Raw genomic sequence first — 121,905 nt, forward strand, 5'->3', positions numbered from 1 at the left:
GCAAGAGACAGAAAGAGAGAGAGAGCGAATGCAAGAGAGAGAGAGAGAGAGAGAGAGAGAGAGGGAGAGAGAGAGACAGAGGGAGAGAGAGATAAAGAGAGGGGGGATAAAGCATAAATCCCAAGGGTAACAATAGTTGACCTTACTTTTCCTCTCTGGGACAGTTTAAGAGTGTGTGATGAGAGCCAGAGGGGCCATCACTGATCTGCGTCCCGGGGGGGGACGCCCATTAAGACTAATCCAACTGCCTTGACTCACTTCCTGCCATAATTACATCAACCTGGAATAATATCAATTTCTGTTCTTTGATAGACTGCTGTCATCATGATTACTCAGCGTGCAGGTGCTTGTAATTTCAACAGCCAATCACATGGTCTTCTGCGCTAGGGGAAACTGAGGGAGGGTTCAGAGGAAAGAAGATTTATTTCAACAAGGACTTGTTGATCAAAAAACGAGATCGATGTGTTTTGACATCGTGTGAAGTGAAGACTGCTGTCCATAAGTCATTAGGAAAAGTCGTTTTAACGTGTTTTATCATAGGAAAAATCGGATAATAACACTTAGAATCTAAATAAAAGTCTTTCCGTTTTGGCTGGTCGCTCCGGGCCTTGTTGTTAATATGCGGTTAGCCAATCACAGGTCCCTTTCATTACTGGCTCCATTCACAATGAGCTCATTCCTTGCAATGGGACTGCCATTGGGGGCTAGACTGATTTACCGCGACAAGAGTTTCCACATTTGCTCGGAATCATCATCTTCCTCTGCCGTCATGTTATTTTGTCCCCCGCTGTCCTGTGTTCCCTGCGCAGGCCATCCCATCACATGTCATCCCTCTTTAAACTCTGCTCTTCCTCTGACAAGTGGAGAAAGGGAAGCATTCAGGCCAAACTGCTTCTCCAGTTTATAGCGAATAAAATACATTTGATTTACCGCATTCTTTTCAATACATGCTTTTGTGTTCACATACAGTGAAAGTCCAGTAGGTTGCATGTTACGATCCTGCTGTAAAAATAATTTTCTCATACAATGCCAAAACAATAAACTATTGGTTCAACTACATCCCCTTCCATTACTGCAGTTGTATTATATTCCGCAGAATGTTTCATCCTTCTTATTAGAAATTGAATGAAAGAATTCCATTTCATTTAATCACATTGAATCCCTGTGGCCAAGTAATGTATCATCAAAGTGGGTAACGTAAGTATGTATTAATAAAATAGATACACAAACACAATAAATCACAAAAGAATCCTCTTCGCTCCCTACCCAAACCCCCGCACACACACACATATTTCCTCAGCGCCGTCTGATGACAAATTAAAAGTAGCTTTTAATTAAAGTTGCTTCAGTCCCTTTTTGTTCCAGGGTTGATTCATCATTCGGCTGACAGCGGATCACCAGTAGGAAGCCGCCGTGGTGGGCCTGTAATTATGCACTTTATATTACTCATATTGGCTCTCCGTTGTCTCCTCTCCTCGATTTTAATTAATTTGGCCGCGGCACACAAAAGAATCTGCCGCCATCTCTTCATGAAACCACCTGAGTGTCGATCGAGTGGAACATGAGACTTACGACAAAGAGACTTCAGCAGGGCCAAATTGTCTGTGTGTGTTTGCATGCGGGTGTGTTCAATAAAATACCTGTCATACACACATCTGACAGACAAATGGCTGCATGACAGGTGTTTGTAGTGTGTGTGTGTGTGTGTGTGTGCGAATGTGTGTAAATGTGTCTGCATGTAAATTGTTGTGCGTGTGTATGTGTGTGTGTGTGTGTGTGTGTGTGTGTGTGTGTGTGTGGGGGGGGGGGGTTGTGTGTGTGTGTGTTAGAGAGTTAAATGGCAATAGACCAATTTGTTTTGATTTACAGTAACCCGAGACACCGAGACGGATATAACAGATTTCCAACGCGACTTGCATAGGGTGATGGAGTTTAACTCATAGCCATGGAATCACGCCTTAAAAATCACGCATAAAAATACTTACGAAAATGGGTTCTCGAGTTCCCAGTTTCACAGAGAACTGGATCCCACGCGGGGATGTTTTTTGATGGCCCTTATTAAGTATGACACATTATTCATGGGTTTTTTAAGTGTGTGTTGTTAAGGGCCCTGTTCCGTTGACATGTTCCGTTGACATGTTCCAGTCACATGTTCCGTTCCGGAGTGCGGCCGTCTGACTGCGAAGGAGACACCGCTCCCGGGAGGAGAAGACGATCACGACTCACTTTCCCTCCCAAAGTAATCAGGGTTGAGACCGGCCCCGTCGCCCCCGATTACATCAGACGGTGCGACGGACTGCATCCCCAATGAGCTCACGTCCTTCAAACATCGACCCTCGCCAGAGCCACACTGGGCTGAACCGTGGCTGTTGGTTGGGGAGATCGTGAAATGTATTGAAGGGGACACACCAAAGGAAAACGCAAAAATTAAAAATCAAATCTTAATGACTTTGTGAACGTCCCCTGCCTTCGTTTAAGGGCGTGGGTTGGGTGGGTTGGGTGGGTGGGGTGGGGGGTGAGGGTAGTGTTTTCTTTCTTCTCTGTGGGCGGAGCAGCTCTTGTGTGCGTACGGGGCTGGGGAGGCTGGCAGTCATCTGGCCCTGCTGCGGCGGCAGCCCGGCGTTAGCCTTCCAGGACGAGATGGTAAATATGGCAACGGTTCTGCAGCCACCGGAGCAGCAGAGGGGGGGGGGGGGGGCTGAGGTGAGGTTTGAGTGTGTGGAGGGAGGGGGAGGGGGGTCGGCGAGAGAGCGATGTGGTGGGCGGGTTGATGTGGTTCCAGGGCACCGTTGGGGAAAAGGGGAAGTAGCGGAACCGCACGGCGCTCGGAGATAAGTGAGGAGGACATCGTAAAAAAAAAGGAGAAATGAAATAAATAAATGGAAAAAAGACGACTGGATGGAGTTGGAGGAAAGGACGCTGCGGTCGGGGCCCACAACCTCCGTCAAGCGGCGCGGATAAAGAGCACCACGTGCACGCCCGTAATGAGCCAGGCGCATCTGTGCACACTCACATCCACACACACACACACACACACACACACACACACACACACACACAGACAGACAAAAAATAACACATACACACACACACAGACACACACAGACACACATACAAACTCACACACAGAGACACACACACACCAGAAGCTGTTGTGGTTTGTGGGGTGCCCCCCCCCCCCCCTCATGGTCACTGGGAGACGGTCGCACCCTGGTCACGTGGTGGGGGGGTGCTGCCGGGGCTTTCTTGTGGTCTCATCGCAGGCGCTGATGGGAACCAGAGCCGCGGTATTAAAGACTGCCAGCAGAAGTAGAAGGGGGAAAACACACAGTCCTTCCCTTATAAAGCAGACGCAGACCCACAAATAGAAAGAGTCCGGGAAAAAGAGGAGGAGGAGGAGGAGGAGGAGGAGGAGGAGGAGGAGGAGGGATAGGATTGGAGTGGCGAGGGGGGGAGGGAGGTGACTTGCCCTGGACTGCTGCCACAAAAAGCTGCACCACCCCTGCAACCCTAAAGAGGGAACCATACATACCCATAGCCCCTCCCCCCCCTTACACACACACACACACACACATATGTACATGCACATGCAAACACACACCCACACAAAACACACCCACACACACATGCACGCATTCACACATGCATGCTAGGACACGCCTGCACTCAGCCCCTCACACAGACGTGCACTGACGCTATAAACACACAATATGGGCACAAACTCGGCCCTGTCATTATATTTGCAGGGGTCTCTGCCTAATGATTTGTGAATGAAGTGGGCAGGCCTGAACTACAAACAGCGGTGGTGGTGAGGGTATAGGGTTGATGAGGAGGCAGACCGGGTCAGTAGGTGGGTGGGGAAGTGGGGGGAGTCAATACTAAAAGTTAGTTCAACTGCAACATATGGATGCCGACAGACTGTGCTGCACCGCCCGCTCAGAGTGTTCCTCTGCGTTGTCACGCCAGACGCATGCGTAAACTGCGTATGTGTTGTGTCGGCTGCGCCAGGGTTGAAAAGCGATGCTAATTACAGACGGCTGCTTCCTCGTCGAGGGCTGACATAAAGAGCTTCCTTCCATCTTTATTATACGCTTGGCGCTCATGGGACGGCCTCGCGGGCTTGCCGCATGAGTAATAATATAATGGCATTACACAGAAGGAGGCCATTGTAGGAGGGAAGTGCTGGTGTAATCTACATGACTACGCTCACACTCGTACTGTTGGCTCACTTCAGCGTGCCCACGGACTGGCCTTTAATGTGTTACAAACCAAGAACTTGGAAAGTTAATAATTAAGTATTGCAGGGAAGTTCGGATATGATGACTGTATGACTTATTGCTAAATGAAAACAAATGGGGCCATATTGGATTTCAGTTCCTGGAAAAGAACGATATCCCAAAAGCCATAGTGGTAATTGTGTCAATGCCAGAGTGGGAACAAGGGGACAGCCTGGCAATAATGTGGCCAAATCGACAGTACCAGACCACACCAGAGGGGGCACTGCTTCCCCACATGCCCACCATAATCCAAACCCACATAAAAAGAGCTGTCGGTCTATGAGTGGGAGGGACGGGGGCTACGGGGGGAGCAGTATAGTTGGATCGGTTCGGGTGGGGGGGGGTGAAGGGCGGATGAGTGGTTCAAAAGGCTGTCAGTCATGATTTCATTATCACCAATCACTCTCAAGAAAGGAACGGTTTGAATCACATCCCTCGGACGAATATGATGACATTATGTCATCATATTCTGGCATCTCCTCTCTCTCTACTTCGTCGCCGAGTAGCTCTCCTCTCATTCTGTAAGCAAAAGACATTTGTTGCTCTTAAGCCTCCGTACTCCAGGGAGAGTCAATGAAAGGGCACACCCCGAAGGAAAAGAAGAAACATGTGATTCTCCATGAGTAGTAGAGAGGGAAACCTCCCTAAGAATGACATCAACGGCGGTTAGCATTTAACCAGCACTGCTTTCCAATTACTCCAGCCGTTTGATGCTTTTGTCATCGCTCGTGGCCCCAGATAACTGGAGCCATAAACTTGGGTCCCATTCATTCCCTAAAATAGCTTAAACAAAAACCACCACTACTATGGCTTCTCGGGGGCACAACCGTGCCAACCTCCAAAGTAAAAGCCCCCTCCTGTCCAGCACCGCGGTAGCCACAGACCTACCAGGTTCCTTGCCAAAGTGACTGGCTTATAGACCCCATAAAACAGAGCTGCATCTAATTCCCATGCAGCCCCTATTATCTTGGCCTGTAATGGAAATAGCCTAATGTAGGTCCAGAACCTCAAGCCAAATATGGGATCAACGCCGCCACCAAAAAAATAAAGAAATACTCCTGTCACTCTCCTGTGCTTGACGTTTTATTTCTCCCAGCAGGAAAGGGTTTGCCTCCAGTCACTCCACTGCCCCCCCCCTTTAAAGCGTCTTGTCCTGATAGTTGACGATCGTCCGACGGACTATCTGTCAGCTGGCAGATCCAACATCCACCTTGTCCGTGTTTCCCAAGAGGAGGGGAAGGAACCCCCTGATAGGATTTGACAGCCAGAGGACACTTATGTTTGGGGCGGGTGGGGTTTAGGGAGGAGAGAGGCGATTCTGAGCCCTAAATAGCAGTTCAGCAGGTGAATAACTGAAAGACACCCAGGGGATTGAGAGCGGCGGCCAGGCTGACAGCGCATGGGCCCCGGGTTGTGTCACAATCTGTTACGACTCAGACGGACCGTTCTGAGGCACGGCGGCCATCTTGGCTGGTGGAGCAGGGCCAACCGCTCTGCACATGATTAAGAGCTGCTTCACCTCCAACGCCGTCCTTGTCTCCTCTGCTTATCCACACACACACACACACACACACACACACACACACACAAGCTTATGCATGTGTTCACACACAAATTGGCGCACACAAGACCACATTTGCACACACACATCCTCATTCAAACACGTGTGTCACACACATTCAAACACACGCACACACACACACACAGACGCAGACATACAGACACACAGACACACACATACGGACACATAGACACACAGTCCCACCACTCCATAAAGACTCAGACAGGGTTATAGGGTTAAACAAATAGAGAGGGAAATCTCACGCACATTCAGCACACGCCACTGAGCTCACGCTAAACCAACTCTGACACCGAGGTAAACAGGACTAACCGCGCAGGGCAGGGGGAGGCGGGAAGGGTGTGTGGGAGGGGGGGGGAGTTAGAATCAGTCTCCCCCCAGGAAAACATACAGGAGAAGAAGACAAAGTGAGGACAAATGGAGGGGTATTTTGTCGGAGAGAAAACGGGCGTGTTTTACTTTGTTATTTTATCAAAAGTGCAACAAAAGACCCAAAATAAGAAGAATACAAAGACATCCGTTGGGGTTGCCTCACACTACTGTTAAGGCACAGGGGCCGACACACCCACCCAGAGCAACAGCAAACACAAAAAACTCCAACCACACCAGTGGCAATGGGGACACCAGCACTGGGGGGACGATTCCATCACAGAGGCTCCCTGGTGCAGCTGCGTGACAGGCCTCCACGCAATCACACAAACAACCGGCGTGGGATTAAAGGAGAGCTGGTGGTGGTGGTGGTGGTGGTGGTGGAGGGAGGTGGGGGGATGGTGCACCAATGTGCAACAGACATCCCAGTTGGTGCCAGACCTGACAGCATGGGGCCTTTTGGGCCACAGTTTTCTATTTATTTGTTCCTCCAGTGTCTGAACAGGGTAAAACGATACCCCTGTTAACCACGGTGCACTCTGATGCTCCCTGACGCGGCGGCAAACCATGCATCACGTCTAGTTATGGCTCCTTTTCTCCCCTCTCCCTGCCTCTTCACCCCCCCTCCCCCCCCCCCTCCCCCCCTCCCCATTTGTTCTTCCTCATAGCTACACAGCCCACCCGCCCGCACACACACACACACACACACACACACACGGACAGACAAACAAGGCAAACAGTGATATGCACGAATATCTAGCGGCATACACGCAACCACTGCACAGCCCCCATTCCCCCTGAACTTACAGTATGAAAGAAAAGGAGCAATCTGCATCCGTCGAGAAGTCCCGGTGTTTTAAAATAGATCCAATGAGGGTGCAAGAACAGAGGCAACCCCACTGACTAACCCCGTAAATGCGCACGTGCACACGCACGCACAAGCATGCACGCGCGCACGTACAGAAGGCCCTTTGTACCACCGGTCATTCTCACCCACGACTCACTTTACTGTAATTAGTGTGTGGATGTGTGCCCAGTATGCACTAACCGTGCGCGCGCGCGCACGCGTGTGTGTGTGTGCGTTTGTGTGTGCATATGTGTGCGCACCCTTCTGTGTTTTATAGCAGTAGCCCACATTCTATTGCGTGTGACAATCGACCTCTAATCTGTGGCCCTAAGAATAGCGTGGTCTCTGAAGGAGGAAGTCCCGTTTTCAGACAGAACCGACACAACACATCCAGTATGCAGGCTCCCACCGAGGGTACAAACAACTCGGCGATGTTTATCGCTCACAGACGCGATTCATGGGAACGCTACTTATGTGTAAATTATTCTGTCTCCATTTCACGCCTCCATTGTATATCTCCGAACGTTCAGTTCAATGTGTTTCCCCCCCCCAAGGGAACACTAGGTTGAACAGACCATTTGAACGCCTCTTTAATTTCAGACCGTACACAAAAGGTGGACCAAAGAAACGCTCCCCGAGAGGGACTGGCCGTTCAGTTCTTTGTGAGCCGGTCCTTTGCCCTTGTTTTCCGTTTGGCTCAATGCCAAAAGGTTGTCATTGTCTCAACTGAAACACAGCAAACATAACTGCCATCGGTGATGGCTGCAGATAAGAGTTATTCAAACCTACAGACATGTTAATGGCGATATGATTGCCGCTAGCAAACCGCAAAAATAATTGGAAGTCAGACTCAGAACTGCCATTACGCAATAATAATAATTGATCATTCTATGACAGGCAATAAGATAACCCCCAGCACCCATACCAGCATGTGTGTGTGGATGCTTTTTTTTTTCCTTCCTTGAGTCTCCAGTGACAACCATCGAGTGTGGTGACACAGCTCAGACACGGCCCCCCTGGCATTCCTGTCCAACCGCGTTAAGCGAACATCAAAGCATAGACGTCGGAGCCAACACACCTCAGAAAGATCTGAACCATGCAAAATTATCAGAGAGACACAGAGAGAGAGAGGGAGGAGGATGGGGACGAGGGTCATTATGACCCACCTGTTTTCTATCTTCCTGTTTGTGTTCAGGTTAGCTGGCATGTGAGGAATGTTAATTATATGGGATTTTGGTTCCAGCTAAAAGGACTGTCCGTCCGTCCGTCCGCGGTGTTCAGTGGACATGTGTGCGGAGACCAGGTCATCCACAGCCAGCGACACCAACACCATCCTCCCAACATAAATGATTCCGTCTCTCTCTCCCTCTCTCTCTCCCTCTCTCTCTCCCTCTCCCTCTCCCCTCCCTCTCTCTCTTCCTCTTCCTCTCTCTCTCTCCCTCTCTCTCTCCCTCTCCCTCTCCCTCTCCCCTCCCTCTCTCTCTTCCTCTTCCGTCTCTCTCTCCCTCTCTCTCTTCCTCTTCCTCTCTCTCTCTCTCTCTCTCTCTTCCTGGGGTCTTTCCTGATTATAGGGTCTGCAGAAGAAGAGTAGTGACGAAGGTAAGTAAAGGTTTGGGATGAGCGGTGGTCACGGATTGATATCTGTGTCATTGTCTTTAGCTCTTTTTTCTTAAAGTTCCGACTTGAATGATTAATCATAGGTAAATGTATTCAATAAATGGTTGGCAGGTTAATAGTTTCTAGATAATTTAATTTCTTCTTCAGAATGTTATTAGATGGGCGTGTAGCCCTATTATCTGAGCCTTATGATGAGTTAATTAAGTCAATTTCAGTTCAGTCATTACATAATCACCCTTCATGTCTTCACGTCGGTTGACTGCTATGAGGCATGTTTGTTATATTGATGGCCTATATATCTGCTTGTCCCCTAGAGCACACCAATCGTTTACTCTTGTGGTTCAAATTATTTGCAGAAAGATTTAGAAATATATGTACAAGACTCTGCCTGTTTACAGTGGGGGGCGGGGGGTTGTCCTCAGTGTTAAATAAATGGTGAGGTTAATGGATATATGTTTTGTTGCATAAACAATTATCATATTTTTCTGTTTTAGTATACAAATGCAGTTCTTTAAACAGTTTTCCTTAATCATGCTTTTCGGGTGTGCAGTTTAGCTGTTGTAGTTATTATCAGCCTCTGAAATCAGCAAATTATCAGTTCCAGATTTGATTGATCATAACAAAACTTATTTGTAAACATCCAAAGGAACCTATGAAACTCTAATCCGAACCCCAGGGAATGAGTTGAACTGTTATCCAAGACATCTCTATGTTTTGTTTCCCTGTAGAATTCTAAATCGTTGTAATGAGATACAAAACTTGCTAGTATTTTCTGGCTTCATGATGAGAGGATGTGTATCATAATTGACTTTGGTCCAGGCCATACCCTTAAAGGTAAAATAAAAACGAAATAATATGTAGAGTCACGGCGTTGCAGTACCCCAATCGGTAATAGCTTTTTTGATGAGATATATAATGGCTCAAAGTGCTTGCTGCCAACTTGCGGCTTAATTTCTTGAAAGGTCTAGCTAATGTTAGGAGCCACATGTGCCCAGGAGTAAAGTCACTGAAATGGACCGCCAATGCACTTTCCCTCCGCCTCTGGTCCAGGGTGGACTAGACCACGACGAAGGGAATCAGACGTGGGGGATCTGGGGTGATCACAGGGAGCCGTAATGACTTCTTTTAACAGCAAAGCTGAACCAACGGTTTCTCCAGCAGTGCTTCAACAGGCCCCATGTGCGGATCACAAAAATGCCTCCATCTGCATCCAATGAACGTGTAGTGTGCTTTGGTGAGAGGCAGGCATCGTAAGAGAGGTTCCACGGATGGATTTGTTTGGTTCTCAAACTACAGATGGGAGGTACCTGCCCTGGTCCTTCGGCATTCCTATGTGCGTTTAGGTTTCTTAAACTTTTAATCCAATTTCATGGCAGAGAAAAGACCTGTTTCTGTGGTTCCACCGCAATTAGGACATTTGACCTCCAACTCCTTCCACAGTAGATCCTCTTAATTCTATGCCTGGTTTTGCCGCGGTTTGGATATCTGTCACAAAGTTGCACGTTCATCCTGATGTCTAGATTGCGTTCATTGTGTTTTCTTGAGGAGGCGGGGGACTCTAACATGCTGAAAACTCCTTTTTATTGTTTCCCCTGATTGACCGGGTCAGTGAGGGAGCAGGGAACACATTACCACTGTATCAAATAACTAATTGTCGGGGGGATACACTGCATCAGAACTTAGTCCCCAGGACAAAATAACAATATCACAAAGGGCTGATAAAGAGAGGGGACCAAAGTGTTCCCTATTCAGACCCCTTTTAAAACCCCTCCTAGTCTCCAGTTCCTCATCTTGTCTGTGAAAGCGATCCTTTTACACTGTGGTCCTGGGAAGAGCTGGGAAGAGCTCAGTGGTCCTGGGAACCAGATGGCTCTGGTAAAAGACAGGGAGGCATCCCACTGCCCTGCCTGGGACAAGGGATCCATTACTGGGAGTCCATTGACGGCCAGCAGATAGTGTTTCATGGCACCGGCCGAGTGTGACTGCTCCCCCTAACCCTTCATCACCATTCTATCACGGAGCCCGCATGGATGTCTTGTTGCTGTAGGGGCCGGTGCCACGTAGGCTGCTGCGGGACCAGCAAGTTTGATTTGGCCTCAGGGATTCTGCATTCACCTAGGGCACATGAGAGGCAACCAATTCAGGGCCTCCCTGCGACTTGAGTTTCATACCTTTTGAGTTCCAGGCCTCTTTCAAAGAGCATCGTGTTGCAGTGGGCCATCACTGGCTCCAGCGCTTCTCGGGACAATTGCTTGTTTGTGAGTATAGTTGTGCGGCCGAGGTGTTTCCCTGCAGTACCTCATGAGTAGGATTTGTCTGAGCCACTGAGGAGAATCTGTCCCGTACAGTCGGTCCACTACATATTAATTTGAGCTACTTATTTAAGATTTGTGTGTGTCCCCTCGCAACCTGCTTTAATAAAACATTTTCCATTGTTATGGCTTACGAACGCATAGCCCAAAGTCTCTCCATGCTGACTTGTACTCTGGGGCAGGTCCACTTAGTGGTCCTCTTTCTTGGTCTCGGCAGATTGGTCAGTGCATGCAAACATATCTTGTAGTGTACGCAGTCAAAGGGGGCAATTTCCCTGCCCAGCCACAAACAGTTTATAGCAAAACACAAAAGCCCTTCGACACAGCATTTTGAGTCAAAAACAAGGAGAGTCATTTTGACTCTCCTTGTTTTTATTTTTATTATTTTAGGGGAGTTTGCCTTCCCTCTCTTCAGCATGAGAGCACTGACCTCAATGGCCAAAGACCAATCATAACTGGGATTATAAAAAGAAGCAGAGCATGCCGGACAGGTCACAGTGGCTCTTCACTATCCCACCGTTGGGTTGCTGGTTATGCTTCTCGCAAACTCAAAACAGCCCGCCACAAAAATATATGGTTGCTTTGAATCTCAGCCACAGGATGTTTCCGGAAAACAACTCACTAGTCAATGTTTCCAACATTTACCATTCAAATACAGGAGACCCACTTAAATGAAGTTAATGATATGTTAGGTTTTAATTAATACATTTGTTCAGAAGACATTGGTTTCAGGCTAGCCATCGAAATGCATTTCCCATTTTAGAAGAGCCAGTGAAATGCATTTCGATGGGTAGTGGGAGGTCAGCATGGCTGTTGTTGTTATAATAAATACGCCTGAGGCCTAAAACATTTTGTTCCAACTCATTACAGTAACAATGCAAAACACAGATAGCAGGCTCTGTCCCCCTCGGGTTCGTTGCGGTGATTATAGAATTCAATTTTCTATGAATTAAATTGGGTTAAGATAATGACGGCAATTGTTTGTGAGAGTTAATAGAATTCGGAAATGAAAACAAGGGCCCTAAAGTCTGTTCCAGTTGATGGCGCCCAATTGCTGCAGAACATACTGCCAAGGCAGAGATTGTGTCGTTGGGCTAAAACTAGAGTGGGTATCCTAAAGCATAAGTTTAGGATGAAGGTGCAGGAAATAAATGTCAAGCATAATCATATCATGCTTGACATTTATTGGACCCCAGATTGTACAAGTCAACGACAGAAAGATGATGGACTCACATTGCCCTTTTGAAAAGCAAAACTGTCTCAGCTCATTCGGAAAACACACAAGACCCAAAAACCACAGTTTTGGCTAACCTATGGTCCAAGAACTGTGTCAGTTCTCCTCGACCCTAAGTGTTGTTTATCCTCTTCATGCTTTGCGGATGGCCTTCTTGACATCCGTTGTGCGGCCTTTTGAAAAACAAGAGGGAGGCATTCATTTGACAGTGTAATTCCATGTAGTTTAACTGGGGTTGCCTTCAACATTCAGGCACAAACTGACAAACCTAACCAGACAGCACAATGTTTAGGGACGTTGTCACATTATCTCACAAGAATTCCGGTGATGTTTGACATAACCACCCCATATGCCGTGTCGGCTGCGGGCCGCCGGCACCCTACAATGCCACCACATGCCACATGCCACTCGTTTATCTGGCAGGGGCTGCTTTGCATTCTGGGATGACCAACTGCCAGGGCAGGTGCCTGATTAGCAAGATGTAATGTAAACAAAACCAGTGAGAAAGAGAGGAAATGAGATGGATGTGAAAAGGAGGCAGAAAGAGATGGATGAAGAGAGAGAGACTGAGAGAGAGCGCAAGAACGAGAGGGGGAGAGAAAGGGCTTAAAGGTTCAACCCTTAACAAAGGGATGACCTAGTAGCATCCTTGACAAACCCTCAACACTGTGCCCCTTAACATGCAGTACAGTACTCATGAAAAGAGCGCGACACAGGGAGCTAAAGAGAGGAGGCGGAAAGAGAGAGACACACAAAGAGACAGATAGAGACAGGTGCCTTGATCAAACACATTTAAGCCTCTGAAATCCTTTGAGGAACATGACAGGATGAAAATCAGAGTGGCACAGTAATAACCACTATTGTATTCATAATAAGCGGGTCTGTTTCTCCATCCCACTGGCTGGCGGTTTTCTGGGCGGTCCAAGAGCCTGGTGGGCATGGAGTGACTAGGGCGTCTCCCACAACATGACCTTCCTTCCTGGGGCGCCTCCCTGAGGTCAAATGATGACGCAGAACCCCTGGACGCAGACTAAATGGACCTCTTCTCCTGTTACTGAGGGCCAGCCAAATACAACATTTTCTGTCGAGCGAACAAGAGTATTCCTGAAAAGTTTGGCCCGCCTTCGCAAGTCAGAACATGCACAGCGTGGGGAGCGCAGGAAGATGTTGAGGAGCGCATGAGTGTAATTTTGAGATTCTCCTGTATTTGGGTTCATAACCATAGCTGTATGACTAGCTGTATAAAGTGTATACAAGGTTGTCACGCTTACTTGAACAGTGCGGTTCACCGACATTCATGTTGAAAAGGTGCAGAAAGAGGTGTTTGGCTTTAGGCCCATGTTTTTGTCATTGCATTGGCCAAAACATATCTGGATGTGCTTGATTGCATAATGTAGGAAAGAATAGCCAATCAGATATAGTCTAAGACTCCTCTTTTTTATCATTGGAATTTTGAGAATCCCTCTTACATGACTGCTTTGAATTTGTTGTTGTGATGGTCACATGATGAGCAAGTTTCCATGAGGATGACTTTTCGCACGTCTTTAACGACTTACAAAGAACAAAGCTGAATGCCGACTGGTGACTGCTTACAGCACATCCACAAGAACATTGTGCAATCTTCAATAATGGCAAGACACTGTACTTCTTCTGTACTTTTGGCTTGTTTGCCAAGTTTCACTATTCAAATTTAAATTAAAGTTGTTTCTCTTCCTGTTTGTGTATATGTGGCTGTCTGTGTGCCTCTCTCTCACTCACACACTCACAGACTCTCTCTCACACACACACATACACACACATACACACACACACACACACACACACACACACACTCATTAGCCTCAATCGAAAACTGGCGGAAAGTTTCTGTAGCAGACATTAGAAAACAGTATAGTGTGGCTGCTGCCGGTCTATCAATTCAAAGACACACACGCTGTTAGTTGTTTTTTTATTTGCGGGTCGGCGGCCATATGGCAGTAAACTTTTGTTGGTGTGTGTTTTCGTTGTCATGCTGAAGTGAACCTTCTCTGGCATTCCATTATAGATTTATGAGCGCTCCATATGGGCCGGGCGCGGGGGTAATTATACATGGGCACAGCACACAAGGGAGCCAGAAGGATGTGGCTCACTTTGTCTAGGAGGACGGTCTGAAAGAGGTAAGCTGGGCCCACACTGTTATGTTATGTTATTATAACCTTCGATTTATTACACACTTCTCACTTAGTTGAACATATAAAAGTGCAAATAAATTGTGCGACACAACACTTAAGAGTCTGGGTTGTGTTCAAATGTCAGGCGTGGGGGAGCTACTCCAATAGGGGGGGGAGGCTTAGCAAAATGATGGATCCTTCGGAGGTGGAGCTTGTGTGATGGGTGTTGAGGAGAATGTTTAAGGTAGGTAGGAACCTGGGGGTGTATAGATGTGTATATAAATGTGCAGATGTGTATGTGCACACACACAAACACACACTGAGAAATAAGCTCATCAGTGGAGGAAGGTCTCTCAGATCCAGTCGGAAAAACAGGAGTAGCGCATGCCATGGCCCACATCTGACAGCCTGTCCCTCCCCAGCGCTCTCCCATAGGACCCCCCACCCTCCTCCCCGTCTCTAACCCCTGCTACAGGGAAGGGGGGTGATCCTTAGGGTTTAAACTCTTGAACCTCTCTGCTCTGCTGACCAAGCTTCCACCACTGCCACCATCCCACCATCCCTCCTGCACACACATGCTTACATCTCAGCCACCACCACCACCACAGGACGGTCTGTCATTATCTTCCAAAGGCAGAAGAGCATCTCTCTCTCTCTCTCTCTCTCTCTCTCTCTCTGTCTGTCTGTCTGTCTGTCTGTCTCTCTGCCTGCCTGTCTGTCTGTCTGTCTGTCTGTCTGTCTGTCTGTCTGTCTGTCTGTCTGTCTGTCTGTCTGTCTGTCTGTCTGTCTGTCTGTCTCTCTCTCTCTCTCTCTCTCCCTCTCCCTCTCCCTCTCCCTCTCCCTCTCCCTCTCCCTCTCTCTCTCTCTCTCTCTCTCTCTGTCTGTCTGTCTGTCTGTCTGTCTGTCTGTCTGTCTGTCTGTCTGTCTGTCTCTCTCTCTCTCTCTCTCTCTCTCCCTCTCCCTCTCCCTCTCCCTCTCCCTCTCTCTCTAACCCCCCCCCAGAGGGCGATGGAGACCATTCTTAAACGGCCCAAGCCTCAGTAGCTACTGTTGGAGGGGTCGGGGGGTCGGGGAGAGCTACAGATGTGAGAAGGTGTGGGAGAGTGAGAGGGCGACAGAAGCCCCCGGTAACACAGGTCCTGGGCCATTGGCATGGCATGGATGGCGATAAAGGGGACACACACACACACACATACACACATATACAAGCATGCAGGCACAACCACGCACATACATCGCACGTCATCTACTGAGTAGTCTGCAAAAGTCATAGGAGAAGTCAATACAGGGTCATAGGAAATGCTGTTCAAGTCACCCTCTCTCACACACACTACACTACAACAGTATAAGATAGGATATTCTGTGTATATCAACTAAACATAAACACAATAGCCATTGTACACAGGATACACTGCTCATTGTGTACACACGGGACAACAGAAAGAGTGTTTTATTATTGTGCTATCATTCAAAGATGTGAGGGATAATACAGAACATGTTAACGGTTGATCCCCATCCATACCATCCACACAGTCAGCAGGGCAGCCACACAACCCCGACCAACAACACTACACAAGTACCATCATTCTCCCCGCTCTGTCCCAACTTCTGTTCTCTGTTCTTGCTCCAGGGAAACACTTCAGCCCAAGCTTGTTTGGGCTGAAGGTTGCGTGTGTGCTTGTGTGTGTGTATATTTGTATGAGTGTGTGACAGTGTTTGTGTTAGCATGTCTGGGCATGTGTGTGTATTAGAGTTTGTTGATATAGTTTTGTGTTAGCATGTACGCATGTATGTGTGTGCCTAATAGTATGGTGTTGTTTGTATGTGTGTGTGTGTGTGTGTGTCTAAGCATGTGTGGTCGTGTATCTGTGTGTTAGCATTTGTGTGTGTTATGTGTGTGCCTGTGTTTGTGTGTGCGTTTGTGAAAGCATGTGTGTGTGTGTGTGTGCGCACGCACGCACGCGTCTGTGTGTATACCTAGGGTATATTTATATTATCCTGTAGGTAATTAACCAAAAGCAATAAGCAGGTAATGCTGCCTTCGCTGACCAGAAGGACACCATTTGAATGCTGTGATCAAATACAATAGTTGATCATATAAGTGTTTCAACCCAATAATGAGCACCCCTCTGTCCAGCTCTCTTCATAAGGTCAGCTTGATGTCAACTACCTGACCCCAAACTTCAGGTATGTTGAACCATGAGGGGGTCTCATGGTTAAACAAACCTCTCCCTGAGGTACAAGTCATTTCATGCACGTCTTCTGAGCAGACCAAGGGAAAGCGGCACACGCTGCCAATCATACGATACCTTGAACCGGTATACAACGGTTAAGGACCCGATCAACTGGATATTGCCCTCGTTTGGAAGGAATTCTGGAGACTTGCTCAATGGTTGTTTCAGTCAAATACCCAGAGTGCATTACATACGCTCCCCGGGGCTACTGTGTGACTTATCAGCATCAGTGACTCACAAACTGCTGTCCAGCTTGACGCGACGGACAGCCCATGAATGGGCTTGTTCTCAAGACTCGTTTTTCAGAGAAGCAAAAGGCGGGATGTATCAGATAAGGAGTGCCCCTGCGTAGGAATACAGAAAGGACAAGGGGCCGCACACACTACAACGCCTCTCTTCAGCTTGGTGGAGTGATTCTAATGAAGCCCACTTGTCCAAAGCAGCAGCAGAGACACATTCAAAAAACGTCTCCGATAAGAAGGACAAACGCTTGTTGCTTAGTCTGACTGTTGGCGTGGACTGTGGCGTGTGTTCTATAGGGAAGAGAGGCGGCCTATACTATTATTACCCAGAGGCTACTCGTCTCAAAACACCTACCTGCCACAGCTATTTCCGCCGTCATGCTATCGGGTCAAAGATGTTTAAGTACATAGGTGCTCCTATGGTATGGGAGAGAAGCGGCCTTTGGTGCATGCTGAAGTGTGCAGCTGTTAGACTATGAGCCGACGGGCCCTTATAGACCCGGAGAGCCGAGGAAGATAATTTAAGTGAAAACACTCGAACATAACTGAGTTAGACACTTGATTACGGCAGCGCTGACAGCATTAGGCAGAGGCGGTATCAGAGCATCTTTAGGGAAGCAGGGTTCTAAAAGTAACTATCAGCTCCTCTCTGCGTCTCAAACCCTCGTCTGGTCTTGTCTGTGACAGAGCGGGATAGGGCCAGAGGTGGATTCACATCACATACATTACTAACAGTTCATGCAATGTCCTCCAGAAGCCTGAATTAAACCCTGAATTGCAATACATTTTAAATGAGTTTACCAGAGGAGAAAATCAAAGCTATTAATTGCTTCTATTTAAATAGTTTACCAACCGAAACCCTTGTTTCAGTTTGTCTTGTTGTTGTTAGTATCCTCATGAAGAGATGTTGGTCTTTTTGATTTGGATTAAATTATTATTTTTATTTTATGACACTGTTGACTTAAAAGTCTGATCTAGAGCTTTGCCTTTCATTGCCCGCCAGCGAGCGGGGGAATGCCATAGCTTTAAATACTTTGTTAATACATAGGTACACATGGGAGTAGTTACACACTCGCCCAGATGGCCGACCCTCTCATTTGTAATCCAAGGCTATAATTAAGAGATAGAAAAAAATTAAAAAGGAAGCAAGAGGATTTGCCGTTTATATATGAAACACAGCAGGAGAAGTGTGGTTTGTGTGGTGGTCATCATTATTAAAGATTTAAACTCAAAAAGTTTTGAGGGTTTTTTTTTTTGGGGGGGGGGGCGCTGGAAAATATTGGGTACATGATTTAACGTTAAAGTTCTGGAGGCCATTCAGATAATCTTCGTGTTATTGTGGATCAATTTCTACTCCAGTTTTTAGATCGACTTCATGGGCAAAATCATTGGTATAGACAAGATACAGAGGATGATGGTGTAAACAAATGGGAGATATCCTGGCAGTGTTGCCCCGTGTCACTCATAATTCCCCGAATCGACCGTTTGGCAGCTGAGTTGGAACTAGATTACAAAACAAATGTCCGCAAGGATTAAGAGCCCATGTAATGTATTAATCCTAAATAATGCCTTGTAAATGTGTTATTGTAGGTAACATTACAATCACATAGATGCAACGAGCATGACAGTTCTTACACATCTGTTTAAGTGCATAAGGAATCCCTGAAGAACATTCATGCAACAGCCTACTTTAAATCAGATATCATAATAGGTATAAGGATGTGGATGTCGCTCCGTCAGTGTTAAATGCTGTAATTTGAATAGTAATAATAACAGCACACATTGAATGTCTCATTGAAGTTGCGAACAGAGTAAACCTGTCCCTGTTGGTTTCGCAGACGCTCAACTGGAAAAGACAAGAGAGCGCAGCTGGGAACGACAGAGCGATGCAATCTGCACAAAGTAGGAAAAATAAGAAGTAAGAAAAGTTCAGCAACACTCACCGGTTTCGAAGTGTCTCAAAGCCGCCGAGGAAATAAACCCAGCGAGGAGAATGGCTGCAGTAATTGTGAAAGAATCCATCGCAAAACACTTAATAAAGACGAGATGAGAGCTAGATTTATGGGACGACTTGTTGTTCGATCGCTGTTGGATTTGGTCTCAGGTGAGCGGAGTCTCACGCACTGATGCGCTGTCTCGGTTTGTGGAGGTGCAACTCATTGGCCACTGGTTAAAAGTCCCCAAAGTTCAAAGCAGGTCCCTCTCCACTACACAACCACTACCCACTGACATTAGGGAGAGATAGTATAGAGGAGGGATCCTATTTCCAACCATGTGACAGGAAATCGGGGCAATGGATTCAACCTGCAGCAGCTCAGCAACAAGAGAGAGGAGGGGTGGAGACGCGAGTGAAACGTAGGAGCCCGCCTTATAAAAAGATTAGTAAAAAATAGAAAAGTTTTGAGTTCGATAGGCTATATGAACACCTCTAAAAACTTCAATTAAGAAGTACATTTTCCCGGAAGAGAAAAATAAAGATAAAGGCTATAGGGTTAACGTACAAAAAATACAGAACTCGTTGTGGATTTGACGGGTGTCACGTTAATGTTTCAAATACATGTTAATAGAGTGAGCCTACATATTACTGCATCCCCGCACGAAGACAATTACTTTCTACGTAAAAATAAGTAGGAATCCAATTCCCATACATCACCCCTTCATAACATGTATGTCTACTTATTTAGCTGAAATGCCTAATCATCATCAAACAGGTGTTATTAATATTTCAGCGCATCCCAACGGCAACTACGATAGGACTTTAAGCGCAAAACAGCGCCCTCGTGTGTTGTTATTGCGACTTCATAAATCACTTCACCGTACTAACCAAAGTCATTATGATCTCACCGGTCCAAACGACTTGTGTTTTGCAGAAAACTCATGGGTTTCTTTTAGAAGGGAAACCCTGGAAAAGTTATCTGGCGTGTGTGTGCCCTTTTCAGAAATGTAACAGTGTGACTTCGTGGACACCCCTGCTATAACGACATGCACTCCTCGGGAAAAATGGGTAATGTCTGCAGCATAATAGATTGATTCCATTTTTAAACGGATGGTTTAAAATAACACATCAGCCTAGTTGATAGGCTTTGTGTGTGCGTGCGTGGGTGCGTGCGTGTGTGCGTGCGTGTGTCTTTGTGTGTGTGTGTGTGTGCGTGTGTGTGTGTGTGTGCGTGTGTGTATGTGCGTGTTCATTAATGCTGCCTGACTACATTCCTTGTGGTCTACTGGGATTACTTTTATAGTTGTTGTCTTTGACATTTACCCCTTTTCACTTACAAATTTGGCTTCAAGGCTGGTAAGCAAGGTTGGCTTGCATATTAGATTACAGAAAACATTGTGGAACAAACTCTTTTCCTTTTTTGTTTTAGAAGTGACTGTGCACAGTTAACCTTGAAAGGGCGACTAGGTGGAGACATTGAAGATTGAACCAGAACCTTTTGTTTGGCAGCCCTAGATTGCCCCTAATGGGCCTTATTTACCTCTATAGCCCCTACTCAGCTAGCCTTTAAAACCAAGATGGAGCCAACATGGCCGCTAGGCGAATATGGCTCATGAATCCCCTAGCCCCCTAGATGTTTCAGTTGTTTTTTGCCCCTATTGAGGGAGGTCTGGTGCCTGGAACACACCAACGAGTTGTAACTGATCTAATTTAAGACATGCCTCTACATCGCTGAGCTGCCTTCCCAATCAGCAGGCATGCATATTGTAATGACAATGAGTTCAGAATGGCAGCGAAATCTGTGATTTGCTCCCACAAACTGTGACAAAAGGCAAAACACTTCGTATTTTTCCCGAATTTGTTGGATGAGATTAGGAAAAGTCAAAGTTTCCACTTGTTACAAGTTACCGTGCACTTTTTATGTTGTGCGTCAATGAATAAACATCTGAAGATTGATAAATGAATGGCCGTTTGGTGTTGCGTATCTCTTGTACCGACAGCAAAGGAAATCATTTTCTAACGTTTTCTATGATAGGAACATCTTATTTTACATTTAGATTTGAGGTGAATTCAGGGAAGCGTTTCTAAATACGCTTTCTATGAATAAAAGGCCCTTAGGTATTGGCAGTATGCTAGAGTCAGTATGGTTAATCTCTGTTTCATCTGCTAAGTGATTAAATACAGCATGCGTTGTGTGTCCACATGACTTCAGTGAGCCGCCAGTGGGACTGTGTTTCTGTTGGGATTATGCTATTCACAGGCAAAATAAATCTCTGTCACCACAAAGCTTATGACATTGGTTAACATGCTCACTCGTCTCAAGGACGTACGTTCATGGGTAGACATGCACCGGACGACACACAACGACACCCAAAAAACAAACACACGCAACCATGCACACACGCAAAGCCACACGCACACTAAAACACACACATAATCGCACACACATACAAACAGAAACAGACACACACACAGCCATGTAAACACACACAAAGCCACACACACACAAACACAAAACATACCACCAGACATTACACACACACACACACACACACACACACATACAAACACAAAACAGAAACACATACAGCAATGCACATACAGCCATGCAAACATGCATACACTCATACCCACAAAAAATGCAAACCCTCCACTTTGCTGTGTCTTATAAAGGTGAGTGAAGTTAAGTACTCATCCAACAGCCTCTGATTGTTGTCTGTAGTTTGAATCATTACTCACATACACACGCACACACACTACACACACACAGTGCCACCACTAGCGTCTGTATGATCCTCGTCATTAGTGGTTGAAGGCTCATTATCGTGTCACTCTGTACCCTGGTAGATATCTATTGCGATCTGCTTTCAGCCCGACTCGTAATGTTTGCCAACAGTTACACAAGGTGCATTCACATCGACAACCACACACTCACAGACACAGACACACGCATTCTCACACACACATACACACACAGACACACACAAACACACACACACATACACACACACACAAACACACACACACACACACACTCACACACTCTTTACACCTATCACTCTCATCCTCTTCTTAATAGCACCTGGGCAGGCCCCATAGCCTGCCCCTGTTTCAAAGTGAAGATAAAAGCAGAAGTTTACATCTAGCCACCTGCACATAACCAGGGGACATTACACCCCCCACCCCTTTTCCTTCCCCCCCCACACACACACACACCCACACACACACAGCTGACCTCTTCTAACGCAGGGAACAGTCATCTAACTTACTCTGCGTCCCGGGTCTTTAATTAGAGCTAGTGAGGGTTACACCCTCTGAAGCATAGGCTTGTTAAAACATTGCACTGCTGCCTGTTAGAGCACACACACACACACACACACACACACACACAACCACACACACACACACACACAACCACACACACACACACACACACACAACCACACACACACACACACACACACACACATGCACGCGTACACAACAACAAAGTGGGGAGAAGAAGGAGTATCCAAAGAAGAGGGGGAAAAAAAGGGCAGGAGATGAAGGAAGAGAAGGGAATGGGGGAATAGATTAGAAGACCCATACGGGGGCATCGTTTCTGAATCATCTTTATCGATTTAGATCTGAGGAGCACGCATATTTTCACTGGCTGCTGGTCTCAACTTGGAGGAGATTAAGTTTTCATTTCAAAGTAAACAATCAGTCTGGAGAAGAAATAAAGGAAAGCAAGCATCAGCCTGGAGTTCGCCCTGCGGAGTGGGAGGACAGTGGGGGGGGGGGGACATGACATCATCAAGGGGACCAGCCCATTACCCCGGCCTGATGGATAGCAGCCATCAATCATTTTGCACCTGGTCTGAGTGTAGCGTAATAGGCAGTAGTAACCAGACTCTCTTCTCTCTGCGCATACTTCAAAAACATTCCTACGTTTATAAGTCGCGTAGTTTCCAAAACAAATCTGAAACCAAAACATGGATGTTCTTGTAAACCGAAGCATCTGTATCCTCTTAAATCATAGCATCGGGGTCCTTATAAACTTAAGTTTGTTTTGTGTTGTTGTGAGTGACCGTGTATATTTGGCAGCTGCTCGTGAAGTGTCTGAGTGTTTTTTGCGTCGGATTCAACAAATGATGCAATGCTAATAGAAGTGGATAGGACAGTTATAAGACCCCTTGATGAACACGCTATAAGATCAATATCATTACCAAATACAAACAAATACATTGCTATATTAACTCAACAAAGGCTAACAGCAAAACATTGCCAGAGAGAGCAATGTCAAATTTCCTACAAATACGTGATTTTGAAAAATTCCTGCTTTGAACCAACCATCCTTTGTTTTTCATTTATCTCTTAGAAATATGTACTTTGAAGTCCTGGAATGAGCACGGAGCTGAATGACAACGGTATGAATATGGTTGGGTAGGCACACTTCACCTTTGACCCCGCATCCCTAGAATGGAATGCCTTTTTGTTCAACACTTTGAGATACACATGCACACAAAAAATATAGTTTGTTATGATACAAGTGGTTTTATACTTTCTACACTGAGAATTGTGCAATCGGGTTCCTCAAAGCAATGTGGAAAAAGTTGACTTCATCAAATCCAGTTAATTCAAACGGTCCTTTTGGGCATAACCAACCCGGGGGGGGGGGGGGGGGGGTCTCTGTGGGGTTTGTTGAGGACAGATCTCCATTTACAGTTTACCTCCCTGTTTCCATCAAATTTCACATCACCACAAACAGCCTCTGATCAATGCCCTTTGATTTTGTCGTTGTGGTGGAATGCAGTGTCTTCTCGGTGCAGAACCGCAATCCGCCATGTGAAAAGCCTAAAGATTTGACGAGAAACACACTGGGGATATGTACCATGGTCAGGCTACGATGTTTACATGAGCCCGAGCAACGGGGAAGATGAAACGTGTCTTGACATGACATGTCATCTCTGCAGCTAAACAGCTCTGCGGCCCAAAACTAAAATACATGCCGGGATTTCCGCAGTTCCACAGATTTCCCGTATCTTGCGCGACCAACAGAACGCATTACCATCATCTCTGGCAGTTGGGCTCTGAAACAAGGCGGCTGATCACAAGGTCTATGGTTCTGGTTAATACACAATGTTTATGTTGCATTGAAGGTTGGCTGAGCCTCCCAACCGCAACTCTCTCTCTCGCAATTATGGAGCACAGCTAGTGAGGGCAAACTGCGTCAGCTGTCTTATCTTAGCAACATCTAGTCGATGCAGCCTTTCCCATCAACCTCTCCGGACCGTTTGGGTTTAGACAGACACACAGGAATGATTTTGGAAAAGAAAATGCAACTACTACTGTGTCGCTTTCCCATTTATGGAACAAATATCCCTGTCTGTGATGGCTATGAGACTAGTATGGTGGGGAGAGATTAGAGAACAAGAAGGGCACAAAGGAACAGATTCTGAGGAGGACAATATGGAAGGCTGTAGCTGCATGCTGCCCTCATTGTGTTACGTCATCCCTGGTCATGGACATAGCACACCACAGCATAATAAGGGTGTAAGGGAGACGGTTTGAACAATTCAAGTGAAGGTCACCCTCTCAAAAAATCCACACCTATTGGGATTAAGCAGCTGTACAATGAAAACATGGCTGGGGCCACGGACGGGGTTGTGAACCGGGGTCCCGAGTGGCACTGAGCTGCCCTAACGTCACCCCAGTTCCATAATAACCAGTATCACTTATCAGTATGACACTCAGTCAACCTTTATTCTGACATCAAAAGTATTCAGTTTGAACAGTAAGGATTTCATATAAATAATTATCCCAGTCCAGTTATCAGTGCCCTAGTTATGAACAGACGAATACCAATATCAGCAAATGCATGCAATGACATGCAATGGTGAGAGTGTGGGCGGTGGGGGTGGTGTGTGGGGTTGGGGTAGCGTCTGTAGCGGTGCCAGTTTCGGGCCCCGGCCCCCATCAGACTGTAGCTGAGCAGGCGAAGAGGACATGCATACTTATGAGCTTTATGATCTTCTGGGACCGGTCGGGCTGGGTAGCAAGCTGTGATCTGTGGTGGTGATAATCTTCAACAGGAAGAGGGACAAAACTGATAGAAGCTCAACTGCATGATCGTGTAACAAAGTTTCTTATGGACTAAACAAACTCAACTAAATCAAATATCATTGTATAGAGAGGGAGAGAGAGAGAGAGAGAGGGAGAGAGAGAGAGGGAGAGAGAGGGAGAGAGAAAGAGAGAGAGAGAGACAGAGAGAGAGAGAGAGTGTGAGTGCGTACGTGCACAGTACACCGTTTTTCCATATACATACAGTAAACACAGATTGTGCCACTGTATCTCTACTGTGGATCACTGCAGTTTGAAGTGGGCCGATAAGAGAAAGAGGGGGAAACACAATCCAAGCATGTTGGAATACGTACCCTTTAGAAATCCTGCCTTTCTTCTAGGAACAGAATGGAGCGTAGCGTGGCCAGCTAAAGCAAGCCATTAAGGTTAAATGTTGGTGGGGGAGGATTCCAACGTTTATCTCTGATGGCGAAGAACAAAGTTCCCGTTGATTCAGGGGATTCTGCGATCGGATTTGAAGGGACTTCCCGGGAGCTTTGGGAGCTTTTTTGGTCCTTTGCCTCGTAGTAGTTTGATGTGCAGCAACAGACAGGTGCTAGCATAAACCTGGAGTCAGGATGACTGTCTCATCTTTAGACCGTGACTGATACATGAGGATTTAGATATATCGAGAGATTACACTTAATGAATCCCCACAAAGCTGAAGGGATTGGGTCTAGATAGGTAGAGGATCTACGATGGGTAAATTTGTAAATATAATTTAGCCAAGATGCTTTGGTCTTACTTCAATGCACTATATATGTAATTATTCAGTGTTTAATATGGCTGGACAAGGCTCCACTTCAGTGCTCATAATGCATGTGTTATGTATGTGAAATGGATTATACAAAATATTTCTCTCTATCAAACTAATGTAATCCAACTTTAGAGTGGTGCGGTTACTTGCACAGTCTATTCAAAACATTTTACACAGTGTGAAAAGAAACCCATGGCTCCTGTTATATGCTGTTTTCTGACTGTACAACCTGCCCGCCACACACTACTAAACTACACTAGATCTCCACTATATCCAAAGGCTTATTTGCCTTGGCCTGATTTTTTCGCTTTGGCCCGGACATCGCCTGGAAGGAAGTCCAGGACCACACGGCGGTAAACGAAAGCACATGGCAGCACTGGAGATCTGATGGGGTCTAATGGATGGATATCATATCCAGGGCTGCAGGTGGACCTCACCCCGGGCAGGCACAGACAGAGCAGACAGCAACCAAAAGAAGCATGTAGTGCCGTAGGCAGAATAATGTGCCCCCAAAGAGTTCATACTTCTTACATACATAAACATACTAAGAACTGCATGCGGTTAGGGCATGGAAAGACTGGCTTTAAACATCTACGGTTCATTTGTGTCCCATGTGCATGTGGGCTGCTTATAAATGTTTACCCTTTCTGTCACTGGGAGAAGGAGAGAAATGTAGCTGGAGGATTATTTCCTTTAAAATGCTTACTCCCAGATGAGATTGCCTTTGAAATTAATACCCTTCAAGCTACAAAGGAAAGGCGAGCGCTATCATTTCATTATTTATTTCTTAGTGCCGCTTCGCCTGTCCTCTGTCAATGCCCTGCGCCGCTTTGCATTTGAATCGCTCCAAGTCGGGGGAAATTGCTTCCACCCAGGTCTGTTTATGAAAACACAAGTTTCCAAGCGGCTGCAGTGAATTTATATTTGGGTGCAGGCGTACACACACAGCGCCTCACTCCCATGGTAATGTGCCCTTCCGCGGGCTTCTCATGGTGGTTTGTCCCCTCTGGTTTCCATAGCGCCCACTGATTGATTTGCTTTAATGGCTTCCTGTGTTGGGCAGGGTTTTTAGGACCAACATCTGTAAGGGCAGATCTGGGCAGGACGGCTCTGTTTTGCTCTGCTACACTCATCTGCGGTGGAGTAAAGTGAAGTATCTGCCTTATTCTGTGGCCTGGGAGAATGACGTGCACCATTATAAAAAGAACTGACTCCATGAAAAACGAGTCCTGGGTCTCTGCACGGCCGCAGGTCGCTGAGTGGATTAGGCTGCCCTCGAGGGGATGAAAGTTCAGCCTGTGATGTTGACGGGTGGGGTAAGAGGAACACTAGTAGCAGTGCCCTGAGCGATAAAGTTAAACTGAGTGTTAATGCCAAGAGCGCTTCGACTTAAAAGGGGGCTGCCCGCTACTATGAATCCTCAGAGAGTCTGAAGGGTTCAAGCACGGGTCAGGAGTGGACTTAACCACACACAGTCTGGCTGCTTTGCACCGCAGCGGGCACAGCGATGAGATCATTCCGTTAAGTACCATAGGAACAAATTCAACAAGGGCCAATCAGTGAGAAATGTGCCCTTTGGTTATGAATCTGCCATAGGTTGAACCTACTTTATGGAAACCGCCCTCCCAACATATCATTCCCTTGTCCTAACGTTGTCCCAACCTGGGCTGCTGAGGCAAGGAAGAGCAGAGATCCAAGCCAAAGTATTGAAGATCAAGACGGACCATTGAAGATCAAGACTAATGCTACTGGGTGCACCTGCAAAGCTAGAGCTGGCTCCGAACAACAAACAGCACACCCACCTAAAACCAAAAGCCTCATCCCTGGCTTCGCCTCTTTCTGGTTGTAATCCAGGGATACAGGGGAGATCTGAGGGACAGGGAAACTACCTTCTGTATATGCGACGCAACAGGCACCCGGAGAGAGCTCCTGCACTTAGTAGCGTTTGAGGTCGTTGGTGCTAATTGCGACTGGGCGGTGGTGGGGCGATGATGAGCGAGCCTGCACATGGTAGGCTTACAGCGTACGGGGGAACGGGAGGGCGTTAGGAACCAGCGACTTTCATCCACGTGTGAGTCATCAGCATCTGACTGCGCAAACACAGCTCAGCGCCTCGCTCCGCTGGCTCTCCCGTAAGCAGCGACTGACACATGAAAGACATGTGTTCAGGCAGTCGGGAGATTAGCAGACAGTCAGTCAGGCTGAGGCGGTACTGCTGCTGTGACGAACTCCTGTGATGCAGATTCCCTCAGTCTGGGGTTGAAGAACCTCTCGCAGTGTGGACAGGAAGGCATGCTGGTCACGGTGTTGAGACTCCCAGCCTAAAGGTTCTCGGTTCCCAAATAATCGCAGTGCATCTTTATCCCTCGCGGTAGAGTTGCATAACCCCCTGCCCGCTTCTTAAAGGATACGTACCTGGAATTCACTGTGCGCTTTAGGGATAACGTAACATAAGCATCAATGGGGGCACAGAGCCGCCGCCGTCTGAGTGTCTCTTCTTTGTTCATGCCTGCTTGTTGGGGAGGTTGTTGATGGACGAACAGGAAGATGGGACCTCCAAGACTTAGTCATGGATTCTCAAGAACTACCCTGCTGGTAGCCCCCCCGACCCCATCCCTCGCCCCCTCCATGTCAACCACAGACCTTTACCTATTCCTCTGAAGGATCAGTCACATGGGACAACCTCCCTTCTGTTTTCTTGGCAGAAAACAGAAGGGCCGCAGCAACCGCTAGCGACTCCCACCGCCACCTGCCTCCTCTGCCCCACCGAGTGCCACGCCCTACAGGCAGCGGGAAGAAGACAGTCAGGCAGGTTCAAAGGGACAGCGACAGGACCACAGGGCAACATGTCTGACCACTGGAGCATGAGGCCATGCATACTTGCTGGGCTCAGAGCTTTTTTTTGTTCTTTGTGTGGTTATGTGTCCAACATACACATACACACACACACAAACACACAAACCACTGTGTCTGGCATGACCTCCTACACACACACACACACACACACACACACACACACACACACACACACACACACACACACACACACACACACACACAACCACACACTCATTAAAACACAGCCAGCCGTTTGATAAATAAAGTTTGCATATGAAAATGTAATATTTAAACCTGAACTATGTAACTTTTCTACTGCTGCTATTTACTCAATTAAAAAGATAGCCGTAGAGGAAGGTTTCTCAAGAGTAAAACATTCCCATCCGCGAGGCAATCCATGCAGGGAATTTTTTAATCCTCAAGGCACCGGAAGTTTTTCGTTCATGTGCGTCTTCAATGCAATTTAACTTTTATTAATATTACAGAAAATGCATTTATATTGAAACAAAATAACTCACTACAAAGGACTACACAGTTCACAGCCTGTCAACCTCAATACGATCAGGGTGACTTCTCTTCAAACTACAGAACGTCAACATATGGTGCAGCTCAAACATACCGAGTGTTGATTATACCGTTGCAATCTCGTGTGTCGTTTTTTTGAACAACGCCCTTCGTAGCGAGGACAGCACACAGTCATGCGAAACGTGTTGAGAAAATAAAACTAAACAATCCTAGCATTTTTCCCTTTCGCCCCATGCCCAAGAAGGCTCAGTGTGGATCATTAGCCAGAGCTGGCCTCCGTCCAACCTAAACAAAACAGGGCAACGAGAGAAGCAGAGCCTAACTACATTGCCTGCGGTTTTCCTGTGCAGGTCACGAGGTCAACACAAAACTACCGGTTTCAATGAAGTCCTTACTTACACAGTGCCGCAAGAAAATATGAATTCCAAATGTTCCGAATGGGCTCTTTTTTCCATTTCAAATTGTTAGTGAAATGCTGGAAACTTCTATCTAATCCGTAAAGGAGCTTTGAAGGCAGAGGATAGAGGGTTTGTGGGTTTGGAGGCCTGGTCTTTGTCATCATTTGGATGGTTTATGTTAGATCATGAATGGCTATCTGTTCACATTTCATTTGTCTCTCTGAGAAAAATAAAGAGATGATGTAGGCGTTATGTGTTTTCAATTGTGATGTAACAGGTAGACCTCTAAAAGCACCATGTTTTCTGACTGAAAAATCCTGTTGATTGGGAGCTGTAGAACAGATTATTTTAATTTAAAAAAAATGATTTTTCAACTTGCAAGCTCACAAAACTTCTGAGAAGTGATTGCTTAATCGTAAACAGACCACCATCTTTAACCAATAACATATTGCTTGGTAGGAGAACAAAGTGTGGAGTTGTGTGTCTGGTAGCAGGTGTGAAGTTGAACTCTGCGCTAATCGAATAGCTGAGTCAGGTTTGAAAATCTCGTTAACTGAAAAATTGCTGGTGATTTTCTCCAGAGCTTTCGCAAGCTAGCAACGAGGAGGTCTAGTCAGCAAAAACTAAATCCGACTGAAAGTGGGTATTCTGAATGTACATTCAGTTTTACAAAAACGTAACATTGGCTAAGATGTTTGTCTGTGTTTCTTTTATGAAACACTGACACTCACACACATTGAAGGAATTAATGCGTGCTTCAATTAAACGACATGCATGTGTATTGAGACAATTTTCCAGTGGGCTGGAGACGACACCTAGACAATTTTCCCTCATAACATGATATTGAATATTTTTGTCTGATGCCTCTTATTAATACAAAAACAATGGGAGTGACAACCATCTAAACAGTGGAAACTAGGAGGAAGTCACATTCTACTATGATGGCCTTTTAAAAAGTTGGTCTGTGTGTGTGTATGTTTGTGTGGTGTGCGTTCTTGTGGGTGCACATGGAAAACTTTATTTGCGCTAGCCTTGTGTGATGAAGCCAGATTCTCAAAAGGCATTCCACATTTCAAATGATAAACAGTTCAGAATGTGTTTGTATATATTTGGCACTTTTCAGTTCTGCATAGAAATTAGAAGCAGCATGCGGGAAGCAGTAATTCCCAAAGTGTGTCTGTATAAAGACGGTTTACCTCAGCCAGAAGCTCTTTACCAGCCTTCCTCTCATCCTTCCTGAGCTACCACCCCCTCTCACACACACACACACACACACACACACACACACACACACACACAAGCATACACATGCACACACACTTCCACCGTGTTGATGTGTCATAAAGCAGAGCTGCAGAAGATATTGAAACCCATACACACAGGTGTGCTGGTACACACACACACACACACACACAGATGAATACACACACACAAACACAAGCACCCACACACAAACCCATATATACCGGCATGGTGTAATGACTTTCTGACTCCTGTGGTGAACTGGCGATGGACCTGTTGAAACGTGCAGAGTAACTCAAGTGGTGGAAAGTACCCCAATGTGTCTGGTCTGAAACACACATTAACACACATTAACACACACACACACACAATCATGCGCGCACACACACACTCACCCACACACACATACACACACACACACACACACACATTCAAACACACTTAAACACACACAATGGTACATGCATTCGCCAACCTACATATACACAAAGACGGATCCAAGAACACAATTACACACACACGCGCACACACACACACACACACACACACACAAACACACACAGAACAGAAGGAAATACTGTGTCACAGGTTCACCTGCCCCAGACAGGCAGACGAGACACGGCGTGAAATACTGTACGGCTCTGCTACTTCCTCTCAGATCTGCTTCTGATGCTGGCAGGAAATCCATGTGACAGTGCATGTTTGCTAGGTGGCTGTGTGTGTGCGTGAGTGTGTATGTGTGTGTGTGTGTGTGTGTGTGTATGTGTTGAACAATGTTTTCCTCAGCATCTTAGCTGATGTACTTTGTGTTTCCGACTGCTTCAAATGTACGCATTGGGTATTGGCTTTGGATATTCTCTTCATTGGGAGGGAGGGGGGGGGGCACGATCCTGGGGCCTTGTGTGTGTGTGTGTGAGTGTGTGTGTGTGTGTGTGTGTGTGAGATCATCCCACTCACACATCTTCTGACTGTTGACACCCCTCTTCTCCTCTCACCACGGCAGGACCCCCATGATCAGAGGGCCCAGCCCTCTGATCATCAAAGACACACACACACACACAGACACACACACACACACACACACACACACACACACACACACACACAAGCAAACACACACACACACACACACACACACACAAACAACCAAACACACACACACACAGACACACACACACACACACACACACACACACACACACACACACAAGCAAACACACACACACACACACACACACACACACACACAAACGCAAACCTCAGCAAAGGGACACACAGGGAAAAGCCCATCCAGGCTGTATGAGCTCATAAAGCAGACCTGTAAACTGTCTGATGGAAGTCCGGGAAGCCAGGGCCTCTCAGTGACTCTCCACCCCGCCCCTCCCTCCCTCCCCCCCTCCCTCCTCCACCCCCCCGCCCTCCTTTAGGAGTCTGGTCCTCCAGAGGGGGATATGGTTTTATTTGATCAGATCAGATGGGGAGGGGGGTTGTTGGGACATGTTGGATATCAAACACCCAGGTGGGATCCATACTGGGCGCTTGTCTATATAGTGGTCGTTGATGAAGCTAAGAGACCATAGTCAGGAAGAGGCGGGGGAGAACCGCTAGCGAGATGAGTTTTTTTCTGTTTCTCCTCTTTTAAGGGGAACAGGAACCTTCTGCAGAGAACATAGGCTTGAAAGGTTTTGATCAAAGGCTAGGGAATTCCTTCTATTTGTCTTAATGCCATCTTCTGCGGTGGATCTTAGGTATGCAAGGGAAATAAAAATGCCAGTGAGGCCTTGGAACAGGTATGAATTAATTCAAATGATAATATTCTAAACGACTTATTACTTTACTCAACTGATAACCAATTACTTATTATGACAAAAATAATGATCAAAAGATTCCGATTTTAGAGAATAATATATAAAGTCTCAAGGCAAACAAGCGCAATTCTGGGTGAACCCGATTTCACTTGACAGTTTCACTTGATTTTGCATCATATTTGTTTCAACCAACCATGTTGCTGGAGGCAGGGATCTGTATGTTTCTCATTGCGTTTTGTTGACCACAATTTTAAAAAAGCTGCTAAACGCTAAACGCGAATCACAGCATGAGACAAAGGTTTGGTCACGGATTTGGGTGTTTTTTAAATAGCTCATAATTCAGACGGCAAAATATATTCAGCATAAGAGGAACTCAGAGGCACGGGTCTGTCACGTTGTGAGACACGCCTCTTTGATGTTTTGGTTTGACTACATTTCCCATGCAAATCATGGTAACCACTTCAGCATGTGTCGCTATCTATAACAATTGCAGCACGGATAGCTATCTGTGCTTTTCAGAGCCGCTTGCCTAGATCTCTTTGAACTTTATCCTCCATCAGACCTTTTAATTCTTTCCGTATTAGTTGTAGCAGCAGGTCACGGAGTGTGTGTGTGTGTGTGTTGCTATCTGAAAGATAGCAATTCTTTGTTTAAATGTATGACGCTAATTGAAGTCGGCCTAATCCATGAAAAAACATCACATTGAATTGGAAATTGAATGAGGACTCTATGATGAAACTTAAGGAAATTTGTATTAATGCTAATATATTAATATGCATTGCGTTCATTGGTCCAAACATGTTTGACTCTATTAAAATGTGTGCTTGTCTGCGTTTGAGCCAATGTGTGCGTGTGATAGCCTGCATGTGCGCAGGGGTTTGACTGTGAGTATGAGTGTGTGTGTGTGTGTTTGCGTGTCTGTACGTCTTTTTGTGTGTGTGTGTGTGTGTGTGTGTGTGTGTGTGTGTGCGTGTGCGTGTGTGTGTGTCTGTACCTTGCTTGTTGCCTGCTGTGTAATGTGATCCTTGAGGCCCAAGACATCATCTGTTAAAATCACAGCAAATATATCCCAGCTCATTTAGATGCTGGCCTTAACCTGTATGTCAAGCAAACACACACACACACACACACACACACACACACACACACACACACACAAAAAGACGCACAGACACGCAAACACACACACCCACACACATAAACACACACACACAGTCACACAAACAGACGTGCAGACACACAAACAGACAAACAGACGCACACACACACACACACACACACACACACACACAGAGGTCCGCTCCACTAACTCAAAATTGCCCTGAAGGTTGTTATTCCAATCAGTCTCGGTACACAAGAGGAGCTCCAGAGACCCATGTGGGGGGGGGGGGGGGGCCCTGCTCTCAGCTGCTGTGTCCCCTCTCTCTGCTGGGCCTCTAAGCCCCGCCAGAAGCCCTCCGACTATCTGGCAAGCCAGCCACTAGGAGATAGTGACGACGGCGAAACCATTCACTCGCCACCATTTATTTTTCATTATGGAAGGGCCATTTCTAGTTTGGTTAAAAGTATAGATCGTTTTCGTCGTATATATTCACATTAATTTAAATGATGATATGTGGATGCTGTGAGTTATTTGCATCTAGTTAAGGAAGACTTTTATTTGAAATGGTGGGCACCTGCAGGTATGAAGAGGAGTCAGTTTAGGGGTGAGGATGCACCGGTCAGAACACACACCACCATATCGATATAGACCCAAATAGATCACAATTGCATTCGGCCAGAAAACTATCAATTTCATTGACCTTGATTTTTGGATGATTTATCCTTTGTTGGATGATTTTTTCGTTTGTTTAAAGGTACAATATTTAACAAATGTACTGTAAAAAATCGTACATTGGTATGTCACCAGAGATAAATGAAACATGCTTGGTGGAAAAACTTAATACGACAAAATACAGCTACTATTTTCTCCATGGAAATTTCCACTCCGGGTCAGAATGTTTGTATTTGTTTTGTCCTGTGTATCATGAAAGAGAAAGATTTGACACAAATTGGCACACCAACAAAGCCTGCTGCAGCCATGGTAACAAGCAAACAATCCTCACCCTTTTTCAATTATCTTTTTAAATTGAAAACGTATACATTATCCCTCAACCTGGCAACTCGCTTGAGCTTGGGGGGGGGGGGGGGGGTAAAGACAACTCTCTCCAACATTGTGAAATTGGACTGCAGTACTCATTTTAAACAGTTGCGTCAAAGTTGCATATCGTCAACAACTCTGCTCTATAATCTGTTGGAACGGTTTAAAATGTGGAATACATGTCAGGAATATCTAAGCCCTTGCCCTGAAGTGGCTCATAATCTAGGAATAACATTTGGTCCTTAACGAACCTCCACCACCTCCACATACAAGGAAGCGGACAGGTAAGACTGCCAGCGGTCAGCGATGGCGACAGGGAGCTCAGAGAGAGGATGTTGATCAAGAATAATGAGGAAAGCTACGTTTTTTCTTTTTCTTCTTGTTTCAGTTTATTCAGGAGACATCAGGTTTTTCTACCTGCCGATTTTGTTTACCTGCCCTAAGAGGTGGCAAACACAAGATATCCATCAGCACCCGTGCTTGGTTTCCCATCACACACACATACACATGTGTGCGCGCGCGCGCACACACACACACACACACACACACAAACACACACACACACACACACACACAGAGGTCCCTGAAGCCACAGACAGAGTTTGACGAAAGTCTCAAAGTCATCTTGAATGTAACAGTGCAGGTTTGACCTTGGATGTTGACTTTTACCAGGCCGCTGTCGTTGTTTCAGATGTATTATTTCTAACCAGGTGCACCTCAAGTGTCCTTGGAATTCAGTCCGCATACGCCTGTCGGATTTCACTGGCGGCATACTTTGTGGGTTTTCCACAAGAGCCTATTGTCACACACACTCCTTCACTGGCGTGCCACACATGTAACATGCGTACACACACACACAAACACACACACACACACAAAGAAAATGCACATACAAGCACATATGCAAATATTCTACACACACACACACATACATGCTTACAGTATAAACAGAAACACACACAATACGATACACACAAACACATGCGTTTACAGGATAGAAATATGCCACTCAGGCACTAGAATAAACATCTGTTGCTCTCCTCCGTCTAGTCTACCATCAACATTGTTCAATAACAACAGGGAATAACATTGAGATGCTGGCAGAGACCAGTCATAAAAATAAGAGTAAGTAAGAGCTCTAAAGCTCTGTAGCCCAGGGACATAAAGGTGTCTGAAGCAATCAGACTTGCTTCAGCAGTTAACCGTGTGTGTGTGTGTGTGTGTGTGTGTGTGTTTATGTGTGTGTGTGTGTGTGTGTGTGTGTGTGTGTGTGTGTGTGTGTGTGTGTGTGTGTGTGTGTGTGTGTGTGTGTGTGTGTGTTTGTGCCTGCTTAAGTCCATGTGTGCGTGTACGTGTGTAGGTGTCTGTGTGGGTGTGTGCCTGTGAACCCATTCAACGACAGCTTGGCAATCTAGACCCCGACTCAAGAACGAGTGTTATGTGAAAATCCTTCAGAATTCCAACAGCATACGGCTCACCCTGTCTGCACACGTGAATGTTCCTGCACAGGCAGAGACATGCAACAACATCAAAACACAAAAGAATGGGAAAAACACCACTGTGCTATTAAGACTAATGCAGAAGGCTTCTGTTACAAGTACAGCCCAGGTTGCTAAACTTTGATGTCTACAGCTCCTTTCCAAGCTACAAATGCAAGCCAGATCAAGAGGGGGGCACGGCCCAGGTATCAAACATCCAGTCTGGTATCTAATGACCAAGAGGCTTCCCCAATAAGCTGCTTAGCAGGCCAGAGATCCCCAGAGTCTTGTTTTAAGGCCCCGGCCTTCTCTGTTACTTATCTGTTGTGTCTTGCCCTTCAATAACACAACTCCATAACACAATATCTCTGAATAACTAACCTGAAGTATGGCTGCAAGATTGCTCATTATTTGTCTGATTGGATCAGTTGTTTCGTCAGAAAGAGATAGTGAGGAGATAGTTGGAAGGAAGGAAAGACAGTAGTCGACACCAGGTAGCAGCCTATGTTTATTTCATCACATCTTACATCGATCCAGCGAACTCAAACCAGTACAGCTTTAGAGGGACAGTAATGCACGCTTCCCTGAAGAGTAACACTGGTGGGTTTGAACTTACAGTTTACACAGTGGGTTGCTTTGTACCGGAGATACTGTAGGTGTGTCGGATGTCAATTTGGAGAGAGAGAGATTGGCGACAGAGATTGTACGCACCTGCGAGTAAGGGTGGAGAAAGACTGAAAGAGGGTAAAAGTACTGAAGAGGTGAATCTACTGACCGAGCATGGACCGAGAGACCATTCAAACCGACCGACTCAGACGGTGCAGGGGAGTGCGTGCGAGTTGGGGGGGGACGTGACTAATTGAAATGTCTCCTAGCGCTTAGGGCGGACTTTTCAACAGCTCCTTCTCTAAACGCCACCTGCATCCGGCACCTTCCGTCTCATCTCCAGGGCGTCTCCAAAGAGGCCTGGAGGAGAATACATCAGAATTAACTCTTGTCTTTCAACCGTGTGTTGCTTCCTTTCCAGCTGGGGAAGGAAACTCTCCCTCTCTCCTAAACCTCTCCCTCTCCCCCCCCTTTCACTTCCCTCGCTCCATTATCCACAGTCATCACCTTGACTCCTTCTTCTCCTCCCTGTGCAGGAGGCCTATTCATATTGGAGCATCACTGGGAGGAGCGTGCTGTTATGCAGCATGCCTGTATGGACTGCAGCCAGGGGGGGTTGTTCTCACAGCCATAACGTGCAGAAAGTGGTTACCAGCAGGGCTACTCCATTATGGAAGGCCTCCCTCCTCTGGTCCCCGCGTATCTGTCTATTGTCACCGCGATCAAACAACCTCCCAAGGTCTTTGCATCACGCACACACACACACACACACACACACACACACACACCGTTCTCTTCACACAAACATAGATCATTACACACACACACACACACCCACCGCCCTCTACGCACACAGAGACACACGCGCACACACACGCACACGCACACAACTTTCTCTTCACACAAACATAGATCATCAGACACACACCCACCGCCCCCGACACACACAAACAGACACAGACGCACACGCACTGCCCTCCACACACACACACACACACCCACACTGCCCTCCCTCCACACACACACACACACACGCACACACACACACGCACACACACACACACACACACACACACAGACACACACACCCTCCTACACCTGCTGCTCAACAAGAGATATTAAAATTGATGGTGGGAACGTGGCGGAGCCTCCTAAATCAGTCGATGCGCTCCAGGAGCAGCAGCTTCCCAGTCCCATCAGTCTCACAGGGGTGTCATCGTAACTCTTCCAGGATTTGCATTTTTCTGCTGTTTGTTTGCTGCAACCGCCGTTTCCCACACAACTTTGTGTCACCTGTGGCTCCGCCCCCTAATCAATACGGTGTCTCACTAGACAGAAGACAAACTGGACGGCCCTTTGTTGATATTATACATCAATATTTCCCTTCTAACAACTGCCGCGCAGCGACACACTGTGACATGGTGACTCATGCAGGGGTGAGGGTGAGGGAGTGTGCGTGTGTGATTATATGTGTGTGTATGACAGGGGGTGTGTGTTCACCTTCAAGTGTGTGTATGTGTGTGTGACTGTTTACATGTGCATACATATGCTTGCGAATGCATGCCTGCATATACACACACACACACACTGTATGTCCATGTGTATACCTGTGTGTGAGCGGGACTCCCCCGCTCCATGTTGTGTTTACACGGCCAGAGGTGCTGTAACGTGAAGGTGACCATGCACCACCTGCCACTAAACGCTTAGGAGCTGCCTCTGGTTCGTTTAATGACAGTAGCAGGCGGGCGTGACACCGGTGTGTGTGTGTGTGTGTTTGTGTGTGTGTGTGTGTGTGTGTGTGTGTCTGTGTGTGTCTGTGTGAGTGAGTGTAAGGATACTTTGCATCGCATAAAATGCGGTGACTTTATCATCCTGAAGCACAACCACCGGCAACTTCTCTCACACTCACTTTGCCTGGCTATCGGAAGAGAATGTGCAATTTTCTTTAACGCAAATGTGACTACATTTCACTAGTTCCAGGGGCACAGACCTTGCAAACCATGTGGTCTAAAACAGGCCGGGGCTCTGCTCCAGGTGAGCTGGATCGTGGCTTCTGAAGCGATCTCAGAAACAATGATAAGATATTTAATGCTCTACCGCGCTTTCCTCCCATACAGGGGAAGGACAAGTAGCGCCTCAAGGCCATTACAGGAATGCCTTTGAAAAGTTTAACATTTCAACTGCTTGTTGGATCTCTCCAGAGAAGTATGGCCCTCATCAGTATCTACCATGGATCTCAAATAGTTATTATATTTGCATAATGGAGGAGATGGAAACCTAATCTAATTGAGTTCAGCTGTGAACCAGCATGGAATATGGTCCAAATCTGATCAATACGGGGGATTGCATTCGTCCAAGATATCAATCCAAGAGAAAGTCTGTATAGTGTTAACAAAACCAGCATTCACGGTTCACCAAGCCCGGAGGTAGAGCAAAGAGGTAGAGCAACCCAGCTGCAGAGGTCCTGAACCCACTGCAGGCGGATTGGAGAAGTGAAAAGCCTACTCCTTAGAAGTTGCCAGTTAGGGTTAGCTGGAGGTGAGTGAATGGTGTGTTTGTGACTCTGTGATCGACTCTGGTTTCTCCCTGCTATATGCCCATTGCCTGGGCTCAGCCATGGCAACACTGACCGTGACCATCAGGTTATGAAAATGAAATGGGAAGAGTTTTTTGGCCACTTTTAAAAGTATTTTGATAATAGCGGGTTCTTCTTTTAATTTGACTCCTGCTGATGAAACGTAACTCGGAGAAAGTCCCCGTCTTGAAATGAATAATCAACCTGTTAAAAATATCCAAGATTTATCTACCGTAAACATCTCCTCTCGGGTGCTTTCTCTGCCTTAAGACCGTAATGCATTGGGAAACATTGCCATCTGGTGGTTGCAACGGGAAACTTGAAACATGAGAAGAAACGCAGAAGGTTTCCATTTACAAAACACAAAGCCGTGCCAATCCCCATTGATGCATTAGGATCTTTGTGGCTCAGGGCCTGTCTGGGCAACCCAGCTGGAATCTGTTCCTTCAAAGTGTCGATAAAATGAAATAATCCTATATGCCTTTCACAAATCCTATAGGCTATCGGCATTTCATTCGTAAACATACCAAACGGTATTATTTACTGATCATTACATTCTAAGCATGTTTGTGGAAGACCTCCAGAATACAACCTAGGGATACATTTATTAATTATCCACTGCTCAATATGAAGGATATTATTTAACTTTTCAATGCAACCACTACTTTTGTTAGGGCATGTATTTGAAGTTATGAATAAAACACATTTCATAAATTTACAGGATTAAAGAAGTACCCAAGTGAATGTCTAATCATTCACAAAACAGGACCCATGTGTACCCTATCGGATCTAAACAGCGACACTAAAAAGAGGTAAAAGCCAAATACGTGTTGGTTTCAAGTCAGGAGTCCTTTAATATTAAATGGACACAATGCTTTGCAGTATGGACATGACAGAAAAGGGTCCGCCTATGAATCACAGCTTTACCTGCGTCCTCACTCAAATAATCTCAGGAGTCAGAAGGCCGACTTCATGTGCAATACGCCTGCTCTCCGGACCACGAGCCGTCGTGGAGACAGGAGCGCTGGGGGGAACCCGTCAACGTGTAGCCATCGTCACAGGAGAAACTCAGGTTTCCCCCCTGGATGTAGAGTTTCCCATGCTTGGTGCCGTTCTTCGGTGATGGCAGCCACCCACAAGCCACCACTGAGGGGGGTAAGGGAAGACCCGAATCATAATGAGCACTTGAGAACTCATCTATAAATGTGTTATTCAATAAGTATGTCAGAACATTTTTATTTGTCCAAAATATTTTTTACGTGGATCATCAATATAACATGCTCATAGCAACGTCCCAGAATGTCAACCACAGTGTTTCCACGGTGATCAACCCATGGCCGGTGTACCTGGCTGCAGGGCTTGTCGGAGGGCCTGGTGGATCTTAAAGACCCTGAGCGTGTCTTCCGCCAGGGGCCCGCCCGCACCCTCAGGAACATAGAGGGATGGGGTGAGGCCGGAGCCGCTGTCTGGCGTGCGGGTGTAAGTGTCCAGCAGATACTTTGAGTCGTATGTGAAAAGGGAGGTCTCGTTTAAAATGTCCCCTGTGAATACATACATGGATATCAGTTGTTTTTTAAGAGACGAAAGAACTTCCCCGGAATCTTACGTTTTCTGAAATCATGTTCTGATTGGACTCAAGGTTTAGTCTTCCGCGCTTGCGAGAAACTGTGTTTTTGCTTTGTTTCAACCGATTAAACAGGCAACTCTTTAAACCGACACTTTTATCCGGAGTTCACAATATAGGATGATTGGAAGAGCTACAAGAAAGGAGTTATAGTGCTGCACAACCAAGGTTAGAAATAGGAATCAGAAATGAAAGGTAAACACACACACATTATGAGACCAGAAATGCCGGCTAAACAAAGTCATTCTCCATTCACTTACAGCTAGCTCCAAAGCTAAAGATGCTTTCAGGTGTAGCATTGGCTGAGGGGAGAACCTGCCCCAGACGGGTTTGCAGGTCATCTGAGAGGTCAGAGTTCATCTGGCCCAGCAGTCCATGGGTGTGGTTGGTGTAAGCGGTGGGTAGTAACACCGTCACAGTCATTAAACCCTGGTAGCCACGAACCTCCAGCCCCACTCCAGAGGCGAACATCACTGTCACATTCTCAGGACAGGGTGAGAACACGAACACCCCTAGATATGAGATGAGGAAAACAAAGGGACTCATACTTACGTTGACAATTATTTGAATACTTTTAAAAATACCTTCTTAATACTGGCCCCTGTGGCCGCTAAGTGAACTGCAGCATGCTCAAGCTTGCGCAGTCAGAGTACTGGAGTGGGAGCAGTGATCATAAAAAAAAACAAATAGAAAGATATTCAAGAGCAGACATTTTTGCCATTATTCACGCGTGGACGTCACTGCCTTCGTTTCCGCTGGCAAAATGGCCTGGTTAAAACTGGTTAAAGCTGGTCTACGCAATGGACATAGTCAGGGAAGGGGTACCGGTAACGCAGGCACGCAGTCCTGTACATAGTTCCTTTAACACTTAAATTGTACCAATGGAAGAGGCCATAAAGAAAGCCATGCAGCTACATCGTCTCATGGCCAATTATTTGGTCTCTGCCTAGTTTATGAAGTTTGGCATGATGAAAACATCCTCACTATACATTCAATCTTTCACTCAAACAATGCAAGCTTTAGGTTTGATGGCAAAACCGAATATATAGATAAGGAGAATAATTCAACCCTATTCCTATTTGCACTACAGCCGCCGAGAATATCGAGGTCGTCATGGCAACTCACCGTGAAGGTCCATCCAGTCCTGCTCGGTGAATGACATGGCCCTCTGGTTCCGTAGCACCTGCAAGTTGCCCATCTGGCCCCCGGCTAGACGCACCTCCACCACGTCTGAGGAGCCCTCTCTCATGGCCACAGCGCTGAGCCGTGTGCCCTCCCCCAAGGCCCCTGGAGGACCGTTGAGGAGATCACAGAGGAATTGACGATCACAAGCATTCTCACCCCCTTCTTTTGGCAAAAACGATTTTTTTCATATTCATGTTAACTTGAAATTTTCCTTTTTTTTTACATAAAAGAAACATGTCCATTTTTTATGAAAGTGAAAGTGGCAATCGCGTATTTTTAGAAATCGGGAGGCAACGTAAAAAGAGGAGTAAGAGAGACGTCTGCTGAGCTGTCATTCACAATGCAAGTATTCTTACACCTGAAGTATACAGTGATATATGCAGGGTGCGATTTGTGAAAAAACCAGAGGGGGGGATAATTTTGAGAAACATTTTAAAATGTTTCAAAATGAAGACGGACCCTGCGTATTTTGATTGTTAATTATTACGATGTAATGGTGAAAATACTTTGGGTGGGGGGGATAATTTTTATCCCCACCGAGGATAAAAAATAATTCAGCAGAGGGTAGGACGTGTAAACCAGAGGGGGGGATAATCCCCACCATCCCCACCGGCAAATCGCACCCTGGATATATGTTATATGTTGTGAAAGACTATAAAAATCTAAAAACATGTGAAAACGATGGAAAGACACCGCGTTGAATCTGTATAGTAACGTACCGCTCTTGAGTTTCACCTGCTCTGTTCTGACCTGAACAGTGAGCTCTTTGTCTGGGGAGGTCACCAGGTCATACTCTCCCCTCCCGGTAAAGGTGTACTCCAGGTTGTCAAATGTCACAAAATAGCCGTCCCCAATAACCACACCTGTTGAACAACAAAACCAAAGCGACATTCAGTTCTAGCGAATCTCGTTACCTATTCAGCAAAGACCACATATAAATAGCGATATATCTGAAACTTGTGGTGTTTTACTCTAGTTTACGGGCAAAGCACAGCCAGGTTGTTGTGGCTTGACTGACAACTTATTTCTCAATCATTAAATGATAAGCAAGATCTATCCCATGTTTAGACGATTAAAAAAACAACATTGAGAGGCTTCAACACAATTACAGTCAAACAAGTGAACAAGTGGAGAACTGATCCTGTACTTCGATACTCATGTATTAATTAATTAATGTAATGAATGAAACAATCCTTTGTCCAGATTACAACAAGGATTAACGTCGTACGGCTCTCCATTTGCATGTAGGCTAACAAAGAATACCGCTAACATCTTTCAAACTAACTCTTTAACAATGTGTTTCAGTGTAAAGAATTCTCAGAAAGTATAAGCAGGTGTATAGTGTTTTCTACAGGCTTCAACGATTTACTAAAGTATCCAACCATCTTCTAGCTCCGATCACTCGGCCAAGCAGCGACTTCTAACCTGATCTCGGTGGTTCATATCTCCGGCAATCCATGGAGGACCGGCGTGCAAAGTATATGTCACAGTGATCAGACCAGAGACAGCAGTAGAAGAAGCTCTGAACATCTGCGACCCAGTGAGAGAACCCGGGGATACGTGTAGCAACTCTGTAGGGAGGGGAGCCCGTTTCTTGCACTCGATCTGGGCTGCTGCCGCTAGTCGAGTCCCCGGTCAGGATCTGGGCCCCTGTCTTGTCGTAGCAACACTGCTGCCCTGATCCATATGTTGGACTGAGGAAAAAAAAAAAAGGAACAAGAATGAAACGTCAGAAACACACTGTATGCCATATTAGTCAAAATATATTATCTTGAATAATAAATTGAATGTTATAACCTGGCTTGAATGGATCTCACACAGTGAAAGCTTCCAGGATGATAGGTGCACACACTGCCCTTATCCATGTCACAACTATAATCGGCCTGAGACAACCAGGTGGATGACATTTTTATCACAAGAAGGGCAAATATTTTATACTTCTACATGTCTAATATTTGTTATTTATGCTCAATGTTACCCTAAACTGTTATGACATCATTTATTAATACAAAACATAAATGATAAATGTGACCGCTAAATTAATGAATAATGCATTTGACAGACTTAAATGTCACGCTAATGGATTCATATTCCTCTAACCCTAACCCTAACCCTTTCCCCACAGAAATAGTATTATTACTTATTTAGTTGTTAAGGGTTTACTTGCTTCAAACCTCCCCGTGTCTGCACGGGCCTGAGCCAGAGTACAGGGACAGTCCTTGAGCTCTTCCAGGAAGTTGGGCAGGCTGTTCTCATAGGTGTCCCACTGCAAACACTTGGCTAGGGCCCAGCCAGCGGAGTTGTCTCTGAAGGCCTGTTCCAGATGCCAGGCCAAAGTGTGGCCGTTACTCCACAGCCCCTGTACGTTCCTGGAAGAGCAGGTTTAGTTCACGTCCAAAAAAGTATTTCAGTAAATTGAGCTAAGCGTCTTGCTCAAGATTAGGTTGTTTACATCGGTGTTCAAATTAAGGATCTTTCAACCCAGTAACGTTAGCGTTGATAAAAAACGCCAAAGAGTAAACTAAGCAGACTATGGAATGTCTATGTCTGAAGGGATTGGTTTCATGTCACGTCATCATCAGAATTGCATTGTTGTCAGATTGGAGGGTGAGGGCAGGGTTAGCCTTCTGACCCCTGGGTTAGGAGTTTGGTTATACCTTGCTCCATCCGCGTGGGCGGCTGACCGTACGTGAATACTGCCCAGCTCCCAGTCGGAGAGCGGCTTCTGCGTGGGCTTGGGGAGGAAGCTGAAGACCCCGGAGTTGGACAGGTTCTTGCCAAGTGAGTAGAGGTAAGTCCATTCAGCCTTTAAGGGGTTTGTGTTCCCCGTTCCTGTCCCAGGTGTGCTGCTCACCTCCCTGTAACCCCATAGCTCAATGTTGACCCTCTCTGCTGAGATGATCAGCGAGCTATTCCATGTCATCTGCAATGCTCCGAGTACTGTGTTTGGCGTGCCGTAATACTGCCACCGTGTGACGTTTGCCAGAATGGCCGTCAGAGCTGGATCCAGTACACCAGGGTGGACTAAAGTCCAGACAAAAAACAGGTTGAAATGAAAGTGCATTTGGCTTCCAAAATATTATGTATTTATTTCCATTTACAACTGGTAATGATTGGGTGAATAATAGGGTTTTTATTATGTGAAAAGATAGTAGATCACAAATGAAGTACAAATAACAATTATGACTCGCTTACCCGAAAGATACTCGCCGGATCGGTCAAAATTGACTCCATCGGTTGATACGTCAAAAGGCACCCAGCCCGTCTCAAACAGCAAAGGTGTGATACAATGGGCGTGTCCCTCTGCATTAACAAACCCCTCGATGACAATCCCACCCTTATACCTGAAACAAAACAGGTTCAAGAGTTGTAAAGAGAGTGAGCAGAAGAGAGCAAGATTTTGAAACTAAACCACCAAAAAACCTTGATGGAAGAGGCAACTTCCTTAAATCGAAATTGCCTCCTCCAGCGGCCTTCGTATCAAACCGATTTTCTCACAGCACATCTCACTCACTAATAGCTGAGTGGTGGCTATGGCACTTACAAATAACACTCTAATGATGCTCTTAAATCTTACCTACAACACCTTTAATACCTACTCTTAAACCCCACCCACCCTGATAGGTCTATATGTATGTGTGTAGCACATTCAGTACATACATTGGGCCAAAGGTGCTTTACAAATTTCAACATTATCTTGACAGCATGGGTCGGGTTACAACAAGTCTGCAACACCCACCTGCAGAGGATGCGCTCAGTGGGTGGGAAGGTGATATTGGATAATGTGAAAACACTTCCACCCAACATGGAGGCCGAATATGGAAACGGCTGCAGACAGAATTGGCCGTAGTCTGCACAGCAGTTCTGCAACGACACGCACGTTGTGCGGCAAGAGCATTCCTCCCAAGTGTGCCCACACTTGCTTCTGCATGTCTGGCCTGTTCATTTCAGTAAAATTCACTTGAATGTGTAACGTGGTTTCACTCGCATGCATTCAACACATTAACGTTCCTCACGACCTAACGCAAAGGTGAAGGCCTTGCTATTTTATTTTAAGCTAATTATCTTGTCAGGTCACCAGCCTACTGCCTAATCTTGGCACCAGTGGAGAATTATTATTATTATTAAATTATTTTTCGAAAATAAAAATAAAGATGACTATAAAAGGTCTTAGAAACATAAAACCTGTTTACCAACATAGGAAAATAGCTTAGTCTACAGTGTACATTTAATGTTCTAAGCCTAGTAGTCGTTTGAAAAGCTTACTTACCAACGGCATTGGATAGGCAAGTAAGAAATAACCCAAAGAGAAGGAAAGTTTCTTTAGACTTGAATGTCATCATCCCCATGTCGAGGTCTCCTTGGAATTTTTTATTTTTTACAGCTACTTTACAGCTACTTTGCTGACAAGCTTACTTGTCAGCAAAATGATTTAAGGCTACTTGTCTGCTATAAAACGATTTTCTAAGTTATGAGAGGGAATCTATTAAATGTTACATATTAACAGCAGTTTATACACAGGCCTATGATGAAAGGTCAACATTGACTTAGAAATACACACTATTCAGCGAAACCCCAGTCAAGGGAACGCAGAAACTGGGGGCAAGAGGACTGTTGAGTTTGACCTATATCGCAAACTGTCTGGCCAGCCATACAAGAGACAAAACTAGTTATGTTATATTGAAATATTGATTTAGTTTCTTTCTTGCCATAGCATATATTTGCATGTGGGTTCTTTTCATGCTGTCCTTCTTTGTAAGTACCGGTGACTCTTTCAAAATATTTTTTTAATATCAGTGAGATGAGGTCACCCATGGATGCAGATTAACCTGCTAGTCCCTTAAATAACATTAAATACAACTAAAAAGAGTATGATTTAAGAAGAAATTGTGGTGTGCAGTTTGCTGACAAAGTTATCATGGGTAAAACCAACCACACCATTACAAAATGAACATGAGCAATCACAGTGAGGAGCTTAACCTTTTGATGCCTTAAATGTATATATAGATAATATGGTGTATTACAATTGTGGGAGCACTAACAGTTTATAGATTTATTTTGATAGCTAATATTTTGAATACACTAGAAGGGAAAATACAAATCCCATGTTTTAAAAAGTTACGTAAACCACGTTTTGCTTAATTGAACAGAGGCTTAGATAATAAGGTGATATTTCAAGTTTTAATTATTGTTCTTATTTAAAGTATGAATGAGTTGAGAAGGGAACGAGTTTTGCAGCCTATTTACCAGCAGAGGGCGATGTCGGCCTAACAACATGTAACCACAACAACGCGAAGAAGAAGAAGAACAGCAGTTTATACACAGGCCTATGATGAAAGGTCAACATTGACTTAGAAATACACACTATTCAGCGAAACCCCAGTCAAGGGAACGCAGAAACTGGGGGCAAGAGGACTGTTGAGTTTGACCTATATCGCAAACTGTCTGGCCAGCCATACAAGAGACAAAACTAGTTATGTTATATTGAAATATTGATTTAGTTTCTTTCTTGCCATAGCATATATTTGCATGTGGGTTCTTTTCATGCTGTCCTTCTTTGTAAGTACCGGTGACTCTTTCAAAATATTTTTTTAATATCAGTGAGATGAGGTCACCCATGGATGCAGATTAACCTGCTAGTCCCTTAAATAACATTAAATACAACTAAAAAGAGTATGATTTAAGAAGAAATTGTGGTGTGCAGTTTGCTGACAAAGTTATCATGGGTAAAACCAACCACACCATTACAAAATGAACATGAGCAATCACAGTGAGGAGCTTAACCTTTTGATGCCTTAAATGTATATATAGATAATATGGTGTATTACAATTGTGGGAGCACTAACAGTTTATAGATTTATTTTGATAGCTAATATTTTGAATACACTAGAAGGGAAAATACAAATCCCATGTTTTAAAAAGTTACGTAAACCACGTTTTGCTTAATTGAACAGAGGCTTAGATAATAAGGTGATATTTCAAGTTTTAATTATTGTTCTTATTTAAAGTATGAATGAGTTGAGAAGGGAACGAGTTTTGCAGCCTATTTACCAGCAGAGGGCGATGTCGGCCTAACAACATGTAACCACAACAACGCGAAGAAGAAGAAGAAGAAGAAGAAGAAGGAGATGGGGAAGAAGGCAATTTCAATTCCAGCTGTCATCTCATTCAAGCCAAGCATAATAACTGTCTCCTTCTACAGTCTGTGTTATACTAGATATATAAACGCAATTGATTTTACATTCGCTGCACCGAGAGAAAGTGCTCTCAAACAGACCTAATCGTCGAGATCAATTGTAAAAGAGGTGCCACCAGGATAGCCCTCAGCCTCTCACTGTGCAACATCTCCAGGTTGAAGCGCTTCTGATAGTGCAGCTAACCCCACAGGCAGGAGGATGTATCTTCTTTACACGATACTCGCCTCCTTGGTTTCTTTTTTTATTCTAAAATGGTTAAAAAAGAGAAGATACTGCACGGAGCTGAAGAGACTTGATGGAAAAACCGTCATCATCACAGGTAATGTTCACAACACAAACGGTTTATTAACAGCTATTAACAGAGAACATGTTGTTAACGGTATATAGCACTCTTATCATTGGTATTATCATTCATTAGCTGTCACCTCAACGGTTCCATGCCTCAATACTGTGTAAATGCATGCCACTTACTGCCCACCTGTCTTCTTTTAAGGTGGAAGTTCTGGCATAGGCAAAGAAACCGCGATCGCCTTGGCAATGCGAGGCGCCCGTGTCATCATTGCATGTCGAGATACAGACAAGTCTGAAAAAGCGGTGAGAGAGATCAAGTTCAAGAGCCACAGTCTGAATGTCTCCCACATGGAGCTGGATTTGGCCAACCTACGCTCAGTGAGAGAGTTCTGCAAGAGTTTTCTTCAGAGGGAGAAGAGACTGGACATTCTGGTCAACAATGCAGGTGAGGCGAATTTCGTCCACAAACATTTATGAAGGACAACATATAGGTAGGTACAACACATACCAAGTGATTACCAACCAAGCAAGCTGATGTCCATCCATCCAAATGCATCCAATTAGGATAGTCTTCGGTGGTCAGGCCGAAAGGTTCTAGGTTTGAACCACAATTTCTACCTGTTGGGATCCCTAAGCAAGAAGCCTAAGCCCAAACTCTACCTGCTCATTAATGACGGGTATTGTTAGTGTTAATTCTGGATAAAAGCATCCGCTAAATGACAAACAAGTAGGATGCATTCATTTCATGCATTCATAGTGGGAGAAGCGAATGTGCTGCTGTAGTCAAATTTCACTAAGGAAGTTCCGAGAGGCCTTGACCTCTCTGATTGTGCTGATGTGATACAATAACGATATATTATATGACACTCATCACTTATATTACACTCATCATCTCTTTGCTCTACTCGTAATCCCTTCCTCAGCCATGCCCAGCGTGCTGGACTGGACGGACGACGGCTTCAGCATGTGTTTCGGGGTCAACCACCTGGGTCACTTCCTCCTCACCAACACGCTGTTGCCGCGGCTGAAGGAGTGCGCACCCAGCCGCGTGATCACCCTCACCTGCTCGAACTACAAGTACCAAAAGCTGGACTTCCAGGACCTCAACTACAACCTGCTGCCCTTCTTCACCTACTGCCGCAGCAAGCTGGCCAACATCTACTTCACCCAGGAGCTGGCGCGCATGGGCGAGGCCAAAGGGGTGACCGCCTATGCCGTGCACCCAGGTGAGATGGCGTTGGAGCGGGGGCCCTAGATGTTCAGGGAATGGTGGTTATTGTTCATATGGCCTGCATGGGGTTGTGTGGCCACACAGGATGCATGCAGTGTAAAGGCTTAGTTAGGGTTGGACGTTGACACAACGCAATGACCACGCAGACGCTTCGACGGAGTCGTGAACCTGTTATGGTTCTGTGTCAGGTTTACATCGGGTTTACGTTAGCGGACCAATCACTGCCCTTGCTGCTGCGTCACCTCAATGCAAGGTTAACATCTTTGGGAGGCGCACTTCAGGCCCTTGCGGTGGACGCAAGGAGGCTCCGCATGAAAGTTATGGATCCGTAAACACCCTTGCGTTCGTACAACCATAACTAAGCCTTAATCTGTTGGGTTGGTTCCATAACTAAGGTCCTGTTTGATTGAATGTTATTCATATTTTCAGAGTGGCTCTTTATGCATAAGATCAGGCACTAGGTGATGTTGACCATATGCTGCAGAGATAGAGATGGAGAAACACTGGATATTGTTGTCTGAATTCTCACTCAGACATAAATAGGTCAGACATAAATTAATACAAACACAGATAAATGATGTTATGGTCTTCCATAAAAAACAAGTGTTTCGATCTCTTGACGTATAACTAAAATGACAACCAGCGTAAGACTGGGGTGTGCATGTGCTTTCTGTGAGAGCACCTTACGCATAGCAAACGGTCCCTCCGGTTCCCATCCTCCTCACACGTTGGTCTCTGTCCCCCCCCCCCGCCAGGGTTCGTCCAGAGCGGCTGGACGTGCCACTACTCCTTCCTGTTCCGGATGCTGATGCAGGTGGTCATGTGGATGTTCTTTGTGCCGTGCGAGATGGGCGCCCAGACGGTGGTGCACTGCGCCGTGTCGGACGCCGCCGCCAAACACAGCGGGGGCTACTTTGTGGACTGCCGGCCGGCCGGCCTGCGGCCCTTCGCTAAGGACTCGGGCGTGGCGAGGAAACTGTGGGAGGCCAGCGAGAGACTGGTGAAGCTGGTTTGACGTTGGATAGATCGGGAGGATTCTAGAAGGCGGACCCTCGGATAAAACGTGTTGTTTACAGGGCTGAGACTATGATGAAGGGGACATTTTTGTTGACCCGAGGTGTCGATTCAATACATTTTCCAGTTTGTTTTTTGTCTTTGTTATTTATTGATTTTTTTTTTTGATTGATGCAATGGTTACTGATTTACAAATGTTTAAGACTACTATTTTAATGGTATTATTTGATCCTTCTTTGAATCTACTTTTTCGCTCCAGGGTTAGTCAAACATATGCAAGTTACTAAATGTCTGTGGAATAAAAGCAATCCATCCATTTGATATATAATGACACACTGTCGTGCCAAGAAGCCAACGCTTTTTGGAGATTATTCTGGCCATGAGAGGTCGCTAGTGTGCTTAGCTATAAAGTATCTCATTAAATATGTATACCAATATCAACCAAAGTTGATTGAGGGCAAAATCCCTGGGTTCATCGGGCCTGATTAGCTTTATCATGTAGACTCATGTCACAACATTTAAAACAAAAATTATAGCCGCAGTGAAAGTTTAATAGTGCAGACTTACGTGTATCTGTTCCATGTAAATGTGTTGCTGTCAAAATAAATTTAGCAACAGTTCTTTTTGGGTTGCTGTGGACATTTGGAAACATTTTAACTTGTGTCCCATAAGGCCTTGGTGGCCAGCAATCAGCAGGCCCTGACATGAAATGACAAGAACCAGCCAAAAACTAGTCTGAAAAGTTATGTTTGAAATAAAACCTCTGGATAATCCACATTAAAAATGCATTAACTGACTGTCGACCAACGTAAAGAGATAAACTTTCTCAAAAATAAATCATATCCTTACCAGTAGACCTCATCACTTTATAAATTGAGGTGTCTGTGTGTAAACCAAAGGCGGCTAGCATAATTTATATTTAAATCTTCAGTTTATTGATAACACTTTTAACACATTGTCTTGAAGTAAGAGAAATACGTGAAGCACGTTAAGAGAACAGAGCAATAATCCAGAGAATCTGAGACCTAGAGGACCACTAGTAGATTTAACACTGAAGAAGAAAATCAAACCGACATGGAAAAAGAAAGAAAAGACAATGGAGGAACTATAGGAGCCGTGATCTGCGGATCGATGGCCGACTATGGATTGGAACGGAAAAAAACACCGGGAGAGATCTGGGGAAACCCTATACGAGGAAACTAGCCTCTGTATTGTCAGTGCAACTGGCATAGGTCGCTGGGGAGAGAGAGAGAGAGAGAGAGAGCAGGAGGGAGGGCGATGACCATGGTCTTGGAGCGATAGCACTTTCCCTCACTTTGTAGAAAGACCTTCTGCCTTTACTGTATCATCATACTCTGGGTACATCTAGTGCAAAGGGGGAAACAGCTTAATGTATTCCCTACATCTTTAACTGCAAAATATACAACAAAATAGATAAAATGTTTTTTTTAATCTTTCCTGATTTCTCCTTTCTGCCTTATTGAGTTATATACTGGAAGTAAGTAAAGGGATGCTGAATGGAAAAATACATGATTTTTTTAAAATTATTTTGATGAATGTTATCCTTGGTAATTTGACATATGAATAGCGTCTTGCACATTGTAAGCAGTGGATTCGATGTAAGTGCCATGAATCAGGGATAGTTAAAAGTGACCCTCTGATCCTTTTAAGAAAAGACAGACCGTTTGCACCGACAACACAGGGCCCTAATAGAAAAGCATGCTAAATGATCATCTGTTACATCACAGTCATCCTCAAAGTCATCCTTAGTGCCTATGTCATTAATATAATCCTCCATAACATCAATATCATCTTCATTATATCATCTTGAGACAAAAATAGCTATATGCACTTAAAAAGCTCAGAAAATATATAGAGAAAGGTTAAGTATAACAGCATTCAGTAGAAAATAGACCAAATGAAAAAGGGAAAAGCCAAAAAACATGTGTTCCATTGACGGTCATGCCATGTCAACAAAATACCAGCTACAGTGCTGTTATATTCAGTGTGCAGTTGTGTATACTGTGTACTGCCTCGTTTTAAACATGGATATCCTATTATACTGATCACCAAGGCTTGTTATCACACTAAGAAAAGAAAAGAACAACACCTTTATAATGTACATGCTGCTTGTTCTACATTTTTGGAGGGGGTCGGTTAGGAGTCGAGGCCTGTTCACACGCTAACATGGACACAAGAACGCCTTTCAAACACACAACCATTGACCATGGAATCAGGAACCAGGCTCCACCCAAAAAGCTCCACGGCGTGTGACGTCACACAACTATTTGCACAGCACAATAGATTGTTACCCAGCATCCACAACAGGTCAAACCTCATTGGGGCTTGAAAATTGTGCATTATGTTAAGATTGTGAAACAAGTCATTTAGAAATCAACGACAGAAGAAGGGAAAAAAAAAGTGCCCATGGTGGTCAGCTCGATGAAGGTCAAGTCAACTCAAAACTTTGACTGTTTATACACAGAGCTAAGTCCCTTTTTGTTCAATTTCAAACAGTAATTGCACGATCAGAAGTAAAACTAAACAGAAAAAAATAAAATAAAAAAAGAATTTGCTCGAATAAATAAATAAATAAACAAAAATAAATACAAACCTGAGGTCTTACCGCCAAAAGAAACCGCCTGTGCTGCATCGTGGACTGTCCTACACAAGTTTTCTTTAAGTCCTTTCCACCAATAGTTACCACCAAGACACAGCACAGTGCCAGTTGCACATGGTCAATCCACCAAGCCCTCTGATTGGCTAGCAGGTCTGTCAATCTCTATATAGCACCCTTGCCACAAGTGAGAACATAAAAGGAGCAAAAAGAAAAGCTAAAAAAACGGCTCAAAGAGCATTTCATTAAAAATGTATGACGACAAAAATGTATGAAAAAAATTTAAATCATTAGGATAGTAAGTCAGTAGGGCGATGGCAGAGGCCTGATGTGTCCTCGGAAATAAAGCCTTCCACTTCTAACTTCTATTCTCGCAAAACACACACACACACACACACACACACACACCCACACACACACACACACACACACACACTTTACCTGCTGTGAAGGATGCACGCACTAAGACAGACACTTACCCTCTTCTGCACTAGGTCATGGCAGCGGTAGCAAAACCTTTCCACTCACACAGTTCCCATCATGTTCTTGGAGGAAAAATAAAAACTGTCATCACCAACTTTTCAAGATAATAATAATAATCCAGAATGTCTCTCAGCACCAGTTATTGCACCATTCGCCTGTGAACTTGGTATATGTGTGCGAGAATATTTTCTGATCCTCGCTGGGACAGCCAGCTGGCAGTGCGTTTTTCCAGTGACATAAATAATGTGCTAAAGCTATTTAAATGCTCTATCTAGGTCGGCGAAAGCGTTCACTGTAAAACGCTATCAGAGAGTATCAGTGGGGATGTTAAGGCGAGGCTACGATATGTACTCGCAGCCGAATAGGTTTGAAACATATTCAACTTTCAGATTCTACCACAACAGTGCTAATGGATATTTTCTGATCACTGGGCTTCTCTTGAGACGCTGTTCCGCACACAAAACAATAATGTTGTTAAAACTTAAATAACGAAGGCCTAACCCATCGCCCCTCATGTTCTACGTAAATTTTTTTCACAATTCAACTGGGAAGACGCCAGACTTCGCTAGACCCGTCTTTAGCAGCTGACATTGCAACAAAAACATTAGATCCTTAAACCAAACTATTATAAGTACAATAACTTTAATACGAAAACCAGAGACGCAAGCTGTCCAATCTCTCCTGCACACACACTGGACACCCATCACGAACCCCTTCCAAAAAGAACAAAAAGGTTTAATTGAACACGAGTACGATAATATAGGCTACTTACGAGAAGCAATTTACAAAAAAAGTCCATATCAATTGTCCACTTAATAGCCACAATATAAAACAGCCACTATGAATACTGAGAGAGAAAAACATGCTTTCTTATAAAGATAGAGAAAGAAAAAAAACAAAGATAATATTAAAATCTAGAAACCACTGGCATCAGGAAATCTGAATTATACAAATTACATATACAATTGCAATTGTGTGATGATAATAATATTAATCAGTTATAATATGAATAATACATAATGATAATATATTTGACTTAAAACTTTACATATTTTATTTCCAGTGCAGTGTTTATGTCACAAATGTGTTATGTCATTCACAAGGGAGCAACACAGGGGTTGGCATGGTAACATAGGAGGAGGGGAATGGGAGACCATATCTGGAAACGCACACCAAGATCACTTTTTTTTCTTTAATCCCCCCCCCCCCCCCCACCATCCTTCCAATGCCTCTCTGTCTGGAGTCAGTTTGAGAGGCACAGTATGGTAGTTACCTGGACACCAGAGAAGTGGTGGTTGCTGTTGGTGATGGTGGGCTGGTGCAGTGCAGGGGATTCACACAAGGGGGCAGTATCAGTAAAAGAAAAAGAGAAACGCCTGTGGGGGAGGCAGAGGGTGGAGTCGGGGATGGAATCCAGGTGTGTGTTTTTTCCGTGGTGTTCCAGGAGGCAGAGCCACACATCTCCCTCCTCTTCCTCCCTATGGCACTGGACATTTTCTTCCATCCGGTCAGCCTCGTCTCTCGCTCTCTCTTTTTCTCACTCGCTTGCTCTCTCTCTCCCACTCTCGCTATCTCTCTCTCTCCCACTCTCTCTCTCTCTCTCTCTCTCTCCAGAAACACACCTCTGGGCGTCCGAGGTGGCGCTTGGACCCCTGCGAGAGATGACATGGTCGGACGTCACAAGTACAGAAATACACACCCCAGATTTCTCAGCCTTATCTTTTTTACCATGCAGACCTGTCATCACGGTAGGAGGCTCTGTCTAAACTATAGCTTAATGTAAGATACATGAAGGGTAACAAGACTAGGGTATTATTTGTTTATTTTAGCCTTGTTTAACCCTTCTGAAAATAAAATACACCCACATAACCACAAACAATATGTACCAACCCCCAAAAAATTATCCATGGCGTTTGAATAAATTGCGCCAATTTTGCGTAAGGTGCTCTTTGTTGATATACTGCTTTCTTTTTTTGTTGTCTTACTGTATATCATACAATGTCAATCGCTGTTTCAAATTACCCAGGCTATACATCCGACCTTGTGGGGGGTTTTTTTTCTCCAAAAATTGTAATCAGTTGCATTCGAAGCAGAACCCGTGCTGTTGACACTGCAGTCGAATCCCCCTCTGTGCGTACCTCACTGGAGCGGGGCGGCGGGCGCGCCCGAGCAGTGGAAGTGCACATTCTGCCACCGGCTCTCGCGGCGGTGCCACACGCGTGTCTCCTCCGACTGGCTGGAGCGCGGCCGGCCCTGGCCATCCACGTACTGGGTGAGGCGGATGTAGGCGATACAGGCCGCGTCCTCGCCGATCAGGTGCACGTGGGGGTTGAGGATGGTGGTATGGATGGGCTTACTGTTCTTGGCCAGGACTAAAGGGTGGTGGTGGTGGGAAATAAGGAGCCATTTTAACTACATTTAATACAAATTATTATTTAATTACTAATGTAAGGGGAGGAAAGATTTGCGTAGCACAGAGCAGCCACGTCGAGTGTTGATTTATTACAATTTCGCGCCTAAATTATTTTAGTAATATGTTTTTTCTTTTCTTTACTCGGGTCTTTTTGGATAAAAGGAAATTTGATGCACCAAACAAGCGGTGTAATTAAGTATGAAACAAGTAAAAAATGTATGAGAGCAAAACAAGCTTGACGGATATGTATATTTATATTCAAAAATAAGGAGAGAAACACTGACCTTAACTGAAATAAAAAGGAAAGATTTCAACTTACGGTTCTCAAAGTAGAATCTCTGGAAATCCATGCCCTCTACAAGGTTCCCCAGGGCCTCTGGTTCGAACGAGGTCAGCCCGGGATCACAGATCTTACTGGGGTTCAAAGGTACAGTCAGGCCTCTAGACACCAGCAGGGGAAAAAGCTGCTCTATCCCATCATAGTGAAAAACCACACTGACTCACGCGTATGCTTCAAAGTCACCATTATTGACCGCCTCTATGAGTTGCTCCGTGATCTTGATGATTTCTTGCTTGCGTGCTGCGTTAAAAAAATAACAGGTTATCAGAATCATAACGTCGAGGAAAATAGAAAAAGCGGAACATCCGAAAACGGAAAGCGACAGCATTGCACGTTATAGCTTCATTAAATATGATTAGGTAGTAGATTAGAAATGCAATGCCTCTTGTTTGACAAGACATGTACTCATAAAGTGCACTATGCAAACCCAATATGCTTTTCTTTTAATATTGAAAAAGCGATAATTTCATGCACTATTGACCTTAACCTTTAGGATCGTTATTAGACAATATTGGAATTGTTTTTTTCTCACAATTGAATAAGAAGGACGGCAAAGCACAGCAAGGTTTCATTAAAGAAAATCCTGTTTGACTACTAATGAGCCAGCAACCCAGCCAGCATACAAATAACAAAATCTCGGGCAGCCTAAAACCATGTGTTGCATCCCATGCTAAACTTGATTCAAGGAACCTGAGCAACCCCATGTTCCAACCTGAAGCAGAATCAAACCAATTCACTTAATCTAAATATTACTGCCAATGGTCACGATACAGCGAGAACAAACACACAACCTCACATTCCACCATTCCATGCTGTCAGTCATTCATTTTTATCATCTCTGCACACATGTGCCCACTCACACAAATACAAACACACACACACACACACACACACACACACACACACACACACACACACACACACACACACACAGTATGCATTATCAGTATTATATACACACTCCAAGCTAAAATAGAAAGCCATGTCAAGTGGCATCCATGGTGGCGTCTGAGAGTGAGTCACACAAACACACACACGTACGCAGAGAAAGAGTGACACACACAGAACGAGCCATTATCTACACACCAGCACCCCGGAATACAGAGCAGTTCCCCCCCTCTCTCCCTGTTTGGGGGCGAGCGAGGGCCAGAGGAGGGTGGGAGGGGGGGTTGAAGCGGGGGGGGGGGGGGAGGGAGGGGAGTCTGTGCTCCATACTCACTCTGGGAGGAGGAAAGGGAGGGGCTGGGTGGGGAGCGCGAGGGAGGTGGCGAGGTGGCGTGGGCGGGAGCCGCGGCGGGCCTGGGGGGCGGAGCCTCCGCCTCAGGAGCAGCGGGGGGAGGGGCCGGGGCCGGCACCCTGCGCACGCTACTCACCAGGTCTGTGAGCCGTGACACTGGGGTGGGGGAGGGAGGGAGGGAGGGAGGGAGGGAGGGAGAGAGGGAGAGAGGGTAGAGAGGAGAGGAAGGGAAGGAGGGAGGAGAGGAGAGGAGAGGAGGGAGGGAGGGAGGTATGGAGAGAGGGAGGGAGGGTAGAGAGGAGAGGAAGGGAGGGAGGGAGGAGAGGAGAGGAGAGGAGAGGAGGGAGGGAGGGAGGGAGGGATGGAGAGAGGGAGGGAGGGTGGAGAGGAGAGGAAGGGAGGGAGGGTGGAGAGTAGAGGAAGGGAGGGAGGGAGGAGAGGAGAGGAGGGAGGGAAAGAGGGAGGGAGGAGAGGAGAGGAAGGGATGGAGGGAAGAGAGGAGAGGAGGGAGGGAGGGAGGGAGGAGAGGAGGGAGGGAAGGAGGGAGGGAGGAAAGGAGGGTCGAGGAAGGGAGGGAGGGAGGAGAGGAGAGGAGGGAGGGAGGGAGGAGAGGAGAGGAGAGGAGGGAGGGAAGGAGGGAGGGTCGAGGAAGGGAGGGAGGGAGGAGAGGAGGGGTGAGGAAGGGAGGGATGAAGGGATGGATGGATGGGATGGAGGGGTGAAGGTGGATAGAAGGAAAATAAAAGAACAAAATAGAAAGGAGGAAAACAATGGGAGGAAGCAACAGCGGAGATTAGAATGAGAGAAACTATGCAGAGAAAGACAGAAGCTGACGCCTGGTGGAAACGTAAATGACAGAAGAAGAAAGATGCACATGGGCGGCTCAAGCTGGATTCCTATTCGTTGAGTTGTTCATGAAGTGTGTGGCCATATCATTTAAAGACGCCGGCAGTTAGAGGCCTAATAGATTACATATATTAAGGGCCAAGGCACGGGGGGGGGGGGGGGGGGGGGGCGGCTTGCTATCACAGCCTGTAATTACAGTCATCTCTCCTCCTCCTCCTAGGCCCTGGGGCTACTCACTCTGCATGGGGACTGCGGGGGCGTGGGGCTGGGCGGTGAGGGAGGGCGGAGCGCCGGGCCCCCCTTCCCCTTCGGACACTGGACCTGGGGCCTTACGCACAGAGCCAAGGAGGTCAGCAAACTTTGTGACCGCTGACGGTCAGGTCGGTGGAGGTGATGAACCGGGGGGGACAGGACGACAACGTGGGAGACAACACATACACCAGACGTGAGGCGGGAGGGCCGGTGGCAGCGGTGGAACCGAGGCGGCTGAGCAGCACTTATGTACTTGAGGCGTGAAGGGGTTGGGAAAACTTTGGATTATTTCTGAGCACGCGGTTAACGGCGACGTCTGCCTGAAGGGCATCGCTCCGGCTGAAAACCAAAATAAACACTCTCCGGGCCTGACTCATGCCATCGCCGGCGCTAGAGGTGATAGGCGAACAACACGATGCCCACACATGGGGGGAATATAAAAGGAGACACACTGACACACATGGATGGTGATGGCTGCAGTGTTAAGGGATCCTTCCACATCTGCTCGGAAGAGGTTTGCGGGTGGCGCGTTGTATTCACGGCTGAAGCAGGATGAGTCAGATCAACGTATGATATGGGGGGTAAGGGTGGTAGTGAGGGAATTGGTTAAAAAATCGGGAGTTCACAATGCAGCATGGTAAGCAGCACAAAGATCAGAGAGAGTAAATACCACCCGTTGAAAACTTCTCACCACCAGCTGCGGATCTCAGATGTTAGTATGAGGGAGTCCAGTCTTTGTGAGGCTTGCAAGGGAGTATGTCAGGGGTGTAGGAATGCTTGTGAGTAGTGGGAGCAACTGAGGCAGTGAGTGAGCAAGTATGTGAGTGAGAGTGAGAGAGAAAAGAGACAGAGTTGCGTGTGAGGGAGTGCGTGTGTGTGTTTGTGTGCGTGTGCGTGGATGTGTGTATGCATGCGTGTGTGTGACGGCCTCACTATTAAAGGGTGGGGGTGGGGTCATGTGACTTACAGTAGGCAGCAGGTGAGGGGCCCTGAGAGGATTCTGGCTGGGAGCTGGTGCTTGTCTTGCTCTTAACTGGACTGTTCTCTATACTCTTCCCTGACATCACAGGCATGAATGTGGTGTACACACACACACAGACACACACACACACACACACACACACAGAATAAGAAGACATACACAAATGTCAACCCAACACAAAAGCAACACATAGACACAGAGCAGAGTTTGGAACAGAGAGGAAAAGAAAATGAATCATGGAATAAACAAACGTACAAACATTGGTTGCAGATGAACCTTATCACCTCCTCCTCTCTTATCTTCCACCACTCCACATACTCCATACAGAAATAAATCATCAAACCAAATAATCCACCGCCCTGCCTCTTAGGCTCTGTAACCCTAGACTGCATATCTGCCCATTGTTCCCTGCCTCCCTACAGACTCCCTGGTGCCTGTTCAGTGTCGCTGTCCGGTGTTGCTACTGAAATGTCAATATGGTGAGTGAACAGAAGCCAGTGAGAGTGAACAGTTAGTAGTGAGAATCACCGAGGAGGGGAAGCGACTTCCCAAGGCGCTTGTGAAACACACCGACGGATATCAGATATAAAACCAAGACAAGGAAACACAAAACAAAAGCAGCAGCGCTACAAAGCATGGAGAGCGGGTCTCCACTGAAGTGCCACGCGGTAGCTCCCATCCAAGCACGCCACTCAACGCACAGTCCCCCAACCCCGAGACAAGAAACAAGAAACGAGCAAGCCGGCAACCCCGCGGGCGCAGTCGTTATTACCGTACACCAGAAAAAAAAAAAATTGGTAAGCCCAAACAATCAAAAACATCCCGCGCTTCGGAACGGGGCAAAAAAAAGGCAGCGAAAAAGCAGTGAGATCCCCACGACCGACGACGCCTCTCTGTTTAAAAACGTATGGAGAGCGACAGAAAGCAAAAAAAAGTCCCGGGGTCCTGTGATCAATCAGCCCCCCAGCAGTAGCTTGGATTACCGCTCAGCTGTTCAGGCTCCCACACACACATGACATCCCCGGGACCCTACCGGGAGCCCCCATCCCAGCTCCGCCCCCCCCCCCCGTCGCCCACCCTCTCTGCTCCCACCTGGAGTGTTGTGTGGGGGGTTGAGGTACTGCTACAGCAATGGACTGGTCACCCCCTCTCTGTGAGAGGGGTGGGGGGGGGTTCTACGGCCAACATTGTCCCCTGGGGTGCGCGTGCTAGCCAGGTGGCTCTGTGCCTCCGGCTCCTCTATGGGCACGCCGGATCTATTTCCTGTCGCCAGCGCTAAATATAGATGACCCGACAGCAGCCGCCTCCCGGCCTCCATTTTGACACAAACCGCGTGCGTGCATACGTGCACATGCTCGCATGTGCGCACACGCACGTTTGTGCTTGCACACACACACAAACCCACGCACACACACCAAACAATACAACTTACACATTAACACATACACATCTGTTCTCTCACACACAAACACACAATATATTAAATTAGTTAAGATGCACGTTATATTATAACTGACTACTAACACACACACTAACACAAACAATATACAACACACTTTAAGACAAAAACAAACAAACATGCTCATAATAAGTACCATTGCCCTCTCCTTTTTAATGAGCAGTAGACAGACAGAGAGCAATTTATCCTAAAAAGCAAATTTAAGCGTTGAGTGTTGAGTTCGAGGTGCTAGTTCGAGGTGGTGATAGCGGTGATACTGGTGTGTGTGTGTGTGTGTGTGTGTGTGTGTGTGTGTGTGTGTGTGTGTGTGTGTGTGTGTGTGTGTGTGTGTGTAGGGTCGGCTACAGCCCACCCAGTGAGGGTAGAGCAGGACGGTGGTGGGCAGACAGTAGAACCTGGCCGGTGTTAGGTGACTGGAATCTCAGCTTAACAAATGACTCCATAGCTATTTGTGTGTGTGTGTGTGTGTGTGTGTGTGTGTGTGTGTGTGTGTGTGTGTGTGTGTGTGTGTGTGTGTGTGTGTGTGTGTGTGTGTGTGTGTGTAGGGATTTACAGACACATACAAATGACCCTGCATGGTCTCTCTTGGTCGCTCTCCCTCACAGACACCGAAGCCCTTATGAAAACACTCACGGTGATCTATACGACATGGTAGTCCTTTTTTGGGAACTGACATGCGCACACGGAAGCACACACACACTCAATCACAGTCGGAGACATAGACAGAGGCAGCCACACAGACGCATAAGCGCACACAAACACACACACACACACAAAGACAGAGACAGAGGGAGCCAAACAGACGCATGAACACACATACTCCCACACACACTCGCAAACAGAGACAGACACACACAGTGGTGCATCAACCACATTCACACAGACTCTGTATGTACACACACACACATACCACAACTCTACAAGTGAACATCACAGGTATGTCTGGATTTAAGAGGTGTGTGAGCGTTAGTCAAGAGCTTTAGCCCACACTTTTCGAGGTAAGAGTTGAAAGCCAGTGCAGCACTTAATTCTTTTCTGGCAGTAGACAGACGCAATACCGTTGGTCGCCACATGGGGTCAGTAAGAGCACACATGTTGATAGACTACCTAAATGCCATCTAACTACCCTAGTACATGCTTAGAAATTAACTCATAACAAATATTGTCCTATTATCGACTAAAAACATCCCATGCTCCCCATATCATTAACCTTGGAAATACATAAGCATGCCTATTCCAGATAAATAACTTGTGAGATGATAGACATTATACATTGGTTTCCGTTTTACGCTTTGTGGAAATGCCTGCCAAATAGATTTGAACCAATTGTGAAACCCTGGGCCAATACCGATACCAATGTTTATAACAATCAGGCCGACAGCCAATGCCGATGTTTTATTTGTATTTCTTTAGTTATTATATATTCCCCATTTTGTGTTCCCTGGCAGAGAAGCTAAATTTTTTATTATAAATACATTATTGAACAGTTTGAAGTCTTTTAGCCCTTCATCAAATATTGCATGAGCACAGATTCAATCCTAGAATTTGATAAAACCTTTAATATAACCTTCTTTCATGAGAAACATTATTTTTGTGAATAACTTTCAAAACCAATGCGACACAACAACAGATGAACATCGGCCACTGCCATCAGTGAATGTCATCTTAATTGTCAAAAGCCCAATGGCAGGTTGATAAAGCGTCATAGAAACCAACAACGATAGAAAAGCCCTGTGAGAATAAAGCAGAGAACACAGAGATCCTCAGCGTACAAACAGAGGTGATTTCCTCCCAAGGTTTAATTGAAGGGAACCCGACCCAGCCTCACATCATTAAGGCAGCTGACATATGCGTCCAGCTCGCCATTTTCTACGCGTGCATTTGATCTAACAGCTGTGTGTAATTAAAAGGTCTGTAAGCATCCTTGACACGAAAACAAACGGGGGCCTGTTGCAGAACAAACGACCCTTCTTCCCTGCAGCCATACTGCAACAAACACAGGTTTAGCACATCAACGTGAGTCAGATTCATTGATATGCACCAGCATAGAGAATAGTAGCCAAGCAACTGCCGTCGCACGCATTGAAGAGACTACTTTAGAAACAGGGGAACGACGGTAGTTTGTTGCTAAACAAGACACTTTGTGGTGAGCCTTAATTTCCTGTTTGGATCGGTAAAGTTCATCTCATCTAAAAAGGTCCATATTGTGCCGATTGGGCCGTACATTGTAAATTGAAGTTGTGTGTATTTACATAGCATATGTATAACAATGTCTTAAAAATATAAAAATTCACAAAAAGATATTAAACAAACGGAAATAGCTGTAGTATTTTGATACAAGCTTGGTTATAGTAGTTAAACAGTATTGTATTGTTTATCATTGCGAAGTTTCCAAGTCACAGTGTGGAATTCAATCGATTTAAAACAAGTGAACATCTGGTGTGATTGGATATGCACAGGTTATCGGTGGAGGCAAACAACATTCACATCCCCACTGTGGGTGAGGTGAATTACAGCTGCTTTTAGCTGGCCATTGAGAGGCATCGCATTCTAATGCTACCACCTGGTGAAAGTCTGTCTCCCCACTCCTACCTTTCACATCGTCATCTTCAACAGTGGTGTTGCTGCTGTCAGACGATTCCTAGAGAGTGAGAGAAAGGGAGAGGGAGAGAAAGAGAGCGAGGGAGAGAGAGACACAGTCAGTTTGAGTTTTAGATGTTGCCATTGATTGGAGCGAAATGGGCTACTTTGGGTGCCACCGGAGTTGTGAGTCAGAGCGTTAGAGAGTTTCATAAAAAAGGATAACGGGAAGTCTGTTTGAGTCATCGGGTCATAAAACTTCATTTTCATGAACCCATTCTGCCTGCAGCAGGGCAAATGAGGGGCAGTTCGTCCTTCAGATGAACAGGGTTAGAGGAGATGAACGGTTGCCTAGGCAGCAAACCAAACACAATACAGAACCGAAACGACACAACGAAGCACCGGTGACTGTCACAAACACAGATCCAAAATGGACAAAACAAGATTCACAAATGTAATTCATCACTTACAAATAAAGGTTAAATATTTATATGAAAATATGTAAATCTAAATACATATTTCGATTTACATATATTTACAATATTGATTGTACAAATTACCTATTTTTACATACAGCTTAGAAATTTGTGAATGATGAATTCATACACCAATTTGTACGTTGTGTATAACCCCACAACCCTCCACACATCGTACAGGAGAACAAGCCACACACTGCTCCCTATCTCCCTTTCCCCAACTTTACCTGCAAGCCCAGTTATCCTGTACACATTCAACAGCCGCTGCGCTTTTTTTTTATTTCCCCGTCCTTGGCCTCAAATGATTTTCGATGTCTATGTCAATGGGCCAGGCGTTTTACTAGTTCACATTTGTAGGAGATCACGAAACTCTGTTCCCTCTCTTCACTTACGGTTTACCTCTCCCTCTGGTTCCCTTCCTCCCACGGCTCATGTCTGCTGCTTAGACTTGATGGAAGGCCTATGGCACGCTTCCACCCACTTAACATCCCGCGCATCTGGAATGTCTTCCAGATGCTGATGGTTAATCAGCTCTCTCTCCCTCTCCATCTCTCCCTTCCTCTCTCTTTCCCTTCCTCTCTCCCTCTCTCTCTCTCTCAGCCGTGGGTCTAGCCCACTGTGTCTCTGGCTGTCTCTCTGCAACATTTAGCCAGGAGAGCTCTCTGATTGCCAATTAGTGGGCCTAATGGTCTTAAATCCCCACTGCTAAGAGAAAGGCGTGTAGAGACAGCATCTGACCTCATTATATACTTCCGAGAGTTTGGTTCAGACAGATGGATAAGCACATAGATTGATATACACATGTTTATACAATCTGCGTACATTAGCATCGCTGAATACAGAAGAGCCATGCATTAAACTCGGAGAAGTACCCAATAGTCTGTAAAGAAGTGTGCCAGTTTGTTAAGGTCTTGTTAAAGGGGACATATTATACCACCAGGTGTGAGTGTGATTAGCCTTACAAACCGTTTCGAAAATCTGCCCCATATGACATCACTAGTGGGCGTGTCCACCTAGATCTGTGCTGGATAGATCAGTCTACCAGCATACCCAGTGGACTGAAGTAAACGTTGCTCATCTATCCAGCACAGATCTAGGTGGACACGCCCACTAGTGATGTCATATGGGGCAGATTTTCGAAACGGCTTGTAAGGCTAATCACACTCACACCTGGTGGTATAATATGTCCCCTTTAAGCTATACTCAAGTTACTTTCTGCAGACGCACGCACCCACTGATTAAAGCAGCTTAAAGCACAGACGCACACATACACGCACACACACACACACACACACACACACACACACACACACACACACACACACACACACACACACACACACACACACACACACACACACACACACACACACACACACACACACAAACACAGAAACACACGCAAAATTCCGTCCAAAACTACAAAATATATACATAGATAAAAACGAAGATACTGGATACTCTCATGCAAACAAATCCTACATTGAGGCAAACCTAAATAGAACATGCACACTCCGCACACCAACAAATGCATATACATCACACCGTCGAGCCCATAAAGCTCACACACCCACCAGGAGGATGCCATTTGTAGATGCCATCTCTAGTGCACTTTTTATACTTCTCCTTGGTCTCACTCCAAATAAAAGAAGGTGAAGAAGAACTAAGCCCCTCTAGGTGACGTAGTTCCCCTACGTCTACTTCACATGACGTAGCCGTCCCCCCTCCAACACACCAAGTGAGTACAATGCACACGGTGCACGCCAAAACACACACGCCCACACGCCAAACACACTCATTAGCAAACAGATGTGCCGTGAGTTCAAACGATGGTATGAAACCAGTGGAAGGAGATGGAGGAGGAGGAGGAGGAGGAGGAGGAGGTCAGGACAGGGGAAGGGGGGTGACATATGTACCTTTTTCCCATCCATTGGGTTATGGATGACAGTAGTCTGTGGCTCCTAAAGAGAGAGAGGAGGTGGAGAGTGGGAGGAGACAGTGAGAGAGAAGTAGGGGAGGTGGGAGTTGACGACATTAGGATAAAAAAAGGGGTAAGAGGGGTAGAGGGCAGTGTGAAATATATGATATACGAGAGAGAGAGAGAGAGAGAGAGAGAGAGAGAGAGAGAGAGAGAGAGAGAGAGAGAGAGAGAGAGAGAGAGAGAGAGAGAGAGAAAGAGGGAGCAACAGGGAGAGGGGGAGAGAAAGAATAAGAGAAATTGATCGAGGGAGAGTTGAGGGACAGAGATAGAGATAGAGAGAGAGCAGTATAAATGTTGGATGGGAAAAGAGAGAGAAAGACAAGGGAGAGGTAGTTAAGTCTGGCGTAGGAGTGATGTGAGATCCTTGCTGAGGAGTGGGTGGATAAGCTGAACACTGTAATTTGGTGTCAGGTTTTTTTTCTTTTTTTTAACGCACACACACACACAGACACACACATCAAACTAACGCTCAAACACATCCTTACGCACAGAAGAAACACAAAGGCTATAAATTGCGATGTGCCCAAAGCCCATCAGTTCAAACACACACATTACCACATATACACAAACGAGAGAGAGAGAGAGAGAGAGAGAGAGAGAGAGAGAGAGAGAGAGCGAGAGAGAGGGAGAGAGAGAACAAGAGACAACGAGAGAGAGAACGAGAGAGAGAAAGAGAGAGAAAACAAGAGAGACAGAGAACAAGAACGAGAGAGAGAGAGAGAACTTTTATCTGGGGTGATACACACAAAAATTGCAATACACACACAACCCCTAGGCTAGACATGGGCACCTCAAAATCAATACACATATGGAGGAGAGAAACATGAAGGAGTATGTGGCATCTCTGTCGGCCCTCATCGCGGCAAAGCTGCCCGGCCATTTCCACATGCAGTCCCCCATCTACAGCATGATGGGAACAGCTGACATGTTCATCAAACAAACAAACAAGCAGAGGGGAAGCAGAGACAAAGGAAAGCCCATCCAATATTCATGAACATACAAATGCAGACAGAGAAAAGCGGCCACAACGCAATAACGAGTGCCACAGAGTGACGCACGAGGAACCCGTGCCAGCAAGGGACCCAGTCGGCTCGCACAGCCACCGTCTCAGAGACAGTTCAAACCGGGGGCCCGGTTCATGGTAAGAGTCCATATTATATTTTCTTGTTTTTTCTGATTCATTATAATAACGAAAAAAAAAATATTAGGGTTCATTAATAAAAATACAAAAAATAAAAATACAAATAGATACATTTGATTGCCTCTTAATTTTCTTTTCTTTGATTATTTAAGTGGATTTCACAACCAGTAATGCAGATTCCAGGGACTAATGTCACAGCCAGAACGAGTTGAAGATCATGACCTTTGACCTTCTTTCTTAAATAGACGAACGCAGGAGACATTTAGCTCCGGCTTTTATTCACCGCCGAGTTCTGGGGCGTTTCATTTCCTTTCTTATCTGTGTCGCACACGCAAACACCCTATAGTCCTGCATAAAGACTACCGCCGCCCTACTCTCATATCTTGCCCCCCACAGAGGGTCCCCACCCCCCTGTGGCCTCCTCATCTTTCCTCCCACGACAGGAAGTGACACCTTCACAATGACCAATCATCAGCCAGCTGTCTCCCTGGCAGAGGCGGCCGTGTTCCCAAGGCAACCGTCGCCAGGGGCTACAGGCTACAGTGACGGTGGCAGTGGGAGCGATGGGGATGAGCGGAGACAAAGTACCTGCAGCTTGAGGACCGACTCTGTAAGCGACAATGTAGTCTCACATATCAAACTTTAGATTCATAGCTCAACTCTGATGACAGGGGAACTCAAATCGGGGGTAAACAGGTAGTTTCACTTGCTATTCAGGTTTGTTTAGACTAATCGTGATGCTAGTTCATCCTTTGTAGTTGTAGGTTCCCGACCCACTTTGCTGTTTCCACCCAGAAGCTCTGCTATAAATGAAGTAGGACTGCTGGATCCGAGATTAGAAAAGATGCACTGATTGCAGCATTCACAAAAGCATTCACCCCGCACTCTGCTAGTCCAAAGCAGTTAAAGCAACGAGGAGCAGAGGACGGGTCAATGTAATGAGAGAGCTTGTGTCCCTAGCAACAGACAGGCTGCCCTGCCACTGTAGAATCCCTTCAAGGCTGAGGAAAAAAAGATCAAAGTTTTCTCTGAGTTCGCTGGCGCCTACCCACACCATCCTGCACACACGTTATGATCCACATCCTGGTCGAGGAGAACTAATCACAACACAGACGGTCACACATCTGCATGTGGGAGTCGTTTATGTGCAAGCACATACGCACACACACATACACACACAAACACACACACACACACACACACACACACACGAATGCATGTGCATAACATACAAATCACTGACACACGGCATAAACAGAACATTTACAAAGAATAACAGCACATCCTGAGGGCGTAGGGTGAAGTCTTTGGCTGAAGGGCGAAATAGTGAGTCACACATTTTGGGAGAACCAATCGGAACGTAGGATCTTCTAATTACATAAACCCTATGTTACCTCTGAGCCAACCATGTAAAGCAACCTGGCAAAATCTGATCGCTGGATGCTACGACAAAATATTGGGGGGGGGGGGGGGGCAGTCCCCCTTTGAAATCTGTCCCATGGTTTGGCTATTGACCCCGTCTTCTCTGCAGCCCAGGTCCCTTATGTTTAACTGCTCACAGACCCGCTCGTGTCCAGGAAGCAACCACTTGCCCCAACGACCATCTGGGACATGGACATGAGATTCTTGACCTGTGGTGCATACAGCTGGTGCAGCAGTTATTTTCAGGGCATAGCAAATACCAAAATTACCAGAATGTGCCAGCTGTGGTACGTGCCTTAATGGCCGACGTCATCGCCATGTTATCCGGTACAAGAGATTTACGATTCGGCGTGGCACCGGCCCCAAGTTTAAAGATGTCACACTGACATATTGAAGCCACTGTGGGCTGGTGATGAATGGCAGCAAATGGTGTTAAGGCAGGGTTGATATTTTAAGACCCTTCACTAAATATATGGTTGTATTTTTGGAGACTGTGTGTGTATTTGTATGTATCATTAGCGATATGTTTATGCATATCTAAAGAAACACATACTATAACGGATCGTTATCATGAACTATAAACATGCATGCACGGGTGGATCATTTATGGATTCATCGATGGATACTGTGTGGAATGGATACACTTCCTCTGACCCAATAAAGCAGAAATAAGAATCTAGTGTTTGTATTGTCTGTCTGACAACAACACTGTCGGTCCGAATGACAGTGGGTATGCAGACGCCCCAACCCATGATGGAGTCACAGTCCTCTACACAACTACAAGCTTCCTGACAGCACCTGCCACTGTGATGATATGTCCAGGAAGACCCCCACTCTCACGCACGTTGGAGTGAGTGTCTTTTCGCTTGTTGCAGGTTCACTGATCAAAAACCCAGATCCATATCAAGACAGACAGCTTCAGAAGAAAGACGCTTCAAAAGGGGAAACAGGTTGGCTGGAGTGGGTCGGGGGGGGGGGGGGGGGGGGGGGGGGAAAGCAGGAAAGCAGGCTGATCAGTCAGACGGACAGACAGACACACAGACAGACAGGGGACAGGTTGAAGGAAAATAAATATCTATCTCTTGTTTCTATGTTGTGGTAAGCAGTTTGCTTTTTTAATGTTGATTTTATTTACACGAATGATTCTTGCACTTTTTGGTTTAGATCTTCATTGTTGAATACACTTTTGTTAAATCGCTAGTAGCTTGATAATGTTATGTAAAACATGATGTAGCGACAGGGGGAGACGGTAAATACCAGAGCAGGAGTGGGGACGTTTCCCTTTGGGCTGGTGACTATGCTGTTCTTGGTGCTGTTTGTCTGGGGCTGTGCCGGAAAGGAAAGGAAGGGAGAGGGGTGGAAGGACACATTACAAAACCAGAGTGTTAAAAACAAGAGGTTGCAGGTCCGTGCAAGGATTTGTGACCGTGCATGTGGTTGTGTTTTCGGTTTGTGTTCTGTGTGTAGGGGCAGATGGGGTCGGGTGTGATATAGTGGAACTCACAACACTGACTAACAGTCCTGTTCCCCGAGGGGCTGTTATCACCCCTGTGATGAGGGTGAGACATCATCATGTTGTACTGCGCTTTAAGGCCTGGGACCTGAACTGTGTGAGGGCTGTGTCAAAAAGGCATGTGTTCATTTATGACTGTATTGACAACAGTTTAGCAAAGCCATTTCGATGAATGTCATTGAGTTTAGAGCCAGTTCAAAGGCACCCTGGAATATGAACAATCAAAGCACTTTATTGTGATCCAATCGAATTGGCGTGGAATCTACGTCAATGGGAAAATTGTATCCTGTAGTACAGTGTAAACAATAGGTGTGGGTTTCAACTGAATTGAAAATATTTCAGGTTCATGTGGTTTTCTGCCCACACATCAAAGTATTTAATTACTGATTTATCTCTACCTTCCCACGGTTTGTACCAATTAGCAAATCCACAGATTTACTAAATTCTACGAAGGACTTGTACTTCACTGGATATGGGATAAGGGTCATACTTTGCCACTGACAAACTCTCAATCTCCAAAGATATCATATCCTTAATTGATGGCATATATTTGCCACACTGAATTATATCATGATGAGCAGCTGTAGGCAACAGTGCCAAGGCCAGGACTGAATCTGAAACAGTGCCCCCTAGTGGTTTGGTAGGTTATATAGAGGTCAAATAAAGAGTTGAAGGAATCAGGAGGGACCCTTCAGAATTTGAAAAGTGTGTGTAAGTGAGTGTTTGTGATAATGCTGCGTGCTTGTGAGTGTGATAATGCGTGCGTGCGCGTGTGCGTGTGCATGTGTGTGTGTGTGTGTGTGTGTGTGTGTGTGTGTGTGTGTGTGTGTGTGTGTGTGTGTGTGTGTGTGTGTGTGCTCTGTGATTTAGGGACGATTAGAACGGATGAATGGAATAAGATGAAAAGACAGGAATAGACGGAGCAGAGAAAATAGAGAACACAAAATTTGAGCATATTAAATCAGGGACAAACCCGCAAGCACTCACACTACATCAATACAAAAACTACCATGGAATTATAGCTTATGTAAGCTGACAGACTTTTTGTTTTACAAACATCTCACTTTGCGCACCAACACATACGCACGCACACACACACACACACAAACACACCCATCCACACACACACACCCACCTACATATACAAGTGTACACACACACATACACACACACTCTTCTTGTCAGCCATTTCGCCCATGCCCCTAGAGAGAAAAGGGCCCTGTTGTTCTTCATTTCAACAAGACACAGGTTTCATCAAAAAATAACCAGGAACCAACTCACAAGATGGACCCCTCTGGAGAGCCCTCAACCAACGAGGGCCACTCCGACAACATGTTCACAGTAAGCAGGGTCAACCACCGAGAGACATCCACCGGCCTAGAGCTCCACAAGGAGCCGGCCGGGCTGAGGGACCAAAGCAAGGCGAGGGCCATCTTGCTACAGCGGTGATACACACACACACACACACACACACACACACACACACACACACACACACACGCACGCACGCACGCACACAGACACGCGCATACACAGACACACACACACACAAGAGATTGGTACAAGATAGCCAATCATTCCAAGTATTGTTGTTGTCGGTCAGTCACAGTGCTGTGCGCTCACTGGAGAGGAGAGGAGCTCAAGGTCAACGTGAAGAGCGGGACTCAAGGGTGGCTGCAGGCGCCTGGGTTGGGGTTGAAAGGAGGTGGACTCCATGCAAGGGTAGCAGGGGGTGAGGGGGACAAGCGTTTCAGAACCAAAAATGTTTGTGGTGTTTAAAGTTGACATGGGTAGCTGCTACGGTTAACAGCAATAAGTTTGAAGTAGGCCCGTAAAAAAGTAAAAGCTGTTAAGCTCTGGCGTCGGCTAAAGATGGAGAGAAGAAAGGGGGGGGGGGGGGGGGACGTGGAGAGACTCAAACAGGATTGGGACTAACAAGGTTTGATGGAGAAGGGGCCGAGTGGAAGGAAATCAGGAGAGTATTAATTCAGTAGCATGCTCACCATGTACTGCACAGTGGAGCTGGACTTGCGCTTCTGTCCTCGCACGATTGGATGGATGGAAAGATAGACGGATGGGTGGATGGATGGATAGACAGTAAAAAGAAGAAAGAGTCAATGGTGAAAGAGTCAACAAGATGAATTAATTGGTTGAAACTTGAAAGCCTTGAGGAAGACAAATAGCGACTTTAGGCCCTTCAACACACACGCACACACACACACACACACACACACACCACCACCAATAAGGATCTCCACCCCACAAATGGAAACCAGGGGAAGGTTCTGTGGATCCTGGAGAAGAAGTGGTGTAAGGAGACTGGATATGGTAGTAGTAGTAGAAGGATGAGGGATAAAAGGGAAAGCTTCAGGATTCAAAGACAGGGCGAGGAGTGTTGCACCACGGCCCAGATCAACAAGACAAGGCCAGAAGAAAGCAAGGAGCAGGCCGAGGAAGCCAAGCGAGGAGGCTGAGAGAGGGGAGTGAATTGTACAGTTATGGGGTCTACCGCAACACAATTTACATTCTCTCACTTCCTGTGAGCTGTGTACGCCCACTAAATGTTCCCCGGAACGAGAAGAACGGGAACATGACAAGAAGAACCACAACGACAAGGAGAATTAAAGGGGAGATTTTCTAAGAAGAATTGTGACGGAAAGCCTCTCTCTCTATCGAAATCTCTCCCCCTCTCTCTCTTGACCCTTGCTTCTAAAACCTCTGTGTAACTGAAAACCCTTCCCACTCTCGCTAATAACGCTCATTCTGAGCCGACTGTTCCAGGCGCAAAGTCGGGATCAAGAGATGAGGACGCCTGAAGCGAAGTTAGTCAAGCAAGGAAGAAGGAGAATGATGCTTGGCTTATGATCTGCTAAGCATCACTGACTATATCAACAGCCACTGGGGCGGAAAGAGAGAGGAAATACATTCAAAGCCTGGTTGGTTGGGGGGTTTTGCTGCTCGTTTTACCTGCCCTTCTCTGGGCTACACAGGCAACACTGCACAAACAGCAAGCGCAGGCTCTGTGAGGTTAGCAAAGTCACAACCAGGGTAGCAACAACCTGCCCTGACTGACTGCAGGTGGCAGGTGGGTGGGTGCAGGTTGGTCGGTGTTTGGGGAAGAGAGGCAGGCAGGAGTAAGCACTGCAAATTGGCAGCTTTCGTTCTGCATGAAAGAAACTGGCAGATGCGGAAGAGAGAGAGCTGCAGGAGAGAGAGGGAGAGAGAGTGAGAGAGAGTCACATAGATAGATGGATAGATATACAGATAGACATATATATAGATAAGAGAGGGGAGGAAAGAAGTCAAGTGAAGGAGAAATCTTTGGAAATGGTTTGTGGCAAGTGTGTGGGGAGCCTGTTGCTATGCGACGAGAGAGGCACAAGGGAAGTGAGCTTCTATTTTTGTAGTCTGAGTTTCCAGGGTGCAGACTTGAGCTATTCCTGGAACCAGAGTCATTCACATGCACACACACACGCTGGCAGGCACGCAGGCACGCACACGCACACACACGCGGACTCACACACACGTAAACAAAACTGCTAAGGCAAATTAAACACACAGACAAACACATTCACGCACACACGCATACACATACACACACAAATACACAAACATTAATATGAGCAGATCATAAAGTCAGACACCCACACTCCATTGGCCGCCAGCTTGCTCCTCTATCTGCTACAGTGCACCTCTCACACACACACACACACACACACACACACGCTCACATTAACATGAAGCACAAACAGCATACACATGAATGTGTGGATGGATGGCTGGATGTGTGGGAGTGTAGAAGGTGTCAAAGCAAGTGTGTTTGTGTGTGTGTGTGTGTGTGTGTGTGTGAGTGTGTGTGTGTGTTTGTAGGATGGTGTTATATTCATTAGGGATGAACAGCAATGTAGGATTAAAGAGCAGATGGGGTGAAGGAAACTAGGAATAAATGTGTGTGTGTGTGTGTGTGTGTGTGTGTGTGTGTGTGTGTGTGTGTGTGTGTGTGTGTGTGTGTGTGTGTGTGTGTGTGTGTGTGTGTGTGTGTGTGTGTGCGTGCGTGCGTGTATGTGTATATATCTAAGTATATAAAATCATGCAGAGACAGACAGAAATATAAAGAGTTAATAGTGGGAAGAGAGGACAGGACTGGTACCCGGTTGACCAGACACAGGAACATTAAAGAGTACAAGAGAACGTCTTGAATGTGTGAGCGAGTGTACGTGTGAAACAGCCTTACCTTCACATCTGCCTTCTTGTTGAGTAAGCTCTTGGCTGCTGCAATGACAAGCAGAGGGGAGAGAAGCTGTCAGCAAAGGCAAATCTGAGGCTACCGTGAGGACATGAGCATAAGAAATGCAACTGGAGCCAAAACAGCTGATCCAATGGGCCTCATCATTCACTGAGCGGCCATCTTGGTTCTAAGCGCTAACTGGGTTTCGGTCCCCCTCCACCAGCACCCACCTAGCTAGCGTTTAGAACCGAGATGGAACCAAGATGGCCACTACAGGTGAATAAGGACCATTGGAAGACAACAGCTATCATGGCTGAGCTGAGGTTGAGGAGAATTAGGCCTTTTGAAGGTTGGCTTTGCGAACTGGCTGTATGTATACTGTGATGTACTAGACATAACATATTTATATATGCTCCAGCGTAAGATCTCCTGAGATGCAGGGCTGAGATTCTCTGAGGCCTGAGGATTGGGGACAACACTGTATTTCTCTGCTAGAACATTGCAGTATCTGTAAATAGAGAGGCATTGGAACCCATTGTTTGTTTGTGGGGGGATATCGATGCACATGCCATTGTTCTGATCTCATATCACTGAGGAGGGGAGGAAGGAAAACAAAAACAAGAAGACATTGATTTCAAACATTATTCAGCGGCTAAGCAAACTCTACAGGGGTCTTAAGAAGGATTAGTCGACATTCAACTCTCTAATGACGGGTGTGTTTGTGTGTGTCTCCAGGCCTGCTAGGAGGCCGTGTGTGTGGGGGGCAGGAAGAATGACTAAGCTCCATTAGCATAATACCCATCAATCTTTCACATGGTGGGGGGAAAATGGAAAAATAAACGGGCCGGTTGTAAGAGCCAATTGAAGCGTGAGCTGTTCCTGTGGGGCTGAGGTTCAGGTGCTGTAGTGGTCCCCTGCAGTGATCTGGTGATTCAGGCTAACTCCTGCGCACATCCCTATTACCCCAAAGGTGGGTATCATACAGTTAATGAATACAGTTCGGTTGGCGTCTTCCAATTCACTTTCCTTTATTACAATCGCCACTTGAGCCATTTAGCACACGCTTTTATCCAAAGCCCGTTTTTATACGCTTTTTATATTTTTTCCTTTGCATAGGAGTCCTTATGCTACATGTTGTTAAGGAACAGATAGGGGTCAGGTATAAGGAGGTAGGCTCAAGATTGGCCAGCGGACACTTGGGGATTAACCCTAACCTTTCAGCTGCAAGACCAACACCCTGACTAACCGCTACACCATTACACTAACTATAGGAAACGTCTGCTGGATGAAATTGAATTGTTTTTTCAAATTGCAATGAAGGAATATAATGAATGAGCACTGATAGTTAATAATGAGGAGATGAAAAATGCCAAACAATCTGCAAAAAGGACCTTAATAGGTTTAACCCCACTACTGTGCTTTCTCTTCCTTGCCCAAGATGCAATAACGGTTCATGCATGTTCCTCTGGAGATAACGTATGAGCATATCCAACCACTGTGTTTTATGGGATGCATTTCTCATTGATATTGCAGCAATTCCAGTTTCCCCCAATCCTGCCCCAACCCCCTCTTCCTCCCCTCCTCTTTTTCCTCCTCCCACCTCCACGACAGCGATAGACGCAACTAGAACTGGGGCTATTTCAGGCGCTGAGTGCAATAGCAAGTCTAATCACATCCAATCACATCAGCACCGCCATCTTACGTCAAAACACTATTCTTGGCATTTATTCGCTCTCGGTCTCTCTCTGTTTCTCACCCTGAATCTATCTCACTCACAGTCACAGTCACACACACACACCTTCTCCCAGCCTCCCTCCCTCTCTCTCTCTATTCTCTCTGCACTGTTCTCCTTCTCATCTTCTCTCGCTTCGGTAGGTATGCGTCACTTTCCCCGGCTCCCGCGGCCAACACAGCAGGAGGCGGTGGTCCATTCCCCCCAGTGCCTTGAACCTCGTTTCTGTTCTCAAACACACTCATCTCATGGGGGAAAGGGTTGCAGACCGCAAGGCGGGATAAAGCACATCTCTGGGCCTGGGACAGGTGGTGGGGGTTTGGAGGTGGGGCGAGGGGGGGGGGGCGTATAGATGTGCAAAGAGCGAGGGTAAACATCACTTGAGTGTAAAACAAGAAGAGAGAGAGGAACAGAATGTGTGTGTGAGAGTGAGAGAGAGAGAGAGAGAGAGAGAGAGAGAGAATGAATGAGTGAGGGAGGGACAGTTTGAGAGAGAGAGAGCGAGAGAGAGTGTGAGTGTGTGAGTGAGTGAAAGAGAAAGACAGCGAGTTGGAGAGCGAGAGCAAGCAAGGGAGAGTAAGAGTGAGAAAGTGAGTGAGTGAGAGAGAGTGAGAGTGAGAGTGAGAGAGAGAGAGAGAGAGAGAGAGAGAGAGAGAGAGAGAGAGAGAGAGAGAGAGAGAGAGAGAGAGAGAGAGAGAGTGACATTCAGGACATTGCTGCTGGGAGAGAACACGGTGTATTCAGCATCTGTGGACGGTGTTAGGAGAGCATTTCATCATTATTGTCCAGATCTCCCAGGTCACTTTACATAAGAGTTATTAGTACTGAGGAGAGAACAGGATGTGTCAAAAGCATGCACACTCGTTCTTTGGACAAGATAGAGAGAGTAGAGAAGAGAGGGAGAGAGGAAACAGGACCTGAAAAAGACTGAAGCAAATTTCGTTAAAGCGAATAACAGCCTTACTATCAGATAGAACGTTCTGGAGAAAAAGACACAGCAACGTTCTTGAATACATGTACACATAATGAAAAAAAACACATAAAGGATTCCATTGGACCGTTCGGCAAGTAACCATGGCAACCTGCAAGGTCAAAGGTAACTTAGAGGAGAGGAGGGGGGTGCTCCTTACCTTGGCACAACATACATGAAGCAAGAAGAGAGAGGAGGAGAAGTTAAAAGAACATGATAGGAAACATGGAAAAGAGTGAGAAAAGCTAAAGGAAGCTGCTACACACTGAAGCTAGGACGGGCAAGGGTCCACACGATTAACCAATCAGATCCAGAGCTGCTATTTAACCATGATCACACAATGGGAAATACTGATTGCTTATATTCAGTCTTCAAGAGATAATTTGATTTTTTCGTGGGATTTTCCTCAAAAGACACACAATAAGACACGCCGTCGTTGTGCTTGAGTGTGTATGTTTTATGAACATGTGGACATATGGACAAAACAGTACATGGTACATGTTTGTCTTTGGCTGTTTTAGGGTGTATGCAGTGTGTGCTTATTCATGCATGTATTGTTGACACGTGTAATACACTTGAGTCAACCTATTTCACTATGTTTTATAAATGTGTATATCATATGTTATCTCTTCACTATCTTATTGAAAATCTAGAAATGCAGAGAATTTTCCATGCACTTCTAAAGTTCACAGAGACTTCGCAGAGGAAGATCTTTGAATGAAGTTTTCTGACATCCATATCTTACTGAAAAGATCATTTGAAAAGATTTCTAGTTGAAGGTTAGTCTTGTTTGGAGGAGCTGTGCGTGATAACCTTTAACAGTCTGAGTTTACTGAATATAACTAAAACATTTATATGGCATCAGAAATAATCTTGTGTTCAAAATAGTGTGTGCAAGCTCAAAGCCGGGTCAGTGCTTTCAAGGCCTGTCTGAAAACTGCAAGTAGAAGCATCTCATATACTACAGTGGTATTCAACTCACATTTTAATCAAAATGTCTAAATATAACACTTTTGTTACGATCAGCAGTACTTTGGCAATTTCCCTACACTAAGCTGGCTTTTTTTTTTTTGAAATGGACAAAAATATATAAAATATTCAAGTTTGTCTCAATCTCATTTGTTAACAAAACAACGAGTACAACCACCGCCGTGCTTATTTTTTTTTAGAGGCGGGCAAACTATGAATAATTTCCAAGATGAGATTTTTGAATAAAATTGCAGTTGCAGTTTCCCCCTGACATTTTACCAGTGCCACACTCCATTCCTGATAAAGCCCTGCGTGCGTGAATTGGTTCATCTACGAGATTCAAGGTACTTAATTGTGTAGCATCTACAGTAGCTGCTATCATTGCTTTACACGGGGAATGGGTTAGCCGAGCGATTGTAATACTTGCACTTGGTTCTATGAACATCTTTACTGTACCGACAGCGATATATTGTTTCACTTCTTATGACAAATGTACTTATTGTAACAAATGCACTTATTGTAAGTCGCTTTGGATAAAAGCGTCTGCTAAATGCCCTAAATGTAAATGTAAATATAAATGAGATTGTTCATCTGTGTTTGACTGTACATACGGGTGTCTATCAGCATTGAGCCTCTATGTATAAGTATGTATTAAGTACAAGTAGAAGAAGTGGAAGTATAAGTAGTAGCAGTAGTAGTAGTTGCAGAGCCCTCCAGCAAGGCAGCGCTTTAGCGAGCGAGGGGACAATGATGGGGAGAGGCAGGACACTATGAATATTTGATCGGGGAGAGTAAGGGAGGGGACACAGAGTCTTGGTGGAAAACACGGAGAGCAGAACAGCTCCCTGTTCTAGTGCTGGTTCAGCATCCACGGCCCACACATACCCATTAACCCGCCTGCCCCGTATGAATTGTATTGTTTGTATTTTGGTTTTGTTTTTGGATGTAGCTTGTATTTTTCATCCATATTTTATGAGAATTTTTGCAGGGCACTCGGGTAGAATAGTTTCGAATCTCAACGAGACTTCCTCGTTAAATTTAAATAAAAACACGACCCACCCAACGGGAGGGTCACTGAGGAGGGAAATCGTGCAGCTGTGATATGGAAAATGTTCATCCAAAGTATGCTGGACTGGAGGATGACTGCCATGTAATGATGGCTCTCTGTAATGCTTGAATTATGTATTAATATCATGTGCACTTCTGGAAAACACTTCTACTCTAACGGGAGGGTCGGGGGGTGGGGGGGGGAGTTTGGCTGCGTTTCCTGAGAAATCAGCCAGTCTTGCATTTTTACACAGCATTATCAACCGTGCACCAGAAATCCCCACCCCACCCCTTGCTTGCAGCAGCGCATGCACTAGGCCAGTGCTCCATGCAGCATTCACTGGACAGCACGCGGGTCGTTCCATTTGAGTAAGTAAAGGGGGTGGGCACGTTTCATCTTTCTTATCAGTACAGATAAAGAGACAAAGGCCGAAAGGAAGAAAGAGACTGAGAGATCATGTAAAAAGGAGGATATGTGTTAAAGACCACATGTGGGAGGTGAAGAAAGAGTAGTGAATGAATGAATTAATCCAAAAGATTATGGGTATGAAAGAACGGCAGAAAAAGATGAATCCAGAGAAATTCATGAGTAGTATAGGGGTGGAACAGAGGCCGTGAGGTCAGAGGTGACAATTGGGAAGAGAGATGGAGAGAAAAAATAGAAGGGATGAGAGTTAGAAGCCATAGTGAGTGATGCTGGGCACAGGCAACTGCCTCATCAGAGTAGAGAGAGAGAGACAGAGAGAGAGAGGGAGACAAGGCACTGCAGATGAACCGATGGGTGCGCGATGGGGAGGTGCAGAGGACAGGTCTGCCATCATGCTCTGAGCGTCCATGCCAGGAGAAACAGGGGGAGGAGACAGAAGAGGATGGGGGAGGTGAGGCGGGATCACACCCTAGGCGTGTCCGGGGCCCCCCAGTGCTACCTTGTTCCACTAGCCCTGCGGTGGTGCCGGCCGCGGCAGCCACCGCAGCCGCCGCTGCCGTGACCGACGCTGGAGCGGTGGACTGTCTGCTGCCAACTGTTAGTGTCCACGACACCGAGAGAGAGAGAGAGGAAGAGAGAGAGAGAGAGACAGACATACAGAGAGAGAGAGAGGAAGAGAGAGGGAGCCACACATACAGAGAGAGAAAGGAAGAAATAGAGAGAGATACCCAGCCACAGAGAGAGAGATAAAGTGAAAGGCAGAGATGAAGGTAAAAAGAAGATGGAAGGAAAAAGGAAAATGAAAGAGGAAGTGAAAGAGGAAGAAGGAAGGGAGGGAGAATCGAGAGAATGGAAATGAAAGGGCATAAATAAAGTTAATAAGAAAGTTAATAAGATGAATAGAGTTGATCAAATAAACGGTGGGAGTATGTGTGGGTTAATATCACAGAGAAAACACAACACATACGTATGTGTCACACACAAGAAGCACAGTGCGGACATGGTTGTGGATCATTGAACTGTGTTGTTATGGAACTAGTTCAGGCAATTGTTTCATCTTTTTTGAGCAGAATAATAATTAAAATACATGTGGGATCTGTACTTAAGAGTAATGCAATGCCTAAATTAATAAAAAATTAAATTAATGTTGGATTGTGTTGAGCTAATACATCCTCAACAATTTAGTGGTTGCAGAAGGCATAATTAGACTCCATTGTTGCAATACAATGCCTCAATCTACAAGCATTTATATGTGGTACTCTTGAGAAGAGCTTGACAAGTGTCACAATGAATGCTCTCTCTCTCTCTCTCTCTCTCTCTCTCTCTCTCTCTCTCTCTCTCTCTCTCTCTCTCTCTCTCTCTCTCTCTCTCTCTCTCTCTCTCTCTCTCTCTCTCTCTCTCTCTCTCTCTCTCTCTCTCTCTCTCTCTCTCTCTTCCCCCCCCCTGATTGCCTGCCAACCTCATTGGCAGGTTGACCCAACTTGAGTAACAGACCACTTCTGAAGAGGTCAAGAGTGAGAGAAATGTGATTTGAAGGGTGGTCTGAGAGCATCCCACACAAACACACACACACACACACACACACACACACAAAACACACATTTGTGTGTGTGTGTGTGTGTGTGTGTGTGTGCGTTTCTGTGTGTGTGTGTGTGTGTGTGTGTGTGTGTGTGTGTGTGTGTGTGTGTGTGTGTGTGTGTGTGTGTGTGTGTGTGTGTGTGTGTGTGTGTGTGTGTGTGTGTGTGTGTGTGTGTGTGTGCGCGCGTGTGTGTTTCTGTGTGAGTCAGAGAGAGATGAACTGCTGTGAATTTTCAGCCCTGCAGTCTCCTTCCAGATATGCTTCCATTGTCCATAGGATATTACTGGAGCAAGCCAAATCTCAGAATGCTTTTTATACACACAGTCAAAAGCTAACCGAAATACATAGAACCACAGATACAAAATAAACAGACAGACTCAATGATGATTTCAACATAATGGTATTTCTGCATAGTATTACTGAGTCACTCCACAGAGTTAACCATTTTTTAAAGAAAAAGCCATCATGTAAAACTTATTTATTTTATATTCATTTATTTCTACCACTTTTTTTGTCTTCCACACCTGGGCGCTTGTCCATTTCATGCATCCAACACTTATAATCACACTCATCAAACACACACCTCCCACTGTCTTTTTAAGCGGAAATACAGGAAAAAAAAAAAAATTCATTTATTCTAAGGACTATTTGAAAAGGTACAAAATGAGTGGTTGGATAGAGATGGTTTAGTGATGATGAAGCTCCGCCCTTACCAGAGAAGTTCCGAGACACCAGCATGGTAGTGAGAATGGCGCCCTGTCAAAAAAGAATCAATGAAATGTTAGGATTGTTACGTCATGTTGTCTATCACAACCTGCTCTGTGTTTTCACTATAGAACACAATGCAGAGATGAACAAGAGACCAGGGCAAGAGACACAAATAGTGTATTTTACTCTGTTACTTTAGGACAGTAGCCACAAGTTACATCTTACACTTAATATGGTAATCACACCCTGACACACACACACACACACACACACATGCCCACACACCTTGAGTTTCCTCCTGGCGTTGAACTTCTTCAGGCACTCCACGGTCTCCTGTCTGTGCATCATGGACGCCACCGTGGAACGTTGCTACAACGAGAGGAGGAAGATGTACAATGGTACATGACAGAGGATCAAATAGCAATTACAAATATCCCTAAATATGACATCTGGCTTATGTCCCTATCCATTTTTGTGAACATGTGTGTGTGTATGTGTGTCGAAGCACTTTGGATTGGATTGTGCAAGGATTGGTTGCATAACGTCATCCAAATGAACGACATGAGGTCAATATGAATCAATCTGCCTGTCTGGGTTCCATCTGCCTGAGTTCCTGTCTCCCTCAGGCTTTTGTGGGGTCCGATCAAAGAGACCGTCAGCTGACGGCTGCCCGTCTTTCTGTCCGTCCGTTGGACTTCAGTGGATAGACCCCCAGGTGTGCAAAGAAATGATGAAATGCCCCAAGAAAGCGTGGCCCTCGGGGGGCCGACGTCGAGGCCTGAGGTCTGCAGAACCGCCAGCCACTCCCAGACCCCCCTGAGCACAACACGCTTGATCGCTGACATGGTCCGATGCGGAGATAGGCGGAGCGGGCTTGGGGGTGTAATGGCGCCCATGTAGCCTCGAACAAATGGTGGTCACACAGTAGCCGCGCCAGCGCGGTTTAGCGCTCGTACAGAAACGTGCGCACCATCTCCGCTGTCCATCTGTCATCCCGTCTGGTCTTTCTACTCGTCTGCCTCTATCTGCCTGTCTGCCTGTCTGTCAACCCAGCTTTGAATTCGTCTGTCTGTATGTCTGTCTCTTTACCCAGCTATATGTCTGTATGTCTGTCTGTCTGTCTGTTTACCCATCTATATGTCTCTCCGTCTGTTTACACAGCTATATGTCTGTTTGTCAGTCTGTTCCCCCAGCTGTCTACCTGTCTGTTCACCCAGCCGTCTGGTGGGGTTTGGCGGGGTACTTACGCAGACCCATGGGTGTTTGAGGGCCTCCTGCGCGGTGATCCTCTTGGCTGGGTTGATGGTCAGCATCTGGTTGATCAGGTTCTTGGCTTCGGGGGTCACCGTGTCCCACTCAGGAGACGGGAACTGCAGAGACAGACAGAACGAGAGTCAGACAGAAAGACCGACAGTCAGACAAGCTTTACTACATACATAGGAACGCCCACATGTTTTGAGTAGTAATGATGCAACAGGTATTAAGCTGAACAATATTTCCATTCAGATGATCAGTGTCTTATCATCAACCACGGTATCATCTACATCTGAAAGGTGACCATATCTCCATCTCTATCGCTACGTTATTCATTGATCTGGGAGGTAGATTGTTCCTCTATTGAGGTATAGTTCAAACAAGATGGCCGCTAACTGAATAAAACAGAATTTATTTATTTATCGTGCTCAAGATCCGTGATTGGGTCATTTTGAGGCCACGCTGACTCGCCCAGTCCACACCACCATGTCTATGAGTTAGGTTCAAGGCCTATTGGAATCAAAATGAGGCTAAGAAGTTACAAGCTACACGTACGGAATAGGAATGAGGGCAAAAGGGAGAAGAATAGGGAAGGGAGAGAGCAAAGAGGGAATAGGGGCAGAATGAAGACACATAGTGAAAGAGAGGGAACAGGAGAGTATTGTGTTGCAGGACTAAGCTCAAGGAGAGGGGTGGAGAGATGGATGAGAGGACAGGAACAAAGCCAGATGAGGAAGCAAGGACATAAAAGGAGAGAAGGAAAGGAGAGGAGAAAGGCTTGAGGGGGGCTAGACTTTGCAAGGACAGATGGAGAAGAAAGAGTGAATACGTCAACGGATCGATGCCATTTCAATCTGCCATTTCCAAGTAGGGTAAGAGTAGAAGGAAAAAAGGGGAAAAGTGTGGAGGAGGGAAATGTGTTTGGGGTGGGTGAGGAGGGAGGAGGAAAATGAGAATTAGGGGAGGTGCGAAAAAAAAGCGACAACGATAAGTTATTCACTGTAACTTCTTAGCCTCAAAGATGTAAATATGGAAAAGGGGAGAAGGATAAAATACATGAAAAGAAGGGGGAAGGGAGGAGAGGAGAAGGGAAGTGAGGAGAGGGAGAAGATAGGAGAGGGAGAGAGGAGAGGGAGGGGAGAGGGGTGGGAGGAAAGGGAGGGGAGAAGAGAGCCAGGAGAGAGAAGAGGGAGGAGAGAGAGGAAAGAGGAGAGAGGGGACAGAAGAGAGAAGGGAGGGAGGAGAGAGGGGAGGGAGGAGAGAGGGGAGGGAGGAGAGGGAGAAGATAGGAGAGGGAGAGAGGAGAGGGAGGGGAGGGGAGAGGGGAGGGAGGAGAGAGGGAAGGGAGGAGAGAGGGAAGGGGGGAGCTCACATCGTAGGCGCCAGCCTTGATCTGCTGGTACAGCTTGTGCTGGTCCTCGTCCCAGAAAGGAGGATAACCCACCAGCAGGATGTACAGGATCACCCCTAAGACAGAGACATGGAGATACACACACACACATGCATGAAAACACACACAAACACACACACACACACACACAATCAACCACCCAAACAAAAAACAAAAAAAGGTTTTCTAATGGAAGAGCCAATAAAACATATGTGATGCGTTGGATCCTGGCTCATAGCTGCAGGGCAAATGCGAGCCTTCCCCTGGTGCTAGGCTCACCGCAGGCCCAGATGTCCACCGGCTTGCCGTACGCCTCCTTCCTCAGTACTTCAGGGGACAGATACCCCGGTGTCCCTGCAAACCCTACAGCAGTAACACATGATGTAGTGATTAGCAAACATGTGTTATCAACACCCCACACCCCTCCCCCCCCCCAACACACACACACACACACACGCACGCACACACACACACACACACGAGATAAACGCAGCATTCAAATAGAAACGCATACATATTTGTGCCCATGGTCATTTGATCTACCACAGTTTTATAAATGCGCTGACAGGAGATAGAGAAGCTCTGATGATATTGACGTCATATATTTCAGTGCTAGTGGGGGCAATTGATGTGGCATGTGTAGGGAATTGACCTAAATGATACTCCTGCGCCGGCGACTGGTAAAACCGATGTGCTGATCTGTCCCCCAGCGATGTGGATACATACCGAACCAGGCCTGCTGCTCCCCCTGCACCTCGATGGCCAGGCCGAAGTCGGCCAGCTTCACCGCCGCGTTCTTGCATTTGCTTGCGAGGAGCAGGTTCTCTGGCTGTGGGCGGAGGTAGAGAGAGAGCAGGCGGTGATGTCTCTCCAAGACGGCACGGGGGGGGGGGGGGGGGGGGGGGGGGGGGGGGGGGGGGGGGGGGGACTCACAGCCTGATCGATGCGATGCGATTGATATTGTTTGAAACGGAAGTGCGTCTTTGTCGTACCCCTTTGCCGCTGGTTTGGACAAAAGGTCACACAGTGTGCGATCGAGAGGGTGCTTATTTAGAAGTGCTTTGGAACACCTAAGCTGCCACATGCATTCATGGCGACAGCCAGGCTTAGTCAAGTATCGACAAATCCATGTTTTAACAAAGAGTGACAACTGCCATTGAGCGAGCGGTTTTCAAGTACCTCCCGTGAAGGGTTCGCTTCACAGGCCACGTCTCCGTGGCTCAGATAAGGCAGCCAACCTCATTCTCCCCCAGCAGCTGGGGAGCTCAGCTCTATAATGACGTCTGCTCCCCTCGCTGACTAAAGCCGTCTCTATATTCCTCTCTGTTTCAACGTCTACCATTTTCTTAGGATTGACTCACGAATATTACCTCGCGGTCGAACCAGAATAGGATATTAGGACCCAGGAAGCCAGAAAACCCTGTGATGTTCTAATGAGGGAACTCTTGAATTCCCCCTGAGCATAAACATCGCTGAGATAGTGCTGTTGGGTGCTACTGACACACCTGCACACCACACCAACAGGAGGATGCAATTGCTATTCCTGCCCTTTTCAAGTACGCTGAGGACCCTTATTTTTCTATTCCTACTAGTTGTTACTGCCATCTCCTCATAATATCGTTGTTCAAAATAACCCTGAGTAACACTGTGCATTTGATACACACGACTTTGACTTCACCCTCTAGTTAGCCCGCTGTGTGACTCTCTGCCTACACCATCCTATCGCTTCCACAAAATCTCCAGCAGGCGCCAACAGACTCACCACCGTCCTCCCACTCTGGGGTAGAGGGAGCAGTCGGGCAGTGTTCGAGAGATGCAGAAATGCTCTGCACAGCAGAGGGGGGGTCAACGGCAGGCTGAAGCAGAAGCGATGGAGCGAGTGATAGGCACAGAGAGAGAGAGCGAGAGAGACGAAGACATGGGGCTCAGTGGGTAATCACAAGGCACTATGCGCCCTGCGTGTCATCACCCTCCTGGCGCCGGCGGTTCGGCTGCGCTTTGTGCATTACCCGCTGCGACTGGACAGACCTGCCAACAGCACCTAAGTAATCTGTCCACAACGGCGGTGGATAGAGAATTCTGATGAAGCGCAAGCTGAGCTCCCGTTGAAAAGGTATGGGAAGGCAGTTTGCAAACAAAGGCGACCTGGGCTTGCACGTAGAGACGGCAGGGGCGTTAAAGCGAGAAGCTCTCTTTCCCGCCTGTGTGTCTTTCATTTTGTTGGGGTTTACACGCACAATCATGCCTACTCCCCTTGTTTTGATCAAAGGGGAAAGAGGGCTGAGATGGGGGGGATTCAGCCATACTGGAGAGGAGTTGTGGGAGTATCAGATGGAATGGATCCAAGCTTCCACTTTATCTCGCTCGCATCCAGTCTCTCTTTCACCCGCTCTCTCTGGGAGGATCCTTCCCTGTCTCTCTCTCTCTCTTGTTCTCTCTTGCTCTCTGACTGTCATGGCAGGACAGGACAGCGGGAGCTGCTGTAGCATTCCTCCATCTGCTCGGATTTCTTCACAGGGAGAGGTGGAGGAGACGCCGACCTCCATGAAAAGGGCACTTCGGTTTAGGCAGAAGGTGGCAGCATGTAATCAGCACCGGTCTCTGAGTCAACCTTAGATACTTATATAATTCGTTCAGAATTCTCTAACATGTCGATAAGGTCAACGGCAGATCTATGTTTATCTGTTCGCATGCCGATTTCAAATTCTTCTGCGTGCTGATTTCATCTGCAATGACCTAATTCCTAATTGGAAGGATGTGTCACGCGGGACTGTCCTCAGTCATCACACTCTGACCTATTGCACGAAAAGCCCTCCTGGGAGTGTGTAACCCGATAGGCGTGTCCGCTAAATAAAGACGCAGCAACAACAGTCCTGATCAACATAACACGCCTCAGCTGGAATGTCTGTGCTGACATTTGCATAAGGCAGTCTGATTAAATCAGCGTCATGCAACACAATGTGCAACACACAGAGCATGCACAAACACACACACACACACACACACACACACACACACACACACATTTTGTTTTCTGTGTTGGGCACAACAATTTGAATCGAAGAAGGTTTCGGACCAGGTTTGCTAAAGGCTGGATTTATATATATTCCTCTAATCTGCTGTATTTTTGGCATTCGCTGACAGAGTCTTCCTCTCAATCCTCCACAGTTACTGAAGATGAAGAGTAAGAGGTAAGATCCAAGGAGATCTATCTAACCCTATACTTATCAACGGAAGAGGGCCTGGTCTGGAACCGACAGGTTAGGGGTTGAGAGGCTGCAAGAGTGACAGTGTTCATCTGCAGTTCAAAGGCAATTCCGGAGAAACATTTCCTGAATATAAGTCATCAAGAACTCTTCTATGGGCGGGAGGAGGTTGAATCAAATTGGATGTTCTGGTCAGTGACCGACCCTAGCACTGCCACTGAGACACCCTTTCCCAATAACTGACAATTGCTCACACAACAGAAAAACACACTCACACAAGCACATACTACACCAAGAAACACCAAAGGGTCCTTTTTTGACAGCACATTGACAGCTGTCACTCACCTTCAGGTCCCGGTGCACCACACCCATTTGATGGCAGTGAAGCACCGCCTCCAGGATCTGCTGGATGCAATGGCTGCATGCAAACACCGGGGGGGGGGGGGCGCATGTTAGTCTGAGCAGCAGCTACAATCCCGTGCAAGGGTCAAGGGTCAAGGGTCAAGGGTCAGGGGGCTTAATGGAGGCTGGGGAGGGAGAGGGAGAGGGTGGAGCGGGTTGGGGCTGGATCGGGCTCGGTGTTGTGAGTGTGCGTGAGTGTGCGTGTGCGTGTGCGTGTGCGTGTGCGTGTGTGTGTGTGTGTCGTGGGGGGGGGGGGGGGGTCATAGGTCAGACGAGGTTCAAACGGGCAAACGGTGGCAGGTTTTGACTAGGTCTCACACTTCAAATCGACAAATATGCAACATGAATGTGATTCGTTAGGATTATTATATTTTGAAGACAACCTTCTTCCTTCGGTTTCTTCACGGACATGCTCGGACAGGGTAAGGGCAGCTAGGTCCAGGGTCCTCACCTCATGGAGGGGGGCAAACTCTCATACAGGTCTTGCTGCCACTTTAGCGGCAGCATAAGCCATGGGGGTTTACTCTTCTCCCTAGCCAACAGGTGTACGCTGGACTCTGAAGTCTTCTACACTCTGTCTATTGTAGGCTGCTGAGGGCCTGACCTGGCTTGCCATGAGGTGGACTAAGGGGATGAACGTGGCAGTGATTCCCTGGCCGACTGCTAATGACGGGTGAGGGAGGGGGAGAGAGGAAGAGGGTGCGGGAAAAGTCTTGGGTTTATAAATAGTGACGTTTGAAAGATCGCTCACGGAGGGACTATGAATTAGGGGATGTGTTGTAATGTGGTGGTGCTATGCTCCGTCTGACAAACATCTGTGATATATATATATAATGTTAAGCCTATATGTTGTGTCATACACACACTGTACATAGATCCATAGGATGACGTCAAGCCATGGTCGCTTGTGATGATCTGCAAACACACTTCAGCAATGGCGCAGTAATGTGTGAGCTTGACGACAAACCGTGTGCAAGTGTATGTGTGTACCTTTGTGTCTGCTCTGTGTCCACTCTTTATAACACTAGTTACATAACAAAATGGCAGACTAAACACTGAAGACAAAAAACGGAATGTACCGTTATGCTAATGCTACATGTTATTCAACTGTCTTCTATTTGAACAATGATTTGATCAGCACGAATTTCATAGTTTTGTAGAGTTGTGGCAAGAGAGAGAAAAATACAGACAAGAGGAAGAAAAATCGAGATGGAGAGCGGGACAGAGAGAGAATCTAGAGAGAGAGAGACACAGACAGAGTCAGTCAGACAGCCAGACAGAGAGAGAACACAAGAGAGATGAACCGGCATGGTTTGTAAGTTCACCCCTGTAAATGAGAATCCTGGGTCTCCGTCATTAAGGTCTTCTGATATATAAGTACTGAGAAGGTCATAGCGGTATCTACAACGAAAACACACACGCACGGCAACGATCAAGGATAAATTACAAACCTGTGTGAGTATTTGTGTGCGGCACGCAATGAAGGACTAAACGTTTGCAGCCATTGAAAAGAGTGTGTGGGAGTGTGCTGCATGTGCCATCTTTTCACACACAAACGTTCTCCAGGCTACAGGGAGTGATTCTGTGTAGGTGTCTGTGAATGTGAACTGGAGCAATCTTCAACCTTATTTTCAGATTATACATCTCATCCAAGGATCTGTTTGTTTTATGTGAGTCATGGTTATCGATGCCTCTTCGTGGACATTTAAATAGACACCGTTTGGTGGAATTGAACCCCAGACCCTGGACGTGTTAATGTTATGCTACCGGTTGAGATACAACAGACCTCATAAAGCCAGACTGTGCTAGGCGAAGCAATCGTTATCATGCTGGTCACGGCTGATGCTTCCCATCAATTAGAACGAGGACACACACATTGAACTGGGTCGTGATTAATGATAACATTTAAGACCCCTGCCAGTTGGGTTTCAGATTAACCCTCACCCATATAGTGCAACTAATTCCCCTAATCTCATTTACACAGTTTGTAGGTGATGAATATCAATAAACACACACACACATATACATATATATATATATATATATATATATATATATATATATATATATATATATATATATATATACACACATATATATATATATATATATATACACACACATATATATATATATATATATATATATAAATAAATAAATGTATATATCTTCATCATAATTAGTTGATACTACAAAACTGTATGACAGGATTATGTCTCAATTTCATCAATTAATACAATACCACTGAAAGTTGATAATGATCAACACACCGGCTGATAATTATTCTACTGGTAAAAGGTAGAAAATAATAAAACGTTTAGAAGCAAACTAATAGCAGCATACACTCGTTGAAGGATGATTCAGGTCTCATATTTTTTCCCCGCTGCTAGTTAGCCTTAATCCTTTTGTTTTAAGATCGAAAAAGTGTCCAGGCAACGTTTCAAATAATATACGGTTTAGAGACAAGTAGTCAATAGCCTATTATCAGTTGGTCACAGGCAGACAGGAAGGAGGCTGACAATCAATGTGAGGCTGACGAAATTCTATTTCACCGGCTGAGAGAAGGGGAATGTGTATCTTTACAACTGTGTGTGTGTGTGTGTGTGTGTGTGTGTGTGTGTGTGTGTGTGTGTGTGTGTGTGTGTGTGTGTGTGTGTGTGTGTGTGTGTGTGTGTGTGTGTGTGTGTGTGTGTTGACTGGTGTTTGCTGTTTTAAGTTTTGTTGCAAGTTAACCAGTGTTTTTGTTGGAGGAGTTCGAAAGTCAACCAGGGGAGGGGAAGGGTATGTGAAGGAGGTTGATGGAGGGGAAGGGAGGGGAAGGGTATGTGAAGGAGGTTGATGGAGGGGAGGGGAGGGGAAGGGTATGTGAAGGAGGTTGATGGAGGGGAAGGGAGGGGAAGGGTATGTGAAGGAGGTTGATGGAGGGGAGGGGAGGGGAGGGGGATGGGTTAAGGTTTTCAGGTAAGCTGGACGGGAATCTGAGACTGTTGGTTTGAACACAAGACATTCGAGCATAACGAGGGACAAGCAGACAAGACTAGACAAGCAAACCAGACACCCATGGCAAAGTATGTAGAAAAAAGGTTAGGCAGGAAGGAAAGAAGGGAGGAAGGAGACAGAGATGGAGAGCAGGAGGGGAGCAGGCAAGGTATAAGGGGGGGGGGGGGGGGACAGGTGAGGCCAGAGTAGAAGAGAAGAGAAGGGTGGGGACTGCTTCTTTCCAGATACTAACCTTCAGGTCCCTGTGCACTATGTCATGTTGATGAATGTGATGAACACTGTCTAGAATCTGATGGATACAGTGACTGTGAAGACAAAACAGAGAGGGGGGGGAGGGGGGGTGGGTTGGAAGATGGATGGGGGTGAGGGGGGGGGGGTGAAGGACAGAGAGAGAGGGAGAGAGAGACACATAGGGCATGGGTGGGTGAACTCGGTGCAGAGTGGGCCGTGGGAGAGGAGCACATGAGATGGCAGATTGAAAACAGAGACAAAATGAGGGATGAAACACAGTGAAGGTGGTGGAGTGGTGCGTCACCAGGGACAAGAGGGGGGAAGGAGAGAAAGATAGAGACGGAGAAAGAAAGATGGAGGCAGAGTAAGGGGTTGTGATGGTGGTGGGTGGTGTTGGTGGTGGGGGTGGTGGTGGTGGGGAGGAGAGGTGCAGGTAGAGGAGACAAAAAACACTTTTTAAACAGAATGAGAAACACAAGCGATCCCCGGCAGAGCTGCCTGTGAGACATAATCACACCAACTGGGAGACAGAAGAGGACAGGACAGGAAAGGAGAGAGGAGAGGAGGGGGAGGAGAGGGAGGAGGGGGAACTGAAAATGAAGACCCAAAAGGTTTCTAGAGGCAAAGAAAAGAAAAAAGGAGGACAAGAAAGAAAGGATTGAGGTGGCAGCTGTGGGGAGGAGGTTGGATCCTATGGGAGCAACGTGTTGATGAAAACCGTTTTTGTCCATCATTCAGGTGCAAAAGAATGCAGGTGTGAAGCAGGCCAAGTCGTCGTTGGCTGTGAGTGCAGTAGCTCAGTCAGTCACGTGGGCACCATCTTGATCTTCCTTTTAGTGTGCACAGTTGATGTGTATCCGCATGTGTATTCATGTGTGTCTGTGTGTCTGTGTGTCTGTCTGTGTGTGTGTGTGTGTGTGTGTGTGTGTGTGTGTGTGTGTGTGTGTGTGTGTGTGTGTGTGTGTGTGTGTTATGTTCAGGGTATGTGACTAATAGCAGGAGTACAGGAAGCCTGCCAGGTTCACACCCACATAGTGTCTACTGAGTAGGAGGACAGAGAGAGGGATGACTTATCTCTCTCTTCTCTCATTATACTCCCTTCGTAACGCTCTCTCCCGCACACACACACAAACACATTATTGCGCAAGCGCACACACACACACACACACACAGACACACACAAACAAACAGACAGACAAAAATGCAGGGTGCAACCACTGGATGTAGTAGTGGTGTGAAGATGTACTATATGATAACACGCTCAACACACACACACAGATAGATGGATGGATGGAGAATGATGATGAGGAGAGCAAGTGCTAACGTTGCGTGGCGAGCGAGGGAGAGTTAAAATAGCACCAAAGTGAGAGTCTGGGCCTGGGGGAATGACACACAGCACAATGTTCCCTCGACTGCAGAAACCGCTCCAGTATTCCACGAGAGGAGGCCTGAGTGAGTGCAAGTGGCTAGCCAGCAGAAATGCTAGGTTGGAATTATGTGTGTGGATGTGAATATCCAATTTTTTGTTGGGTTTTGCTGATCTCGTTTGATTACGTCTTGTAATGGTCCATTTGAACTATTAAAAAAAAATATTCTGTTGTTTTTATTCATGGCATCGTTAGCTGCCGTGAATAAAGCTGTTAGTGTTGTTTCTGATGTGTATTTAAGTGATTAATCAAAAACTTTGATGACAAAATAGAAGAGGGAATAGCCCATGTTGTTTGGTTGGCCAGTGTGGCCAATGGTATTGGTTTTGTACATTCTCTCAAGTGAGACGCCTCACCCGTTTAAGTCGCCAATCCCAGTCTTTCGGGTTTCTTTGTGGAAGTAAATGCGAAAATTACTTAATATTTGGTTCCTCTCAGGGCAGCTAGATGTGATTTTGCAGGAAGACTGGTGGGATGGAAGGAGACGTAAACAACGGCTTTATTCCACATCGTGGTTAACCCCTGATAGATACTTTCAACTCCGTCATATACACTGTGTGGCTGTCTTTGGAAATTGATTGTTTTGTTTCAATAAATGGTTATTTAAGTTTAAAAAGTCTAAATGATACTGGTAAAAGGATCATAAATGGATCAAAACTGTCTGCTACCTATATGCTGTATGATTCTTTGAAATAAAACAAAACAATGGTTTTGCACCAGGAACAAGGTGCTCTGTGGAGGGTGGAAGTCTGTGTGTGTGTGTGTGTGTGTGTGTGTGTCTGTCTGTCTGTCTGTGTTTGTGTGGTTGTGTGTGTGTGACTAATTATCAGCACTAATTAAAGTCCCACTTATTACTGGTCCCCTGGGGTGTAAGAAGGGTGGTGTGTTGAGAACTGGCCTGGATGACTGACACCAGAGAGGGGGATGTGTGTGTGTGTGTGTGTGTGTGTGTGTGTGTGTGTGTGTGTGTGTGTGTGTGTGTGTGTGTGTGTGTGTGTGTGTGTGTGTGTGTGTGTGTGTGTGTGTGTGTGTGTGTGTAGAGGTACTTCGGGTACGAGGTGGGAGAGAGAGCAGCAGTGGGCTGAAAAGGCAGTGATTACTAGGCTAGATCTTCACCACAGGGGGGACGGAACAATAGAATATCACCCTTTTGACGTCAATGCTCTTCAAATCTGGATATTTTTAAACCCAGTATAATCAAAACAGCAAAGTACAATATCAACCAGCCAGGAATTGCTTGTGTGTCACTTTGGATAGAGTTGCTACTTAATGACTACTACTACTTCATGTATGTAAGCAAAAAACAATGAGGGCAATTGCAACCCATTTGTATCTCCTGTTCTCGAATGGAAACAGGCAGGCATTGTTAACATCATCATTCCAGCATAGAATTTATAGTCATAGCATTCATCTATTGAACAAAGCAGACTAAATACAAAAGCATTCATTGTATTTCTTATCAAATTTAGTTTACTTCCACTTCCTTCCCATCAGACATTTAGTTAATTTATTAGGTGTCTGTGGTTGCAGGCTGAGCAATTTCAACCAATAATATCTGCAAATAATATGCAAAATTGTAAAAATAATATGATATCCACTTATAACAACACAGATGTTGTTATAAGTTGTTACAGTCGCAGGTTTAGTCACTTTCTCAAGTCAAATCAAGTCAGATCTCATGTGTTTTGTCCTGCAGAAATAAAAACATTTTAAAAGGAACAACATCATGGCTGTTCATCACATATCCAAAAGTATATTATAACATTGTATCTGGTCTATTACAGCCTTACTGGTACACAGCAGGAAAATAACTGCCCCTTTTATATCTGATGGCTCATTTACTTTTCCCTGAGGTACTCAGGGTAGTTTATATTAACGCTGATGTTATTTTTGTCCTCGGGAAGCCTCTCTGGCTGGAACAGCTATGGTTAAACCCCAGTATGGCTCCAGTGTCACCGTAGTATCATGGATCTGCTACCGGGCCGGCTGCACAACCATTGAGTACTTGTTATTATACTGCAATACCTCAAAACCTCCAAAATAAAGTAAAGTAAAACAACCAAGACAAACTGAGATGTTTCAGATGTGATTCATTTAGAAATATCTTCTGAAGGTTTGCGAATTCCGAATGCTGACGCACATTGTCCATTCATGGTGGATTTTGATCATTTTGTGTGTTTGTCTTTTTTTGTGTGTGGGTCTTTGTATATGAGTATGTGTTTTTGCGAGTAGCATGTCCACACTTGTGCATATGTTCTATTTAACCCCCCTTTCTTATCTGATTGTGCATGAGTCACTGGGAACAAGAGGAGAGCAGAGAGACATGGGAAGTAGTGTGTGTGTGTGTGTGTGTGTGTGTGTGTGTGCGTGTGCGTGTGCGTGTGCGTGTGCGTGTGCGTGTGCGTGTGTGTGTGTGTGTGTGTGCGTGCGTTTGAACTAAGGGCTACGAAAGACAAGTGGATGATAAATGCCGGGGGAAAATGAGGACAGGAGAAAGAAGGACACACACACAAGCACGCACACACAAAAACACACACACATACACAAAACTTGCTCTTGTGCAGTTTTAATGACTATCATGTTGTGCTTGCTCTCCCTCCTTTGGGCTAAATGCATGAGTAACAGAGGAGAGGAAGAAAAGGAGGAAGGGAAGGAGGAAAGAAGCTTGAATGGGAGTGAACGCTGCATCTTAACTGCACTGGGACTACTCCTCACATCGGCCTCTACTATGTCAGTGTGGGACCAGAGGGTCTTGGACACGCTTGTGATGCTGTGGTCTTACACGGCAAATAAAAAATAAATGAAGGAAATGCGGTGAATGGGAAAACCAATGGACGCAATTAGGAGCCACCGAGTGGAAAAACAGAGGAGAGGAAGAGCAGATGAGGAGAGGAAGACATGGGTTCGGACTCAGAATAGAAGAAGGACAGGGGAAGAGGTAGAGGAGAACACACTCCCTAAAGTGGAGAGGGGGTCTGAACATCGGACAAACAGATTAACAGACCCATAGAAGACAGACATAAAGAGGGGCCGACAGGAAACAGGACGAGAGCGGATACACACAGAGAGATTCAGGGCCTACCTGGCGTCGGCCTCACTGTAGTACTCCCTGGCTACGATGTCCTCGAACAGCTCCCCTCCAGTGACCCTGCAACACACACACACACACACACAACAAGAAATACACACACGCACACACACACAACCAGAAATACACACACACAAACAAAACCAGCAATACACCCACACACACAAACACAACCAGAGATACGCACACAAAGACACACACAACCAGAAACAGACAAACACACAACCAGAAAAATACTATTAGAAACAGTGTGTGTGTGCACGCTCCCGCGTGCATGCGTGCGTGTGTGTGTGTGACGACATGGGAAGCCCCCCTTATCTGGCTATGAAGAAGGACTCTATTTATTTTCATGTGCCCCCTCCCATTCCCCCCCATGGCGTTACCATGGAAACAAGAGGGAACGGCAACGATGTGTGAGGGTGCATATGAGCGTTTGGGGGGGTTACGCAACAGACATTTCATTAAACAATATTATATGTAAGATTTGTGGTTATATTGTATTTAAGTCTGTAGGTTGGTTTCAAGTTCCACGTTTTCAAAAGTCTTGCAATAAGTAGAGTCAAACAGTAGAGTCCCATTATTAGTTACTTTATTAATTTTGTTTTAATCTAACAAGTTGTGTTGAATCTTTACATTGATTGGCTAGCCTGTAAATTAAAGCCTTCACACTATATTGTTTCCTTTACTATTTAAATTCAGAATTAAGTCATTCAAATGACCTTGGCAATATCCTGTATGATTCGGTCATGTGACACATACATGCAAATGTGCTCCAAAGACAATGAAGGAGAAAAAGAACAACAATGAACTCACAAGTCAAACAGGAGGTAGTGGAAGCCTTCCTCTGATATACTGTCATGGAGCCTAACTGCCAACGAGAAGGAGGGGGAAAGGGAGAGAGACAGAGAGAGAGAGAGACCACAGGAAGTCTGGTTAATTGAACTTAATTCTCAAGTCATATAATACAGCAGGAACAAGAATTCAGTGTGCGGGACAACTGGATTGGTGTGTGGGAGGTTGATGTAAGAATGTTAACAATGATAATATTGTTAACTGAATACTAGACATTTGTTTCAACAGAAGTCCTTCTACACTGAGAGATTATGTGTGCAAACACAAGAACACTGTGAAGCTATTGACTCTTCTGACCAGAGATGATCTTTCTGAAGGAGCTGTGGTTTGGACCCCTGAAGAGATGAGAAATAAGGAAGGAAAGGGGGTTGGAGAGAGGGAGGGATAGAGAGAGAGGAGTCGAGAGAGAGAGAGAGGGAGAGAGGAGTCGAGAGAGAGAGAGGGAGAGAGGAGTCGAGAGAGAAAGAGGGAGAGAGGAGTCGAGAGAGAGAGAGAGGGAGAGAGGAGTCGAGAGAGAGAGAGGGAGAGAGGAGTCGAGAGAGAAAGAGGGAGAGAGGAGTCGAGAGAGAGAGAGAGAGGGAGAGAGGAGTCGAGAGAGAGAGAGGGAGAGAGGAGTCGAGAGAGAAAGAGGGAGAGAGGAGTCGAGAGAGAGAGAGAGGGAGAGAGGAGTCGAGAGAGAGAGAGGGAGAGAGGAGTCGAGAGAGAAAGAGGGAGAGAGGAGTCGAGCGAGAAAGAGGGAGAGAGGAGTCGAGAGAGAGATATCGCACCTATATTGGAGTGCTTCAGCAGGCGACAGATCCGGGCCTCCCGTTCCAGTTTCTGGTGATCTGAAAGAGAGAGGAGATGACTAAAGGTTTAAAGATGAAGACAACCAAAGCAACTTTACAATCCAACTCAGATTGCCTCCGTAGACAAATGTTAAAGCTCCTTCCTGGGATTAATCAAGTGCCATTTTGACTTCTGTAAGGTCATTTAAAAAATTATTCAAACAAAATGGAATGCAAATATAATTGTACTCACAATATGATAAGCCCTGAAAAGTAAACCATGTCAAAACAAGAAGCAAGAAATAAAGTACATTGTGTCAAATTGGTCAAATTAGCTTGAGACAAGAGCCCTGTTTTACACATTGCACATGTATAAGATGCACGTCTCTGAGTTTGCGGTCGCAGGCAGCTAAGGCCAGCACAGCTGTCCATAGGGTCTGCGTGGGCCGGCCTTAGGGGACTACAGGCTGATGAATGGATGCGGAGGTGGCCGATCGATCGATCACAAGCCACCGGGCTTTACGGCTCTGTTTGATGTGGCTCCGTTTTCTTTAGTGAGCAGTTCGAGGGATGAAGGATGCCGTGTTTGCCTTCAGTACACAGGGAGTTATTGCCTGTGTGGTCGGGCCAGTAAATGGACGGTGGCTGTGAGCGTTTTTATAAACGGGAGAGAGAGATGTGGTGACCGAGTAAGTCTGTTTTATGGCCGTACATTCTGTGATCGCTGTTATTGTTCTGTGATTGATAATGGGCCCTCTAAATGACTCTACGGAGAGACAAACCGACAGACAGACAGACAGAATGACAGACAGACAGACAGACAGACAGACAGACAGACAGACAGACAGACAGACAGACAGACAGACAGACAGACAGACAGGCAGTAGGCTAAATGTAGGACACGAAGATTATCAGCTGAGGAGTACGGAGAAGCCCTGCCATGTTTGCCTCTTTCCTGGATGAAGCGCATTAAATAAGAAATGAGAGAGGCCGAGCAAGCTAACAAAAGAGAGAGAGTGACTGGTCCTGGGGGGATGAAAGAGGCTGAGTGAGAGGGAGAGAGTGAGTGAGTGAGTGAGTGAGTGAGTGAGTGAGTGAGTGAGTGAGTGAGGCTGAGGGAGAGTTAGAGAGAGAGACAGCGACGGACTGATTACGGGGAACGGGAACAGATTAGACGTAAAAGATTCAGAGAGGCACCGACAGACAAACAGGCATTCAGAGCCATTGAGTTAGATGATAAGACAAGGCAGCAAGAGCATGAGAAATAAATTCATCGGTGGGGTTTGGAGGAGGTTATAAAGAGAAAGAGTCATGAGTCCAAAGAGAAGCGCTGTGGAGCATAGCATCAGCCCCGTTACAACAGTGATGTCCTCACAGCACCGCTCCAGATGAACTGCCATGGCACACGCTCATCTCGATAACTCCTAAACAATAATTGGACGAGAGTTTGCCCCGATTTACTTAACTGCTAGCCATTAGAATTAACTAGGTTATTTAGCGATTAGGGTTAACTTTGGCTCATCAATCCATTACAATTAGTTAAGAGGATAGATTTTCCATACATGGAGAATCAGTCAATCTTTATTTAACCAAGCAGTAAGCCTAATGGTCTCATTTCGGATAATTGGAAGTAAGTGCCGACAGCAATACAAAAAGACTACTAGATCACATGGTCGCTAATGCATCAATCCTAGAAACAATACCCAGTTGCAAACAGCAGCAATCAGGCTGCAACAGGGTCCGTTATACACATTAATCACAAAATAGTACAGGAGCACAGGAGAACAAGTCTAGGGTAAAGACGAGGCGATTTTATGTCGCTTGATCCAGTGTCCCAGGTTATTTCAGCTGTCCCAATTACTTGACTTTGGCCTATTATTGCTATTCTCTCCAATGACACAGAGCTGTCCCTAACCAGGTCAAAATCTACAGCTGCATTGCAGAGTTAACAATCACGTCTTTCTCTCTCTCACACACACACACACACACACACACACACACACACACACACACACACACACACAGTAGATAAACGCAATTTTCGTACACTGATATACACAGCCAAGCCCACCCTCAGAGACCACTGTCCAGCTCTATCTTGTACATGGCTGTGTGCCAAGTGTACCGCCTGACATGTGGTGGATAGCTGGAACCATTTGATTGCTAGCGAGAACTTGGCTGAGGGGGCAAGGACTGTGTGTGTGTGTGTGTGTGTGTGTGTGTGTGTGTGTGTGTGTGTGTGTGTGTGTGTGTGTGTGTGTGTGTGTGTGTGTGTGTGTGTGTGTGTGTGTGTGTGTGGTGTGTGTCAGAAAGAGGTGTCCGATGAGAGTCCCGTGCTTTAGACATGTAGGCACATGGACGCATGCCCCCTCAGCTGCTCAGTGCCAAGGATGCCTCTCACACACACACACACACACACACACACACACACACACACACACACCTCCCTTAAAGCACATCAATCTAGCTATAACAAACGCCTCCTTCAAGTCATATATTGCCTTAATCGATACACTTCACAATAAAGTAACAGGCTTTTCATATCCTCGTATCTGTTAGAGTGAGGATTTCCTTACTGAGGCCTATAGGTGGTTGAAGGGAACTGAATGAACCCAGTGCCATTAGAGAGACAACCGGGCCGGGGTGAATCACACAGCTTCAAAGAGGAGGGGATAAAAAACTCAGAGCGACAATCCGAAAACGAAAATCAATCTTACAAGGATTATTCCAGCAAACCCTTGCAGTGACAAGTCATTCAGCACCTCAAGGTGTAGGAGGTAAAGAAATCTATCCTCCTCAACACCAACCGGCGACAACAACCACAACCATAACCACGGCAGCAGCAGCAGCAGCAGCAGCAGCAAAAGCGCCCCCCCCCCCCCCCCCCCCCAAACATGAAACATCCCACCAGTCAAACTGGGCCAGTCACCTGGGGTCGCCGTGTGAGCACGGCAGAAGAGAAGCCCGTGTCAGAAAGGTCAGGATGCTAAAATAAGAGCAGTGTGTGTTGAAGGCAGAGGATGTGCAGCCAGCTGCAGGCGCCCACTCGCCTGCCTTATGAAACAACCGTTCCATCCATTACGTTACACCAAACCCACGCGGCTCTCTCTTGCTCAGGTGGGACCCTCTCCTTTGTGAGGCCGGGACCGGCGCGGGGGAGGGCTGTTCTGGACCAGCAGGGCGAGGAGCTGAGGCCCGCCAGCGTTCGTATCGGATGGCAACCGCAACGAGGCCGAGGGCACAGCTGTGTGTGCTATAAATTAATTTTTGATTTGTGCGTGCTGCGCAGGCCCCGCGTATGTGTGTAGAAGGAGTTCGGAAAGGTAGCCACCTGAGCCAATATTGTCTTGTTATCGACCGATACAGGTAGCCGGGAATAAAGGCCTGTATCAATAAAAGGCCTCGCCCCGTGCATGCTCAAGCAATGCTTACTCATGAGAACACAAGAGAAACCCAGGCCGTACAGAACTCATTGACACTGGCTGAATAAATAGTTCATTCATAAAGGTATTTGTAGAGTGTTACAGATACAGAGAGTTCTGGTATTGCCGTTGCTTATGAGGCCCAGGCCCCAGAAAGGGGTGAAATATGTCTGTCAACATTTTGGAAGAAGATTGATATTTCTAACTTTGTTTATGTATGCTGGTATAAATATTGGTCTGATTATCTTTTTACAAAACTCGATATTGGGGGCTATTGCTAGTATATAGCGACCAAAATTGTACATATTAACTCATGAATACATGTTCCTTCTTTTGAATGGGAAGGTTTCCGTTTAGGACGTATAACCTCTCAGAGAATTCATGAGCTTCAATTAAATGTATGTGGACGTTAAGTTTGTTAGACTATTTAAAAAAAAAAAAGTACTATGTGTGGAAAAGACAGATTGGCACTTGTTCTCACCTCTCGCAGATAACTTTTTGGTGTTGATGATTTTAGCAGCATACTCCTGTCCAGTGCACAGCTTGACACATCTGCGCACCACGGAAAATGCTCCCCTAGAAACAGAGAAGAATAAAAACATTAACACACATGTACCAGAGTCAAAACAATTGTTTTCTTTAGCAAGGTCACGCCTCCCTTCCCTCTTCGTCTTCCTGTAACACTTATGATCTCAACGCTTCAACTGGAAGTTTGACAATTTCACCTTAAGGTTCTAGAATATTCTGTGACCTATGTGACGTACGATTGTTTAGTGGCTTTTCTAGAATGCAGCTTGTTGCTCAGAACATTTTCTGTGCAGCAAGTGATACAGCCAGCCTTGCACAAGAATTGGCAACGTTTATCTTTACTCACAAGATAAACGCTGCTACACTAATAGAATGAGCTACGGGGACCCAATCACCCCGTCAGCGCATTCTCTAAACCCTGAAGACTCGTGGAATGTGAGGCAGTCCCAATAGGCCAAGTCTTTGTGGCTGTAGTTCACCACAACCATTCCCAAACTACAGTATTTTCAGAAGCTGAAATGAAGAATCCCTCAGATCCCCAAATGCAACTGTGTTGTTTAACAACAAGACCATCGATCGATTCTCATTTCTTCAACAACTTTCTGATATCTGCATTAATCCTAAGGCCGGGCCGCATTGAACATTTATTAGCACGATAATTACGTGGAATTCTTCACGATGGGATATCGACAAATATCTCAATATGCTTATAAATTCTATTGAATTCTCTTCTGAAATACTATTCTAAACCGTCTAACTGGGGGTCATTCAATTTAAGTTTATGGTACGTATGGGACAAAAATCTTTCCTCATTGACGTTTCAAACCTCATATTCAACCATTTTGAGGGAATATCTTCACACAGTAATTAATTTATCGATAGGTGAATATCTTGACGGAAAAATATCTCTGACAGACGATAAACGTTATTATAGAATTACTACCCATTGTTGCCCTACTCTATTGGCAAATTAAAGGTTATATAGACAACAGACAGTGAAAAAAGGCAATAGGCTGGTGTTACAAATACACTTTCTTTGGTTGGGCAAGGCCATGTGTTTGAACACATTTGCCCCAACTACTTTTCAGTTTTGATTTCCCAACCGTTGACAACCCAGCAAACAGACGGTACACCAACAGGATCCTGGTTGGACGCCTAACCAACATCAAATTAGACCTTGCCAAGACAAATTCCTCTCCAACTAGAGACGAGTTTGGTGATTTGAATTGCAAGCTGGTTCCAGCAACTATACATCACTCGTTTAACACTTGGCTTTGAAGATCTTGGGGGCAGACCTGGTGCCACTGGTCTGCAGCCATAAGGAGACCACAGGGCAAAATATAGATGACCACAAAGCCCAGGGTCAAAGGTGACAGCCTGGATGACCAAACACAACCAGGGCATGTGTGGCTCTGTGCAAACACACACACACACACACACACACACACACACACACACACACACACACACACACACACACACACACACACACACACACTATGGAGGCAAACCTTATCAATATGGGAGCAGAACCAAATGTGGCAGCCCTTTAGTGTCACTGCTTGGCCTACTGAGAATAGCATCTCGGGATCAATGTGTTAACAAAGTGCTTGTCATTAGCGGCCTGGCCGTGCCCAGTGACCACCCCCGAGTCTCTCTCACTGGAGACGTTAAAGTGATTTACAATGGCCTCTCGCCCACTTCCCTCACCCCAGATTGAATGTTTTGAGGGGGGGGGGGGGCAGACACACACTCACACACACACACACACACACACTAGAGCTACTTGCATAAGGACACTCAACGTTTAGAGGATACAGATTGAGTGTCAGCTGCTCAAGGCGATTCGAAAAATAATACTTGAACTTCTTCCGCACACTCAGCAGTCACAAACATTCACCCGCAGATACTTCAACAATACCACAGACCTAACTGACATGCTCTTGCACAGCACTGAATGACACCTCACGCCACAGCTGCTTCTGGAAAGTTCACACTCGTGTTGAGGTGGTTGAGAAGATAAGCTACACAATCGAATAATGAGAAAATAAAGATATCTTCATACACACTGAATATAAATGTATGTTCATAGCACATGAATAGAGGTGGATGTTAGTGTCTGACTTCTGTATTTGTGTATGGATAGTTAGACAGGTATTCCTTCAAAATGAGGTGAGGTATTTTTGCTTTAAGCATTGTAACCCACTAAGTTCTGTGGTCACTCTCAATGTTAAGTGTTGAACGCTATCTGACCACGCAGACTTCCTGAGGCATTTGACCAACAAAGTGTCAAACGTTCAACACCAAAAGTATACATTTATGCTTCCTGACTGCTATCCAAATTTGAATGGACACACACTCGGAGTCTAAACAAGTAATTGATGGGTTTAATACGGAATAGTGTGCCTTTGTATCCCCAAATTGGAAACCCAGAGCATTTCATATATGCTTTATATAGAAAATAGGTCAGCCTTAGTGAAACGAACTGATAGAGAAAGAGCAGAGCTATAAAAGAAGACGACCTTCCGTAAGATCCCACACCTGCCTGAGAGTCTTGGCTGAGTGACTGTTCAAAAGTGCGCTCAAATCACCTGCCCAACCGAAGCAGTTCAGTGGCATATATGGGGCGCTGGCGCCCCATATATGTGGCATATATGGGGAGTATCAACTATTTATCATTCGTTTTCCCTGGAATAATTTAGAATACGCTGGCTTAATATTGGACCTAGCCTACGATTTTTTCATTTACATAATCATTTATAGCGCTTACATTTTTGTCTAACCAATCACTTAAACTCTCACATATGCTGAACTGAAGGTAAAACCATTTTACACAAGCCATGGTTTGTAGGTTCGAGTATAACGACATTGGTTATAGTCGCAGACTGCATCATATTTGCATTATATCTACAAATCTAATACACTGCGGGTACATTTTAATCGGAGCGTATCGAAACGATGCGTGCCTGTGCACCTCGCCGTGTGCGCTTTGCATTGGGAGCGACCTTTCAAAATGCTAAAGAAATCGTCGCCCCTTTTTCTTACAATCTTTTAATTAGAAAAAGGGGCGTTACTCCTGTACCCCCCTCCAACAAGACTGCTTAACGCCAACTAAACGCCAAACACAAGTGTGTGTGTGTGTGTGTGTGTGTGTGTGTGTGTGTGTGTGTGTGTGTGTGCGCGTGTGTGTGTGTACGTCAGGTAGATAAGAACATAGCGTATTTTCAGAGCTCCGTTTAACCTTAAATGATTGTAATAGGGTTAGGCATAATACCTTATACTTGGGATCCGCAGGATTTCAAAAATACCCGGAGAATAAGTGATTCCGCAAACGTTTAACTTCAAAATGTTGCACATGATAAAGAAACTAAACACTTACTTGCCCAGCTCTTCGTATAGCTGGAATTCGTCCGTGAATCGCGTACAGGTTGTTACAGCCATGTTTCCCCGTCTCCTCCTTGTCAAGCCTGGTGCCTGGCTCCCTGGCTGTCCTCTCGAGGATTACTGATTTCTCTTAAAAGTCGGTCCGCCTGTGAGCTGCCGCCCGTTCAAAGACGGCCTGTGGAGCGTGTTTTTAATGACAACAAAAAAAGTTAAGATATACTATTATACGTTAACGTGGAAGCCGAGCGCCTTGCCTGCCTGCTTGCTCTCGTCTGCTGTTTCTATCAGCTCCGGTGCTGTGTGATTCCTTCTCAGTGCGCTCGGTTTGTCTGTAGCGTGGTTTCAAGAGAAACGCCAGAGACGCGCCTCTCCGCTGCCCTCCGTTGGACAGAGAGCGAAACGGCGTGCGTGGGCAACATAATCACACACACCCCCCGGTTGTACAGTGCGTACTTCCAAATAGGGGCAAATATGAGCGGTTGTTTGTGGCTGCAAAATATGTACTTCCCTGCACTCTGGAGCGCCATTCATACAGACACACACATGGGGTAATTGAAAATGTATTTCAACCAATATGACTATATTAGTTAGAACTATGTTTTCCCATTTGCAAAATAGTATTCTGCCCGTACGAATAGGAGCGTGCGGGGGCGTGGCCCAATTCTGCGTCTTCATTTTCAGCAACACTACTTGGTCATTCTGCACTTGACACAATGTAATAACACGTTTTGAAGTTTTTTGCAGCTCATGACGTGTCACTGACTGTACGCCTACTTAATTATATTCTGCTGTATTATGTGAATTCTGTAACTCAGCCCAAAAATATTTTGTGGAGTAATTGGCCTACAGATTTAAGAAAGCAATAAGCGTGCGTGTGTGTGTGTGTGCATCACATGAATAGTCTGAAAGGAAATACCCAAGCACGCCATTTATTACAAGTCGTTTGGACAAAATAATTAGGCTCCCAGAGAACTTATTGTTTGGAAATCACAAATAGTCTTTGTATGAATCTGTTGTTGTGCTTATTGTCCCTTCAAAACATGCCTGTGTTTCCTACCTTCTATAAGACCAATTAAGTACTCACAGAGAAGGCTGACATCACATTGGCTACTGATCCAATTAGCTCCTTTCTGTACACACTGCGGCAATTGGACAGAGTGACACCAAACAGTCAAACGAGATCAGAAAGTCTCCAAGTTATTTTGATGTTTCAAGAACACACTGCCATCCACACAGAGAGCACAGTCCCTCTTACTCTCTCATTCCTTCTCTCAAGGATGAGAGTTGCCATGACAATAGCACATATGAACGCTGCAAACACACTTTCATGATGGCTTAAAATTATCTTAAAATAAATGAATAAACAAATAAATAAGTAAAACACTCGGCGCAATACATCAAAAACACAAATTTATGGATATGTACAGTTTAGTCATTTTCTCACCACTTCAATAAATAAATCTGATTGTTTTCAATCTTTCCCTGTGATTTCCCCGAGGCTACAATGTCTTCCATTTGTGGGCCTGGTGAAAAATAGTGTGTGTGTGTGTGTGTGTGTGTGTGTGTGTGTGTGTGTGTGTGTGTGTGTGTGTGTGTGTGTGTGTGTGTGTGTGTGTGTGTGTGTGTGTGAGATGGGTTTTCACTGCAGCAGCTTGACTGAGTTGATGTGAAGGTGGTAGAGGAAGTCAGCGTAGGACGCTCCCCCGTTGGGACTCTTGTCCTCCACCAGGTGGCGCTGCAGCGCCTCCTCACACCCGTCCCCCTGCTTCACCACCCACAGCTAAGCAGCACACGCGCACACACACACACACACACACACACACACACACACACACACACAAAGAGACAGACACACAGACACACAATGAGTGAGCATGAGTACTACGACGGCCAAATACTAAATACAGTATAACATACAAGGAATGTAGCCTAACGCTAACCGTTTTAGTTAGAACAGTGTGCTACGGTAGCTGTCTGGAAGTGCTGATTTGTGATCACACATTGGGACCGCCGGCGCATGTCAATGGGAAGTGGGACCTGGGTGATGATTCTGACACTGTGCAAAGCCTGGTCTGAAAGAGACATGTCAATGAGGACCATGCTGGTCAGAATGATTAAACCATCATGTTCGTCTTGCCTGACTTCCCCTTCATATCCGGAACCAGCTATAATTGTTAAAATGTAGTTTTTTTTTATCATTTTTGATTGTTGAAGGTTTTATCCTTTTTATTGTAGAGTAAGACAGGAAGGTATGGGAGAGAGTGGGGAAGACCTGCAGCAAAGGACCACGGGCAGGAATCTAACCCCGGTCGCTGCGGTAAGGATTGGGCCTTAATGGTACGCGCTCTACCCGGTGAACCACCGGAGCGCCCCAAAATGTACATCGTTGTACCGATTCAGTCAAAGGGCATGTAGAGTGTGTGTGCTTTTTTTGAGTGTGGCTTTAAACAAAATTTAAACCATAGCAATATCGCGAAATCATATTTTGGAATCAATGTCAAGCCTGAAAGTAAAGAGTATGTGTGACAGTTTGTGGGGAATATAAACTAAACAGTGAATCTCCATTCAAGGACTCACCATGCATACCAAAGTGCTACTGCTGTTGCCTACATTCATGGAGAATGCCTGCTCATGGCAAATACTCTTGATAAGTTATACTGCTAATTGAGGTTTTACTGCACGGTATTGGCCTTGAAGGCAGAGGATATATAGAACTGGCATCGACAAAAGAAAACCTGTATACGTTATATAAGCACACCCCAGTACACTGACCTTGCGGGCGTAGGGAGCCTGGGAACTGAGCATGTCGATGAGAGAGCAGACTCTGGTGGATAAGGAGTTGTCCAGAGAACACATCTTGGTCTGAGGGTGCGCGCAAACACACACACACACACACAAACACACCCACAGTGAGTGTGAATTCCTTCCAGAGTTTCTATAGATTATAAATGTGTTATGATCCAGGCTAAAATCAAATAAACTAGCTATCCATAATTAGGCCTAGCATAATTTTTGGCATCAGTTCAAATTTGAAATCCCAATCACAGAGGTTTTGTCAGCCAATTATGATGTTGGTCATTAATCAATGCATCCCTTATTTTTAACACACACACACACACACACACACACACACACACACACACACACACACACACACACACACACACACACACACACACACACACACACACACACACACACACACACACACACACACACACACACCTCGCCGGAAGGCAGGGAGGAGAAGCAGCTGGCGTTGAAGAGTTGGACCAGGGTGGCCGGACGGACGTGGCTCCCCACCCACAGCAGAAGGGCCAGGGGTCCGCTGACCAGGTAGAGGCCCCCCTGCTCCAGGCTGTCTGCTGTGCAGCGCAGCCCGTCAGCGGGGTCCGGGGGCCCCGCGTCACTACAGTCCTCTACACACCTTGGCTGAAGGCGTAAGAATCGAAGAGGCATTAGTTTTACAGTCGTAGGTGTTCAGACAGCTAAATTACTGAATCCATGGGTGCGGCTGAGCCAATAAGGGCTGTGCAATAACTCTAATTTTGATCACGATTTCGATCTCCAAACTAGGATAATCGAGTTGAAAATATTTTTATTTTTGTACTATTTTTATGGATATTTATTTCATTCATTAAAAAAACAGCTGGATACATATTTGTACATTATTTTCGATTCAAGCATTTTCTTTTTGAACATTTTGTGTATCCTTTTTTGGGGACATTTCAAAGTTCTCTGTTACAAAGTGTTTACTGCGAGAGAAATGCTGAACGAATTCATCATGTTATCATAACTCAAAAATAATCGTTTCAACCGTCGTGGTTTCGATAGTGACCAAAATGATTGGGATATGATTTTTTTCCCCATAATCTGGCCGCCCGTGCTGAGCCCCTCCTCACCAGCGGGAGCAGCAGAGGGTAGAAGTGCGCGGCGGTGCTGGGGGCGTCCATGCGGAGGACCTGGCACCGCAGCTGCAGCCGCTGGTGGACCGAGCTGCGCAGGCCGGGCAGCAGCACCTCGCTCTTCCTCAGGCTGTTGATGTAGACGGGCAGCGGGCGGAGCGGCGGAGGGAGCACCAGCTGTGGAGGGCACACACACACACACACACGCACAAACACACACAATGTCATACTTGGTTGGCTTTCTAATGGAGTTTGTTAACGGATTTGGCCTGTTTGTTAAAGGTGACAGATTATACCACCAGGTGTGATTAGCCGTTACAAGCCGTTTGAAAGTCTGCCTTTTCTGACATCACCAGTGGGCGTGTCCACCTAGATGTGTGCTGGATAGATGCGCAACGTTTGCTACGGTCCACTGGGTAGGCTGGTGGACGGATCTATCCAGCACACATCTAGGTGGACGAGCACACTTGTGATGTCGGAAGAGGCATAGTTTCAAAGCGGCTTCTAACGTCTAATCACACTCACACCTGGTGGTATAATATGGGACCTTTAAGAGGTTAATTGCTGACATTGTTGAAAAAAGAAACCATTATCTTTTGTTAGAATCATTCTCTGTATTGAGAAAGCTACTTAGCAGTTCCATTGCACTTACCTGGGTTCGTCAAAACTAAGAAAAAGCTATGGGAGCTGCTAAACACTCGTTTAGGATACAATGGATTTAAATTATCGGAACACGTCTGCACCGCGAAAAGAGTTTGTGTGTGTGTGTGTGTGTGTGTGTGTGTGTGTGTGTGTGTGTGTGTGTGTGTGTGTGTGTGCGTGTGTCTCTACCTGTCCTGTAGAGACACAAGCAGAGCTGCAGTGTTTACGGTAACAGGCCAGGGCTGCCGTGACCTCTGCCTGCAGTTCCCCCCTCAGGTCCTGCAGAGGGCGCTCCAACACCGCACAGTATGCTGGGCAATGACGAAACAAAAGAACAATCCAATAAAACCTCAATGCTGTTCCTCTATGTGTCACTATTGTGTTTTGGTTAGTGTCCATGTGTTGTAAATGATGTTCATATTAATTTTTTTAGAAATATTCCTGAACAGGCTACATAACATCCTGACATGAAATGATTTGGAATAACACTAATGAGCAAAACATTGAACCACAATTGGGTCAAATGCTTCATGAATTAAAGTTCTAACAAAAAATAATATTTTCAGCAGCAGGTCATAGGTCATAGAAATCTCAGTTTCTAAGTCAATCTGTATCATTGAAATGTTTCTCAAACATCCCGAAAAATATACCCAGATTATCAATCCCTGCTTTTCACACCATCCTGAATATATGTCAGCGATTAGTCTAACATGCAATTCTTCTGTTGTTGTATTTTGGCTTTTTATAAATTACATGTGTACATGTACTTATGTATGTATTATGTATGACAACTATATCCATGCTTGTGAAGCACTTTGCGACCCTGTTTTGAGGGGCGCTTCATAAGCCAGGACAACACGGTGTACAGCCAGCCTACTCTTCTTGCAGTAGAAGGAAAGCAGCGTCTGCGCCTGGCAGTGGCGGAACGTGTCCAGCAGGTGGCGAGAGCAGCGTAGTACCAGCGTGTGAACCCTGCTCCGTCTCTGTCCCGCCGCGTCGCTGTAGGTGGCCGTTACCTAGGAGACGGGGTTGGAGAAGAGAACATCCTGTAAATAACTCTGCAATCTATTTAGCCTACTACTTAGGCTAATGTGAACACTGAAATGGTGCATGTGTGCCATCGCTGCTCGGTGATTTTCACGCGTGTATTCTGTTCACACGGTCAGCCCTGAATGGCCCTTACTCTGTTATGTGAACAAAAACGCATTTGGCGCATGGATCAAATAATCCTCTATAATCTCAGGTCAAGTGTGTGGGTCGGATGGACGACACACACGTCAATCCTAATACATCAAAACCCTGAATTAAATTAGGTGTTGGTAAGTATTCTTGGATAAGTGTACAGGTAAAGGAGTTGATGTTGAATTGGACTGGCATGGGGTGGCGGAAAACTAAATGCCCACAAAATGTGTTAGCAATGATTTATATTAAAGCCAGATGTGTGTCGGTGTGTATGTGTGTGCGTGTGTGTGTGGATGTGTATGTGTGTGTGTGTTTCTGTGAGACATTGGGTTTTAATATAACATTTAAAAATTAACTGTGTTGCACCCACCTGTATAGCCACGCCCCTCTTCTCGTCCAGATCCCTCAGGTATGCAAGTTCTACAGCAATTGTTGTCCTCCAATCAAGGGTTGCCAGGGCAACCTGGCTGGGCTTGTCCCCGGGGTTGAAGAGCCCGTAACAGCCAGAGACACGCAACTCTAATGACACAGCACATGATGTCATCAGCAGGATCAATACTGGTTGTATTTATGTCTCAGGCACATTCACAGTGAGACACACACACTGTTGTGTGTGTGTGTGTGTGTGTGTGTGTGTGTGTGTGTGTGTGTGTGTGTGTGTGTGTGTGTGTGTGTGTGTGTGTGTGTGTGTGTGTGCGTGGGTGTGTGTGTGTGTGTGAATACACCAAATATATAACATCTAAACTGCTGGCATGTCTGACAGTTTGTTTGAAAGTAATTATGACAAATGAAAATATGTATATTGTTATTGCAAACTAAATGTTTGTTTCTAATTAAATGTGTCACATTCCAGGATATTAATTCACATAATACCAAAATCACAATCTGTCAACATGTGCAGACAGAACAGACTCAAATATAGACAGGCAGACAGTCACCTTTGCTGACATGAATCCTGAGCTGAGCCTTGTAGACTGTCTGAGCCTCCACGGTCCTCCTCAGGTCTGTGCTGAAACACTGCCTCTCCAGCTCCCCCTGCGGGACAGCAGCCCACATCACAACACCTCACCCTCTGAGCCACACTGACCGCCAGTTCACACTATAATCCCATCCCAACCTACCCTAGCCTATCCTAGGTAAAGGCAGGCTACGACGTAGCCAAACATGCAGCCTGCTGTGGGGCAAAAGAGTTTTGGGACTCTTGGATATTTAAGTTCTAGATTTTAGTTTTTTCCAGTGGAAAAGGCAATAAACCATTATTTTCCATACTATAATGCATAGATTACATTTAATCTAGTACACATAACTAGTAGGGGTGCAACGGATTACAAAACTCACGGTTCGGATCTTGTCACGGTTTTTGAGTCACGGGTCGGATAATTTTCGGATCAACAACAAAAAAGATAACAAGACAAATGTGACTTTAAATAAAATCTTAAAATGTGTAAAAACAAAATAAAGTGAAAAATTAGGTAATAATCCTGCTTCCTTTAAACATAGTCAATATTTAAAAAAATTGCAATCTGAGGCATTATTCCTTCTTTTTAACATGGATAGTAAATAATCCCTAACCCTGGATTTACAACTTTATATTCAGGATGTCTGCATTGCCTGGGGAGAGTTTCGTGTCTATACTCTCCCCAGGCCATGCAGACATCCTCATCTTCTTTTTTTTCATTAAGTATGGTAGCGAAATACAGTTTCCATCGTGTTTTATTTGGCATTTTGTAAATCCATTGAGTTCTGTTGGAAGACTCATTGCTCATTGCAAGGGGGGCTGGTGGTAGTCTTTTCGCTCGGTTCTAGCCCTACTGTTGATACGGAGAACCGAGCGAAAAGACTACAACCAAACAAAAACATTTCCGCTTCCGGTGTCCGTTTCAATGGGATTTACGGAACGCCAAATAAAACACGACAGAAACTGTATTTCGCTACGATACTTGATGATGTTGTAAATACCGGAATTGTCCTTTAAACATGCGCTGATCACGTGAACGCACAACTTTTTTTATCAGCCGATCCGCGGATCACTTGCGTCCCGAACCGTGAGGGTCGATCCGTACGGATCACGGGTAACCTGTGAACCGTTGCACCACTAATAACTAGTTATTAGTAAATGAGTAATTCATCAGAGAGTTGAATGTTAAATACAAGAATATAATACTTTTTTGTTAGGTATTGTATGTTATTAAACATACTTCAATAACCATTGAATTGCCTAGATTAATATTCATAATAATAATCATACCTGCAGGTTATTGTAAACATAAAGAACTCCTCCTGTTAGATAGGGGATGTTTCCTGGCCAAGCCCCTCCCACATCCTGTTGGGAGAGCATGAATAGGTGCACACCACAGCCCTGATTGGTGCATTCCCTGGCCATTGAAACAGCAGGATCTGATGGCTGAAAGATAGACTACAACACAAAACACAGAAGGGGAATTAGCTGAGTGAGTGAGTAAGTGAGTGAGTTGGAGAGTGGGAGAGTGGGTGAGTGAGTGAGTGAGTGAGTGAGTGAGTGAGTGGGTGAGTGAGTGAGTGAGTGAGTGAGTGAGTGAGTGAGTGAGTGAGTGAGTGGGTGGGTGGGTGAGTGGGTGAGTGAGTGAGTTATTTAATGAGTGAGTGTGAGTAAGTGAGTGAGTGAGTCTTACCTTTGGCTTGTTTGAACCAAAGAACCCTGAGAATTGTGTGTGTTCCCCCTCCGTTAGGGGAGCAGTGTGGAAGAGTAGTAGTTTACCGGGACAACTCATGGCCTAAAAAACAAAAATATTTAAAATTATATAAATATTTAATATACTGTACAATTAGTATTGCCTTCTGCTTTTAGCATTGCATACTAACAGTACTCATTACCCAATCTGTGTGTGGCTTGATTTAAGGTTAATTATATCCATAAGAATAAGAAAAACGATCACAATAACATCAATAGTTAATAAGAAGGTATCAAAGCAAGCCACCTCACTTTCAAACTACAATGGAAAGGGAACAGTCGCCATAGCAACTGCAGTTGGGATGCAAATCGGACAGCTACGATTACGAGCGGAGTGGACTCCGGATGGCGCACATTAAAATCTGTTGGGTGTTTGTAATGGGGGCAGTAACATCTCGGAGCTCCAGTCAGCAGCAGCCCTTCTGTCCTCCAAACCACAAGACCTCCATCTGTCTTCAGACATCCCTCCTGAACCACTCGGGCGGGAACCCACTTTACACCACCTCTGTTTTTCATATCCTTTCCGCTGCAGTACCACCACCGACCTGTAGTATAGAGAGGCCAGCTCTGATGGGCAGCCCAACCGGCACCCCGTGGGACTCCTCCCCGCCCGGACTGAACAGGGGAATATGCTGCAACACACTAGTGGAGGGGACAGTGGACAGCACACACACACACACACACACACACACACACACACACACACACACACACACACACACACACACACACACACACACACACACACACACACACACACACACACACACACACACACACACGTAAAGTACAGAGACCCTGAAAGCTTGACACTCTGCAACTTAAGAAAATCCATGCGAATAGACCAAATGCAGAAAAAATAAGAAAACATCTTCAATAATCTGACAATGCATGCCAAGTAGTTAGAAAACACGATGCAATAGAATTCTGGGATATAGGACTTGAGTACAATGTTTCTGTAATGGATTGTGTCTGAGTTGTGTTTTGTAAATGCTGCACATGTGTCTGAATGTCCTTGTTTTTTTTCTATCCGAATGTGTTCTATTCAGTTGTAGTGCATTGAGCTCTCAGGGCCACCATACTTTAGAGCATGATTTGAAAACAACAAGTGCTTCAGAATATGCCGAGGTATTAGAGAAATTATTGTTTATTTATTATGCTGAATCGTGGATCATTTAGAAACTGGCAAAAAAGAAAGGATAAAGTAAACCAAATTTCACCCAAAAAATTGAAATAACGCAAATAAAATCAAGATGATCGGAAATGCTCAGTGGACTTCAGTCGGCGTCGACCTGTGTGTGGGGGTACCTGTCAATGCTGTCCATGCAGTCTCTGAGCGACACCAGGAGCCCTTCCCTCACAGGGAGCTGTAGGTCCTCCGTCTCCGTGACAACCAGCATGTGTGGGCGGGACAAAGCGGGGCTGAGGTCGTACAGGTGGATCCTGCTGTCATAGGTCATCAGGCCCACCCTGAGGTCTGCTGGGGGAGTTTCAGTGGTGCCATCCTCCCTGAAATACAACAACAACGAGGACTGTTAGAAGTCACAAAAGGTATTCATTCCCCTGCGAACTCTGCAACCCCTCGAACACCAAAAGTGCCCTTTTCTCACAATACACAGTCACACGTCGGTAGGGGGCGATGACATGTGTCCCCAATAGATTTAGAGTGAATCCGATTCATTGGTGAAGATGAATTGTCGTTGAATGTATTTTTGACCAGTAGCACATAGTAATAATACCACATTTGAACTGCATTTGCTACCTGTATTAGAATAGACTAGATGTTGTTTGATGACTATCAACAACCCTCACTCTATATTCTTCTTTAAAAGGTAATACTTTGATGAAGGTTATATAAAATAATGAAAGTTTCTATATTTATACTTTTCTTATTGTGTGTATATAGACATTGTGTATATGTTTGGTTTGTTTGTTTTAACAATACTTTATTTTGTGACCTAACCCTAACCCTTCCCTTAAGGGATTAATAAAGTGCACTATTAGGTATTTTTTCTATCCATAAAAAGATATAACACCTAAAAGAGTGAATGTCAATGGTGTCATGAGGGCATGAGGGCACATGAGGGCACTAAAGCCCTGTTGTGGGAATGAGCGATGGAGAGAGAAGGCATATGTTACCTGTGTAGAGAGTGGAGCAGGGTGCGTATCTGTTGTGTTACATAGTCCAGGTGTCCACCTCTCAGCGCTGGGGGGGACACGTCCAGGGCCAGCAGGAGAACAGCTGCCTCATCCTGGAGGAAACAAAACACAGAGCTGATATGGACACACGCAAACACACCAACACTTATGGGCAAACCAACACAAAATATATCTTAGGTATATATGCACAGTATAACCAAACCTACCCTACTGAACTTAACGTAGGCAAACACACATTATGAACACACACAATAGCACACACACACACACACTCACAGTAGCACACACACACACGCACACACAATCGTCCTTAACAGGAGTCAAAGTGGACCTTGTTCGGATGGAGTATCTCATAGGACCCCATGCGGAGCTCCGGCCTCTGGTCGCGGTCCACACGGACGCCTTCCACTCCTGCAGTGGGCTGGTAGTGCTGCCAGGGCACTGGGAGGCCAGGAGGAAGAGATAGATAGAGAAACAGCGCGCTAAGAGGGAGACTAGAAGTGTCCACTGGTCTGTTATGAAACAATCCCAGTATGTTTGTATGATTTTATGCATTTACTACTATTAATTCATTTATTTTATTGGTATTATTGTATCCAAAGCAACTAACTGTGATTATTCAAGATATTACATTCAATGTTTTGATTTTAACCAAAAGCCACCTACAATAGGCGCCTTCAACCATGAAGATACAACCCAGAAATTGCAAGCTACGTACAAGTACATACAATTGATTAAACACGTAAAAAGCTTCAAATGCTACATTTTAGAAATGAGAGATGGAGATTTTCTTAATCTCTCTTTAACTCTTGAATTCTTAATCCACCCTATTTTGTACGGTAAATGGTAATTATAGCCAATAAGGGTGCTCTTACCATCGTTGAATTTCCCACAGAACGGGCAGTAGAACCTTTGACCACAGTCCTGCCAGCTCATAGCAGGACACATGGAGGCCCCACACTCCCCGCAACCCTTCAGACACTCCTGTTCACTGCACAGGGGCAGGGCTCGCTGGTGGGCCACAACACACACACACACACACACACACACACACACACACACACACACACACACACACACACACACAAAGCCAATTCATACAGTGTCTCGCAGAGAGAAAATGGAGAGTCCAACACGCAACTCACAAAGCCAATAGGATGCGCCCTCACTCCTATGATGATGAGATTAAACAACAGCGAAACCCATCTGCCTATATTGGTCGTTACATTCAGGACTATTAATGGATACACAAACGCCTCTGATCAGCCTTACATTGAGTCGTTTGCTCACGTTTTAGATCAAAATGTTGTATTCAAATTCCAATATGCAGAGACATAATTCCACCAGGATTTGACACTTCTAAAAGTTCATTATATAAAATAAATAAATAACCATGGGACACTATTGCCCATCTGTTAAAGTCTACAACGCGTGTCCAGCCCTGACCTCTCCAGGACCCTGTGGGGCCATGGGTGAGAGCAGAGCTCCCAGGGGCAGGCGGCTGAGCAGGGCGGCCTGGGCCTCACAGGGAACCCGGTAGGTGGTGCAGCGGATGGCACAGGGACTTGCGCTACCTGGAGTTTGTAAAACAGGCAGAGACAGAGACAGGGGCCATGGAGGTCAGCCTGCAGCAGCCTTAGAGCAACATGAACAATGCATAGGAGAGTAAATAAAAGCGCAAAACCGCTTTGGAAAAGAGTGAGTTAGATGTTTAAATTAGCCCAGGACCCTGTCTGTGTCTATCTGTGAGTCTCTACCTCCGTCCTCTATGTTACAACGAGTGGTGGCAAGGGGAGGGAGGGACGAATCGGGCCCGGACATGTAGACCTTCCCTTCCCACTCTGCACGGTCTTCTGCCATCACCCGCACCTGAGGGAGAGATGAATAGAGATAGATAGAGAGGGATGGATGAGAGTCTCACAAATCAGACTTTAGAGTTATATCTCTCTATCACTAACAGATGGACTCACAGCACTTGGAAGGATCTTGGGGTCCAGGCCGTAGCGGGACTCAGAACTGGGGGACTGGAGGAGAAAATCAAAACACAAACCAGATCAAACTCTTCTCTGGGATGATTCCTTCAACTCCCCCTCCTCATTCATCCAACATGGCTGATGGTCAGTCTAGTCCTCATGTATTCAGGATGTTCCCTAGCATAGCGGGAGGAGGACAGAGGAACATGCTGATGCTGACCTGTGCTGCATCGCTCCCATCAAGCCCCTGGGATCCTGGGTGTAGGGTCTCCTGCGGGGCCGCTTCATAGATGGGCCCTGGGGAGGGAGGGAGGGAGGGAGGGAGGGAGGGAGGGAGGAGAGCGTAAAGCAGTAAACTAAACACAATGTGTTCCCACACTATGGTGGAGTAGATGATCCTTTCAACTTCTCATGAGTAATATAATGTACAATTTGGAAATTGGTGAAATTATTAAGGTTTAGAAAATATTGATCATGCTTTTGCATATTCATTCATCCATAATTGTACATCGGTGTATCAGAGCATTGTACAGTATTAAGTATTGGTCAGTCCGTCAACAACTTACCACCATCACGGGCTGGAAGTGTCCACTGAGGCTGCTGTTGTATCGGGGAGGAGGGTGACAAATGAAGTGGAACAGAACCAGCAAGAGGAAGAGGAAGCGCTGCTCTTTTCATGTGTCCGTAATCAGTCGGAGAACTGCTGTGGTGTCCGTGTCCATTCAGAGGAAGTCCATTCAGAGGAAGACTACTGGACATACAGTGTTGATTTAGAGGCTGGGCTCCGTTTAAAACCTGCTGATCCGTATACGGCTGAAGACATGGGACGGCTGTAGACTCTCTGTTAGCTTCAAGGAGGGGGGAGTACAGTGATGCGGGTGGGGGTCGGCAGGGCTGCAGCTCTTGGTTTGCTAGCTGAAGTGTCGCTGGATAACTCTGTTGACTTCCATTTGAATGCATTGGTGAAATGCCAAGGCTTTGGCATGGGTCCAGCCCTTGCATGTGCTGGGTGGGGTTTGCATGCAGTGCATTGGATGAGGGGCAGTAGGTAGCGATGTCATGTGTATTCCAGTAAGTGTGGCATGGGGGCGATGTGATGTTGTTCTGATAGAAGTAGCTGTGCTGAGGGGCTGGGGGCTTGCTGGCCTCCTGGAGGCCAGGGTGAGTCGGTGAGCCCAGGTTGAGATGCTGAAGGCTGGGTAGGGTGTTGGTGGGGAGGTTCTGTGGATTGAAGTTGTGGTCTAGCTGTTTTGTTGTATCCATGGTGGACTGAATTGCGGTGGAGACATTCACCATCTCCCATACCAACCAATCACAGCCTGGAGCCCGAAAAACACATACTCACTGCAAAACAAAAACAAAATACATTGAGAGTCACTACACTGTCAGTTCGATATCCGGGTGGTATATTATCATGTTTTATATATCAGTTAGAGAAGATAATTGTTTTTTTTAAGCCTACGATTAAATACAGTCCATGATTAAAATTGGTATCATACCTTTGCGAATATCGAGAAAACGATGCCTGTTTCACTACACTGCCGCTGTAATGTGCTCATTTGTTTTAAGAGGCTGACGACAACAATTGCAGTTTGAAACATGACATGCACAAGGAGTGTGTGCATAAAGTGTCTGTGACGAGAGGTGCAGACATTCTTGCATCTGCACGTAATGTTAATAAGAATCTTCCTGTTGATTGCAGGTCGTTCAGTGACGCCGCAGATGCTGCAGCGTTTCCGCCCACAACATTTGGAACGTCCGGCAACGGATTTTCAAAATAAAACCAGTCCAATATATAAAGCTACCTATCTACATCTTCATCATCCGAAATCGTATTTCTGATCGAAGTTTATTACTGGATAGACGGTTAATTCGGCTGTTGGTTTTTTAACCTTTCATATCAAGTAAAAGCACCTTTTATTTGAAAGATGATAATAAAATGATAATCAACATGACCTTCTAGTAGATGTGCATCTACTGTTTTTGGTGCTTCAGCTATTTCTAAATACTAAATTCCCTCCTCCAACAAAAGCATGATGCTTGATTGCAAACATGGAGGCCCTTGCTAAAAGTCCTACATAGTCATCATATCATTTAATTCGTTCATTATTGAATCAAAATAGGTTTCACAGTACTGGCTGGTTTAAATAGTAAATGTATTAAAGTAGCAAAATAGGCCACTTACAGTTCAACTTCTACTATTTTAAGAAAACAAAGTCTTCAGCTTATTTGACAGTTATCTACAGCCTGGAAAGGAGGTTATATACAGCTCCTAATATTGCAATAATTGCAACAAATTAATTGACTTTGGCTACCTATTTATTACAACTTTGTAATACTACTAAATTAGGTTTGCTTTTTTAAAAGTATGTTTTAAAAGTATGTCCTAACTTAGAACTGATACGATAGCGGTTGCTTCCCTTCTGAGAAGAGTACTTTTGAGTTTCGCAGGAAGCTCTGATGTTGTTTTCTTTTGACAGCAGATGGCGCTGTTTAATAGGATCCTTGATGATTCAATCATAGACTTACTCAGCTGATGATCCTACAAAGTCTCATCAAGCACAGCTACAAACTGTCCACTCTCTGCTGTGTGTGTGTGTGTGTGTGTGCGTGTGTGTGTGTGTGTGTGTGTGTGTGTGTGTGTGTGTGTGTGTGTGTGTGTGTGTGTGTGGTGTGTTTCTGTGTGTGTAGGTGTGCACCCTCATGCAAGTGGAACCTACATGCATGTACAGTTACACACACACATACTCTGATCCCTCAAGTAAAGGTGCGGAGGAACTAATATGTTTCACCATAGAGACAGAGGTGGAAAAGCACATTTATCCCTTGGAGGATAGATGCCACACATTCTAAGCCTACTTAAGTTCTACTTTACCAACACTCACTCACACACACACACACACACACACACACACACACACACACACACACACACACACACACACACACACTCACTCAACCACAAGGCATCAACTTGGATTGTTAAAGATTAGAAGGTGATCATCCATTGTGAACTGTCACTTGTAAATTGTCATGCTTGCCTGCGCATTCAGTCCTCCCCCCACCCAGCTCGGGTTAAGAATAAAGAGGGTGAACAAGGCCCATAGGCATCTTTCACGTGGATATTGCTCCATTAATTACATAGAAGTGACATTTTCCATAATAGCGACCAATATGTTTGATGGTCACATGGTGTGTGTCACGTGACCAGGGTCAAGGCTTGTGGTGGTGCTCCTGTACAGCCATTTTCTGCATGATTCATTGATAATGTCAAGCCAAGCTTAACCCTGAACTCTGTCTCTCCTGTCTGAGCTAATCCCTGCATACCCTCCTTCTAAATGCCACTGCAAACTACCTTTTGTGTCTGATCGCTCCTCCTCTCCTCTTTAGCTATCCCTCAATTTTTTTGGCTGTCATATTCTCTCTATCCTTTGATGCTAATGGTACATGGAGTACATAAATATAGCGCTTTTACGAACTAGTGGTTAACCAAAGCGCTTTAAAATCAGTGCCTCATTCACCCAATCAGACACACATACATACATTGACTGCATTGTAGATGTATGAATTCCTAGTCCTTGTCCTCCTCTTCCTCTTCTTCCTCCTCCTCTGCTTTGATGGTTTCTGTGTGGGAGTCACCTGGGCTCAGAGGAGAGTTTTCCGTCACAACAGACAGACAGACAGACAGACAGACAGACAGACAGACACGCACAGATAAAGAGAGTCAATTTCAACCCTTTGATGTATAATAATTTTTTTGTGTGCATAGTTGATTTGTGTGAGAGAAAGTGAGAGAGAGAGACAGAATATTTGCGTGGGTGTGTGTCTGTGGAGTGTGATTGTGTTTCTGTGTTTGTGTATGTATGTCCTCTATCTGCCTCTTATCTGAAGTATGTGAAAATGAATTTCAAGCCAACAAAGACGTATTTTGTTGCAACATCAGACACATAAACACACACACAAACACACACACACACACACACACATACACACACACACAAACACACACACACACACATGCATTGTTTTGTATCCGAATATTATTCAGAGGATTTTGCATCATCATTAGAGACATGCATACAGTCTCTTCAATTTTGGGGACTCAAAAGAAACCCAGCCTCGAACTTGAGTCATTGTGTTCAAATGTGTGTGTCAGTTACTCAGCCTATTCC

General features: G+C 45.7%; 5 protein-coding genes across 15 annotated transcripts in view; 1 reads left to right on the plus strand and 4 right to left on the minus strand.

Moving 5' to 3' along the window:
* Nucleotides 1-19,071, minus strand: part of kremen1 (kringle containing transmembrane protein 1) — a 51,741-nt gene extending 32,670 nt beyond the window's left edge. For both annotated transcript variants that reach the window (XM_079738842.1, XM_079738841.1), the window contains exon 1: nucleotides 18,805-19,071. In XM_079738842.1, the coding sequence (XP_079594968.1) occupies nucleotides 18,805-18,883 (79 nt within the window). In that variant the 5' untranslated portion in view covers nucleotides 18,884-19,071. The remainder of the gene's footprint in view (nucleotides 1-18,804) is intronic.
* Nucleotides 19,072-40,236: 21,165 nt separating this feature from the next.
* On the minus strand, nucleotides 40,237-45,882 carry susd2 (sushi domain containing 2; the record flags this gene model as incomplete). Its single annotated transcript, XM_079753109.1, has 11 exons — nucleotides 40,237-40,412; nucleotides 40,613-40,807; nucleotides 41,151-41,402; nucleotides 42,016-42,177; nucleotides 42,795-42,938; nucleotides 43,501-43,769; nucleotides 43,873-43,958; nucleotides 44,243-44,444; nucleotides 44,760-45,099; nucleotides 45,271-45,419; nucleotides 45,815-45,882. The coding sequence occupies 11 exons, from the start codon at nucleotides 45,880-45,882 to the stop codon at nucleotides 40,237-40,239; spliced, it is 2,043 nt and encodes a 680-aa protein (XP_079609235.1).
* Nucleotides 45,883-48,220: 2,338 nt separating this feature from the next.
* LOC307082619 (retinol dehydrogenase 14) lies at nucleotides 48,221-51,578 on the plus strand. Its single transcript, XM_079746242.1, has 4 exons — nucleotides 48,221-48,591; nucleotides 48,766-49,008; nucleotides 49,487-49,789; nucleotides 50,550-51,578. The coding sequence occupies exons 1-4, from the start codon at nucleotides 48,471-48,473 to the stop codon at nucleotides 50,807-50,809; spliced, it is 927 nt and encodes a 308-aa protein (XP_079602368.1). The 5' UTR covers nucleotides 48,221-48,470; the 3' UTR covers nucleotides 50,810-51,578.
* A 181-nt stretch (nucleotides 51,579-51,759) lies between these two features.
* On the minus strand, nucleotides 51,760-105,443 carry camk2b1 (calcium/calmodulin-dependent protein kinase (CaM kinase) II beta 1). 10 transcript variants are annotated; one of them, XM_079751041.1, is made up of 20 exons: nucleotides 105,157-105,443; nucleotides 101,731-101,825; nucleotides 97,828-97,887; nucleotides 97,022-97,076; nucleotides 96,203-96,268; nucleotides 88,406-88,478; nucleotides 85,581-85,683; nucleotides 85,134-85,217; nucleotides 84,837-84,931; nucleotides 83,458-83,580; nucleotides 82,496-82,579; nucleotides 82,216-82,258; nucleotides 80,423-80,518; nucleotides 74,785-74,822; nucleotides 70,295-70,363; nucleotides 64,030-64,078; nucleotides 56,826-56,901; nucleotides 56,641-56,735; nucleotides 56,047-56,280; nucleotides 51,760-55,560 (listed from the first exon to the last, which is right to left on the minus strand). In XM_079751041.1, the coding sequence occupies exons 1-19, from the start codon at nucleotides 105,216-105,218 to the stop codon at nucleotides 56,048-56,050; spliced, it is 1,599 nt and encodes a 532-aa protein (XP_079607167.1). In that variant the 5' UTR covers nucleotides 105,219-105,443; the 3' UTR covers nucleotides 51,760-55,560; nucleotide 56,047. The 10 variants fall into 10 exon arrangements, with proteins under 10 accessions (XP_079607167.1, XP_079607170.1, XP_079607169.1 ...); XM_079751044.1 differs by lacking the exon at nucleotides 70,295-70,363 and adding an exon at nucleotides 72,554-72,586; XM_079751043.1 differs by lacking the exon at nucleotides 88,406-88,478 and adding an exon at nucleotides 91,695-91,767.
* Nucleotides 105,444-106,267: 824 nt separating this feature from the next.
* On the minus strand, nucleotides 106,268-119,404 carry LOC307088790 (protein transport protein Sec24C). Its single transcript, XM_079754785.1, has 21 exons — nucleotides 119,233-119,404; nucleotides 118,300-119,077; nucleotides 117,954-118,030; nucleotides 117,731-117,784; nucleotides 117,518-117,629; nucleotides 117,207-117,334; nucleotides 116,636-116,771; nucleotides 116,092-116,201; nucleotides 115,740-115,852; nucleotides 114,909-115,109; nucleotides 114,146-114,242; nucleotides 113,542-113,643; nucleotides 113,139-113,306; nucleotides 111,829-111,925; nucleotides 111,261-111,409; nucleotides 110,586-110,724; nucleotides 109,898-110,019; nucleotides 109,064-109,243; nucleotides 108,387-108,593; nucleotides 107,934-108,023; nucleotides 106,268-106,941 (listed from the first exon to the last, which is right to left on the minus strand). Exons 2-21 carry the CDS (start codon nucleotides 119,027-119,029, stop codon nucleotides 106,801-106,803), a joined length of 3,153 nt encoding a protein of 1,050 aa, XP_079610911.1. The 5' UTR covers nucleotides 119,030-119,077; nucleotides 119,233-119,404; the 3' UTR covers nucleotides 106,268-106,800.
* Nucleotides 119,405-121,905: the final 2,501 nt, after the last annotated feature.

The sequence above is a fragment of the Pollachius pollachius genome (genome assembly GCF_949987615.1).
Source record: "Pollachius pollachius genome assembly, chromosome: 1".
NCBI lineage: Eukaryota > Metazoa > Chordata > Actinopteri > Gadiformes > Gadidae > Pollachius > Pollachius pollachius.

Excerpts from the sequence above, each read along its gene's own strand:
- LOC307082619 (XM_079746242.1), top strand. The coding sequence starts at position 48,471 with ATGTATCTTCTTTACACGATACTCGCCTCCTTGGTTTCTTTTTTTATT. Across the intron at positions 49,009-49,486 it reads CATTCTGGTCAACAATGCAG|CCATGCCCAGCGTGCTGGAC; the intron begins GTGAGGCGAATT and ends TCCCTTCCTCAG. Across the intron at positions 49,790-50,549 it reads CGCCTATGCCGTGCACCCAG|GGTTCGTCCAGAGCGGCTGG; the intron begins GTGAGATGGCGT and ends CCCCCCCGCCAG.
- camk2b1 (XM_079751041.1), bottom strand. The coding sequence starts at position 105,218 with ATGGCTGTAACAACCTGTACGCGATTCACGGACGAATTCCAGCTATAC. Across the intron at positions 101,826-105,156 it reads CTATACGAAGAGCTGGGCAA|GGGAGCATTTTCCGTGGTGC; the intron begins GTAAGTGTTTAG and ends CTCTGTTTCTAG. Across the intron at positions 80,519-82,215 it reads GGTGTCTCGGAACTTCTCTG|TTGGCAGCAGACAGTCCACC; the intron begins GTAAGGGCGGAG and ends GGACACTAACAG.
- LOC307088790 (XM_079754785.1), bottom strand. The coding sequence starts at position 119,029 with ATGGTGAATGTCTCCACCGCAATTCAGTCCACCATGGATACAACAAAA. Across the intron at positions 117,630-117,730 it reads CCAAGATCCTTCCAAGTGCT|GTGCGGGTGATGGCAGAAGA; the intron begins GTGAGTCCATCT and ends TCTCTCCCTCAG. Across the intron at positions 106,942-107,933 it reads AGGCTCCCTACGCCCGCAAG|CTGTGGGTGGTGAAGCAGGG; the intron begins GTCAGTGTACTG and ends TGTGCTGCTTAG.